The sequence below is a fragment of the Pagrus pagrus genome (genome assembly GCF_965226575.1).
Source record: "Pagrus pagrus genome assembly, chromosome: 13".
Taxonomy (NCBI): domain Eukaryota; kingdom Metazoa; phylum Chordata; class Actinopteri; order Spariformes; family Sparidae; genus Pagrus; species Pagrus pagrus.
This window is the reverse complement of record NC_140197.1, coordinates 23,339,945-23,446,479: the sequence shown is the minus strand read 5'-3', so window position 1 is coordinate 23,446,479 and position 106,535 is coordinate 23,339,945. Positions and strand designations below refer to the sequence as shown.

Below are 106,535 nucleotides of genomic sequence, written 5' to 3'. Positions count from 1 at the left end.
AGGAAGACATGACCCCAGGGATGCCTAAAGTGTTCTTGATCTCCTTTCTCTCTGTGACCCTGAGCAATAATTTACATACGTAATGCCACCGTGCTGAGAAGTTACAGTGAGGAAACTGAAATATGGCCGCACTTGATAGGCAGAAGTGTATTAGCACAGAATAAGACATGAGGCGTCAGTGGAAAGGAATGCCAGTCGTTTCAAACTGCTATAGATTTAATGTCATCATTTAGTCCAGATTTAGCAGATTGCATACGACCTTCATTACTACACGTGAAACTTTAAAGATAGTGTGATTGATCAGGCTTCTTGTCAGAAGCTGTTTGCTGTGTGTGTGTTATCTGATATCTGTTATCTGACGATGAGTACCTGATGTGGATGAATGAGTCAGAGACAGGGATCGGCCGTGTGAGTGCGTTTCACGGTCTGTAACCTGAGTTGATTATGGCTTGCATGTCGCTCTGTCACTGAGCTAATGAATCACTGGGGATGGCGCTCCACTGCTACTGCGAGGCAGCACACTGTAATGGCATTTAATGAGGGGGTTTGATGCTATAACAAAGCGCAGCTGTTGTATGAGCTCCTTCTGAGCTGTATTTTGATTTAAAACTCAGCAGGATGCTCCCTGAAGTTGTCTAACTCATCACCTTTCATCTCCAAATGACAGATGTGTTATTTATGATCCATACATATTTTAAAACTCGTGCATCATTGTTGTCCTTCCACATTAGCACTGTGTCTTGCTGCTTCGTGTACATCAAGACCAAAACCTTATTAAGATTCCTCTCCGGCGACTAAACCTCTTTGTGTGTGTCTACATGTTTATATAATCTCGATACAGAGTGTCCCCCGTGGTACACTCTCCTCTAAGACCCCAGCTGAAGTGGAAAGTGTTGGGCTGAGTGATTACAGAGGTGAGCGGGTATACAATTTGAGAATCAGGGGATTTTCTTCCCAATTACCCCTAACCCCTCCTCTGAATGGCTTCCAGCATTCTGGGAATGAGACACGGCGCACTTGGTGTCAGATGTCAGAGCACACTGATTGTAGAGTGACAACATGGATCAGAAATAGCAACAGAACGCCTATAAAAGTCGTGGACAGATCCAAGCCCAGACATAAGCAGCACAAAGAGGGAGACTGGAAGCCAGGAGATACAGCCAGCTGGAGCATCCCTGTTTCCTGAACAAACAGCCTCATCACAGACACAGACTGATCAACAAGACCCATCGGAGGCGATACATCTGAGACAGATCTTCCGAAAAGCCAAGATGATGCCAATCTGTACCGTCATGGAGAAGCGTAACGGTGTGGTGGTCGGAGCCGAGCTGGCCTGCACCGTACGGGAGGAGAACAAGGCTCAGAGGGAGAGCTACAGTGCCGACTGGCATAGTGTCAAACTCAAGACTCAACCTCAGGACAGGTAAGAGCTCACAGACCGAGACGAGAAAAGTTTCATGTCTACTTATAATATCCTGTCTGTGATTTAAAGTCTTATATTTGAGATGTACTTGCTCATTCACTCTGCAGCTCCTAATGGAGCTGTTCTCACATTAAAATGCACTTAAAGTCTAATTAAGTAGGTAAATCAAAAGTGACTGCTCCCATAGTTTCTTAATTCAACTTTTCTCCGATTCCCGCAGGCAGACAATGAACATGAACGACACCTCTCGTAGGGAGACTCTGTCCCGGCAGTGGCAGGCCCGTTCACTGACACAGACCTGCCCCTCTGGTGTCTTCAGAGTGGGCACCGTGGAAAGAGGGGTGAGGGAGCACCAGCTGCTGCCCAAGAGATTCACCCTCCCCTTGCCCATCTTCGTCCCTGCAGAACTTGGTGTCAGGCTCGGACGAGGAGCCCCACACACCGAGGAGGACCTGCGGCCCTTCCCCAAACCAGACGGAGCCTGTCCCGACAAGAAGACGGTGGACGAGATCACGAGAGACCTCCCCCCGGTCAAGCCGACCCTCATGGAGTTCGCCAAACCCCAAGCCCTGGGTCGCTCCATGTCCCTCGAGGCCCAGAGAGGGTGAAAAAACAAAACGAAGAGGGTGAAAGGACTGAGCAGAGTGTGTCGGGAAAAGAGCATGACAAGGTGTATATAGATTTATCTGTAGTGACATTCATCAAAACATATAAATTCTGTAGATCTTTAGCACTATCTGTGTTTCTTAGTGAGCACAGCACCAGGTAAATGTCACACTTTGTCATTGTTGTTGATGGGTGGCATAGAAATGGTTATCTGAAGGCATCGTGATGGAGAGGCAGGGTGTGTGTTCTCAGCTGATCTCTGCCTGTGCTGGCCAGCTGTCCTCACCATGTCTGCTGATCTCTCAGCGGACACTTCACTTTTGCCTTTATTTTCTTATAACAAACTGCAAATATCCTCGTAAGGTAAATGCAAGTGCTCTTAAGGTTATCAGATTTAATGATTGTTTGCGTGCGATGACGCAGAAAGCGACGGTGACGGAAAACGATGTGCCAAAGGAAGTGACAGGTTTTAAAATGTAAAGAGGGATGGGAAAGAAAGAGGCACAGAGCCAGAGGAGAGGAGGAGGGGTGAAGGGTCGGGGAACATGCTGTGGAGTTGGTCAACTTCCAGGCCTCCACAAGCCCTTGACGGTCTCTGATCTCTGTGAAGGGTACAGAATGCTCTGGCCTAATCACACACGGCAGCTGTACATATGTGAGAGTGTGTGTTTCCCTCTTTGTGTGTGTGTGTGTGTGTGTGTGCCAGCTGACACCAAATGAGATACTTAGGAAAACTAATAAACTGTTCTTTACCGAGTATTAACTGATCTGCCTCCTTAGATGAGTGGCGGCTCATATATACACATATCTGCTAGAGAAACAGACTCTGTTGTATATGAACATGAAATGTGTGCAATGACGTTGAAATATTTTTCCTAGATATTTATTTTTACTAATAAAAGTTGAGCTGCTTCTCACTCCTCTGTCACTGTTTTTCTTTCGGATGCAACATGAACATGTCGTGCAAATATTTAACGGCGGATGGGAAAGGCTTTGTGACACAGTTACAGTTGGTAAAATCAAACAGGTGGAAATTTATGATCAAATAAACCTGAGTGAGCAATCGAAGCTTTATGTAACCTTACTTGACCTGGCAGTTACAGCTAAGCTGAGCTGGAAGGGAGTGTTATAACTCTAATAACACTACCTCGCGGCTTTGGGCAGGTGCATCACTGTATAACACTGTGTAACAGATTGAATTAGACTTTATTGATCCCTGGGGATAGCTGGTTGTGGACAGGACAAAATATGATACAACAAATAGAAAATGGTACAAATATTACTCCAGCGAAAAGGGCTTGTTACCTAAACAATGATATAAAGTGATAATAAATCTAAACATGAATGAAAAGAAGAAAATATGTGAAAAGAAAAAACAATGAAAACGTTGAAAGCAACAGATCATTTATGGAAAATAATGCACTTTAGGGATCAACGTGGTAGAGAAAAGCTGCCAGACAGGCTGAAATAAATAGCTGGATATCTGTCACCCATCACTGGATACATACATCCTGTGACAGTGTTCTCCAACAATCCCCACTTCACCACTTTACATCTCTCGTTAATCTTTCATGCTCCACCTCCTGTGTTTGTTCTCGACACAGAGCGCACTGTTCCCTTGTTAGTGTACACAGCTTTAATGGATGCGCCGAATCACCTCCTCTTCTCATTTACTCACTAAATCTGCAATTTACTCAATCTAACTTACAAATGATTACTTCTGCCAGTAGCTGGCGTTCTCTAATCTCATCCCTCTTCTGGCTATATTTTCCTCCTTAACCCCCTGTGACCTGCTGTTCCTCTGCCTCTCTCTATCGTCACTCTCACTTGTGTCTCTCTGATAGGCAGCGTGTGGTGGTTTGATATTAATAACTGGGTAAACACTGGCATTACCCTGGAGACAGTGGAAAGACAGCCGTATTGGCACGTTCCTCCTGTTTGAGCTCTTAATCCTCGTGTTTTATGAGAGATTTGGGTGCTGCCTTCACTGCCGCTCTTTGAAATCACCCACCCACACTGCTGCTAAAACCCTGCATGCGCTCCCCACCCTGCACTGTTACAGTATAATCAAGTTTTCAAACTCCATGTGAAACCTCCAAACCCTGAAACTATTTTCAGTGGATGCCAAGGAATGTGGGAATTGAGACGACATGTGTTGTCACACAAAAATCTGGTAAATTGACTTTGAAATTCTTTCCTTTGCCTCAGCTGTCTCGGCTACACGGTGCTCTCTGTATTATACCATTCAGCAGACTCAGCTTATCTACTTCTGCAAGCAATTCAATGCAAACCTTAAGAGCTGGGTGACTCTAACCATTAGCTCAAGACCTTTACCTTCATCTGACTTTGAATCAGGGAGGAGCACACTCAAACACTTGAATGTTGAGTATTACTGGTGATAAGGCCGTTAAAAGTCATTTAAGATGCTCATTATCATTATTATGTGTAAAGAAGAATATATAAGTGTTAGTAATAGCATCATAAACACATTTATCATTATTAGATTTTAACACATTTATAGGCACTTAGAAGTCTTAAATAATTAGCTTTTAATGAGTCTATTGGGTAACTACTCAGTATTATGTTTCAAGATGCTTGAAGGTCCACAGAAAGAGTAACTAATGATTAAGTAATTAGCATTTGATGAATCTATTGGGTAACTACTCAATATTATGTTTCATTTCACTTGAAGGTCCACAGAAAGAGTAACTAACGATTAAGTAATTTAGTATTAAATGCGTCTGTTGGGTAACTACTCGGTATTATGTTTAACGATGCTTGAAGGTGAACAAAAAGAGTAACTAATGATTAAGTAATTAGTATTTAATGAGCTGTCACTAGTTCATGCCAGCGACTAGTTCATGGTTTGGCTGAGACAACTCATGAAGAAACAATTTTGTCTTTGTTGGATGGTGCAACTGAATATTTGCTGCTTGTATTGTCATCACCTGAAGGGACTGAGTAGTGAGCCTCCTCTTATCCTTCTAACTGCTCATCACAGTTTATTTAAAGACCAGGTCACACAGTGTTACATAGCAATAGATCTTATGTGGTGTCACACTTTTGTTATGTTGCCCACGGTGGTATGCAATGGCCCACATAAGCACTACAGTATGCAGTCATCGTGAATACTTGTCAATATGGGAATACATCTTGTATAAATATGTACATTCTGTATGTACAGGCTGAGGTCTATTTGCTGTACCACTTAACATCTGTTGCTGCTCCCTGCTGGATGATTTGGGTAATGTAGGTTTGAACAAAATAAATGTTTAGGGCTATGACGTATTTGTTCATTCTATATAAAAGATCAGATTTTTCAGATTGTTTCTTCTTCCCTAGCAGTGCTCATTTTAAACACATTGTGAATGAATGATCCCTCGCTCTTCTTCTCTGCGTCTGTCTCAGCTCCACTCTCTATAAAAGAAAGATAAAACATCACACCAATCTGAAGCACTGATGAACTCGTCTTTTAAGCCATTCACAATCAACAGCACCATAATCATTAGCAGCATCTCCAATCAGTACTCTTCTCATAATTACCGTGAAGCTTGCTGCTTGTCGCCTCTCCTGTCACCCTGTTTCGGGGGCACCTATGACATCACGGGAGCAGACTGTGTTAATCGGCTGCTCGCTGGGTGTTGATGTGTAGTTGGTTTTACCTGCTGCGGGTGTGACGTCGGCTCCCACAGTCCCAGTGGTGTTGGGCGGGGGAGGAGGAGGAGGGACAGCAGGCCTGATCACACAAACATTTTCAGTGGTTTACATCTCTCGGATGTTTTTCACTAACTGGAATTAAAGAGGAATTATTTTAAGAAAGGGCATAAAAATGTAGTGGTATCGGTATTTATTAAGAATGCAGCTTCTGAAGCGATTTTGAATAATTGTTTTCTGGAGATGGAAAGGTCCATTCAGGTCTCGTAAATTTCTGTGCAAGAAAAGAGTTAGTTGCTGTGATTTTGAAGGCTATATGCACAAGTCTTCTCTGTCTAGCTCCTTTTTCTTTTCCGATAGTGCTGACAGTTTCTAAAAGGTGAGAACAAGTTGTTCAAGCACAGCTTGGTAGACATGATGCACGTCCTCCCATCCTCCCCCTAAAGTTATAGGAGGTGTTACCTTTAACTTAAAGTCCTCCTCCAGTCAAAATGTGTTTTTCTTCTTCTTACTGCAGTTGAACATTTGAGCTTGTAGAAGAATTTATGTGCAGAGTTTTACACTAGAAGGTTTTACATTCATTGGTGAAAGTTTTGTCTGTGCTCACTAAAAACCTATAAAGAGGTCATCCTGCGTCCAGCAGTTAAACTTGTGAAATTAAAAATATTTGCAAATTCATATATTCTGGGGTTTTTAACAAGGGAGAAGAAATAGGGGGCACATCAAGGATCCACGTGTTGAGGGGATCTTTAAGGTTTGGCTAATATTGCTCTCAAATATTCAACTGCAATTGCTCATTACTCGTAACATTAGTTTCCTCAAGAGGATAAATTAGTAAAAGACTGTCCTCCTAAAACCATTAACCTGGAAGCTCATCTAATGTGAAAGCGCTCCAATTAACACACCAATTAACTTAAAGTAAGGTCAGAAATTAACACGCTTTGTCTTCAAAGAATGAGTGGGTTTGAGATAGAAATGATTTTCTGAATCTGCCTCAAACAGTGGAGCCCCTGCACAGACCGCGTCCTTCCCCTTGTAATTGATTGAAATCTCATAGATTTGCTGGCTGCCCAAATTAAATTCTGGTGCCTGTTATGAAAAGATCTCACTCTGGCAGCTGGTGATGATTTGATACAAAATTAATATGATTTAGTGTTGTGTGCAGCTGACTTTTTACTTCATCTGACAGTTGATGTGTGTCTTATGAAATGCAGTGGACGTAGAGGAGCTGATCACCTGTCTCTGTGAGGTGGAGAAGAGGGGGGTTTGTTGGGGTCTTGGTGGATCAGTGTGGCCGGAGGCAGGAGCCACGCAGGGTAGAACAGGTCCGGGGCAGGCTGGTAGTAGTGGTGGTATATCTCCGGGTCAGGCTCATTCTCCTGAAGTATAACCAGATCTCTATGAGCCTGCCACAGTGAAGGAGAAAAACAGTCCAGCTTTATACGTTTTCAGCGCTTACGTTTTCGTTCAGTAACGTGACACTGCAAGAAATGAAAAGAAAAAAACGTCCTTATTTACTTGTTTTATCATATTACCACACGTTAGATTGACTGAGGAAATTAACATGCCTTACAGGACCCTCAAATCCCAATAAATAAATATTCTGGTGATATGCTGCCCCCTAGTTATTTTGAGTATAAATTCGGCAAGATGCCAAAACTTACATATTGCACCTTTAACACAGTCCAACAGCGTGCTGGAGGGAAACTTTTCTCTGCATTTTATTATACCATTATAGGGTTAATTCACTCAAACTCAGTTTCATATTACATTTCATAATTTATTTTTAATTCCAGTTTAAAATGTATGATCCATTTTAATCAAATTCGACTCAATCTATTAACTGAGTGAATCCTGAGCCGTGTCTGGTGCCCACCGCATGGCCCGACGGAGGGCTGGAGTATCCGAACGAGTTGAGAGCTGACATGGTCATGTTATTCATGATGATCTGGTGCATCTGGACATTCTGGATCATCATCAGCTCTACAAGGTCTGCATATTGAGAGTATTACACCCACCCACACAACCACACAGAGAGAGAGAGAGAGAGAGAGAGAGAGAGAGAGAGACAGACAAAGCACCATCAGCACTGTGTGAGGGACCTCTGATTTTCTTACGTATCTGCCTGCTATTCTGTCCTCTTCCCTCAGGGTGGCTAGGTGATTAACCCACATTGTGTCAAACCCAGGTGGTGAATGTGAGGTGCCAAACTCAATTTTCTTTCCTCCTTGTCAGTCAACATTTGTTCGGCAATGGCTCACCTCGCTAAATTATTAAACTCCTTCCCAGCAATATAAATACGCTTTCTGACCAAGATTTAGAGCAGTCAGTTCAAGTTACTATAAATCTGTCATTTGAAAACTTTATGTGGCTGACTATTGTTTGACGTAATACAACCCTGGTTAACAGATGAAGACATAATGATGTGTAACACATAAATATAAACAGAATGCAAATCATTTCCAACTTATTTTCAATTGAATACAGAACAGAGACAGAATATTTAACCTTTAGACTAATAACACTAACTAACACTCATTCTGAATGTGTTGCCTGCAACACGCTCCCAAAAAGTTGGAACCAGGGGCCTGTTTACCACTGTGTTATATCAACTCTTCTTTTTACAACACTCAGTATGTGTTTGGGAACTGAGGACACCAATTGTCGAAGGTGGTAGTTGCTCAGTGGGGTCTCCGTTGTTGTATTTTGCACTTCACGATGCATCACACACTTTCAGTGGAAGCAGGTCTGGACTACAGGCAGGCCAGTTTAGTAGCCTTTTACTACGGAGCCACCCTGCTCTAACACCTGCAGGATGTTGCTTGGCATTTCAAGCAGGGATGTTTGTGAAAAAGACCTTGTCTGGCTGGCAGCATGTTGCTCCAAAACCTGCTTGTACCTTTTGGCATCAGTGTTGCCTTCACAGATGTGCACGTTATCCATGCCATAGGCACTAACACACCCCCACACCGTCACAGATGCTGTCTTTTGAACTTTGCGCTGGTAACAACCTGGATGGTCCTTTTCCTCTTTAGCCCCGCGGACACAATGTCCGTGGTTTCTAAAAACAATTTGAATGTGAACTCATCACACCATAGCACACGTTTCAACTTGGCGTCAGTCCATCTCAGACAACCTTGGGCTCATTGAAGTCAGCAGAGTTTCTGGATTTTGTCGATGATATAGCTTTCACTTTGAATGGTAGAATCTTATCTTGCATTTATGGATGTGTTTACTCACAATGGTTTTCTGATGTGTTCTCTAAAACCCACATATTAATATAATTTAGACGATTATGTTGGTTTTAATGTAGTGCAGCCTGAGTGTTGGTTTTCAGTCCCTCGGGTTCAGAGATTTCCCTGGATTCTTTGAAGACAGTGAACTTCTGAAATTCCTTTTATTTGCTCATAAGGAAATGAACCTCGTCCCATGTTTTGCTTGTAAATGACTCAAATTCATAATAATAACAATAATAAAAACAATAAAGTTTATTTGAACATTAAACATCTTGTCCTTGTACTGCATTAAATTGAATATACGTAGTTTGAAAAGGATTTGTAAATCATTGCATTCACACAAATTAAAACTGAAAAGCAAAATATATCTGCAAAAAAAGGTAAAGTGTATGTTCCAAAGCGGAAGTTTGACTTCAAAGGTCCAGTGCGCAGGATTTAGTGGCATCTAGTGGTGAGGTTGGTCACCCTCCCCTATTGTGGCAGCTAAACAGGTGAAAGATGACGGCCCCTTTCTAAAGCTAGTGTTTGGTTTGTCTGTTCTTGGATACCAGAGAAACACGTTGGTGCAACATATCGAACTCCATGGCAAAGGAATCACTCCCTCTGTAGATTCATTCAGAAGTAACAAAAACACAGCAATTCTCAGTTTCAGGGGAATATGACTAATAACTGCATAATTATGAATATTTCACTCCATTTTCCCCTAAATCCAACACACTGGACCGTTAAATGAGCTCAGATTAAACTCAAGTGCCACAGTACTTAGTAAGCCATTATAAGTGCAGAGAAACAACTGACAGTTTTTAACCTTTACATCTGTGAATTGATGTCACTGACTTACAAAACTGGATTTGAGTAATTGAATGATCAACACAGCTGGTAAAAAAAAACAACCCTATGCAGAGCATGAACATGAACTTAACACACTCTGACACATAAACCCATGCACATACATTTTCTGCAATTGTCCAAGCTCAAGAGGAGACCATAAATAATATATCTGAGTGCATGCTAGCGGGCTGCTAATGTGACAGACAGGCATGAACAGCTGTGAGTGTGAAATCGTGAGATTTAGTTTGTGTGTGGTGACAATCTGCCATACCCTCCTTGACATGACCACCAGGTCTAATGGAAGCAGTGGAGCCAGGAGGCATCACGGTCGCTGGGAGCTGCTGCAGGATCGTGGGGGGCTGCTGAGGAGCCTGGGGAGAAGAGATGGGACCGTAATGAGGCTCTCTGCCTGGAGGCGCAGTGGCTGAGAATAAACTGCAGGATCTACCTGTACAGAAGGTGAAGCGCCACTCCACAGGAAGGGGGAAGAAATCGAATGATTGTCTTCTCATATGCAAACAATATTAAAAACATCACTTCTTCTAACATTAGAAATGATTATATTATGACGCAAGATAAGAGATAGCTTTTGTTGTCTGGTGTTTGAGCCACACAGAGAGCGGTCGGTTGGTTGTTGCTAAGATAAAGAGCTTTAGAAGAGAAAGAGTTAAATGAATTCACACTTACAGGCAATATCTGAAAAGCACGCGGCTCATTCGGCGCAAAGTGTGGATAAATATCTTCTGTCCACGCCATATGTGGGAGCCTCAGCTGATATTATTTACACGATGCTCAGTATGTAATTCTAACCTGTTTGCTGAGATGCAGAGGCACACAGTAGCAGGTTGCCAAGGTGCCAAAACACTCTGCACACCCATATGCACACATGCTCACCCACACAACACGTACACACACACACACACACACACGCACACACACTGCCTCCGTCTGTGATCACTGCATTGACCTGCAGTTTGCAGGCTCTTTGTGTAATTAAGCTCACTTGGGAAGCCAAAGCAGAGCAGCTGGTAACTCAAAGAACCAAAACTATATTAGAATGCCTATCACAGTTTCCACCCACTCGTTTTATACTTTACTATTTTAAACAGTGTGGATGCAATTAATTTTTTATGACGCTGATGAAAACTTTTTTTCCTCTTATGTAAATGTCAAAGTAAAAATACAGTTTCATTTGAATTAAAACCTTGATAGCCGGACTAAATATTACATTTTGCTTTTACGATTGCAACTCACATTTCTCAGTTCGCTTCAGTTCACCATTTAAAAACTATTTAAACTCTGCATCAGTTTTTATTGCTTTAACATAAATGCATTCAGTGACCACATCTTCCATGATTCATTATCTGTCCTTTTGCTCAAACTCAACCATCACCAAAACTCTGTGTATTTACCAGTCCAGTCGCAAGGATAAAATGTTATGGCAAAATGAAGTAGAGAGGGTTGCCATTATCACTTTTCTGTATCTGTAGCTCTCCTATGTAGTGGATTTGTATAGTTTTTTATTGCATGACTGAATGACTTTATTTCATTATTGTGCACTTGGAATTACTTTATACAAAATGGTAAAACAATAAAGTATGTTGAAGCGTGTTGAAGAAATGTTTGATTCATTGCTTTGACACAGGCTTACTGTCATGGTATAGTGGTTAATGCTACGAAAAAGAAATAAAAGATACTTTAAAGATAACACTGATACATATTATAATGCTAACTGTTGTTAGGTAAGGGAAGCTGAACAGTTTTGAAGAAGTTACTCAGTGGAAACTGTTATTGTCTGAAATGGGTTCAGACTTCACTGACGCAACTGTATGAGTCAACAACTAATTAACAACCAATTAGTTTTGTGCTCTGTCGCTGGAGCTGATGCACCACTGCACGTAAGTTTTCCTACTGAGAGGTGCCATTTTCATTGCTGGACATTAGTGTCCATCAACACACACACACACACACACACACACACACACACACACACACACACACACACACACACAGAAAATTGTTTGTGCTTTTCATTTAGAATAAACTAAAAAACAACAACAACTAAAGAACACCACATTTCTTTATATCCTGGTATGTGAACACAGACAGAGAGAGTGCTGCTGACATTATGGCATGTGGCTCAGTTACATGATAAAATATTTACATGCTCCCTAATGGCTACACTATTACAACAGGTGATAACAGAGACTACAACCTTAATCAACAACCTAGAGATTGTACAGATACGTTTGGATAAGATCTAAATCAGGAGGCACTGTTTACTATTTAGCCTTTTTAGCTGTATAAAAATAGTTAATAAAAGGCTTACAGAACATAATTGAAGTTATGTGGAGATATACAGTACATTTATTTTTTTAGTTTACATGTTGTTAAATTTGTTTTGGTTATAAACTTTTGCTCCTCCTACAGATAAATAGGTAAAACTTTAATAGTCAAACTGACAGAGAACACCACTGTGCACATGCAGAATAGGTGTCATGAGTGTGATACAGGTGCCTTTTTTTGCCCAAGTCTGCCCACAGATTATCTTTAAGCATTAATATTTAAACTAACGGTGATGTGGCCACAGGTGTGCGTTCATGGAGCGCTCAGAATGCGACACTGCCAACAATTCATGTATAATAGGCGGTTACAGCCTGAGCTTCACTATGGCAGACGACACTAATTAGCACACACAGTTTACATTCACTGTACCACTCTGCTTTCCAACCCTCCTTCCCTCCCCACTCCCTGTCAGTGGAAGGGGCCTCTACACCCCCATTGCATCTCTAGCTCTGTAATTAAAACGCTGTAATCTGGGTGGATCGTTTCTATTTTTAAAAGCCCCCTGTCATCGTGTGGGTAAAGTGACACAAAGGGAGCCATCAAGCGGTGAAAGAGGAGGAGGAGGAGGAGGAGGAAGAAGAAGGGGGGGAGATAGGAACAACCGCAGCAGCAGGTGATGACCAACTCAGTGAGAGATGAGGAAACTAACAAACTATGATTAATTGGCAGAGTGGCCTGAAGATAATTCTCATCCTGTTATCCAGCAGCCCACACACCTCATATCAACTTCTTTGGAATAACAGATTTTTTTTATAGGAAGATAAAGAAAAGAGAGAAAAGTGCTCCAAAAATACAACCCAAGAAATTAAATCCAGACATCATGTGAAGATTTAAATAAAATCATCCGAGGACAACTTTAGCAACATAAAGTGAGACATGGGCAATACTTCAATATCGTATTTTATCATCTTTCACTGGAATCATATTGTGATGATGATATAATGGGCCACTGAAGCAATTTAAAGAGTTTTGGTCACATCTATTATATAAATGCAAAACAAAGTTTCTTGATTTGAAGCCAATTTGATTATTTTATGTGTGATTGTGCATATCAAAGCCATATTCCAGTGGTGAGATTAATTATTAAAATTATTTCCCTAAACTCCGTTTAATTAGAGGTATGTAGACTGGTAAGTATTATATAAGTGAGTATTAGCGACAAACTGAACTGTAAAGTAAAAGTACTCTTAATGTAGGCTGTCAGTGTGTTAGACTGTTATTGGATCATTATTGTTGATGTATTAAGGTGTAAGTGATGATGAGCTGGTTGATGTTAGGCTAATCTTTACTACTTAACATCCTGTTGGTTTAATCCTTATCAATGCATCATATCTATTAAGCAGTGATGAAATGTAACTGAGTACATTTACTCAAATACTGCACTACAGAATTACTAAGAAAAGTAGACTATTATATTTAAGTTGTATGAGCCAAAAGTAGGATCGCTTTCTCAGATTTTAAGGTGTACATTTGTAGAAAACTGTTACACTTTTTACTCCACTACTTAACTTTAGTTACTAGTTACTTTGCAGATTGGATGCTGCATCAGATATATGTATAATTTAGGCCTACTTTTACTTGTACTTTTGATACTTAAGTACATTTAATACAAGACACTTTTAGAGGTTTACTCAAATAATATTCACATGCGTAACTTTCCCTTTTACTAAAGTAATATTTTAACGTAATATGTGTCCTTTAAAGTGTGACTTTTGGGGACTTTTTATGACACTTACATTGTTTTATTTGTACAATCATAATCAAATGTATCAAAAAGTGCATAATTTCCCTCTGAAATGTACTGGAGTAAAAGTAGAGCATAAAAGGAGAATATTCAAGTAAGATACATGTATCTCAAAACTGCGCTTGTACTTAAAGTAGAATACATTTACTTAATTACATACAATCACTGCTATCCTAAGATCAGCATCGGGCTTGTTATTTCTTCATTATATAACGATTTAAACCACATCACCCAGCCCGAAAGTGAAGTATAGTGAGTCGACAAAAGGTCATGATACAAACTCACTGAGTGTCTACAGGTTATTATTAGAACATCTCTGGAACTATATTATGCATATATCATTACGTCAAATATGAATGAGACCCTGGAGCCTGCTGACACTTAAACAGCTCTCTATAGGGACTAGGCTGCTGAGGTATGATTAAATTATTCGCACTTCTCAGTAATATTTAATCACACACACACACACACACACACACACACACACACACACACACACACACACACACACACAGAAATGGTCATCAGTGTTGGTTAAAGGGTTGGCTCATTGCATTAGGGATTATTTATTCATACCCAAGGGATGGAGAGGGGAGGGTCATGCAGATGCCCAGCAGTTCTTTCAGCATCAAAGCTGACAGAATTAACCACATTAGCTTGATGTTCTGCTGAACGCATCAAAAACAAGTCGCATAGCATCACTGTTGCCTGAAAGTTATCTCATGTATTTCTTCAAACGTTATCCTCATAGTATGCTGGCGTTCTCGGGAGTTGTCGCCGCCGCTGGTCGACAGATGATGGTGACAGTAAGATGGCAGATTTGAAATTAAAGCTCTTATCATTAGTCCATGACTCTGACTCACTTTAACCCCCCCCACCACCACCACACACACACACACACACACACACACACACCCCTCTTTTGCCCCTCACCCCCTGCGGCATCAGCTCAAGAACATGGCCATTACCTTTCCCCGTTCCTATGGCAACACCACCCTGCAGCCCTTATGTGGTGGAGGCAGTGTGTGTATGTGTGTGTGTTTCACAATCACGTGTGTGTGCATGTGCATCACGCGCCGAGTTTGTTTAGATAATGTCAACGAAGAGTATGATCATTTTTCTATGTCCTCCTCCTCACACTGTCTGTGTGTGCGCCATTCAACAATACAAATCCAAAGTTTAGTGCACGTTCACGGGTTTGTAATAACTTTCCTGATGTGTTGTAATTCTTTCTGATTGATCCCTGCGGCCAGTGATTAGTAAATCTCTGATTAGAACAACTAGACAGTCAGACTGGCTCAGTGCTCGCTCTCATCAGCAGCAATCCAATGTCACCACAACCCCCTTCAGGGAAGCAGAAGTTTGGCGCCTCCGCAGTAACACTGTAATGGCGAATCAAATAGAAGAGATGAAAAGAGATGATATCCAGAGACGACGAGCGCACAAGCGTGACATGACATAGCCGAAATAGAGTGAAGGACAGGACAGAGAGGATGGATGTTATTCTCTCTTTGGGGGTCCACTGTCTGGCATGTAGGGAAGAGAGCCAGACAAGCAGTGTGAGATAAGGCTTTGAATACATCTCCCCTCACTCTCCTCTTTTTCTCTTCTCCCTAAGGAGGACGGCTGACTGACGGACGCTCCCCATCACCGCCACCTCCTCCCTCGGCTGTGGGCAAGCTTTGTTTAGTGCCTCCACCAACTCGAGCCAATTAGCACGTTTACATGCACACTCTGAGTTTATTAATACATAATAAACCAGCTAGACACAGTCACTAATTAGCTTGCATTCGGCCATTTAAATGTAAGTGGTTGGAGGAGGTGTGTCAGGAGGGTTTGTAGCGATGCTGCAGAACAGGGCACCAGTTTATGGTCAACACAAGTGATTTTCAATGGAAATCAATGGGATAGGACACCCGGCACCCTCTCAAGAGGACACGGTCATTAGGGAAAAGCATATTAATGGCACTCGCCTTGGTCAGAATAATTTCCCATTCTGTTGGATGTTTGCTTTTTGTTTATTGTGGGGGTTGATTAGTCCCATGATGATCATCTCCATCAAAGGCAGGCAAGGTGGTGTCATTGTGTCTCAGCTCCTTCTCTCCAGAGCTCCTCTCTTAATCAGACAAAACCTGCGCCGAGCTGCTTTCCTCTGTTTTGAGCTGACATCCCCAGTGCCGAGCTGTCTCCTCTCGCCGACTGGGTCTGTGTGTAACCAGATGCAGGATTGACCTGGACGTGATCCTCGGTTAAATACAGAAACAGAAATGAAAGATAGTTCGGCGCAACGTATGACTCTCCATCCCTCATGAGAATTAGATTTAACCTTACTGCCGAAGGCCTGCACAGACAATGAGCCTTTGCGGTATTATGCTCCATCTAAAACTTTCCTTCGGGTTGGAGGCTCATTAGATAATTTAATTTAGAATAGTTTATGATTTCCTCAATGAGAGCTTGGGCGCCGGGGCAAGAACATGTCATTCTTAATAACAGTAAGTCCCAGACTGATGTACCTGTTCTGCCTCCTTTTCCCCTCAATGCATAAACGCAGCGGCCGCCTGTGCTGCTAAAGATCACACTACCACCGACACTCTCTCTCTCTTTTTGTTTCATTTTAATGCAGACATCTGTTCCTTCTGAATATGATTAAGCTCTTTACACAAAATAGCACATGTGAGAGCCAAACCTGTGAATACTAAGTATTGATTTGCATATTGTTTGCAATGACTCACACAAAATGGACTACCTGGTCCCACCTCATAAAAGTGTTAAAACACTATTTCCTTGAGATTAAGGTAACAATTAATGTTGTGCACACAAATAAAATAAGTGTCCTCATGAGAAGAAGTTAACACGAGGAGGATAATTAATTTCTTTTAACTATAAAGCATTTGATGTTCCTTCTTTTCACTGGCAAATTCCTTTTCCTTTCATGTCCCAGAGCCACATTTCCTCTTCATTTATTCTTACCACCAAACAACAAGGTATTATCACTCCCACCTTCTCGTCCCTTCGTTTCATCCCTTATTACATGACAACATGTATGAATTCACTGTATTGCTGGTGTGTCTGAGAAAGATACATTTGTGAGAGCGCAGAGTGACAGGAAGCATCAGGAGAGGAGAGGACAGACAGAGCTGCTGGAGTGAGAACACACTGACACATTGGCAGGCGAACTTCAGGAAAGCACAGTGACACATCACATCACCGAAAAACTGAAAATGTCTTGGGGGTTATAGCTGACAGCACAGTGTTATTATGAAATCAACAACAGAATCATTGGCAAATGATGCTCACATTCACGCAGAGAATATGTGCAGCATAGAAACACATTTGTGGGTGTGAAATGATGTGGGTGTATCATTTTGCGGATGGTTCAAAATGTGTTAATTGAGTTAAGTGTTTATGTGTGTGAGGGTGTGTGTGTGTGCGTGCGTGCGTGCGTGTGTTCATGCGTGTGCTTAATCGCCAACTTTTCAACTTCATGTGTTGTGGGGAATTGAAAGAATGAGGCAATTTTGCTGTTTGTTGTTCATTTGCCTGCGCATAATAGATTTGTTTAAAATTTCATGATTTTGAATGCAAGGACTGTTGGTTCCCTGCTGACGTGGATGCGGCACTATTTGCCCCGGGTGATGTGGAGGAAAGGTGTGTGTTTGTCTGTAATTTATGGATGCGTGTGCATTTGTGTGTGGATGCCTGTATCTTTGCAATGCTTATTTTTTATACTATTGTGGGAAATTCCACTAGTTTCAACAGGTTCATGCCAGTCCATCTGATGCTGCGGGGGTGTTGTTATTCCTGGAACTTTATAATTAATGTTGTTCCAGGACTTTGATTACAACTGACCAATCACACTGTTGTGATGTAATAACTTGCAAATCATGTTGGTATTATTACTGGAGCATGATAATTAATGTTGCTCCAGGACCAATTTTTCCAATTATGAGAAAGCAACAAAGTCGTCCTTGCAAGCAAACCATTGTGGCTTCATGGGTTACAGTAAGTATAGAACTAACACCCAGGAGACTGTGAGACTGTGGTTTGTGTCCCGACACTTACACTTATCATATTCTGTTTATTTTCTGTTTATTTGTTGCTCTTTGGTTAGGTTTAGGCAACACAAATACTTGGTTAGGTTTAGGAAAACACAGTTCCACAACGTTTAACCTGTTACAAAGGATAGCTTCTTCCATGTGCATTTACTTTACAGTTGCAATGATGGTTCTGGAGCAACATTAAATGGGAATTCCTGTATTTGTAAACCTGGGCTTTATATTTACCTGGCAGCCGCAACATATCTGCAAAGTTAAGTCCACTTAAAGTACAAATCAATTCCCATGGAGATCCTTGAAAGTCTGAAATCTCGTGAGATGAGTTGTTGCCTCATCTAGATTGTCCAAATTAGTTAAAGAATCAGCCATGATTTTACAAAGAAATCCTTGATATGCAGGTCCATCTCCTCTCTCCAACTCTTTCCACCGTCGTCATCCTGCAACAACTCATTTCACAAGATTTCAGAGTGAGATTTCTCCTTGAACGAGATTTGTGTTTCTTGTTTCAAGAAGGACCTTGTGATTTAACAAAAAGGCCTCCGTGGATAGGAATCGTTTTCCCTAACGTTATCTGACACTTCTTACAGGAATCTCAAAAACAAGCATATTTACACCAGGAACAACACCAACACAGCGATATCAGATTGTGCAGTTGAAGCCAGTGAGAGGTCTCACAACAACTAAAAATATGAATATACGTTCTTTAAGGAAAAAATGTAATGCATAATGTAATGCAACTATAACAGCTTGTGTTCAAGGGAAATAAAGGCAAAATAGTATCAGGATTTGAGTGTAAATGCCAGGTGGGGGCATTAGTGATAATGTTTGAAATGATTGCAAAGTCATACCACTTTCTTTTGTGTGTGTGTGTGTGTGTGTGTGTGTGTGTGTGTGTGTGTGTGTGTGTGTGTGTGTGTGTGTGTGTGTGTGTGTCTGCATGTGTAGCCAAGGGAAGGACAGAAAAGTGTTTACATCCACTCACCTGTGTGAGATATGAGACACCGTTTCCATTCCTCAACTTCATTGCAAGTATTGTTATTGCTTCCTCCTTTGAATGCAATACATCCCATTAGAAACAGATTGAATGGGGCTGAGAAAGGCCACCTCATCCTTGTGGGACCTGCGTCGGCATAGAAAACAGATCTTTTGTGTTTCTTGCCCTCTAATCAAAAATACTGAGGGGATTAAAAATGGCTTTTCCCACAGTGTCGCCTACGCTGACAAATCTGCATTGTGTCAAACTTTTTCCGTGAAAAGAGAACTACAAGAGACCTCCGCTATGATATATTAGGTTTTTTCACTCAAAGCCAAGCTCCATGGGAGAGTTATTTTTACTGCAGTTAAGTGCTGAATGCCACTGCTGGTTTAATCACCATTATTTCTGTCATGATTTCATGGCTAGTGCATGGTTCATTATTTTTCTGTGAGGTCTCTGTTGTAAAAGGTCAGTGGTGACGCTTCCTGACAAGAAAATGTACAGTGGGTCGATGGAGGGAGAGCTTGAAACACACTAAACCTGCAGAGCTGCGCACATGTTAATTAGGGTGAAGGGTTAACATGTTAACGTGTTGTTCCTGCATTGAAACCGCAACATAAGCCCATTAATATCTTCTTAATGCACTTATTGTAATTAAATATCCCAACCTTTGCTGGTGCAATCTGACTCATCTTAACAACCTGTGGGCCCATAACAGTTAATGTCTCTTTCTCAAAATGATTGTTGCAACGAAAGGGAAGCATCATAACGGTTCATGTGTTTCACAATCTGTCGTGGACACATGGTCGGTGCTCCATGTTAACTCTTTAGCATATGTTCAGTGGCCGTGGGCGACTCAGAGTGCCTCAAAAGTGAGAAAGTAAGCACTTTGAGTGGATCATCGGCAAGATGGTGAGTAATTTGAACTGACTTTCAGCCAAGTCAAAACAAAGTGTAAGAAAGTCTAACACAGAGGAGTATTTTAAACTTCTCAGCGCATCAGTTCTCAAAGAAACAAAGGCTTATTTGCTCATTTTTGATTGTGATATTCAATCTTTTGTTCAGTTTAACTGCAACGTTCACTGCAAATGATGATAATGGTTGTGTGATGTTTTATTTGTAGTTTTGCATATCAGGCTTTTGCTTTAGCAATATCTCTATGTCTAGTTTCTGTCTCATGTTAATGCCAAGTTGCTAAAATGCCAAATCCTGATTATATATTTTGAGTGACATTCTAGTTGTACATATACCATATATATGTATATGCCATATATAACCAGTTCATAGTCCTGTAGCATTTTGCACTTCAGCTACTGCACTGAAAAACAGATTTTTCAGAAACTCTATAGTTTTAGTTTTGGAGTTTCAGAGAACACAACTTGTTTTCGTGCCCAATAAAGGTCAAATAACCATCTCTCCAGTTTTGTTTACACTGATGTAGCCACTGCTCTGCTACAGGGGATGATAGGGATGGATGTCAGCTGCTGTCTCTATGGCTGCAGTCTTACTAAAATGTCAGTGAGTGACAAATCCATCCTGTCAATGTTATGTTCAGCTGGTAGCGGCAATTAACTTATTATGTTAGTCGAATAAATATGCTAATTCAAGAGTTGTTTTTTGGTAAGTCAACTTACAACAACCATTGGAGCTGTGTTGATCTTGTTCACCCTCGTCACCATTTTTCTTTGCATTTTTCTGGTTCCGGCACAGAGAGACAGAGCTCTTATCAGCTCAGTTGCTTTTCTTACCTGGGGATCTGGCCTCAATGAGCACAACTCTGGCTGAAATAAATCCATGCCGATTGACCGCTGTCAGTGGGCCCTCCGAATCATTCAACCGCCATTATGTGGTTTTCTTTGTTTGTTTGTTTTTTTCCTTTTTTTGTTTTATTTATTCAGGAGTTCACTTTTTATTTAGGCACGCCCTGATAACATTCACACAGCTGCATATTCACACCTGGAAGCTGCTCAGTACCGCTACAGGTTGATTTATCGGCTCCACCCCAGCAGTTGGGGTCATGGGTCTTGCTCAAGGGCTGCCTTTCACTTTCCCCACCCAGATTTCAACCAGCGACCCTCTGCTCACAAACTTGCTTCTCTAACCCTAAAGATACCACTGTCCCCTTTAACTACTGATCTTTGTAAGTGTGAATAATCATTAATGCTTACACTTAACTGCTCTCTGTCATGCTCCAAAAACTATAAAAGCAACAATAATGCACTTCACATATATCGTAGAAGTTACCACGTCAACATGTTTAAAAAAAACTGCACGTTTCATATGCGTGCATGCTCTGTGTTGTGTCTGAGAAAGACTGTAGAGTTGTTCTCGGTCATTAAAGTATACGTTTTATTTATTCATGTTGTTTTCCTGAGATACTTTTGGTTGAGGTCAGAATTTTGCTGGTCTGTTGCACATCAGTGTCCAATGTGTGCATGGTGAATGGGCACATGTGTGGATGCATGGGTGTGTTTGTAAGGATTCATCTACCCCAGCTCTCCTAACAAGTACTGAAATAATAATGAGAACATTGGTTGCTTCTGAGTGGAGCACATGAGAGAGGAGGATGAGGAGGAGGAGGGGGGGCGCAGATAGAGATAGAGACGAAATAGAAGTTAAATTGAACCAAAATGCTCAGCTCGATACAAGGGAAACCTAATATCAGACACCTAGAATGACACTGTCTGTGGGTGTTCTGTCTGTCTGGAAAAGAAATAGTTAGGATGTTTTTTTTTTTTGGTTATCTTGAGAAAGGAAAGGTGTTTGGGGGCAGGAAGAAAATTGATATCTTAAAGCACAATGACAGTTGGATGTCCCTACATGGCCTCTTGTTGTAAAAGCCTCCCTCACTGTTAGCTTATTCACATGTCTGCTCCCTTTTACACACTTTCTGATGGCACAAAAGAGGGCGAACAAGAACCTCTCTGGATGCCATACTCTTGAGGTGCAGTGAACGCTGCTGGGAAGTTAAGCAGCCAGGGCGGGTCTCAGTCAGATGGTCACTTTTCAGAGAGATGAGATTAAATACTGTGAAGCCAATACAAGACTCAGCCTGGCCTCTCATCATGTATAAAGCTGTTATAAATGCCACACTACTTTTACTAAACACTTAACGATTAAGTGCGATTGTGCCATGATCTTACTGCTTTCAAGTTTTTATCTTAATTCCAATCTAGAATGTAAAATATTGTTTTTGATGTGCTTGTTTTCTTTTCTTTTAATTTATTCACATAATGCTTTCATCTTGTGCATAAGTACAGATCACATCCGATTAGAAGCCGGTTAGAAGTGAAGGGAGAGATGGATCAGAGAACATTTCACAGGTTTGATTTGATTTGATTGAAAAGTGAGATATTGTTTCTTTTTGGTATAGTGATGATTCGGTTCTAAGTTGATAGACTGGAAGAAAAACATCTCTGTAAACATAATAGCAATGTTGAAATGATATGCTGATTAAAAGATGACAAAGCTTAATATGATCATTTCAGTGTTTTAATTGCATGCTGCAATTTCAAGTTTGTTTTTTTGTTTTGTTTTTTTTGGTACAAAATAATTCATGCAGCATCAGTGATTTCAAAAGTGCAAAACGGGTCCAAAAATCACTTTACAGATCAATTAGCGAGCATGCCAAACAGGACCAAGAATCACTCCATAAAGATGTGACGGAGTTTGTTGAAAAACGTGCAAGATTTCAGTATTCAGAGTGTTTTTTACCAAACAAGACCAAGAAAAATACTTTGTATAGAGAATACCCACATATCCACCACGTCCACACGGTACACTGGCAGAAGTGGAACTATAAGAATTCACAATCATGCTTTTTGACAGTTTTAAAAACATTCACTAACAATCATTTCAAATTTACAAAAAAATAAAATAAATAACTGAACAAAAAATGAGGTAACAGCTTGTAAACATTTTCGTCACTTTGTTCAAGTTGGCAACATTAAATTCACTCAAAAGATTCAACAGATCGGCCCACGTGTAAACAATTGCCCGTGTTTTACGCACAAACTTTACGCACAAACACTGGTCGCTGGACTACTTTCCTGTAGTCATTTTCGGAAGAATATTTAAAGTTTTTGCATATCTTTCCTCACTAGGACAATCAGAGAGTGTCTGTGAGAAGTACATGCAGATGCCGATCTTGACCTGCGGCAGGAGACGCGTACTGGATCCTCGTTCCAGGTCTCGGCTCCAGTTTTCCACAGTCCCTGCTCTCCATGCTCTAGCTGAGCCCGATCATAACCGTCTCCACGTCTTTGGAGGGTCTCCGGTCCTTCACCAGGAAGTTTATCATGCTCTCCGATTTGATCATCAAGTTGCACCCGAGGAAAAATATACCGAACACGACGGTGAGCGACAAAACGCACAGCACCGCGATTTGCACCACACGCATGACGAAGAGTTTGCGCTCGTCTTGGACATGCACCAGGGAGCCTCCGCCGTCGCCGGTCACCACGTTGTCGGTGCCATTGCTGGAGTATGACGCCAGAGTCCCAGCGAGAGTCTGGCTCCCGTTAAACAGCGCGCCCTGGGTCACATCGAAGAAAGAGACGTTCATGTTTCCTAGCTGGTTTTCGGCAAATAGGCACGCGGCTCCACTTGGCAGGCACAGAGTCTCACCACAAAATCCGAACTCCAAGCAACAGTTTGCGTCATGTGCTTGTTTAGACAAAGGTAAGAGGGAGACAACAAAACAATAATACGCTTTTTAGAGTCCAGATCTACAGGAAAACATCAAGCTCGTGCGTAATGACCACATCCACATCACCAGAGCGTTGCTGCAGTTAAACGGCGTCGCATCAGGTTGCAGCCAAAAGTAAGTTTCTTCAACTCAAAGTCCGTGTTCTCTGACTACAAGCGAGTCTTCTTAGACAGTGCGCAAAGTGCAAACCGGGTTTCCCTTCGGTGTAATAAGAGACAGTCCCTTTGCACCTGTGCTCGCCTGCGAGCGCTTCTTTTGTGCCAAGTCTCTGGTGCGTTTTAAAGTGATGATGAGTTCCCCGTGGACCACACCACCACTCCTCACTAGGGGAGGTAGTCAGATGGCCTCAGATAATGCGCTGCTCCTCTCATGTACAAAAAAATAAATAAATCTCAATTTGTCAAGTGAGATGTTTTTCCTCATCTCTCATTAGATCTACATTTTAGCAGCCAGATTTCTTTTCCAAACAAACAGTACTTCCTGTCAGTCTTAATTTGAGACAATTCAAGGATGAGGGAGACTTATCGACTAATAGACATGGATATATAGTATTTGCTTCTATTGCAGTCATTTATGCACATTAGTAAGACAAGAAAGCCTCACAGATATTGATCCAGACATACATTAACTTTGGAGGCATCTCATGAATTATTAAAAAATCATTTTAAAGCTGAAAACATTCAGTTTCTGCTAGAATCAAAATGAGTAGCAGGTTGTCATTAGCCTCTTTGGGAGGTATTTATAGAGTTTAATGCCTGTTGCTGAGGAAACTCACTGTAACTTAGAGGCCTGCAGAGACCAATAAAGGCGCAGTGAGCTATAAGTTAGAAATGAAGATATGAATTAATAAGCTATGATTGAACCTCGGCAAATATTTATCAGAAATATTGGCTCCCCTGCTTTCACTGTGCCTGCTGTTTCCTTTTCTAGACGGCAGCTGAAATGAAGCCCGAGAACAGCCGACAGCTCTTTCTGTTTTTATTGGAATGTGTTATTCAAATATCACTTTGTCTCTCAAGTGGTGTGTGCCCGGGACTCCAGCTTGCTAAAGTGAACGTGAAACCAGCAACCTGATCTGTTAAGAAATATGAGCCTTGGGAGAGCATGTTTGAATGCAAATATTGATTAAGTAAAAGCAAAAATTGAAGTTTCGAATTCTTATTGATTCTTATGAGAGTATTCTTCTGTCTCTGAGAAGCTAATGTCTCATCACTCGCCTCCGTCTGAATCATAATGGGAGGTTTCATTTTCTGAAGTAGACACTGTATCGACAGGCTGCAGTTTTTTGTGTAAAATATGCTAATGCATAGAGTGCCATAATGTGGTGTTTCCCTTTGAATTACCTTTTGTTTCTCTAACCAATACATTATAAGACTTTAAAGAAAGAGCAATGAGTTTGGGATGAAATGCTCAAAAATAGTTCTCTCTCTTACAGTCAGTGATTAATTAGTCTAAATGTCATTCTACCTGTGATTTAAAATAACTCCAGTGATTTTATTATTCCTGATGATAGGGCTGCACGACATGGTGACTGGGGAAGTGTCATTTTCACTGAAAAAAAGAATACAATCATGATGATTTGCTGGGCTCTGTACCAAAGAAGCATGTTTTCTTACATCTGGAGATCAAGATTTGTAGACCAGGGCATCTCTGCAACACTATAGCACTTCATTATAATGCTGTTTTATTGCAAATTGCAGCTTCTGCAAATTGGATATTACACTTGTCCACATTGCCATTTTGACAATATTCAATTAACTGTGCAGCCCTATTAGATTACCTATAAATTATGTAATATAATCAGCCTTTCATCCATACACAAGACTCTCCCCATGCACAGGACATCTGCATGATTGTTACGGGATGGATGTATAGTTGCCCAGTAGGTTTAAAAGTTACCCAAAGATGCCAGTTCACAGATTAGATTTCCACCTACTCTGTGCTCTTGGATTTTTTTTAAACACATACATTTCTGACTATCTGTGCAGATTTTTATGTAAATCTAACTGCTGTGAGGAGAAAATATAAATCACTGAAATGAGGTACTATAACCAAATTAGAAAATGCTTATTCATATTTATATAAACACGCTCAAGTGTTCATTAAAATATACAGCACTTGTACTTATACTGATGTGATACTGAACATTTGCAGTGATGTACTTCAACAGGTTAATAAAAAAACTGCCTCAAACATTTCAAAACGACTCCCGCAGACTTGCCTGCCGAGCCTGTCAAATTAATCTGCTGTTTGTCTAAAAACAAAGGCCATGAAATTCAATTTAGGATGCTCCTGATGTCTGTAAGCAGCTTTCAGCGACCAACAGACAAGCATGTGTACAAACAATGATTAGCTGCAGCCACAAATACCTTTCATAAGCCCGGAGGTGGTTTACTTTCAGATCATTTATTAATGGCTGATAACAAAAGAACAAGGGGTATTTTTCGTGTACAATAAGATCAAATAATCTCATTAGCCGTTGGATTTGGTTGCAGGGAATTAATTGGCCACGTGTAAATCAACGCTGGGCAATTTGATTCTGTTCTATTATTCATCGCAGTGTGATTATGGAAAGTAGCTTGTACTTACACTTCATCTCTCTGTCAATATGTAAATCCTCTGCTACAGTTGAAACCTAACAATGCCTCTCTGAGGCTTTAAAGTACAAACCTTCAAAGGAATTACAAATGAGAAGAAAGTTTTTTTTGCAAAGTCAAGGAGGAGGACACCTCAATGAACATGTCCCTCTTTAGAAGTAATTATCAGATTTCTTCGAAAAATGTATTATGTCACGTTTTCAAGAAGTTTTGACCTCTGAAAGCTTAATGAAGGGAAGAACCTGTAGCTGATCTATAACTTCAAACTCTTCGGCGCGTCAGATTTGCAGTGAATGCTGCGCATTTCATTGATGTACCAAGTGATCACAGGCAGAGATATTTTTTCTAACCCGTGGTTATTGTTAGCATAACTATGAAGATATATTCATATGAGGATGCATATAGACATGAATGTGAGTGTCTGACTTGTTCCTAAGCAACAGTAGACCTGTGAGCCCAGTGACAGATGGTTGGTGAAGTTATTTTGGTTTAGAGGAGAAGTAGAGGGAGGGAGCGACGAGGTGCCTGGACGGAGGAGATGGGGGGGGAAACGTTTCCACTTAACATGAGGGAATTGGCAGCCTAGCAACACAAACTAAGTGAAGACATCCCTAGCAACAAGGAGGTGGCGTTTGACCCCACCCACCTCCTATCGCCAGATTACCCCTGCATCATTTGTGTTAGTGGTGCTGCTACAGGATGGACACACCCTCTCAAGCCCCTCCGCCCCGGAGAGAACAGACTTCCTTCTTTCCAATTAGCAGATTCCTCCTACGATGCCCCTTCATTAGCTAATCAAAGCACACACAGGAAGCTGCTGTGTCTCTGTGTGTGCTGGAAAGCGCGCAATTAAAGGCCCGGAAACACTACGGTGAGTAGAGTATGCATTAAAAAGTGTGTTTTGGCGATTTATTATGGAGGTATCACAAGACCAAAGAAAGGTGTCAGAGGCAATGTTTTGATCTGAAGCGGTTTGCCACCTTTGGGACTTTAAATCACGCAGAGGTAAATACAGTCATTAATTACACACTGATACAGATTGCAGGGGCGAAGTGCCACAGCAGAGTGGTGCCCCACATCAACCCCACACTAAGTCCCCATCAGTCATTAAAGTTATTTTAAGGAGATAATGACTCCATTGCTTTGATTTGCAGGGGGATATTAGCCTCTCTGACTGCGTGTCTGTGTCTGAGTGTTTCAAATGCAGCCTGTTTGTTTGACTGGCTGCTGAAAATCTGTTTGTTTGAGAAACAGATTACAGATTTCATGAATCTAATTGACGAAATCCCTGCTCTGTCTCTCCAGTGCAGACATCTCAGGCACTCCACCAGCAACTACCCATTAACCTCATTTCCATTTAGACACAACTGCACGCGTCAGTAATGCAGGCTGCCATGATCTGTCTGTCTTTTCTGTCCCTTTATTAGCCACTTTGTCTCCTTTCTTCCTTTAAAGGAGAAATATTAAGTACATAATTTTATTCTTGGGTTACTACTAGAATATGTTTACATTCTTTGGTGCTCAAAAAATGCATCAGTTTTCTGATACTGTCCAGTTCTGCATCACTGTATGCTCTGTTAGCTCCCGTCTCTTTAAGGGCCCCCTCCTGAATACCCCGTCTGCTCTGATTGGTCAGTTCACACATGCCTGAGCCAGCACCATTCACCACGTCCCGGTCGGCTTTGTCATGTCTTCAGCTTCCAGTTAGCTTCACCTCTACAGGGAATAAAGGACAAAATTATGCTAATATGCGACCATGGTGACATAATGTGATGTCACAAAGTCACGGAATTAAAGGCGAGACTACTGATAAGGCGTTTCAGGAGCCGTGTTTTCTGTGAGAGAGAGGAGCTCCTGTTGGTGCAGACTTTTGGCTTTTTAACTGTCAAGACCTTTTACATGCACAAAAAGCTAAATAACATGCTGAAGGACAGAAAAAAAAACAGAAAAAGCACAATTCTTTCTTTCCAGCTGTCTCTCTTTTTTTAAACAGCATTACTAGACTTTGAAGTCACGATACAAATACGCAAGTACAGAAATACCCTCATGCACTTCTCCCTCCCTGATATATCCTCAGTTTTAGGTTTATTTATCTATTTATTTTCATATTTCCACATATAAGCTGTAATCCCCTGAGAAGGAAACGTAAGCTGCAGATCTGGAGGGCCCAGAGGAGTCTGAGGTGGATCAGATTGCAAAACATCATAACACAAATACACATTGTCCCTCGTCACCGACTCCGGGGCACATTTCATAAGCCGGCCAGCCCTTCACCTGAGAAAAACCCATATCCCCCAACTTGACCCTCACACTCACCAGTTAACCCAGCGACGCAGGAGCGAGTAAGCCGTTTGTAGTTAACCAAACAATGATTTTGTCTGAGTGCGATTGCGTTTTTGATATTGGCTCTCTGCCATGGCACTCTCAGACTCAGTGAAAAGCTAAAAGGGCTCCAGATTGATCTGTAACACAGGTCAGGACCCCTCCATCCTCCTTTCCTCCTCTCACCCCCCTCCTCACTTCTTGTTCAGTCTTAATTGGCTGCCTTCTGACCCAGTCTCTGGCTTTTCAGTAAGGACAACTGGCGCTGTGCTCTTCCCAAAATACCATTCATCTCTGGGGGTGGTCACAGCCAAAGAAGGCTTTGGCGCCAATAGATCCAAATCAGTCAATAGTGGAGATGGGGTTTGATTGCCCACAGTGTATTACCTGCACCATCCACCCACACTGAGAGCTTAATGCCAGAGGAACAGTTGACTATTATAGCTTTTCTACTTATTTCTCTATTTCTGTCATTTCTTCTAGCGACAATTCTTGGACACGGGTGGCAGTAACTTAGCAACCAGCCGGAGAATAAGAGCAGGGCACGGGGATAAAGATTCAATAAATGGACAAGTGCAGAGATAAGAAGCATTGTCTGCCTCTACAAGCGCCACCACACACAGACACCACCACATGCCTACCAAAGTTCATTTCTTTAGGGCAATCTTAGCTTTTATCCCATTTTCTGCCTCATTTTCTTTTTTATTTCTTTCCTTTCTTGTTTGAGAAGCTGGCAAATTCATGCATCCTCCATCATCCAGGGGAATGGGAAGAGGCTTTCTGTGGAAGGCACTTATCGGATTCATGAATTTAGTGCGGAATAGACTGTTTCTCGGGAATGGATTTTACACAGCAATAGCTTGAGGCAAAGTCAGTTATTTTAGACCCTAAAAAATCAACAAATGAATGCTGATCACAATCACCAATATAAACTGTAATATATTTTCCCACTAGGGGTCCTTCTGCCACAACTAAACAACTTGTTGTTGACTGCTTCAAGTCTTTGAGGTAATTCATTATTGTTACTTCTATATGGATATTCAGGATTTCATGGCAGGTTTTCCAGTTTGCTTTACATTTTGCACATATGTTGTAGTTTATGTATTAACTGACAAAATAATATACATTAATGCCTACTGGGGTTGGTGGCCACCGTTTTTCCATCTCACAATTGAAAAGCAGGAGTTGTTCACAGCTGGGGAAAGGTGAGAATTTAGATGAAAGAAAACAATTAATGAATAATTATTTATTTATGAACTGTTATAAAAAGGCAAGGCAACATAGAAAAAAAATAATGTTTACCTGCATGGAAGTTACTTTAATAATTTCAAATAAAAGGCATATGTAAAATAAACCTCATGCAAAGCATCAAATCCCAAACTGCAAACACCTCTGCACAGTATATGCAAGTGTCCAAATGCTGCTTAACTCTGCCACATTACATTTAATTTCAAATTATGTCACTACAAATTCAGTTCAACATCACTAATTCTAACCATATTTGAGTTTTTAACTGGTTCACACTTACAAATGACAGAATAACATACATTTATGCCCATTAGGACCTGGGGAAATAATAATAAAGTGTCTTTGAGTCTCTTGAAAAGTGCTATACAAATAAAATGTATTATAACAATTATTATAATTATTATTATTACTATTATTATTATTATTATTAGAGTTGGAAAAGGTGATCATTTGTGAATGCAGTGATGCAAACGGTCTAAAAACAGTGCAGAAGATACAAAACAATAAAAATACAAATGTATTTATTTATATGCTATACTACAGATAGATAGCCTATTTCTTTTAGTGTGGCATGGTGGTCAGAGGTTTAAATTTTGCTGATTTAGGCCAACTTTATATCACTGAGGCCGCATCTATAAAAACAAATGAACTAAAACACATAAAATAAAGTAATTTCCTGTATAGCCATGCCAACACAGTTGCAACAGTCTGCTTAGGCTTTGATTCCCCCCTGAACTGATCAAATGTCATCAAACCACAGAGAAACGAGTGCCAGCATACCATAAACGAAGCGGTCCCCCTCTTTATTTCACGCGCACTGACTGACTGATGCGCGAGGCGAAGCTCTATGACCCAACACGCGCTGAGTCAAGTCAAGAATGAGGAAAGGCGTTCTTGTTTCAAAGTGAACAAGTCCGCGGGGAACAGACGACTCATGTCAAGTCGGCTCCGTCACTCTCCGGCCATGGGCTCTTTCACACACCGTCTGGTGATACTGGTTCTCCTTTTATCATCGGCAACAAACGTTTCCGGTAAGACGACTTTTATTCTTTGGGCTACTTTTAAAAGTTTCACCTGCTTAAAGGCGACCTGGGGGTGTTTCCGCCCGACCTGTGCGAGGTTTTTTTTTTTTTTTTTTTTGAAGGAACCGCAAACTTTTCACAGCAGCATACATGTGCTGATGATCACAGTTATTGAGCATAATGTTCTCAAACGGATAAAGGGATAATTCACTGTGAGCTGCCTTGAATGGGGGGATACAGTTGGGTGTGATTGTGCTGCTGTGCTGGAGCTTGCCTTATAAGGGAGTGAAACAGTCGGGATGTGGCTCCAGTGAAGACCAGGGGTCCTCCACAGGCTCTCTGGGTCTCCTTAGCTCAATTAATCAGTGCCTTCATTATCAGCAAATAATAGAAAATGTACATACAGTACAAAGGTGTGCTTTGTGGTTTTATTTTTCCTCAAAGTGCTTCACGAAGTGTGGTAAAAAGTATCCAAAAGCCATACTTGAGTAAAAGTAAAGATATCCTTTTAAAAGAAGTCACCAATCTGAAGTAAAAGTCTTAAAGTACCTGACTCTAAATGTACTTCTCAAACTCAAGTTTATAATGTACCGCCTGTGTACACTATGGGTCAATCGATTACCTGCCTGGCCCATTATCTGATCAAATATTCAGCGTTTCTCTGATTATCGGAATCAGATTTTTAAAAATGGGATAGATAAATTGAAAAAAATGTGTTGTTTTGGATCTGATACATCATTTTATCTGCAAAGAAACTAATAACCAAGTTATCAAATACATGTGGGGAGCAAATAGTGCAATATTTGGAAGTAAAAGGTAGCAGAAAATGGAGATAACTCAAGTACGTTACCTAAAAATTGTACTGTACTTGAGCAAATGTACTTAGTTACATTCCACCACTGAGCAATCTATCTAACTAACTAAATAAAACACTACAACAGACTTTTCTATAAAGTCTACACCATCAGAATTATTTTTACCAGCGTGAGAAACACCATATTATGTGCTGCTGTTAATTAAATCTTATGAAATACATTGTTTGTGTCTATTCACTTCAGGGGCCCTTCACCACATCACTCAATATAAGACTTGATAGGATTTCAGGCACTTATTCAAGTCATAATGTTGTTTTTAACTCAAATGTAGCACTTTTGACAGAGGTTGGATGACATTGGTCTCTGATCGGGCTTCTGTGTGTAACTGCAGTGAGCCACACCCACAGGTCTTGCCAGATAAGAAATAGAAAAAGTTTTGAAACTGATTGTATTGAAGGAAACATTTGGTGCAATTTGCCAAAAAATGACTCTTGGAAAACATAACGAGGACTAGAACATTCATGTTATGACTAAACTGCACGGAGGCTTTATCAAGCACTTGAATGTTTGCACAGTAGGCTTCCCTTTTGGAAGACTGCCTGATGACTGTGGTATCTGCATTTGTGGCAGTCGAACAGAGCTGCATGGCACTGATAAGTCTTTTAAAATGTAATTAGCGGTATTATCCACCTTTGTCAGTTCCTCAGTGAGGAAATATATTTTGTGTAACATATCTGTCACTGTGATCATCACAGGTTCCAACATCTGCACATCACGAGGAGTTACAACATGTCAACAGTGCTTGGCTGTTGACCCCACCTGTGCGTGGTGCTCTCAGGAGGTAAAAACACCAACAGATATGTACACACCATGTCAAGTAGCGCCTCCCATTCATCACAAAGCGCAACAAGTTAGAACAGAAACCTCATTTCCCAACAGCAATCTCGTTGCTGTCATCCTCTGGTGGTTCTTCTTCAACATGCTGATACACTGTATCCTCTGAAGTGAGGAAATTAAAAATAGCAGGAAATGGGTGTTGGCCATACTTGAGAGATACCTGGGCCTGCTAGAGGATGGATAAATCAACATCATCTTATCACCTAAAAGCTTTCTCTTAAACTGATTTTCTTTAATGTAATGGTAGTTTATTAACTTGCTTGAGTGCCTAACAGATCTGATGTGGTTGTTTCAGGAGTTTGGGAAGGGGGGATCCAGTGCTTCCCGCTGCGACCTGAGGCAGAATCTGCTGGATGGAGGATGCACTAGTGCGGATGTGGAGTTTCCCTCCAGCACCCTGACTATTCATGAGGACGCACCGCTCAGTGATAAGGCCTCTGGGACTGCTGATGATGTCACTCAGATAAAGCCTCAGAAACTCAGTATGACACTAAGACCAGGTACTTTAACACCGAACCAGACATCACGTTTTACAGTGTAAAACCAGATGCTCAAAATCCTACAGGACCAGATGCTCGCAATTAACCTGGTGGCTTGTTGCACAGGACCATCTGGGAACTTGCCCTTAGAAGCTATTTAGAAAAGGGCAGGCCCTTTCAAAAAGTATTTGGCAGGTGATGAGACAAACAATCTCACTATCACTGTTTATCAATTTGATTAATCAGATCAATGAACCATATGACAGAGTAGAAGAGTGCTGCAAGCAGAGGCAGTTGGCAAATCAATCTCAAGCCAGTAGAGAGAAGAGTGCTTAGACCTCCTTTGCATTAAGTAGAGGTCTAAGCTACTTTATGCAAATCAAGGGCATCCAATGCAACTCGCCGCCTCTGGAAACTCCGGAAAAACACTAAAAACGAACCGTTGTAGAGTTAAGATGAAGCCAGATACAGCAACTGTATGGTATATTTCTTGTCCAAACTGTCTTCAGAACCATTTTTGTAATATAGCAGAACGTTTCCAAACGACCCACCATGTTGGTCCAGTTTGAAATCTTGGAGCAGACAGCCCATTAGTTCTTACAATAAGGTGCAGCCAGTAAGTGCATGGTCGTCAAAGGGTGTATCTGTCCAACGCTGGGAAGCGTTGTGGGCCCTGGCATCAAATAATGCCCCTGTGGATAGATACCATAAAGGGGCCAGACACCAAGGACCATTACCATTGTTGTACATTCACTTATAGCCTTATACACCAGAGCTGGGTGAACATCTTTAACAAAGTGATTTCAATTTAATATTTAAAGGTATAGGGACACCAACTGATTAACCCTCGCTTTTTCCCTCCCAGGTGATGCAAAGAGGTTCACCGTGTCTGTGAAACAGGTGGAGGATTACCCAGTGGACCTCTACTATCTGATGGATCTTTCCTACTCAATGAAGGATGACTTGGCTCGCCTTCGCACCTTGGGCAATGAGCTCGCCAAGACCATGGGCAGCACCACAAGCAAACTACGCATGGGGTTTGGAGCCTTTGTTGACAAGACCACGTCCCCTTACATGTTAATGTTTCCTCCAGAGGCAGTGGAAAACCCTTGCTATGGGTAGGTGGGGAAGATGATTGGTTTGATTGGTGTTACATTTCAGAAGGTGAAGCTCTGCCCAGCTGTGTTTAAAACAACTTAAAATTCATTTTCTCCTAATCTGATTTGCCTATGCCAACAGAATTGGCGCGCAATGCCAGGCTCAGTTCGGGTTCAAGCATGTGCTGTCACTGACAGAGACGGTCGCTCGCTTTAATGAGGAGGTGGACAAACAGCAGGTGTCTAGAAACAGAGATGCTCCAGAGGGTGGATTTGATGCTGTCATGCAGGCTGTGGTGTGCAAGGTATGAACATGTCAGATATACATACGCATGCTCACTGGTGAGTGTTACAAGTTAAGTCTTTACTAGTCATATTTCTGTGTCCATCATCACTAGGACAAGATTGGCTGGCGTCCAGATGCCTCACACCTTTTGGTGTACACCACTGATGCCAAAACTCACATCGCTCTGGATGGACGTATAGCTGGAATTGTCCAGCCTAATGATGGTCAATGTCACCTTGATGGTGACAACATTTATAACAAAACTACCATTCTGGTACAGGCAAACGTTTCAGTACATCAGTAATTCACTTTGGTTTTCAATAGTTTTTGGAGTTGTTGAACAAAACCAGTTTCCATTAAATACAATTTACTTCTTTGTTTCCCAGGACTATCCCTCTTTGGGGCTCATGACGGAGAAAATGTCTGAAAACAACATTAATTTAATTTTTGCTGTCACCAGCTATGTGTTGGATATCTACACGGTAAACAAACTAAATGGCTTGTGCATCGACTTACTGATATAAAAACAAACCAAACAACTGGGTCATCATCCTGCTGTCGCGTCTGTCTTCTCAGGATTACAGTCGTCTCATTCCAGGCACAACTGTGGGAACACTGTCCGATGACTCTGGAAATGTTATTGAGCTCATTAAGGAGGCGTATGAGGTAAGGATATTCAAAACTTAGGACAATAAGTATAAAATGTAAATTGATGTCATCTATTCCATGTAAAAAAGTGACCTCTGGTAGTAACTTTATGTTGAACAGAAAATCCGCTCTAAAGTGGAGCTGGAGGTGCTGGGTGTCCCAGAGGAGTTGAATCTGGCCTTCAATGCCTCTTGCCTAAATGGAGAGGTCATCCGAGGACTGAAGTCCTGCTCTGGCCTCAAGATTGGAGACACAGTACGTATCAGTTTAGATACTGACATGCACATCTGGTATGTAAACCGGATTGTCATGAGACATTTCCTCCGCTTCAGGTGTCATTCAGCGTGGAGGCTCAGTTGCGTGGCTGCCCCAAAGAGAAGAGCCGCACCTTTACCATCAAACCTCGAGGCTTTAAGGATTCGCTGGAGGTCACAGTGAATTTTGCCTGTGGCTGTGACTGTGAGGCAAAGGCTGAAGCCAACAGCTCCCTCTGTAGCAACGGCAACGGGACCTACGAGTGCGGTGTGTGTCAGTGTCACCCGGGTCATCTGGGCCCGCGATGTGAGTGTTCAGTGGGCGACTACAGTCCATCAGATGATGTCAACTGCATCCCAAAGCCAGGGAGCCCAATCTGCAGCGGTAGAGGCGACTGTTTGTGTGGACAGTGCTCCTGCCATTCAAATGAGTTTGGTCAGGTGTGGGGCAAATACTGCGAATGTGACGACTTCAACTGCTTGCGCTTCAAAGGGAAACTTTGTTCAGGTGAGTAGATACGCTTCTTTCTGCCGTGATCAGTGTCAGCTCTCTCAGCTGTTTCGCCAGCTAAAAAAAAAGCTAAATGAGGAACAGTGTAATGGACCTGAAAGCGATGAGACACAAAACAGGTGCTCCTGTTTAATTTCTTTAAAATCAGAGTCAGGCTAGAGGTAGAGTGGTTTTCATTAGCAGTGGTGGTAGTGTAACAACTCCCATGATCCCACGCTACGTACTGTACATCCTTTGTTCTGTTTTGATTGAGAGACCCATAGTAGCAAGAATAACATACTGTGCTTTTACAGGGTAGATTCACCCAAGTTACAATTTAACTTATTAGCCATGCAGAAAGTTATGTGAGCATGTTGCCATGCTGGTGTGACTCTCGGTCTTGTTTAAATGAAAATCTTCATGACTGTGAGCACAAACTGAACATCATTTACCTCAAGTGGGAGAAATCTCACAAGCTGGGCACATGAAGTCAAATCTTTCTGCATGGCTAGATTTATAACTTAATATCAGTGTTAGCAGGAAGGATGAATATGCCCTTCCCTTCCCTTTCCCTGCTCTATGGCCTCTCTGACTTCACTGGAACCTACTCTGCTTGTTTCCAGCCACTCTCCGTCTGTAAACACACCTTAGTCAGTTTACATAGTGTTCTGATACTTAGCTTGACAAATCAAGAATCCATATTCTTTTCAAAAAAACGAATGCGCAATTGTTATGACAGTCCTTGCTTGTTTGTTAAGGACATGTAAATAATTGCTTAGTAATGCTTACAAATGAACAATCCTCTGCCGAGTCTGTATACTTGATGTGTGTACTGAGTTTGACTTGTGCTCTTATCGCTCACAGCAGTGCGGCACGATGCGCTTATCGCTCCCCATTACAAGTCTGCACAGTTCAGTGCACAGTTACTCAATCGCAGTGATACAATTTTAATAGGCTTTGTCATTGGGTAATTTCATTTAACGGCAGTTTGGGCCTGTGACTGTAAGGACGGGGGCTGAGCAATAGCAGAATAGAAAACTGCTCTTTTATCTTTATGTACATTAAGCAGAACATACTAACTGGTATACTAACCGATTGAAAGGAAATAAGAAAATCTGACGTATGTCAAAAGGGAACTTCAACAATTTGGGGTAGGACTTGCTGCCTGTTTTCTGTGGCTCTGACGGAGCTTTGTCAAGTCCAAGTGTGAGTGATGCCATCAAAGTATCTCCTCTTTGACTAAGAGATTAATAGTGTTTAACAGAAGTCCTGTGTTACATATAACATTTGTAGCGTTTTAAAAACATGTTTTTATCACGCAGGGAGGGTGTGATTAAAAGATGCTATCAGGTTGCATTGTTGGAAACAAAGGAAGACGCTTGTCTTGGTGCTAGAAATCAGGGTATCTCAATCTTTCTCAATCTGTCTCATGTGAGGTGCAATGCTAAATCGCAGAATTGCTCATTTAAATTGCCACTGCTGTACGCCTCGTCGTGGTTTAAGCCAACTTCCTGTCCTCTTTGCTGTTCGGCTCCCTCGTCCTCACGCCACCACACCACCGCGACTTCTGGTTTTTATTTTCCAAGGGAGCTCTCTTTGCTTCTTTCTTTTTTCCGAGCTTTTTTCTTAGCTCGGCGTGTTTGGTAGTCTAAGCCGTCACCTGGAGCGCAGGAATCAGTAGCTTACCCTGCTCCGCCATCGCAGGTAAACAGGAGAATATAACACTTACAGCAATTCTATAATCACGTTAAAGTGCCATACAGACACTGGTTTCCAGTGAACTGAACTGCAAGACATTCTCCTGGAACATATGTTATTTATTTCAGCAAGGAGGAGTGTGAAGTCTTTCTTAAGGGAGGATGTTTATCTGAGTAACAGCTATTAAGACATTCAGTGACGACACCCAGGGTTTGGGCGCAGACACTCACCTTACCCGCCCACACACACAGCTCCACACACAAATCCATAACTGGTGTAAGACAGTCTGCAGAGCTCAATTTGGGAGCGCTAAGTTGCTGTGTCTCAACAGAGTCATGATGTTATTGTCTTTCAAGAATGAGCGTCCCTCGGCCCCAGCTCAATTGGAGCTACCACGACCCAGGTCTCCTAAAAGCTCCATGTCTGTGATATTCCCTTCAGCTGTGTATTTCTTCCTCCGCTGAGGGGCTGTGGGACCGGTGCAGGGCCAGAGAGCAGGAGTCAGCAAGCACAGCCCCAGGGCCCATAAATATGAGTGAAGAGAGAACAGGAAAGTTTGCATTCCTCCGCTGGCAATTTGCCCAACCTCTTTTCTCTCCAGTATGTCTCTGCCCAAACTGCACTGGATTCTGTTCCCTCTCTTCTTGTAACTAACACAGTTATGTTCTGTTTTACTGTTCTGTCTTTTTTCCCTGTGTTTGTCCTTTTATCATGGAGGCCATGTTAACCTTGTCTGAAGCTCAGACAAGTGATTAATGGGCCGGATTACTGTGCAGTCTCACAGAGACAGCAGGATGATGTAAACCTACTAACTTGCTTTTATGTCCATGAATCAGCTTTACAACTAATAAGAACAAGACAGCTTCTCACTTTTGTCAAGTTTAAGTAACTACACTGCAGAAAATGTCCATTAGTCTTTAGATGTTTTAACAAACAGATTTACAAAGTTTTTGTCTTATCTTGTTGATGGAGTAAGAGAGATTACTCAGCGATTGCATTGCTACACCTTTAAGGTGAGACTGTTAATGATTAACCACCAGTGACAACATCTGCTCCCATAACAACTATAATCACAATCTAAAAGTGAAGCAGCAGTGAACATGATGGAGACTGGGGAATTGTTTTCTCAAGTTTACAACAGCAGATGATTTGTTTAGAGCTCCGGAGTTAGAGACCCTTGGACCCTCTGTGATATTTCATTAGCAGTCACTCCCCCAGTCTGACCCAACTGGGCTGTGACTCACTCACTTTGGTCTTAGTCATCCAGTGCCAAATCCTGTTTGCTTTCCTGCTGAGAACGCTAAAGTCTCGAAGGCTCTGTCTTTGTTTCCAAGGTGGTTTAATGTGCCGATGCAGGGTGTCTCTGTAATCCAGGGAGAAAAGCTCGCTAAAGATCCTGTCAGCAAAGGGTTGCATCATTCGAACACTGTTCCTAGAGTGGCCTGGCTTTTGTGCTTCCTACTCTTGAGCAGAGTTTGAGAAAGTCTCTCTCTCTCTCTCTGTGTGTGTGTGTGTGCGTGTGTGTGTATGTGCCTGCCTGTAAGGACATGGGGAACCATAAAAGTATGCTTTCCCATTAGGACATTTCCTGTCTTTGTCAGAGAAGGGATGAATAAGGGATATGCGGAATGTCCCTTGCTGAGTAACATTACTTAATGTGCGACCAGGATTTATTAAACTAGATTTGTTATGTAAAGACAAACAGAGCTGCACTCCAAGCTTACTACTAGTAGTAATTAAAGCAACTCTTTAATGTAGGATTCCCTTCTTGAAATACCATTCATTTAAGGCCACTGCTGTCAGATTGATCATTATTTCAAAGCAAAATAAAAAAGTAACTTCCTGGAGAAGGATAGTTGATTATTGAGTGTCATCCTCAGATCATCAAATACTGACACTGTGGGTTGGCATCCTACCCAGAGTTAGTGCTTTGGTTATGTTATGTACACAAATAACAAGTAACACATGGATACACCTACTACTAGGAATTACATGGTTGCAGAATCGACAAACACGTTCAGGGGAAGCCTACACTTGCCCAAGCATTCAACATGTTTAAAAAAATATGCAGGTTTATTTTGCAATTGTGCAATTTGGATTATGTAGATTTGTTCGCCTGGCCCTCCCATGTGACTGTGAAGATGTTATATTTGAACTGTCGTAGCATTAACCATCTCATCCTTTTTGATTCTTTCAGATCATGGGAAGTGTGACTGTGGATCCTGCAAGTGTGACGTTGGCTGGGAAGGAGAAAACTGTAACTGCACCACCGTAAAAGAGACCTGTGTGTCCGTTGCCAGCAACAGCCTGCTGTGCAGTGGGCGGGGTTACTGCCAATGTGGGGTTTGTCAGTGCACTACACCTGGTGCCTACGGAGCTACCTGTGATAAATGCCCCACCTGTCCCGATTCCTGTACCTTAAAAGAGTAAGTTCCAAACTCACTGTTTGAGCTGACAACAGAGAGGAGGGAATAGACAAAATAACAGATAAAAGACACTCTGGATGTAACTAAATCACAAAAACAGGTGAATAAAGTCCTACCCCTTGGATCCTGCAACAGTCATGTTTTAGACAGAACAAACATTGTTAAGCCTTGTGGGGCTTAAAGCAATTGTTTTGTTCTATTCCCTTGAAACCATGAATGTGCTCAGTAAATTTCTCGCAGTCTTTCATCAAAATTAGTTTATGAGCCGTCTCATATCCGAAGTCACATTTTGGCCTTAGGGTGGTGGTACAGGAAAGCTCATGGAGCTCCACAGATAGAAAGGGTTTATCCTTCTAGGCCGGGATCACACTACAAGAGTTCTGGGCAGATTTGAGCCCGATTTGCCCCTGCAAACGATCAGAGGAGAAATCTGTTCTGGGAGCTTTGTCCATACCGAAGTTTTGCCCAGTTTATCCGGTAATGTGAGGGGTGTACAGATTCAGTCTTAAACCTCCCAAACTGCTCACAGACTCAGTCTCATTAGGGCTGCCCTTGAAATATGAAACATGCTTGATATCTAGGATTTAAAATCTGGATGATTACATCAGTACTTTCTGTGGCAGGACCACAAAAACCAATGAAAGAGATATCCCAGAGAATCAGACAGTGCTGCTAAGCAACAGTAAACATTTGCTTCCAACTTTAGCTAGCATACTACTGTTGACAGATACTAAAACTGTCAGTTAAATCTTCACTTCTTGCTGATGAGACAATCCATGTCGACACTTTCTAATCCAGACTCGTAAAGCCTCACTGCAAAGTAATAACGTTACTACAGCTATTTGTTGCTCTGCAGTCTCTACTTTGTTTATATCTGCTTCCCCATCAGATCACGTGTGGTGTTGCATCCCTCCGTCTGGCACGATAAGCTTAATGATATCCTGTAGTGTGCGATGCACCAAGCCTTGCAATGTGTCCATGCTTGAAATTAAAATGAAGAATGTCTGTGAGGATTCTCGTTATGTGTGTGATGCAACCCAATTTCAAAATTGGTTAGGATTTTAAAACTCCTGAGGACCATGAACATGCAAAGTACATTTCATGTCCCCTTTAACAAATGTATTCCAGGATGAGAACAAACTTCTCCCACACACATTTTGAACACACTCAGGTGTGGTTTTTATGCACAGCAGAGAAAGGTTAAACTTCTCTCGAAGCCACAACAGTCAGAGGATATCCACACCTCACAAGTTAAGCTTGATGTAGCTGCACTCTTACTTTACTTTTAATTTATCCACCCCTTACATATCATATCTACTAAAGAGCGTCAATACTCTGCTTGCAGGCGGTGCGTTGAGTGTCAACACTTCAAGAGAGGACCGTACTTTCAAGAGGACAGCTGCAATAAAATCTGCAAAGATGAAATCAAAGTAGTGGATCAACTAGGTGAGAACATCTCTGACCTCCTAACTACATACTGTGATCTTAAAATATGACGCACTGATGAATATGTTTTGAAAGATAACAGCTAATATCTTGAATTAATGTTTTGATTACACTGTTTCTTCTTCTTATCCTGTTCATCCCACAGCTTTCCATGCTAAAAATGCAGTGAATTGCTCATACAAAGACGAGAATGACTGCGTGGAGCACTTCCAGTATTACGAAGATGAAAGTGGCAAATCCATTCTGTTTGTGGTGAAAGAGCCAGGTACTGGGAGAGTGTGTGTGTATGTATGAGACATTTAAACTGACAGGAAACTGAGAATTATTTTGATACAATTAGTAGGCCAGTCTGTGGCTGGCAGGCAACAGCAACAGGGGAACAGAGTGTGCATCGAGTAATGTGTTATTTTCTAAAGAACACATCATCAGCCAATCAACCACAGCTGCACTCTGCCAACCCACAGAAACCAAGATACTAAGACGTGGTGCACATCATCGTTGTGCAATGGATTTTTTTCTCACACTTGACTGCAGTGGTTGCTTCACTTCATGAGTGTTATCCACTGCTTAACAAGCATCATGGAAATCAACATTTAAATGAGCTCCTTTTCTCTGTCTGCCCTCCTTCCTGTCTATCTGTTCAGATTGTCCTGAGGGTGCAGACGTCTTGGTGGTGCTCCTGTCGGTAGCCGGAGCCATTCTGCTACTGGGCCTTATTGGCCTGCTCATCTGGAAGCTGCTGGTCACCATCCACGACCGCAGAGAGTTTGCCAAGTTTGAAGAGGAGAGATCCAAAGCCAAATGGGACACGGTGAGAAATAATTATAATTAAAACACTAACTGCATACACTAACAGCTTTTCATTTAGGGGTCACTGCAAATACAGTTACAACATATGGCTGCCCCCTAAAGGGGAAAGTCTAAACTGTCCTTCAAAAAGTTGGATATCAGTATGGGACTGACTTAAACAGCATTTCCTCTGTTTCCTCTGCTTCCTCTGTTTCCTCTGTTTTCATTTCACAGGCTAACAATCCTTTGTATAAAGGAGCCACCTCCACCTTCACCAATGTAGCATACCGAGGCAACTAACAGCTGAATGTCAGGAGAACAACTCAGGGGTCAACGACCGAAATGGAATGTAGTATCAGAGAAATGGACGAAAAGGAGATCCTTACACTGTCACGTGACCGGCTACTGTAGCTGAAAAGTGGATATCGCTGCCAACAACATGATGTAATAATTGTACATATTGTAAAGATAGCTAAAGCTGTTATTGGAAGCCATAGACGGTTGCCTGACTATGTGACGTCTATAGTAGCAATCAGATGGGAGTTTGTTAACATTAACAGCTACTTCATTTGGTCAGTTTACAGTAAGGGAAACTGCTGATGAAATTCTGTCATGTTCCTGGTCTTTTTAAGAGGCTGTTCTACCATTACAATATTTGTTGTTTAGGATTTTTTAATATTACTTTTTAGTTTCCACACATTTTAAAATAGGAATCGCCATGCCCTTATAGTAGTCGGTACAGAAAAGAACAATAATAATGAATGGACATTTTCTGGTCATTTTCAATGTCTTCCACCATGTTTGATGTATTATGTACACCAGTCTTGTTTTTGAAAAATATTGTCTTTTGATTTTTTTTCCAGAGTGCAGCCGCATTCTAGTTTAAAGTCCCCTTTTAACTAACTTGAAGTGGGCAATTTTACACAAATCACAGCAAAGTTTATCAGTACATGCACAGTGTGTAATATAGAAGTGTAGTAAATTATTAAAACATGCTTGAAGGGTTTTCATGTACATTACAGATTCCCTTTTTTCTAAAACAAACGTGTTTGTCGTAGTAGCCTAATGGTTCTGACACAAATGCAGCACTCTGGGGTTACAGTTAACTGTAAAAAAGAGTAAAAACCCTTAACTACAGCCTCTAGGCTGACTTGGTTTACAGTTATGTTTTTGTTCTGTTTGGGTTCTTAAATGTATTATCTTCAGTGGTAGGTTCATACATGCTTTAACATGTTTCTTCTCCCTGCACAATCACATGTTTTGTTGCTTGTTGTTCATTTGGTTTGTAAAATTGTATGAAAAAAATTGTCATCAGTCTTGCCATGGCTGAATTACAAATATTATTTCAAGTTTCTGCTGACTGATACAGTGTTACACTGAAATGCCTTATTCTATACAGTATTTGTGTATATGAGCAAATTCTATTGCACATCAAATGACATTGGCTGTAACGCCATGTGACTGGTAATAACAAAGGATCTTTCTCTTGCTCTTTTGTAACCTCTATATGGGAGAAGAGAGTACATTGTGAGGTATGCCATGGCCTGTGAGCTCATTGCATAGTTGTCTGTTTTTTGCACAGTTTTTAAAGGTGTCAGGGGTTTGTTTCACAGGGGAAAGGCATAAAGATACATTACACATGACTTCACCAATGTTTCTGTGATGCATGACATTTGGGTTCTTTTAAAGATGCAGTGTGCAGGATTTAGAGGGATCTATTGTCAGAAATCTAATATAATATTCAGATTTATGTTTTCATTAGTGTACAATCAGCTGAAACTATGAACAATTGTGTTTACGTTGCCTAATATTGAGCCCTTAAAGGATAACTACCGTTTTTTACAACCTGGACCTTTTTTCTAGCAAAATATATGGTCATTTACTCACCCAGATAACTTTGGTGTCATTTGGCGTCGTTTGGACGAAATTAGATCCAGTGTAGCGCCGATATATCCATATAATGCGAGTAACGGGGCAGCGACACACAGCCTCTATATAACACATTATCTGCCACGAAACTAGTTAATTTCACTAATATTTTGTTACGATATGCTAGTGCTATTCCCCTCTGAGTCCGGGCTTGTCCGTTATCAACATCCGGGGTCAAACTAGCAGTAGCAGCTACAGGTAAACAAGCCGGGCTGTCGCGGGTGCGCGCGCAGCTCAGAGACGACATCTTCCAGGTCAGAGGTAGTAGGTCAACCTACAGACCCCGGATGTTGACAATAGACGAGCCCGGACTCAGAGGGGAAAAGCACTAACGTATCGTAACAAAATATTGGTGAAATGAACTAGTTTCGTGGCAGATAATGTGTTATATAGAGGCTGTGTGTCGATGCCCCGTTACTCGCATTATATGGATATATCGGCGCTACACTGGATCTAATTTCGTCCGAACGACACCAAATGACACCAAAGTTATCTGGGTGAGTAAATGACCATATATTTTGCTAGAAAAAAGGTCCAGGTTGTAAAAAACGGTAGTTATCCTTTAAGATCTACAGAGGGAGCACAGACTTACAAAAGCGTAAAAAGGCAAGTTACTTGAAAATTATATTAGTGATCAATAATAATACATTTTCTAAAGTTTCTGAAATAGAAAAAAATATGTTTAACTCTTTCTGTATTCACACAGCAATGTTGGTTGACATTACATTTTGAATGAACTTTATAATAAATATCACAGATTCCCTGTGTGAATTCAGTGAGGAGCTGAATTTTTCATTTTGCCTCTCAGCTTCATTCAAACAAAGAGCAATTTATTGCACAAACACTCGGAATACCTCAATGCAAATTTTTAAAATTGTTAAACAAGCAAAATGAGTTATAGTGCAGTGCCTCCAGAAGCAGGTGAGCAGGAGAGATTTAGGTCTACTTAAACAGTGAACGTAAGCTTTGTGTTGACCACAGAAAATTAGGGGGGTGGGGGTGGGGGGGAGTTCAAGCAGAGTTCAACATGTTCAAATATTATATTTGGGGATCCGCTGACATTTGAGATTTTTAATTTATATCTTCTTTGAGTTATTCATTCTAGAGTATCAAAGAAACAATCAAGGTCTTGCACACAATTCAAATAAGTTGACACCATGTTGGTGTTTGAAAAATACTAATAAAATGAATGTCAGTTTGCGCCATCGGAGGACATTTCCTGTTGCAACATCCTACATCATATCTTCGTCAATGCAGTATATCCTGTTCACAACAGTACAACAAACTGCAACAAGTTTGATCATTTGGATGTGGAGAGTATGCTGTCTTCTGACAAACATCCATACTGGGGGGTCTTCATGAATCTAATAACTCAGTTCAGGTGTTGACTACCTCCTGACTTGAAATTCACCAAAACAGCCATGTCTGCTACAATCATTGTTCTCAATCTCAAATCCAGCATGTGCAAAAACTATAATTTGAGATGTGCATAAACATGAAGAAAAATCTTAATTCCTCCCACTGAAGTTAGATATTACTCAATGACCATGAGTCGAAAGTATTTATCAGTAAATCTCCACCTCTAGGCTTAAGATAAAATGTTGCTGTTGTAGGCTTGAAATAGACTTCCAGAGAGCCAGAAAATGGCTGCTGTACCCATTAAAGTACATCACACTTTGAATCTGAAAACTGACGAGCTGTTGTTTGTTTGTTTGTTTGTTTGTTTGGGCTGATAAAAGCATGATAGTGCAGGCTTCAGACTCAGCTCATGAGATCACTTTTGACCCGTGCAACTTCAGTCCCAGACATCTTCCTCACACATGTGGGTCAGACTGACACCAGTGGACACTGAAAAAAGTGAGACTTTGGATCAACTTAAAAAAATTACTGTAATTTGTTACACCTAAATTTATTAGTTTTTCACAAATTAAATTTATGATTTGGTTGAACACGTAAATTTTGATTTAATGTAAATTAATTTTGTATTTTAAGACAAAGCAAAACATTTGCTTTCAATCAAAGTAAAAACATTAATCATTACAAGACCATAAACTATTTTTTTTACTCTTTTACAACTTATTTTTTTAATTTGGGAAAACCTAATATTTACCATTACATCCAATTATTAAATTTACTTTGGATAAAACTAATTGAATTGCTGTAATTCTGTTACACGCAATTTTTTTAATTTTTCTCAAGTTAAATGTCTGATTCAGTCCAAAGTATTTTTTTAATTATCCATAAACAATATATTTTCTTTAGTCACAAGCCAAAGTATTACTTACTTAGATATACAATGATGTTTTTTGCCTTTTTAAAAACTGATATATCACCATAAACAAAATGTAATTCTCTATAATATAGGACTAGAATTCACTGCACTGATTAACTTAAGAGAAAACTTAAAAACAGGAAAATTCTCTTCAAAAGACCATTTATTTTTGATGACTTTGAAATAGGCATCACCTCAAACTCACAATCAGCAGCCAGGAAAGTATGCGTTTTACACATAAAAAACAAAACTTGTAAAACATCAATTAACATGCGTATCTTAACATGTATAACTGGTTGTACTCTTCTTTAAAACTTGAGATGAAAGGGAACAGCCATTAAGTTTAGACTTAACAGAGATAGAGTTTAACAGTCTATCTAATAAAATCTTTGCTATCCTTTGACAAAAAGGTATGAATATCATTCTTTTGAACCATTATAAATGCAAGGAAGTCACAAAAAAAATAAACCAAGGATACACACAGTTGCTATGGATGCAATTATGAACAACGGCAGTTCAAGAAAAAAAAAAGGAGCCATTACTAGTGCTCTTGCTGATCATTCTGAATTTAGCATCATTCACATTTCAATGTTAATATCAGTGCCACAATATTTCTACAACAGAAAGAATTCTGTTAACAGAGAATACCAGAAATTAAAGCCTGTTTTGAATCAAAGCTGTTTTTTCTCTTATTTATAAGGACCCCTAACATTATCCTGGGATGTATTTGAACACAAGCACTTAAAACAGATCAACATCCTGTATCCAAATGTCTTTCTTTGAGCAACCCCATATTTAGAGCTTGACACTGAGACTGCACACTCTGCGTGTCATTTTCTTTGGCTCTATCTCCATGAATATTTTCTGCAGTGCATCGAAAGTGTGTTTGAGCTCACCTGGATAGCTCAAGTTTAGAGCATATATGAAGCCAAATAAGAGGGCACAACCATGTGCAACTGATGGCAGTTCATTAAGCACCTCCACACCTTCTATGATGATGCCTACGTCACGTGGTGGCTGCAATGGATCCTCCTCCTCTCTGATGACAAACACAGCCATTGTGCACTGTTGGAGCTCTCTTTCGGCGTCATCCTTCTCACCAACCTGACAAAAGACAAGACATTTATTGTATAAAAGGCTACTCTGTATGTATGCACACAAGTTTGTCTCCCTTTTGTGTAGCAGGGAGTGATTTAATCATACAGCAGAAGACCAAAAGACTTTTTCTCTCATCTGTAGCAAAGTTTTAGTGGACAGTTACTCATAGTTTCTGCCTGTGATTATAGATATTTTCCTTTGGAAGGGTGTTCTTGTGATACTCTGAGTGTCAGGTGAATAAAGAAGTACCATACTTAGTAGATATGTCGGGGGGGAAAAGTAGTTTTGTTCCAGTGTTCCTGCAGTGACCTCCTTGTTCTGTGCATAATGGGTGCTGGTCAGTGCAAAAATAAGTAGCCTGTTGCAAATGTGCGCCTGGTTCTTATAAACGCTCGAGCTCCAAGATGATTTACTAGTTTCACTAGTTTTATTTTTATTCCGTTTACATTTATGACTAACCGTCATATTACTAAAGTTATCTTCTGTGTCCATTGCGGCCGTGGCCCGTCTGTCAGAGCCGCGGAGCACGGTGCTGCAGTGTTGTTTGGACACTTTCAATCCCAGAGTGCATCGGTGCATACCCACAATGCATTGCGCGATGTCAAAAATGGCGGTATTTGCGTAACGGGTTACTGGGAGCAGATGTGCACTTTGAGAGCACTTGTTTGCTGACCAGCAGATGGCGCTTTTGGACCTTATAACTCACCTTTTTGACTAATATTTGTTGATACTTCAGTTAGGATTGTCTAAAGCTTAATAGAATAATGCAAAACTTCTTACCAGAAACTCCTTGATGAGTTTTTGTACATCTTCCCCAAGGTAAGGGATGAGGCACTTCAGCAGACACTCTCTCCTTAGGCTTACATCAAGGCTCTAGGTAAGTGCAAACATAAACAATAAAAATTCATACTGTTGAACTGTGCAACTTGACTGAAGATGCAAACATGAAAATGCATCAATGGGAACTTAGACTTACAGTAATTGTCCAGTAATCAAACAAATGGATTTGCGCAAACGTCAAGATGCACATTGTGCTTCTTACAACATGTAATCCAACTCCACAATCAAATGTGATGACAATATGAGACAATAACACAATTGCTTCTATTTACAATGTTACTATTTATGTGATGTAAGGTGAGTTTTGCAGTATTACAGTAAGTATACACCTGATCAAGAACTTTAAGCACATCCCGGGTCTTCTCCCTGACAGCTCCTCCCTTGTTCCTGATGATCTCAATCAGCTTGCTGTGGTGCTTGTCCAAGGAGGCCAGGAATCGTGGTTGAAGTGGAACAGTAGTGATCCTCGTGAATTCAGCATTGATCTTTATAAAATAAAATATCACATATGTAAGTTATGACATTAGATATTGCATTAAAACTCTGTGCTGTAAGATCTTTTGTGACATTTTTGTGACTGCTTTGGCTAATTTTTCACTACAGACTCCAATTTATTAGACCTTAGGCATTCTGGTATTGTACTATACTGGATTATACTGACAGATGAGAGAATGTAATTATAAACCCTTCCTCTTCTGTGGATCCTTTGATACTGGGTCACAATTTATTTACTCTGCACACTATTTTATTTTTTGGGGGGAAAAACATGGCTTCAAATATGTCCCATTCATAAACAATCAGGGGGGGGGGGGGGGGTGTTATGTGAGACCTGAGCCTGCAATCCTCAATTCTTGGCTCAATGTGTGACAAACATAGCCTCAAATCATCCTCGATTTGTGCACGTTTGCAGTATTTTGTTTTGAGTGCAGTCATTTTTGAGAATCCTGCCTCACACAAATATGTCGATCTGCAAATCATCTGCAAATTGAAGTAATCATCTTGAACATTTACAAAAGTAAAACAAAAAATAAAGTACCCCTACATCTCTGGGTTCTTTGATATTATTTCCATTTCCATTTATGGCAATGTGGCAACAAAACCAGATGCTTTAGCTTTAGCCATTTTTCTAGTGACAAAACAAGAGTATTTTAGCCAAAGGCAAACCGACTAACAAGACAAGTCCATATTACTGCGCTATTTTTCTGTGAAATAAATTTGAATGTTTTAAAAATTTGGGTCACGACTTGATGATTAAGAAAAAAAAAATGTCTTCCTGAAGATAGACCATTTGATAACCACTGTATAGTATCCCTAGGCCATATCTGTCAACTAACACAAGCTTACTCAAAGTTATCATTGATGCTGAGGTCCTGACCAGAACCAGCTGACCAGAACCAACATTATGCCACAGTTACAACTGTTTCATAAACTCACTGGAAATCCCTCCAGGGTCTGACTGACAGCTGTCACCACTTTGGTTTTCCCATCCTTATCTAACAAAAGTCACTATCTGTACAGCAAATTAATACGGTTGTTTTGATACAAGGAATCAGTCAGCTAACTTAGCATCGACACAGATATGTTGCCTAGCTAGCTAGGACTTACCTCTCTCATTCCTCCTTGCTGCTTTATCCCTGCTGAGCGAATAACTTTCTGATATCCATCAGGAGTAATACTGTTTTAGTCAAATCGAAATCAAAATAATATATTTAGCAAGTTGTTGTCGGCTAACGTTAGTACCTCATGCAGCTGCTTTACAGCGTGCCTCTCTCTCTCTCTCTCTGACTCAGAAGTCGCTACACGTGAATAAATTACCATATTAAGTAGCCATGTGCACATTGTGTATGTGGAGTGAATAGAGTAGCAATTATATTAAGTAGCTATGTGCTCATTCCGTAGCCTATGCTATGTAGACTTAAAACTCTGAAGTTAATTTTTTTACTGGTCAAATCTTTACTGGGGCACTGCAGATCAATTCTGGGGCACTGCACTGAAATCTGTCTGGTGATGTGGCTGCTGCAGAGCAATACCTGCTTTAAAGTCAGTGTCTCCAAACACCACAAAAGTCTCCAAGGACACCAGTTAAAGTCCCTAGATTTATCGCTTGTGGCGTTTGACAAAACATTTCGACATTGAGGGTGATTTTCGTGATTTTTTTTTTTTTTTTTTTTTTTCTCCTTCCATCCTGTAGCATACTTGCTAAACGTGGCCGGGTAGACCCACTCCCTTTTCTAGTTTACCATATTCAAGTATTATCACAACTTACCCTACACCGCGGACTGGAGTTTCACGGTCTTCGCCTCTCACTCGGCTGCAGATACAGCACTACGTGTGTCTGCGAAGTGTGGACCTGACTGCAGCCCACCTGAGAAAAAAAAAAGTGGCTCCCATTTCTAGTTGTCCTCATTCAAGCCTTATCACAATAATTTACGCTTATTCTTTCATAACGCGACTTCACAATAATATTAACAACATTAACTTCGCACTTGTTAAACACAGGCAACGAGAACTACGTAGTTGTTGCTAATGTTTCTGCAACCGACCTCGTTTAGCTAGCATGTGCGTAGTGCACAAAATTCAAAGCCAGTCTTTAAGATAATGTCAGTTGTTCACTCTGCCACTGACCATAAATGTACACGGAAAGCGCGTGTTGCACTAAAACAGCACAGTTTTGAATTCTTACCTTGTTTTAACGAGTTTTCCACACAGGACAGACAGTCCACTCTTGCCGTCCGCACTTGATGCGAGGAAACAACAATGGCGGACTTCAACGTCGAAAAGAGCGGTCTGACGTGACGTCAAATGGTCACGTGACAGGAAAACGTTTGGTTTGAAGTGAAAATACCATTTGAGTAGAAGTGTTTTTTTTAATTTTGTCCACAGGTAGTGACATTTGCTTTGAAGCAAACTGAAATTATCAGGTTTAAACATGAACGCACAATTTTTCATTAGACCAATTTAAAAATACACTTTAAAGGAATGACACAGTGGTTTCACTTTTTTCAGTGGATCATAGCACAGATAATCTTGGCATATGTCTCCCTCTAGTGTAAAAACACTGCACTGATCACATACTGCAGCACACCTGTGGAGACGCAGCCTGGAAGTTTTGTATAGATAGTTTTATTGTAAAGCAGCCTTAAGGAGAGTACACAGAGCTGGATATGATTAAAGCATTATGATGTCACTTGCATTTAAGCATGTCTCTTTCACGTGCCCTGCATAACATATTGGTTGTGATGTTAGTACTGTACTGTACTTAAATTGTGTACTGTACTTAAATTTTGGGATAGTTTTATTTTCGTATTTTCATTTTCTGCTACTTTATACTTCCACTCCACTACATTTAGGAAAATATTGCACTTTTTACCCAACTACATTTATTTGATAACTTTAATAACAAATTACTTTGCAGACTGCATACTGCATCAGAGCCAAAGTATTTGTAAATTAATTAATTTTTATTATTTTTTATATGTAAATACTAGCATTTTAGCTCAATAGCTCCCAGGTCATGTGATCAATTGACTCAAAATCAGTGTGGGATCATGTAACTTCACTGGCTGCATGAGATACGCCTCTTCTTTTTAAGTTTTACATCTCTAAATATTTTTATTAATTTTTATTATTTTTTATAAATCTTTATTAAATTTTATTAATTTTTATGTGTAAATATTAGCATGTTAGCTCAATAGCTTCCAGGTCATGTGACCAATTGACTCAAAATCATGTTGGGGTCATGTAACTACACTGGCTGCATGAGATACACCTCTTGTTTTTACATTTGACATCTTTTCATACTTTTTATTAATTTTTATTAATTTTTATATCTAAATATTAGCATGTTAGCTCAATAGCTTCCAGGTCATGTGACCAATTGACTCAAAATCATGTTGGCATCATGTAACTACACTGGCTGCATGAGATACGCCTCTTGTTTTTACATTTTACATCTCTAAATATTTTTTAGTAATTTTTATTATTTTTTATTTATTTATATATGTAAATATTAGCATTTTAGCTCAATAGCTTCCAGGTCATGTGACCAATTGACTCAAAATCATGTTGGGGTCATGTAACTACACTGGCTGCATGAGATACGACTCTTGTTTTTACGTTTTACATCTCTAAATATCTTTTATTCATTTTTATTATTTTTTATTTATTTCTATATGTAAATATTAGCATGTTAGCTCAATAGCTTCCAGGTCATGTGACCAATTGACTCAAAATCATGTTGGGATAATGTCACTACACTGGCTGCATGAGATACGCCTCTTGTTTTTACGCTATACATCTCTAAATATTTTTTATTAATTTTTATATGTAAATATTAGCATGTTAGCTCAATAGCTTCCAGGTCATGTGATCTTGCGTGGAAGAGCAGGGGGTCCCAGAACAGTACCATACCGCAAAATAAAACTTCTGCAAGTAAATTAAGATTATTTTGACAAAGTGGTCCTGACTGAAATTGATGGGTGAGCTCTAGGGCCACATAGTGGACAAACTTGCCCTCTGCATCTGCCCTCCGACAGCGCCACGGCCCGATGTACGTGGGGGAGCGAGGGCCGGTTCATCACTGCTTGCAGGTTTAATTTCATCTGCAATCGGATTAAAAAACACTTGTTCAGATTTTTTTTAAATGCTGTATTTAGACACACAAAGGTTAATTATCTAATTAATTGTATATACAATTAATTAGATAATTTACCTTTACTTGTACTTTTTCATACTTAAGTACATGTATTGCCCAAAAGTACGTTTGATAGGCTACTTCAATGTATAATATCAGTTATTTAAAGGAAAAGATAACGGGGGAAATGTGCATTACAAAGTGGAAACATGTCAATTGCACGTATTTGGAGCCAATAAAAATATATCAACACGACCATCCTCCATCTTCTAAAAGTTGCGGTCCAACTTTTATAACAGAAAAAATACGACTAACCGAACTGTATTTATATTAGCGATCTCAATCCCAATATGTCCGACAGACCCTGAACGCAGCACTATTAAAGGCAGGGCCCTTCTTCCGCCGCGTCAGTTCGAACATGGCGGCGCCCCACGCTGCGGCCGGAGTGGAGGGAGGCAGCAGGGAAACAGAGCTGCCCGAGTCAGATCCAGCCACCGGGGAGGTGAAGAGACCTCAGTTCGGGACACGTTTCCTCACAGACCCGCGGCAGGTCTTCCAGCACAACGCATGGTCGGTAACTTGTCCCAAAAATCCAGGAGCGAAGACAGATGTTGGTGTGCATCCCTGTCAGAGCCTGTGTCTCCAGGCTGGGACGTTATCATTAACGTACCCGCATGACAAGTACATTAGTTGGATTGATTGTGTAATAATAAGCATGTGTAAAGGCAAGTTTTTAATAGTGATAACTGATTGGTTGATTTACAGATTGTTTGTTGTTTTGATAGGGGGTTTACCAAAGGACAGGTCTGAGGCTACCATTTCCATGCAAAGTTAGTGATAATTTAAGCTGAAAATATAATATATTATCTATTATATTGTCTGATCAGACAACGTTTCATTAAATAATGAGATAATTGAATTCCAATGAATCATACTTTGATGATATCCTGTAGTATTACTCCATCCTGTTGTCTAAATTAAAAACATACCTGCAGGTTTCTTCCTTTTTCTGTTGTTTTATCTTTTTATTGAGGCTTTAAATATACTCGGTTTTATATGCCATACAGTTAGAAATGACTTTAGAGGCACATTTGTGATTTTGAGCTACAGAAATAAGACAGACATGGCAGTCTGAGTAGGACATGCATCCAGATTTTAATATTTCAATAGTGTTTGAAAACTGAAGGTGATCATGCAGTTCATCTGGTGAACATCGTCTTCTTATTATTTGAACTCTTGCATATATTAATATATTTAAAATTGTCACCATGCTGAGTTTCATTTTGTCCCTATTTCCCAGCCCTATTATAGTACCACATGAACATTTTTAAGTGTTTCTCTTCTGTTATTGACCACACTTCATCTACCACACTGGATATTAAGGTTATGTTGTCAACAGGGACAATGTGGAGTGGACTGAGGAACAAGAAGCGTCTGCGAAGAAGAAAGTCTTAGAAAACAACCAGCCACTACCTTCAGAGAAACAAGGTTGTGTTGATGTTTATTATCAAGACTTCTGTTTATGTGTACGAGACATGAGTAGAACTGCTTGTAATCAGGACAACATTCCTGTGTGTTATATATGCATTCTTTATCACTTAATTTGAGTTTTATGTGGTCACTGTGTGAAAAGATTAAGAAATTGGCCCTGTCACTGTTGAAGAATGTTTATATTTATGGTGTGCATAAATTGCCTAATAAATTTGTGGCTGTAAACCACTTAAAACCTCTTAAATAACATAGGATGACTTACACTTTAGTACCATAATAACATGTAATCAATGTTATGCTTTGCTAATGCATAGTGCATGTCTTATTATGCCGTATTAAGCTTTTTTGTGGTGGTTTGTAATCATCACAAGGTGTGCTGGATAATGACTTAACTCTGGCTTTATTGTCATACCTTCTTTGCAGAGGAATACGAAGGCCGGGCAAACGAGTACTGGAACGATTTTTACACAATCCACGAGAATCGTTTCTTCAAAGACCGACACTGGCTCTTCACAGAGTTTCCAGAGCTGGCCCCACAGTGCAGCCTCAACCATGACTCCCATCCCGAGGTGTCTGGCGCAGACGACAGTCAGCAGGATAGTCTGGATGGAGAACAAATAAGAGGTGTTGCAGCGCTGTCTCTTACCGATGATGACACCCCTGGCTCCTCTGCTACATATCGCATTCTGGAGGTGAGAGACTCATTTAAAAGCAAGTCAGATTAACTTTAACCATACACATTAAATGATGAAGCAAAATCTTTGCTGATGTCTTTTTTTTTTCGGTTGTCTAACTGATTAGATTTCTTAAAAAAATGTTGACAGATTTCAGTGAAATCTTGTACAAAGTTAAACGTTTGATGCATTTTATAAAGAATGTCTTGAAGAATTGATAAAAATGGTTTAATCTCTGATGAAATTCTGCTCTGATGAAAAGAACCTGGCACATGTCCCACGATTGACTTCCACAAATCTATTTCCAAATAGAGATAAAGTATTTCTAGTAGAAAAGTGAGGGGTCTGACTCAATAAATCCTCTTTAGTTGTTGACTAAAGTAAAAATGTTTCCAGCCCTCATCTGATCATATCTCACTGATGAAGGCTGAATGGCTGCAACACCAAAACAGATGGCCAAAACACTGATTTGTTATGTCCTGAGCTTAATTTTTGGCGCGTGGCCTCTTACTTTCCTACTGAATTCGCATGGATCATATTGTGGTATCCCTCATTATTTTGCCAAATTAAACACTTCTAAACATTTCCTGCTGAAATAAATTGAAGGTTTGTGCAGCCTTGGTGGAGAAATACATTTTCTAGTCATTGGTTGCAGTCTCTGGATTTTGTCAGGATTCATTTTCTTGGAACAAACTTTGCCACTACTGGTGTTTCTGTTAGACACTGAGTGCAAATCGAAGTAAACAAAATAAATGCCATTTGAATTCTTGCTCATCGGACAGGTTGGCTGTGGCGTAGGCAACACCGTTTTTCCAATACTGAAGACCAACAAGTAAGTGCAGTCAAGGCATGTTTGACAAATACTGCTCTCTACTCATGAGCACTTAAAGGTGTAACAGCTGTGTTGCTTTTCGCAGTGACCCGGGACTCTTTGTTTACTGCTGTGATTTCTCCAGCACTGCAGTGGAGTTAGTCAAGGTGAGATGACGGCGGTGAAGGGAAAGCATCATGTGTCGATTAATGTATTCACCATTAAGGTTGTGGGCTAACAGATGAATTGCCTTCGTTTCATCAGACTAATCCAGAATACGACTCTGGGCGCTGCTTCGCCTTTGTTCATGACTTGAGTGATGTGGAAGCCAATTATCCCGTCCCCGATGGAAGCCTCGATGTTATAGTGCTAATCTTTGTCTTATCAGCGTTGCATCCCGATAAGTAAGAACTTCTTTCTTTCTTTCTTCTTCTCTTTGGTTTTCACTGGGTGTGGATCATTGAATGTATCGCTGGTTGTCTTAAAGTTTCACCCTGTTTCAGGATGCAGGCGTCCATCAGGAGATTAGCACGGCTGCTGAAGCCTGGGGGAGTGATGCTGCTTAGGGACTATGGGCGCTACGATATGGCACAGCTTCGCTTCAAGAAAGGTTAGTCGGGATGAGGTCCAGTGAGGCTCCAGGCCCAGTAGCTGTTCAGAATGTCCACGATTCATGACGATTTTAGTATGCTGCACAAGACTTGTCAGACTTTGGTTCAATGTGTCATATTTCTAATGGTATTCTGCTAATTTAAATTGCACAGCATTAATGAATGCATGTTTATTAAAAGTTTGCACTTTGTTGTAGAATAATACGTCATTGTGTCTTTCATTTCTTTTAGGAAGGTGTCTCTCAGAAAACTTTTACGTCCGAGGTGATGGAACAAGAGTATATTTCTTCACTCAAGGTAAAAAAAAATAAAGACATCCTATTATTTATTGGGATTTTGTTCTTTAATTCTCTATATGAAAATATTTCTGCGCTTTTTTTCCTCAGATGAGCTCCACGAGATGTTCACCGAGGCCGGGCTCGAGAAAGTGCAGAACCTTGTGGACAGACGGCTACAGGTGAACCGAGGCAAACAGCTCACCATGTACAGGGTGTGGATCCAGTGCAAGTACCGCAAGGCTCCAGTTCAGCCACCGGAGACCGAGGGCTGAGGCACAGGACAGAACCTGACCTTCCACCCCCACTGAGACCAGGAGCTCAGATCCAGGCCGTGCTGGTTTCTGAGGATGTATGGACTTGAGAACCTCCACTGTGGTCGGGATAAAGGGGACACAATTGGATGGTTAAATGCTGTAAAAGCCTTACACTGATCGATCCAAGTGACAGGGGCTGGTTACCCCTGAAGAAATGTTTCTACTCTGCCTGATGCTGTTTTTAATAAGCGGATGTTTTGAAATAAATTGCATGATTTTTAAGATAACTTCATGACATTTTTGTACATGCAAAATCAATAAAAATCTGAAATCTACATCTCTTATGTCCTCAGGTAAATAAGGATTTACTTACTTCATGAGCTCTTTCCTGCTTTCAATCACAGTCTCATGTGTGCTTCAGTGGTAACTTTAGAAAACAAACAAACAAAAAACATGCATTTGGTCATTTGTTAATATTATATAAGTACAGTATGTGGGCGTGAACATCATGGAAATGGCCACTTTGTGATAAGTGATGATTTGGGTGGTTGTGTGGGTGGGCGCTGTTAAATTGCATTGTGTACAGAGGGATTTGCCATTGGTCCAGACAAGAGATTTGGGGCAGGCGTGGACTGAAACGAAGGTGAAAAATACTTGAACAATCTCACGAGAAAATATGAGATTTTACTGATTATTGTTTACATTGCAAAAACATGAGAACCGAACCGAATCGATCCGGATTCAACTGAAACGCTTGCAACAGCACAACTTCCGAAACAGACTGGCTTCTCCCCTGCGGCGAGGAAGACGACTGGGGCCGAACTTTGTTTTGATCGAGCTGAAAGCCAGGACCCGAAATTCATCTCACCACCGGGGGAGAAAAAGATAGGGGTAACGTTAACTACCGCTAGCCTGAAGACGGCATATATTTATACCTGGTGGGGGAAAAAAGCAGAATCTCGAGGGTCGCCATTGTGTGGAAGGAGACACCCGACATAGGCACGCTATGGTCCTTGGAGAGAGGGATGTGATGGGGATCCCCGTTTAAGGAGTAGAGCAAGGCGGCTTTGGGTTACCCGGAGTTGTCGAGGCCTCCGAGGGAATCCTCCGTCGTCTACCTTCAGCCGCACCGCCCGCTCCCGTGCCTTGATCGTTAACAATCAACACGCGAGGGACGCGGCTGTTGATGTGGCCTAGCCTGGGAGGGTCTGCCGAGCACCGGGGGAAACAACGGGGACGGTTTCAGGGTTAACAACAGGCCCTCCGGAGGACCGAGAAAATATTGAATTGCAGTAAGTATCCCGTCAGGTTGTCGAATGATAGGATATCTGTGGACAGTGGTCTTGTTTCAGTGGGTGCGAGCGTCGTGGCGTGAGCACCTGACAACACCGAACCGAGGAGATGCTTCTTTTTGATGGACGAGTTCACGTTAGCCTGTTAGCTACCTAAGGCTAGCGTGTGTTTGTGTAATAATTTACTGCTTCGAGTGACAGCTTATGTCGCCACTTAATTAGACACATGTGACGGAGGAGACATCATTTACCTTTTGCCTTGTTTGGGTACGTTACTTGACAAAATCTGGTCTAATGTTGCTAGCTAACGCTAACCGTTAGCTCTGATTGCAATGCTAAGTGATGGCCAAGATCGGCTGTCTTGTTAGCTCATGTACCCAAGTGTTAGCAAGCCCACCTCGCTGATAATTCACTGATGATGTCGAGGATTGTTTTGCTGGTCGTTATGATATTAATTGAGCCAATAAACCAAATTCAGCGTAAAGTTACACAGGAATAGGGTCAGGAATGCATCTCGAAATGTACACTTTTAATTTAACGTATGCAAGCCATAGATGACAGACATGGCAGTCAGTGTTGGGTGTGTAACTTAGACGTTAACCTTTCCACAAGCTAACAAGCTGTGCACTTATTGTCTGTAACGGCCTTTTCCATTGCTGTGAGTATACTTGGCAGTCCCTCCATTAGTGACCTTTCATAACTCCAGCGCCATGTAGCTTAGGCCTATAATGCCAGGGTGTTATCACATGATGCTGTAATTTTCTAGACAATGACTCTACACATCTGGCCTACGTCTTTAATGCATATTTGATATCTCTTATTGGCTAAATTCTGGGCCAGATTGTGGATTTTAGTACTGTATTCACCTGGAGTACTCAGGTTTCATGGCTGGTGCTTGTTGAACACACATGATAGTGGAAAACATTATTGTCAGGCTTATTGATGACTCAGAACAGGAATTTTCCACATCCATATAGCTAAAAACAGCCATGACTCATCACAACCAATGCTTTTGAAACAGTGATCCGTCACTCCCACTTGAATATACCAGACCCCAAAAATGCCTTCCTTAATCTGTGCTCTTGTCTCTGCAGCCATGATGGAAGAACTGCATAGCCTGGACCCCCGACGGCAGGAGCTGTTGGAGGCTCGCTTCACTGGGGTCGGTGTTGCAAAGGTTTGTGTTACAGCAGATGTCACTGAGGTGGAGCATGAGGGCACTCTCCTGTCAAAGGGCTAATAATCACCGATTTTCTTATTTACACATTTCTGTAAATGTCTTCCCGTCTTTGTCTCACTCCGCCTCAGTATCATTCTGCCGTTTTGGCCTGGACAAGCTTGGCCCCACTCCTTTTCTTTGTCTGTCTCTGGAGAAGGTTGAGCTATGTCTGTGTTTTTTGGCTGGTGTGATATGGCATCTCTCCCTGGCTCATGATGTAGTGGCTGTATATGCAAGTAGCGATGCCTGCCAAAAAGGCCACAGACAGGACAGGGGTGGTAGGGGGAGGAGGAGTGAAGGCAGAGGAGGAATGCAGAAATAGTTCTTGACCAGGTGTGAGCGGAGGCAGCATTTAGCCTTCCAGCCTCTTGCTCGCTACACGGATGGAGCTGTCTTTGTGGAAGGTGATCTTGGAACAGTTAGGGAGCGAGAGTCAGCGCCAGGAGTGGGCCCCGTGCCAGCCATAGGCAGAGCTGAGCCCAGAGCATGGCATGGCTGCTGCCGCAGAGAAAATGGCGGCTCTCGGTAAGGCATTATGCCACAGCCACCCTGTATGACGAGGGATGCAGTGTGGGTAGGGGGCGAAGTGAGAGAGAAGTGTGTCAACAAATGGCTATGAAGAAATATGGGTTGGTGGTCTAAAAGCCCTTCAATGTCACAGAGCAGCTTAGAGGTTTTTTTCTTGACCTTGAACATCCCTGTGCCATCGCTGCTCTCTCTGTCATCACCAAGATGGTATATAAGACAACGGGATAAATTGCTATCCTTTTAAGGGCAAAGAGTGAGAACACCTTTGATAATGGAACAGAGAGGGTCTACTAAAACTGTTGAAAAAGTATGTTTCCTTTTGAAAAAGTCTGATCAAACAAACCGAGGTATCTCAGGAAGGAGGGGTAAAAACAAGCTGTCGCTCTTAGATCAAGCTGAGCATCTTTCACCGGCTTTCTCCGGAGAGAGAAGAAAAGAATGGTTAAGACCGCGGTGAACAGGAGAAAACTGGATGACATTATCTAAAGGTGACAGACAGAGAGAGGAATATTTCCTCAGCAGCATGCCTAATGTTCAGCCATTTTAGGAGGGTTCAGCAAGAGAGCTCTAGTGTGCTCTGAATGACTAAGTATCTCCCCCTGATTGGACAGTGCCTGCTGAATTCTGATGTGATTCATTTGAGTGACAGGCATCACCTAGGGAACCAGCATTAGGACTGATGCCGGTCTAGATTCAGTGGGAAGTTAATGGTGATGTGTTTCGCCAAACCTCCGCATTCTTTCCCTTTTCCCATTTCTCACCCATTTTTGTCGGCTCTCCAAAGCTGTGTGCACTCTCTATCACACGTACACATACACAACCATTGCATGTGCACACATTTTGGAAAAACTATTTCTCAAATAAATATCTCTTGCATGTTTTATGCATTTTTGTATTTAATTGCCCCATGTGCTTCATTCTTGGTACTTTTCACCTCCTCTTAACAGGGCTCGGGTCAGAATCAGAATGAGTCATCCAATCAGAGTCTATGCAGTGTGGGCTCGCTTAGTGACAAGGAGCTAGAGGTTTGTCTCTTAACATATGAGCAGGATTTTTATGACAACCATCTCTCTGTGTTACTTCATTATACATGTGATTTATTCGCACCACCTTTCCTGACAGACTCCCGAGAAAAAAGCGAATGACCAGAGAGTAAGAAAACGGAAAGCAGACCATTTTGACAGCAGTCAAGGTAGGATTGTCCCACTGGTGTGATCCTCTTGTCTTTTACACCACATATCATCCTCTCTCTGAACTCTCGGCCTCTGTCTTCTAGGTAAAGCAGGAGCAAGGGGACATAAAATTAGTGATTATTTTGAGGTGAGTGGCAGAAAATTTGTTCTTTTGTTGTACCGAGTGGGGATCCAACAGAGCTCATGTTTTATAAAAATGCTTCAGTATTTGGGTAGCTTTTTCATGCTTACTTTCTAACCCCCTTTTTTGGCCACCTTCGTCTCGATAAAGCTACTTTCCTCCTTTTCTCTCTCTTCATGTCTGTCAGTTTGCGGGAGGTAGCGGTCCTGGTACCAGCCCTGCCAGGGGAATTCCACCAGTAGTCCGCTCTTCCCCACAACACTCCCTCTCCAACCCCCCTGTCACGGTGAGCTCGTTTGCTCTATGGTCTGTCTCGTGCTCTTCTTTTTTTTAATCACTTAACACGCTGTCCTGTCATTCTGACATTCACGCTTGTTATTAACACCAAGAGGTCAAACTTCTTTACAGGTGGGAAGAATCTGATGTGGTCTGTAAACAGTGTTGGCATCAGTGTAATTGCATTAAATGTATCATCTTCGGCCCAGAGAAGAAAAACCAAGGAAAGCAAAAATGACGAGGAACGTATTGTAGAAAATGAATAGTGATGCAAATGGGCCCACATGTACACACATACTGCAGTCAAATGACTGTAGAGTTGAGATGAACCCTTCGCTCGTGCCTTTTGATGTTTGATTCTCTTTTTGAGACCTGGGGCTTTTACATATTTTCAAGTTAAATGAATCACTCAAAGCCTTGAAATGAATTTGAGAGTTGTAGAGTGCTTTTTCCGTGAGAAATTAACCCAGTCTAACATCCTTCGAATGGTCGGTCTCATGTTTTATCATGACTGAATAAATTCTTCAATATGATGAAATGTACACATCCAGATACCCCTCTGTATGCGCAAGATTTTTATTGGATGAATGTTTCTGCCTCCCAGGTGCAGCAGGGAAGTCCGTCCTCCATAAGCTCGGTCAACACTGAGCACTCGTCGTGTTCACTGAAGCCTGCTGCTCTTCACATGCTCCACAAAGCCACACAGGTACTTGCACTGGGATCAGAGCTGGATACAAACCAATAAATTAGAAGAATTGTCAGAAACTGAAAGAGTTTGTTAGCTTGGACTACTTGTTGTACTACAGTTTTCACTGATACAGATTGCATTATTAACATAAACTCTGTTTTTGTGCTCACTGTACCCTGTAGTCTGACCTTACTATAGAGAAACTAACAGCAATGGAGAACAACAAGAACTCCGACCTGGAGAAGAAGGAGGGACGAATAGACGATTTGCTGCGGGTACTAATCTCGTTACATTTCATCCCTGCTACTCTACTTGCCATTTTCAATATTTTTGATGTTCTGTGTCGTGGTTTTCACTCAGGGCATGTTAGAGATGACACTCTGTCTGTCCGTATATGTATAAACAAATTAAAATTGTGTTAATACTTTTTTACCTGACCTTTTCCTGCTCGATTGTCCACTCTACTCCAGGCAAACTGTGATCTGAGGAGACAGATCGATGAACAGCAAAGGATGCTGGAACGATACAAGGAACGCCTAAATAAGTGTGTCACCATGTCCAAGAAGCTGTTGATTGAAAAAGTATGTTCACCTAATAGCACTGTGACTTATTCTCAGCTATTAGAGTCTAAAGTCAGTTGGTCATTTTGTGGGTTTTTGACGTGAATTAGTTTTAGAAACCACATGAAATCACCAGCAGTGGTTTGATGTCTGCATTTCTCTGCCCTTCCTCCAGTCCAAACAGGAGAAGATGGCGTGCCGGGACAAAAGCATGCAGGACAGGCTTCGACTGGGTCACTTCACCACAGTGAGACATGGAGCGTCTTTTACTGAGCAGTGGACGGACGGATATGCCTTCCAAAACCTTATCAAGTGAGGACTTTGTTTGAACTTTTAATAATTTTTAAGTGAGTGCTAGTTCAAGAGGCAAGTCTTTTTCAAACTGGGTTGTTATTAATGTACGTGGAAATCCTTTAAATGATACATCTTTACATTAATGTAAGACAACAAATTGTGGCAGTGAATATTAAATCATTTGCATTATACTGTACATGAAATGACTGAAGTTCTTACGTGTGTGAATACAGAGACTTAAACTCTGTTTGTCGGTGATTTAACTTGAGCACACCCTTCATAGAAAATATAAAGGCAGCATCTCAACCAGGCAACCAGAGGGCTTGGTCATAAATACATTAGGTCTATATTTCACTGCAATATTTAATCTGTTTTCAGACAACAAGAAAGGATCAACTCCCAGCGAGAGGACATCGAAAGACAGAGGAAGCTGCTGGCCAAACGCAAGCCGCCCTCCATGGCCCAGACTCCACCACCAAGCTTGGAGCAAAACAAACGCAAAAGCAAGACCAATGGAACTGAAAGTGAAGCGTACGATGCTTTTGTTTGTTATTCATCTTCTATTTTAAACCAACTGATTTTTTTTTCCCATGCACGCATATTTGGAGTTGCACTGATGTTGGTTCTGTGTGCTTGCAGGTTATCACAGGCAGAGTACCACGAGCAAGAGGAAATCTTTAAGCTAAGACTAGGCCATCTTAAGAAGGTAATTTATAATGTGTTTTTGTTTAAGATGACAACAACATGCGTATTGTTGTCTTTTATTATTTGTTAATGGGTTTTGATATTATTTTATTGCCCCCTGCAGGAGGAGGCAGAGATCCAGGCGGAGCTGGAGAGGTTGGAGCGAGTGAGGAACCTGCACATTCGCGAGCTAAAAAGGATCCACAATGAGGATAATTCTCAGTATGATCTCTTCTTAAATGGCCCTTTTGATAGTTTGTCTACTAAGGTGACCCTCTGCTCTTTTATTTATAGAATTGAATTTGATTCTCATCCTGTGCAGGTTCAAAGATCACCCTACGTTAAATGACCGATACCTGCTACTCCATTTACTTGGAAGGGGAGGTTTCAGTGAAGTTTACAAGGTAAGAGAAATCTTTCTCAGGTGCACGATGCACGGTTTTGCAATCTTATAGAGTAGGTAGGGTGCAATAAATAGTGGGGTTTTTTTACCACTTGAGTTATTTAAGTTATTTAATTTTTGAGATTGTGATGCTAAACTGGTTAAAACGTACTGTATTATTTAAGTGAACACAGTGGCTGCACATACTTTGGAAAATATTTGAGGATTTATGTTTCATTACATTACACTAAGCTGACATCATCAACATTTCGAAGTAAATGGTTGTGCCAGAATGTGAGAGTTGTTCCAAGAATCTGCTGTCATCACTATAAAAATGATGAATGATCACAGGCTCTTAATGTGAAGCAAGAGTCTCACTGCAGCTTAAACAAAGTAATGCCAAATGCAGTTCCTAACTAACCGGAGACATTTATTTTCCAGGCCTTTGACTTAACAGAGCAAAGGTACGTTGCGGTCAAAATCCACCAGTTAAACAAGAACTGGAGGGACGAGAAGAAGGAAAATTATCACAAGTGAGTGCAAATTTTGGCTATGAATGATGTTCTGTTCATCCTTCATTAACCACAGTCACTGTACATAAAAATCACAATTAAAATGATTGGTGCAAATATTGAGAATTCTCTTTGTTTCAGACATGCGTGCAGAGAATATAGAATCCATAAAGAGCTGGACCACCCACGAATAGTTAAACTCTACGACTACTTTTCGCTCGACACTGACTCGTAAGTCATTCCATTTTTAAACAAATGTATCCCTCCCATAACATACTGACATTTATGCAGTTTTGTCCATTTTGGGCCAAATCCAAGAACTTTCAATATGCAGAGCCATAACTTCGTCTTGATTGGATGTACCATTTCTCCCTTGTTTTGGAGCAGGTTCTGCACAGTCCTGGAGTACTGTGAGGGCAACGACTTGGACTTCTACCTGAAGCAGCACAAGCTTATGTCAGAGAAAGAGGGCCGCTCCATCATCATGCAGATTGTTAACGCCCTCAAGTACCTCAATGAGATCAGACCGCCCATTATCCACTACGACCTTAAACCTGGTGGGTCTCCTCGCTACAATAGGCCATACACTCCAACCGGTTGCTTGATCTTGTTTCAGAGTTCATGGCACAGTTCTACTTAGAATTAAATCATCAGTAAAAATATCATTTAATGAAGCACTTGACACGCTTCTACAGCTATATTCGTATTAATAGAGTTTTTATCCTGGTTTACATGGTACCCAACGCTGGTTATTTGCAAGCAGCTAAAAGCAGAGGCACAGAATACAATTGTTGGGCCGATAGCTATGATTTGGTCATCACAGCTGACTGAACCAATCGGACTGAGTGGGAAATTTGGGCCAGAAGTTGTTGACAGTGAAAAGATAAAATCATACAGTCTAACGGTTTGGCTGCCCATTGATTCATCGAGATTGATTTCATCATTTTTATTGTTAATAGTTGATATAAATCTGAACAATGCAGACATTTTCTAATACGCCTATAAATCCTTTCCTCTTCCTAATCAGGTAACATCCTTTTGGTGAACGGCACTGCCTGCGGGGAGATCAAGATCACAGACTTTGGCTTGTCGAAGATCATGGATGACGACAGCTACAACTCAGTGGACGGGATGGAGCTGACGTCACAGGGAGCAGGGACTTACTGGTAAGATTTACACTGGAAGATGACACACTGCCGCAGTGGTAACATCATCTGTGATATAATAAATTCTGCTATATATTTTTACAACTGAACCTTGGTCCTCAAAGGGTAAATTTATGTCTGTGTGGAAATATTCCTCTTTGTCCCAGTGGTTTCACACAGTGCAGTGTATTGGGAAGTAAAAGTCATCATTTTGGTGTCTGGATGCATTTTTATTTTATGCGTTTTCTGCTATGTGAATGTTTTCGACCTCACTTCACGCCACCAAACCAACATTTAATGTCTGAAATGGGCTGTCTTACATCTGTACACACACACACACGTTGGTGAATTCCCTTCAGATCGCTTAAAAAATACTGAAGCTGTGAGTTTTACACTTGGCACATAGAGCAGTGTCCTAAACGGTTACTACGTCTGACAGCACACATGATTGATTGTAGTTTGTCAGATGCAGCACTCCCGGCTAAACGGTTTTTCGTGGCTCAGGGGATTTTATTGCAGCAGCGATGGAAGGGGTGATAAATACATGGCAAAGTAGAGCTTGTGTCATGAGATAATGTAAGTTGCAGACGTGACTTATTAAACAGAAAAAGTCGTATCAAACCATAATTACATAACACTATATACCTCAGCATTTTCTAAATTGATTCAGTGTTAAAAAGTATCCCTGTACATTGCCTTTTGTACAGTAAGTTAAATTGTTTGCTTGTTTTGGTTGAAAGACTTCAAGACATGGCTGCACAAGATCATTGTGTTCTGTGGTGCTTTACTCTCCGTAGTTGTAGTATTTCAGAGGTGTGTCTTGGTATATGGATATACAAAGCTTCAGCTTCTGTTTGTTGATGCTTGTATGCTGCCTGATGTATGCCGGTACAAAGTTCTTATTGGGTTGAGGACCACCTGTCGTACAGTGTTGACTAAAATTATTGTAATGTTAATTAATGAGGCAGAGAGCTGACATTGTGAAAAAAAAATCCTTCCTTATTTTAACATTGCTCTCCTTTTACACATCAGGTATCTGCCCCCTGAGTGCTTTGTTGTCGGGAAGGAACCACCAAAAATCTCCAACAAGGTGGACGTGTGGTCTGTGGGAGTCATTTTCTACCAGTGTTTGTACGGCCGCAAGGTAAGAAACACACACTGGATAAAATATAATAATAACAAGACATTTGAGCAATCATTGAGTTTTAAAGTTATATTTTTGTCACAGAAGAGCAAAAAATGCAACGTGGACACTTTCCCTGACTCACATAGTTTTAATTTAAAATGTTATTAACATAATTAAGGTTTTTAACGTTCAGATTAGATTTTTAGATGAAAGAAGATTAAGGTACTTTTTATGATGCACAGTGTACTTATGCTCAACATACTTTAATTCTTTCTATTTACTTTTATCCATTCGATTTCATGTTTTGTAGTGAGTCAGTAACACTTCTTCTCTTTGCTCTCTAGCCCTTCGGCCACAACCAGTCCCAGCAGGACATCCTGCAGGAGAACACCATACTGAAGGCAACAGATGTGCAGTTTCCCCCTAAACCAGTAGTCACACCTGAAGCTAAGGTACTGAACTCTCTCACCTCACTGCTTTTGTTGTGACTGTTTTAATGTTTGGATTTGGATTTCAACTCCCACAATACCCTCCTTGTATTCGCTCATATCAACATATGTTCACATAACTTAGTTAAGTGAAGGGGAGTATTTTTGTATGTATATATATTTGTTTAGTCCTTATCTTTTTACAAAAACATGGTAAAGGCTGATGTCTGCACTTAGGATTTTTATTTTCTCAGTCATTCCATTCTCATTCTGTGTCCCTCCAGGCCTTTATAAGGCGCTGTCTAGTCTACCGTAAGGAGGACCGCATCGATGTGCACCAGCTGGCCAGTGACCCCTTCCTCATGCCCCACATCCGCAAGTCGGTTGCCTCCTCGGGCACTTCGGGAATGGCCGTGGCCTCCACATCCAGCTCCTCCAACAGCAGCGCCTCAAACTGAGCCCACACCCCTTAACTGACTGATGGAAACATTTGAAAGAGTGAGGTGCGGGCGACACCGTACGGTCCCCCCTCCCATCAGCATCCCACCTTGCCACGAAGAACCCGAGAGAAACTGGTCAGACGACGGCAAGGGGTGGGTGAGAAGTCATGGATGGGTTGTCGAGGGAGACCCACGTCACCCTTCATCCGTCTAATGTCCACCCACCCCAGCCTACCTGTCCTCCTTTCTCAAAAGGGTGGCATTGTTCTGGGGGTCAAAGCCCTGGACGACTTACACAGCAAGGGGCGAGGTTTGGCACTGTGTTGGTGAAACGTGGGGTTCAGTGTTTGGGATTTTCTTTTTCTGCTTAAAAAAGAGAAAATAAAACGAAGTGTAGAACTGCTTCAGCTTGGCCGGATGGAAAGGACTGCAGAAGGCCTCATATCCATACGCACTCACACATACACACATGCATGAGCCATTCTGGTCCGAGGTAGTCTGAACTCCCCAAGCTCAAACAATTTGTTTGTTCTCATCTCCCTGAACTTTACTGAGAGAACCAGTCTGGCCTGTTATTGTATTGAACCCTAAATATCTATGGCACTATGTCATCCAATCCGCTGTTCTGGGATCCCCTGCCCTGCTTAAATTCCAGACCCAGATAGTTTGTGACGAGGAGGGATATAAGCTATAACCCCTTCACCCTTTCCCATCTCCTCGTCAAACTCCTGTGACCAAAGCTTATAACTTCCAGCTGGTGGCAGTGTTCCACCTCAGTTTTTATATTGAATGGTTTTAGAGTCGTGTTACTTGATATGGAGTGGAAGCTGTTGAGAAACGACCCCTTTTACATTTTTTTAAAAAACTTTTCAATTTAACCAGTTTTATGGAGAAAACTGTTGTGTTTTTCAAGTTGCCTTTAATTAGAACTGTTACTGTTTTGATTGACCCCCTACCATAAACACATATTTATTTAGGTATGTTTGAATTTATTTTTGGCCAATAAAATGCAAGGGACTGGTCTACCTAATAGTACTGTTGGGGGGAGATTGGGCCTTAGCAGAGAGTTGCATAAACCATTAAATACTATTGGTTAAAATGTGTATTTTGTTTTTTGCTTCTTATTGACTGGGCTTACATCACTGCTTTCTTGGAAGGAATAACTTATTTTTACATGTATTGTATTTTACATGAGCATTGTTCTTCACTTTTAGAGTAAAATGAGCTTCACAGATTATAAATCAAACAGTAAATACATTTTAGTTCTGTTCTCTGATTAGTGACTAAATGGAACAAACAACTTGTTCATTACTAGATAACAAGACTGTAAACTTATTAATGCCACATTGTCAATTTTGATCTAGAAAGAGCTAACTTTATGGATTAATACAAATGTTATTGTAGTGCAGCTGACAAATGACTAAGCATCATGGTGTTTGCTGTCTCATTCATGATTCCAGTGCTGGTCGTGAGTCGCCAATATTCGGTGGGTTCTCATTTGTTGTCTCTGTGGTGACATATTGAATAAATCAGACTTAGTACACCAACTGGTATACATGTGAAACTCCATGGGCCACAAATTGAATATAATTTTCCCGCTCTTTACACAGACATGTTTATTGAACGGCATACTAATGCTTGTGGTAGTCGCGTCAATTCTCTTTTTGCTACTTATCCAGGGGGCAAAGCAAGGAAGTCTAGCTCTTCCCGGAGGATCCACAGGCATATATCGGCAGATAAAATGAATAATCTCCCCAGTGTGTCCTGGGTCTACCTTGGGGCCTCTACTAGTTGGACAAGCCCAGAAAACCTCCAAGGGCACATGCCGGAGTCAGTTCAGCTGGCTCTATTTGATGCAGAGGAGGAGCAGCACCTCTACTCCAAGCTCCTGTAAGACCAGCCATCCTATGGAGGAAACCCATTTTGGTTGCTTTTATTCACAATCTCATTCTTTCTGTCACTATCCATAGTTAATGCACATAGGTGAGGTAAGCTCAGCTCCTGCTTCATCAGAACAGTGCGGTACGCCTGCATTACGGCTTACATCACACCAAACTGCCTGTCGATCGACCATTTTACCCTCACCAACACCCCAAGTTAACTGAACTCCTGCACCAGAGCATTTTCCCACTGAAAGCCTTGGCCTCAGACTTATCCTGTCCTCTTTGCATCCAACTGCAAACCTGGCCAGTGCATTCTGAAAGTCACAGTCTGATGAGGCCAACAGAGCCATCTGCTAAAAGAGACAGTCAACTCTGAGGTCCCCTAATCAAACGCTGACCTCCCCCAGATCGCCTTGAAATACAATCAATGTAAATTACAAACAGGATCAATGACAATGGACAATCCCAGCAGAGCCTAACACCCACTGAAAATCTGTTTGTCTATCTGCCTGATGAGACAAGTCAGCCATCAGTCTTTGGTCTTCCTGTATCAAGGTATGACTCATAATCTATGATGAAACATGGTGTTTGTTCTGGCCAATCCAGGAATCTCCATCATTGCCCTGTGAGTAAACTGACATTCCTCGTCCTTAGACAGTCGCTGATGCGCAAGGTCAGCATGACAGTGTTGGATCAAGTGTGCATTTTGTTGAATAAACAAGCGGAAAATAAGGTCCCCAAACACTGTTTGAAGCTAGAAAGGCGGCAGGGTCCGCCAAATATAAACAAAAACAGTATGAAGTTGTGTTGTCCTTTAAGGTCAGTTAGTTAATGCAGTTTTTCAGTCATGATAACCAATAGAGTTTGTTTATTTGAGTTTGTTTAGGCATTACAAAAATCAGTCAATGAAGATCTTTCTCTTTTTAAAATTAAAATGACTTCCCCAAAACTACATAGTGCACCTTTAAACTGTGGCGTGATTTCAACTTTAATCTAAATGGTTTCAAAGAACCCCATCATTAGCTGAGTGGAAGTTTTCATTCTCCCTAAAGGTAAGAGAAATAACTTTTTCCCTACCCACAAATCCTGCAGTCGTATCTGCAGCATCCAACCTGTTTCTATGGAGAAAGGACAAGGTGGCACCTGTGTAATAATGATATTATTGGCCACTTTATCTAACCTGTTCAAACAGTATGAGAATGACTTTGTAATATAATTATTGGTATTCAATTAAATACACCTAAAAACACTAATAACTTTATAAAAGCTTCTTTCTGTCTATTACTTACATATTACAAAAATATATATAAAAACATGACCCCATGACCCCATTACCTTTAAACAGAATTGCAGCTCGACTAAAAATAACCCAAAAAACAACCAAAAAACTCAACTGAAAGCAGAAAAAACAGAAAAACAACTAAAGAAAAGAAAGGAAAAACGTGTAAAACCTGTAGATTTGGGTGCAAAACATTATTGCTCAGTCCTCCAGAGTCAAAACTAAACATGGAGAAGTTATTATTAAACCTTTTCTTTTCCAGCTTATTTCCCTATTTTGTCTCTTGATGTCTTCCTACTTGTTTTTTAATGTGTTTTAATGTAACTGCACGCCCCTGTGAGGCACTTTGAGTCGCCTTGTGTCTGAACTGTGCGCTACAAATAACCTTTCCTTGTCAGATTTAACACTTTTTGTGAGATACATGTTAAGAGTTGTCAGGAGCTCGCTTGGTCGCTGTCGGGTTTCCTCCAGCAGGCGCCTGGAGGTCCCCGGACCTCATGTTGGAAACCATACAAACACACACGCACACGCACACACACACATTGTTGACGTTGCTCCATTCATTTGAGTCTCATCTGACTGAGAGGCAGACGGAGCTCTAGCGGCCAAACTCACCAAATCTGCATCAGCCGTCCTCAGAGCAAAGCGCTGGGGCTGTTTGCTGCTCCGGGTTCACTTTTTTTTTTTTTCCCTCTCCTCTGTTTTTTGTGTGCAGCGTGTGTGTGTGTGAGTGTGTGAGTGTGTTGTAGTTGTGAGCATGCAAGGCAATAACGACCGTCACCGAAACAAGGAATCAAGGAGAGCATGGACAAATGGGCAACTTCTGTTTTACAAATGCACTTTATATTTATTCCTCGTCTTTAGTCTGGAACTGAAGAGCGGCGGTGCGGGTGAGCAAGACACAAATCTCAACTTTGGCTTTATGTCATTCATGTAAAAAAAAAAAAAAAAAAAGTCGAGAAAGCGGGCGGACATTTCGCGGAGTGTGCATGCTTTTGTTTTGATAACCGCTTCCAGAGAGAAAACTGCATGAGAAAGCAGCTCCTGAGCGATATTTTCTGCGTATTGTGAATCTGGTGCCTCGGTTTGCCACGAACCAAAAGTCCGAGCGGTGAGTGGAACCAGATGTGGAGAGAAAAACTTGGGGGGAGGAGGAGGAGGGAGGAGGAGGGAGAGAAGGAGCTGCTGGCTCAGTGTCTCTATTGTGATTTCTGTTTATGTTTTAAGTTGATGTAAAGGTGCCAAGCAACAGCACTTTTTCGGTTCCTTTTGGTTTTTTTTGGTTCTGTTTGGGTTCCGGATAGCCTACATTGTAAAGCCGACACGCAGCGACGCTTCGTTTGGCACCCTGCGGGCAGATGTGACCTTTACATCCTGTTACAGCCTGCAATTAACACATTCAGTCCAGTCCTGAGCAGATACTAGACCTTTATGGGATGCTGTGGAGGGTAAACCCACCTTGTCTGCCAGTGAAGATTGGACATTTGTAGCGTTTATTGTTTTATAGCAGCAGAATATCTATTTGTTATATGACACATGTTGTTTTTTTCTTGGAAACAGAAATTCTGAGTTTGCTAATTCGACTTTAGGCTGACTTTTCTATAGCAAAGTGAGCGAAAGAGATGATGAAGTAGACTGCAGCAGCAACAAGATCTGCTATAGAGAGAAGATATTGTCACTAACAAGTTATTAATAATGGCTGCTCCCATAATGAATCACAACACATTCTCATTTAATACATTTCACATTGTAAAAAGGGGTTTAGAGTCACACGTGGAGCTGCAATTATTTGGCGATTCAAGGAAAAGAAGTTGCCAGCTACTATGATTTTATCGTTTCAACCATTCTTCAAGCAAAAATCTCAACTGTTCCAGGTTTCGGCCTCTTAAATTTCAGGATTACCTGCTTTTCTTTGACATTTATGATAGTAAATGAAGAGTCTTTGGGTTTTGGATTGTTCGTCAGACAGAAGAAGCACATTGAAGATGTCACTTTGAGCTTCAGATGAGCATTTTTCAAAGTTTCTGACATTTTATTGACTGAATGACTAACTAAGTAATCAATAATGACAGTAATCGTTAGTTGCAGCCCCAGTCTCTATCATCGTGCCAGGCTCAGGACATTATATTGCTTTTTTTAAAGTTAATTTCTTGTTTGATCAAGCTGTATTAAAATACTGAGATCATGTGGGTTTACACTCCCACTCTTCACACTATTACCCCGAGGAAAACGCTGCTAGACACACATCCTCAATAATCTGGAGCTCTTTTTGGATGAGGCTTAGTTTCTTAATTTTGAAATGACTTGCACCCCATCTGCCATCAAATTCCCCTGTTGCCAAAGTTGGAAATCCCTTGTCAATCACTTTTTTTTAGACCAAATGGATGAGATGCAGGGAGGATCTAAGAGGAAAATAAGGATTGTTGATTTTCTTTATGAAATGTTGACACTTTGGATTTGTTATGTAAATTGATTCACATGACAGTTTAACACTGAAAATATTAATTAGGGACAGCTCTGCCCGTTCATGTGCTAAAGAAAAAAGTGTGACGATGATGATATTAGATGATTTCTAGCAGGGGGGGCAACCCTTTTTAACTCGGAGGGCCAAAACTGAGACTCAGTGATGGGCCAAGGGCCAAAAGCAAGCACCCATTGTAGTGCACTGTATTGTTAAGATACAAACATCTGGCAGGCAAAATGAAACCTTATTGTGTTTGCTCAAATTTTTCCTGATTTATGACTGGCAGAACAGTTTATTTTGGCACGAAAGTTCCCACTAACATGGTGCAATTTCAAAATAAGTTTCCTATTCCATTATCTGTGAAGACAGCTCCAGCTCTTGTGCCAAGCGAGCAAAATTGCTCATGATCTCACACAAAATCCCCATCAAAATTAATTTAAGCATTGTCCTCCTTTACATAGTTGTATATATCTCTAATAACTATGATTTAACAGCTAAACCTACACAGAGATAAGCTGTTACTTACTATTTATGAGTGCGGAAATGCTGGAAAGCATCAACACTGCACTTATTCTCACTTTGGTTCCTGAATCTGATACTTTCACAAAGCTTCCTGTTAGCTCTGTGTCTTAGTGTGGCTGCAAAGTGCAAATACGCCTCCTCTGTTGATAGCTCCCTTCTCTCTCCGCTCCCATGCTTCTCGGATGAGGTAAAACCTATCCACGGATTTGGTTGCTTCAGAGGCCAGACCACCATAAAACACCAAAGAAACAAACACAGCAGGCTGGAATTTCCTGTCTATTTGTTGCTTGCCATTTTATCACACTGGAGGCCTGTTTTTGTAATCTCGGACATCTGTCAAAATAAGGAGAGGTTACGGGAACGGTATTGTGCTCAAACCTCAATCTAGATCTTCAGATTTGATGTATAAGATAGATGAGTGAGCAAAATAACAGTCCAGTCGGTTATAATTATACGGCAGCATCCGTGAGTCACACACAGCTCAACAAAGAGTGTGAGATCAAGAAGTTTGTTGAAGTCAATGTTTCAAGCCAAGACTTGCTATTGATTAGTTACCCACGCTTTAAAGTATTGTCCGCAAACCTGGTCCAACACATGACTGTATTGAGGAGGTGGAAGTTCTGGGAATATCTGCCTCTCTTGGCGAGTGTTGCTGGCTGCTCTTGGCTGTGGATTTCAGCCTCCTTCTCTAGCAGGAAACTGTCTTCAGCGTTGAAAAAAGGGGTGACAGGGCAAAGAGGAGGATGAGATCACAGCAGGAGAGCTGTTGTGGCTTAGCGTTCACAGGGCTCAATGGCTTAAAGTTAATCTGGAATCCTCTGATTGCCCTGGAGTTTTCTCACATCAAACATCCAGTTGTGTCCCCTCCAGACTGGAATTAAAACTTCTTTTTGAATTTGCTTCTTGCTGTCTGGAGCCTCAGCTTCAGGTTGTCTGGTGCTTCAAAAGCCTTTTTTTGCCAGCAACGTCTCGTATTGTCATTGTGAGCTTACATTCGCATGCTGAAGTGAATTCAACACACGATGTAATGTGTTTTTACTGGGCTGGTTTTGATGTGGAAGTCTTCCCACAGGCAACGTGGTCTATTTTTTAAAAAGAAAATGGCTGTAATTCCCTTTGTGAAAATGACTAAGTTGCGTCAGACTGATTTATTGTCACGGATGACTCGCCTCGTTAACAAGTCAGTGTTGTGTAAGTCCGGCCACTCAAACATCCCTAAGGTTTTAACTTGCAATGAGAAGTGTAACTAAACGCTCAGCTAAGATTATGCTGTATCGACATTTTATTGTCTGTTGTGGTAGACGTCACACTGTGATTGCAGAGTAGAGATGAATTACGACAGAGAACTGATGATAAGTCTATCACAGAAGATTTAATGCTATTCTGAGGGCTTGATTTGTGTTTTAGTGCTGAAACAATGAGATGATTGATTAAGTCATTAATCAAACTGTTTTGATAATAATTTTAAGATGAAATAAGTAACATTTTTGTATTAAATTGTGTTAAAACGACTAGACGTTTGTTATATTTTTGTTAAGTTGTGTATTTGCATTAACTCAAATGTTTCCAACAATGTTCAAACCCAGAAAATCTGTTACTTTGATCAAGGTGACGGTGTGTTTCATTTGTTCACCTGTCGCTGCCAGTGTTGTAAAAAGTACCTGAAAAGTCATGCTGATGAAGTTAGTTGATTTAAAATGCACTTCTTTGGCTCTGCAAAGGAACTAGTAACTTAAGTAATCAAATAAATGTAGTGATGATAAAGTACAATATTTTTCTCCAAAATGTAGTTTAGTGGAAGTACTAAGTCACAGAAAATGAAAATACTCAAGTACCCTCAATTTGTACCTAAGTACAGTACTTGAGTTATCACTGGCTGCTACAACTTCCAGATAAACGCCGTAAAATATGTCAGAGAGTGAGGGAGGAAGTCGGCGAATGTGACTAAACATAAGTTGTATAAAACTTTAAATAATGCCTCGTCCTTGAACATTTCTGACTGAGTCGTGTCAGATCGATTTGAATTGGCAGTGGTTGTTGTTTAACAATGAAGAAAACAACTTCCATGAGCTTGCCGTACTTCATGACGTCACCAAACTACGTCTTTTGATTTCATTGTTTTTATTGAGGAACCCCGAGTGGCAGAAGTTACATAATGTGCATTTTAGTCATTTTTTAATTAAAAAAAATGATTAAATTCAGCAGTTCTACCGTCTAAATTGTGATTGTGTTTCTGTGATCATAAAATTAAATATATCAATTTTGGACTAGACAATTTAAATAGGCCAACTTGGGCTTTAGAAAATTGTGATGGATATTTTTCAGTATATTCTGGTGTTGCAATCCAAACGATTATTAAATTCATTAAGAAAGTAATAAGCAGAAGTCAGTAATGGTTTTTCCTTTTTAGCACAAGACTTGATTGACGCTCCAGAAAGGGGTTTTCCATAGAAACAGGTCTTTGCTTGCATTTCTTTTACATTTGATCCATCTCCGGATTATGTTGCATTAACAGCAGTGAGTAGAGTAACAGCCTCATGGAAAGATCGTCTCGTTCCAGAAGCACTTGAGGTGTTTTGTGTTATTTGGAGCAGTGTGTGGATAAGTTAAAACTTATTCAACTCCCTGAGATGATTTGAGAGTTTTTGTGTCCTTGTCGGGGAGCACACTTTCTCTGATTTGAATCGTTCACGATTAAAACAATGTATTGGAAGTAAACAAGCCTGACAGCTGGGTGTTACTCTTAGATGGATGACTTTATAAAAAGAGCAGGGTGGTGATTATATCTGATTGCACTGTACAGAGTATATATAAACTCATGCTGCCACTGCACTGTCACCATGTTTGCTACCGACCGAATGAGCTAAAACAGCTTCTGAGAAACTCAACCACAAGCCTGAGTGCAAGGAAAGGGGCGTGTCGGTCATCTTCTCCAGATTACAGGGAATTTTATGGAGCTCTTGATGAGACTCTATTGTCTTTGTGTCTATAAAAGCAGCAGAGGAGGTCTGAAGTGTTTTAGCTGAGAGGTAGGAAACGAGGGATTGCCTCAGACTGAGCCGACTGAAGTATCCACGTAGGAGAGTCGTGTTTTTCAACCGAATGCCCAGTGATCTTTTCCCACCTACCCCACTTCCTGGCCTCTCACAGGAGCCCGCCGAGTAGGAATGCTGTGGGTCTCACTTTTTCTCCTCTGCGTCTCACTTCTGAGAGAAAGAAGGGGTTTTATGTGTGTTTTGGGAATATTTTTTTTTGAAGTAATTTTACCAGCGCCTTAATTTAGACTCACTCCTACACTCCTGACTTATATTTCTTTGTCTATTCTTCTCCCACCTTCACACAGACTCACAACCACACAGCATTAAATTCACAGTCCTGGTTGCCAATCTAAATCCTCCACTAAAAACATAGCAAAGAAAAAAAGAGACTGAAGGAAAAACCACATATTTTTTTTGAGAAGGTTTTGTTCCTGAAATTCCCGTCACTGTGGCTGGCTTAGAGCCACTGCTCTGAATGTGTTAGCTTCAACACTTTTTTTCACTAACTCCTTTCTTTGTTAACCTTTATGATAACTTTGCATGGTATAAGTGTATATGAGAATACTGCAAAGCTTTGTGGGTAACACCTTGTAGGCAGCTATAGCTCCTCAGAGTGTCACACTGAGGCAATGCCAATAAAGCAGTGAGAAATCAGCAGACTGAAAACAGCCACCCATTTCACTCAGTTTATGAAATTTATCAAACTCTGGCCTGCGAAAACATTCAATTATTTGAGTCAAATGTATAAGAGTCACCCTACACGTTCTCATGATGAAGATCCTAATAACTCTAACCACCACTGGAGCTCTCCTCATAATCAAACTCAGCATATAATAGTCACAAAATGTAGTGAACATGGCAAGAGGTAATTCCAGGTCAGTCTTTGGGAATTGGGTGAATGAGACCTGGTGCACATTGAAATACTTTAACTGCGATTGCTCACATTGCATGAAAACATGTGCAACCACTTTTCACAGTTTATTGCATGACTTTTCTGCAATTACGTCCCGCTGAGAGCTCTGTCATATAATGCGTACACGGGATTTTCTGGTTATAACAGGACATTTAGAGGATTAATAACACTGAAGTGTGTTATTGCACAACTCAAACTAGTTCTAACCCAGCTCTGCATCCACTAATGGAGATATTGATCCAGCCCCTGACCCGTTCTCTTGCCACATTAGCTGCTAACACGGAGTCCTGTTTTCATCAGCATTATTGACTGATGCCTTTGTTTCCCTCTCTCTGCACAGCGCCGCTGGACTCTGATGAGTTTGCTTTCTTCCATGAGGGCGCCCAGGGGTGCCTGGGGGTGCGGGATCACTCCCTCGTCCTGTCAACCTCCTGTGAGGAACCCAACCAGCGCTGGAAGTGGGTGACCCGGGCTCGCCTGTTCAACCTGGGCTCTTCACTGTGCCTGGGCCTGACCACTGGCAACGTCAGCTCCAGAGGGGACAGGTCTCCTCTGGGTGTGTACACCTGTGACCGCGAGCCTCCCAGAGTACGGTGGACCTGGAACTGTGCCCAGGTGTTGGACAACCTCAACACCTACCTTCCCTCGCCCTCATTTTGGAACTCCTCCTCCTCCTCGTCCTCGACTCCTTCAGGGTTCAAATGGACACTGCGCAGTGATTCGCAGGACGTGTGCTCTAAAACATATCGTGGTAAGCATGATTTTAATCAAACAAGTTCAGACTTCCTTTTAAAGGTCCAGGATTTAGTAGCATTAAGCAGTGTGGGACCCGCCTTATCTCACCCTCCCCTACGATGGTCGCTAAGGCTCTCTTTAGAGCCAGTGTTTAGTTCGTCCTTTGTGGGCTACTGTAGAAACAGGTGCAGCACGGCGGACTCTGTTGAAGAGGACATGTCCCCTCTGATGTAGAAGGCTCATTCTAAGGCAGTGGAAATACACTATTCTTAGTTTCAGGTAATTAAACACTAATGTAAACATAATTATTAATATCATATTCCATTCCTGTCCCTAAATCCCACTAAATCCTACACACTGGACCTTTAAAATACCTTCGTTTTTAAAAAGCTTTAATCCTGAGCAGCTCAGAATATTACTAATAATATTAGGAATACAGTATTTGTTTTATTTTGCTCGTATCATTGTATAATTCACATAATACAGGTGTACAAGGCACACTTTTATTACCTGCCCCTTACTTAAAATAACTTAACGTACTGTAGAAACGGATGACCTTCTTTTTTTATTTACATTTGTTTCCTTTCACAAACCATAAAAAAGTTCAACTATACTTAGTATCAATAACAGCCATCTTTACGTAAATGTTACTCATTAAGTTCATATTGTCCCGTTATTCTTTCTTAAGCCTATAAATGATCTTAAATTGAACTTTATTTGAGCAGCGTTTTCAGTCTTTGTATAGTATAAATACTATGTGTATTTATATTTAAGTGTGTGTATTTGCTAAATTAATTGGAATTAGAATTAAGAATAACATTTCCTTCTACAGTGTAAATATTAAAAGTTGACAGATTACCTCAGAAATACCAAGTAAAGTCAAATATTAACTTTAAGCTGCATGAGCTCAAAGGTTTAAGCAACTTAAAAATATTAGTCTACATTACTTAATCATTTTGAGGTAATCAGGTCCCTTGATTTTTTAAAGTCAAGTCACTTTGTCAGATTTTACAGTGAATGATCCTCTTCAGTTGATCTTAATATAAACATATTAAGACATGTAGATTTTCAGGTAATAGTCTATAAATAGGCTAAAGATAGACACATTACACAATATTTTTGGCTAATAAGTCTGTAGATTATTTTTTGGGATCATTATTTATGGAAATTGGAAGATCTGACAAAATGACTTTAAGGAGGAAACCAGTCTACTTCACCTGGTAATTCTGACGTAATATGTTTCCCAACTTTTTAAAAGTAAAGTCAACTTTTAAAATTTACGGTGTGGGAACAATAAAAATAGAATAAGACAACGAAAATATTCTGTATATCCAAGTAAAATGCAGTCATCTCATGAATGGACTGTAGATCCTCACTTCCCTCAGCGATACATGGCCAGTGAGCAGCTGCTTCGCTGTATGTTGTGATGCCTCAGTGCGGCAGACAGACTCACTGTTGTGAATACCACAGCTGTATCTGATCAAACGGATATAGTAAAATGTTGCTTTAAGGGAATCGTTGAGGACAAGTGGCTGCCTGCCAATCAGAAAGCCAAGGAAAACATTGCTGGTGTTTGTAAACTCCAGTAAACACACACAGAGTCGCCCCTTGCCCTCAAGTATATGTGTATTTATATATAGTTTTCAGTCTAGATTAAATCTAACCATGGCAGTTCACAGCTAAGCCTCATTTCCGCTGTCAGTGCCACTCTTACCAATATCATATGTCACGGTCGTTCATCGACAAACCATACAGCTCGGCTCAGTCAGCCATGCGAGTTTACGGCTAACGGGCTCTCCTCTCCTGCAATTAAAACCAGATCTGCAGTAAACGTAAGACCAGAAAATCTCCCTTTTCTTTCGTCTCTATCCTGTCCTCTTAAATCTCTTTTACTTTCTTGTGGCAAGGGAATCGGGTGCATTGACTTGTAACTTTCAAGTTCCTCACATCCGATCTTCACAAGTTTCTCTGTGAAGACAACTCGCTGCTGGAGAGGAATGCCTCTGACATTAGTCAGAGAAGCAGCTCCACTGCATCCAGCCAGCCAGCCAGTGGTGGAGCGGAGAGGGAAGTCAGGGAGGGAGCTTCAGAAATCTTTCCTCCCTCGTTTAACATATTAACATGTCTGCCCTACTTTCCATTGGCCTGGCTTGTTTTGGTAACACTACAGTTCCAGCCTTTCTTCCTCCCTCTGTGTTGCCCTTTTCTTCCTACCATACCACACTGTTGGAATGTAGAACGGCAACCTCCGGGTATTTTGTCAAACTGCAGAAATCCGATATGGATTATAAGTTAAACTAGCTGAGACACCTCATGTAAAGACTTTGCTTCAGGCTTTTTTCTATTTTCTATTCTCTCCTAGCTGTTGATTCAATTCTCACATCAAGTTCATGAAACTAAATTTTCCTAATAACCTGCCAGCTTTTGTTTGTTAACGCTTCGTTCTGCTGACCATTATTTGACTGTAACAAAATCCTCTGTTTTGACCGTGTGTTTGATTGTACAAGTTGCTGAGAAAACAAATGAGGTTTTTCAGTTCAGCACAGTTCACAGCCATAACGTTGGCCTGTCTCTCCTGCCACATGCAGGGATCTGAAGTCTGTCTTTGCTCCACAGAGATCTACACAATCCAGGGGAACTCTCACGGCCGCCCTTGCTATCTGCCCTTCCTGTACGATGGCCAGTGGTTTCACAGCTGCACAAGTATCGGGCGTGAGGACGGTCACCTGTGGTGCTCCACCACCTACGACTATGGCAAGGACGAGCGTTGGGGCTTCTGTCCCGTAAAGAGTGAGTTTCACTTGGCTTGTTCAGGACTGTAAATCATTCAGCTCACTCTGGTGAGACTGAACCACAATTTCCTCTCCGCCTTTACTGTTCTTCTTCCTTTCTCCCCACGGTCTAACGAACTTCTTATCTCCTTCCCTCACTGTCAGGCAGTGGCTGTGAGACATTCTGGGATACTGACCCGCTGACAGACAGCTGTTACCAGTTTAACTTCCAGGCTACGCTGTCATGGAGCGAGGCTCGGATCAGTTGCCAGCAGCAGGGGGCAGACCTGCTAAGCATCACCAAGCTGCATGAGCAGACCTACATCAACGGTAATGTACACATTTTGTGTGCAAAGGCATCCGCTCATGTCGCAGCTAATGTTTGAAATGTACATGATGTTTTTACACCAACCTCTGTGACACAGCAGTAAAGCATGAAATCACCAAGACTGGCTGTATGTATGAACCAGTACATGACATAACACATTATTATCGTGGGTAGTCACTTGGGCTGGAACTAAAAATTATTTTCATGATTAAATTGTGAAAAATGTTCATCACAATTTCTCAAAACCCAAAGTGACATCTTCATATTGCTTCTTTTGTCCAACCAGGAGTCCAAAACCTGAAGACTCTTAATTTACTATCATAATCAACCTATCCAGTTGTTTTCAAACTATTTGTGTCCAAGGCACATGCAAGGACAAGTCAAACCCTCAAGCCCCTCCTGTATTTTTATCTTTGCAAAATAGCCTCTATAACAGATGTTATCTGTACATGTCTAGTTTTGGTTCCCTGGAAGTTTTTTTAAAGTACTTTTTGAGGGTATAAAATGTGTCTCTGTATTAGGAAATATGTGTATACAAAGTACTGAAATAGAAGTTTAGAAATAATGAATGACTTGTTGTATAGTTGTATATTGCAATGATAATCTACTGCACACCATTCGGGAACAGTGGATTAATCAATTAAATAACAAATGATTGCAGCTCTGAAAGTCACAAAGCTATTAAACAGAAAATAGCAGTTTATTTCATCAGAAGCTAAAATGACAAATAAATCAACACTGAACAAATAGTCAGACCCAATAACTACTGATGTCCATATCGCATACCAAAAATTCGAAGATCGTTATGAATTGTAGGATTGTTTGTGTTCCTTTTTGACCTGTATGCATGCAGTTTCACCTTTTGCACCCCTGCTCAAAGCAGCAATCGTAATAATAAACGTAATTATCACCACATGGCTTTCTACAAGGAAGCTGTGTAATCATGTCTGTCAGGCCTTTGTTTCTTCCTGGCATAAACATTAAAAAATATAAATAAGCGCGGAGGAGTTGGCACGTTGAAATTGGCTGTGAAGCTTAATTTTTTATTCATATGCTGTTCACATTCACTCTCCTAACTGGAAGAATTGATTTTTGATATGTCGCGACCCTGTTGCCAATATGAGGCAATGCATACGCTCTTCTTACATAACAATCCAATACAGTGTTATCAGGGATGACTGGAGAGATTGTCAGGCCTAAGTGGAATAACTTTATTGAGTGTTTTCTTTTATTGTGTACACAGAGAACACAGAGGGGGGTTTTCTCTGGTCATATCTAATAACATTTGCTGTTGTAGGTTTACTGACAGGTTACAGTGCTGCTTTGTGGATCGGCCTCAATGACCTGGACATCCATGGAGGCTGGCAGTGGGCCGACTCGTCACCGCTCAAATATCTCAACTGGGAGACAGGTTAGACTGTAAATACAGCTCAACATTTTCTCTCTTTTTTAAGCCTAAAGGGTCTGTGATCTTTTTTTAAACATTCATTTGCTGCTTGCTCATTTTTAGCAACGCATTTTGGAGTTCAAATACGCACACGCAAACAGTTCAACCACTGTCTTTTAGCATTGGCTGCTAGAGTATTTGGGGGTTAGTGTCTTAAGCAAGGGCTCCTTGACTTTTTTCTTAATCTCATCCTTCAGATCAGCCAAACCACGCTGAGGAGGAGAACTGCGCTGTTATCAGAACTGAGTCGTCAGGTCGTTGGCAGAATCGTGATTGTTCTGTCGCTCTGCCATACGTCTGCAAGAAAAGGCCAAACGCCACGCTGGACCCCTTCACCACTGGTGAGCGTATAGGCATTCGGATTAGTCCATTAAAGTGAAATACAGTAGCGCCACTCCTGCCAAAGTGTCAAAGTGCAGAATTTGATGGGTTTTTATCTTTTTGCTCCCACAGACTCGTGGGCAGATGATGCGAAATATGAGTGTGATGTGGGCTGGCAGGCCTTTCAGGCTGGCTGCTACAAGCTGACTTCAGAGAAGATTGACTGGGATACATCACAGAAAACTTGTCAGAAGATGGAGGCCAATCTGGTCAGCATCCACACCCTGCCTGAGCTAGAGTTCATCTTGCGCAACTTGAAGAAAGGTGATTCCTCAATGTTTTATTGTATTGTGCTTTTTCCTCTGAGCTTCATTTCTTTTGGGAGCCAGAAATTAAATGACATTCTGTCAAGTCAGGGGTCAATATCTATACCGCAGGGTACCTAGAAGTAGTTGGCTTAAAGAAATATGATAAACACTCTATTATAGCCTGGGGAAATCAGGGATTTAGATATTTTTTCGCTATGAATGTAGGAGGAAAAATACAAGGACAAAAAGAAAGCAGAGGACTGCGTGTAACTATTGTTGAAGTGCTGCGGGTTCACAAAGAGTTCACACGCTCAAATCCATCCGAACGCTCTTAAAACTCTTTTCTTCAGTCTCTATTTTAAGCACAGGGGAGGGTGAAATGCACTGACATTTCAGCTGAGCCTTCTTCGGTGTGCCATCTGAAAAATATAATTATAAACGTTGTTAAAATATTAACTCTATTAAGTGGCATTCTTTCAGCTGTTTTCCTACAATGTATGCCCAGAGCGAGCTCAGACCTGGTGGAAAGCAGGCAGCTCGTTTCTTACCCTGAGATGAAAAACAGCGCATGAAAAAAAGGAATCAAATTTTTAGGTCATGGAATTGCTCCAATGGAAAAGTTTCATATGAAAGTCATTGTTGGAACCGTAGTCCTGTTTTTTAACCCTAGTTCTCTGTTTCTTAAAGGGTAATTCCTGTATTTTTTTAAACCTGAGCCCTACGTTTACATATTTTTGCATGTAAATGATTAAAACTTTCCAAAAGTTTCGGAATCGGTCCAGTAAATCGCTTCAGCTGGCCGCCACGACACAATGGCGCCGACAAAATCCTTAGGGGCAACTCAGACCATCAAATTAACGTCCTCTGAAAGTGCTTGTTTTTGCCAGTCATTGTGGCACTTACGGGAACAATCCCGACAGAGACAGTTTTCTTTTTTTAACCAGAAACACAAGTCTCGCTCAAACAGAAGTCTTGTTCACTTCGCAGTTGTTACAGTTGTCGCCTCATCTAGATTGTCAAAATAAGCTGAATATTTTGGCAATTTATAAATATTTTGAGGTCAAAGGACTGTGTTTCCTGCATTTTTATGTCAAATAATTTGGATTTTACATTTAATTCTCAGAAGTCAAGTGTTAACTTGTGTAAATCTTTTCATTTTTTGCCCCCGCCCTTTACTGAATCTGTGCACACCACTGCCCTATGTTAGTCAGCCTCTCGATGGGGATTGACGTGGTGTGATTGAGGGAAACATTTATGAGGCCGATTTTACAGTCCCTTTCCTTTAAAAGTTTATGTAAAAAACAGGAATTCTTCTCTCCAGCGCAGCAGACTTCACGTTGTACAGTGCCAGAAAGAGGTTATTTTAACTAAAAGGGTGAAAAAATTGTCAGAAATTGGGAGAAATTGTGACCCTGGAGGAAAGCAGGAGGGGGCGATGAATACACAAGTCTCTCAGGAGAATCTGGAGTTTTGGCAAGAATACCTGTAGATAAACTCCAAACTCGTCTCTTCAACCAACATTTCTACCATCATCAAGATTTCAGAGCAAGACTTCTTTTTGAGAGAGACTTCTGGTTACAAAAAACATCTTATTCTTTGAACGAAAGGTCTCTCTCTGAAGGAATCATTTCGGTAATGTTGTCAGACACTCAGAAACTATGTCAGCCTGTTAGTGGGCTTAACTCTTAAATTGGAGGAGCAGCCAACTGAAGCAGTCTACTGAACCAAAACCAAATATGTTGGTAAGTATGAAATCATTTGCACACACCGGAATTCCCCTTCAATTGTCTTTATAACTCAATGATTTGTCTGTGTCTCCTTTCAGACGTTGACCAGCTGTGGATCGGCCTCCATGACACTGATATGCAAATGGACTTCCAATGGACTGACCACACGCCCGTCATCTTCACCTACTGGCACCCGTTTGAACCCAACAACTTCCGCAACACTCAAGAAGATTGCGTCTCCATCTGGGGAGCTGTGAGTGACCCCCTCCGCCCTCACGCTGACCCCCGAAGTCTGGGGCCTTAATCATCCTCAAAGAAACGGACTCTCGCTGTCAGCGAGTGTCCTCCGTTTGTATATACTGAGCAGCTGTGTTCTCTCTCTCCCTGTTTGTGTCTTGCTTGCGTGTGCAGGAGGGCCGCTGGGATGACAGCCCTTGTAATCTGACTCTGCCCTCCATCTGTAAGAAACTGGGAACAAAGACTGATGGGAAGCCACAGCACCAAGACTGCAAACAAGTATTGCTCTTTTACCCTCTCTGCATTCGGTGCTACATTTTCCATTTTCCGCGTGACATTTACTGTCTATGCTTCAGATTATTGAAAGTTTTTTCCCGTTCTGGACTAGATATGAACTTTCTGTTTGTTGTCTTTGCTGTTGTCTCTCAGTTTTACTCCTTAAAGACTCTTCTGCAGCGTGTCAGTGCTCTGATTCCAGCAGGGCTGCTGGCAGCATGATTATTATTCTGAATATTTCAGCCTTTCCTTCACCTTTGACCGTTTTCCCCAGAGTTCCTTTCCATCTCTCGCCCTTCCACTGGTTGATTAGTCCGCCCCCAGTCTGTAACTGTAGTGTAAACCACTACTTTTGTTAAGTTTACCCAGACACACTAAACCCCACACACACACACACTCTCCCCTTGGCTTAACACATACTCAACTTTTACATTGACCCAAAAAAATCTAATCATACATACAATTTTTAAGTCATTGAAATTGGGACATGTTGTTTGTACGTGCACACAACAGATTCATGCCCACTACTTGTTCCCACACGGTGAATTAAATCCCATCTGGAGGGTCTGTGTACATCTGTCTTTGATTTTGTAGCCCATAATTCTCTCCATATGAGACGTTAAGCCTCTCATACCTGACTTCCCCTACCTGACCACTGCTGCGTACGTAGTTTTTCAGTAATGTGCGACACAGCGGCTCGGCATAATGAGATATAAAAGTGAGCATTTGTGCATCTCCCTGCCCTCCAGCGACGTTATATTTCTGCTAAGCGTTGATTTACGATGTAAACGATCTTGAAGTCGAGAGTCGTGCTGCTTTTCAGCTGTTATATTCAACAAAGATCTTTCTGTGGATGGACTATTTATTCTCTGTAATGGATCTTCGCTCCTCTCCCTGGGGAGCAAGGCATCATGGGTGGTAATGTGACGGGGGTCATTTGGCATGGCACAAGCCCCGCGGTGATGCCGTTTGTCTCCAGCAGATGAGCTCACTTCACGCAACATGTGAAACAACAATGACAGAAAGCCTGCTGATCGCTTCAGCAGCATTACACCACATGAGCCTCAAACTGTATACCCCAACTAGCTCTGGGCTCATTACTCAAATGGATTGCTCATTACTGTAATGGTGCCATTTTACTTACTCAGTTGTTACACGAGTGTTGCATTTCTACTTTATACTTCCAAAGATACTGACTTTATTATCGGGATGACTCGCAAGCAGCTGCTTAGGGCCCATCAGTCACCAGGGGGTCCTATAATAATTGAAATCTGAGATCTTTTGGTCCATTTTTTGTGATTATTTGACAGTTAGCTTAAATAATAGCAAATAAATTCTGGAGGTATGACAGCAAAATCTGAAAATTCATCTTACCGACACCATAAATCATTAGATGACGATGTGAAGGGGGGTCGCTCGTAGTGAGAAATAATTATCACCTGAATCTGCAGCTCCTCTCGGCAACACGGAGCTTCATAACAAGTTTCAACTGTGTACTGTTTACTGTTTTGGATCACTCTCACCGCTCCCATAACTTTGTTTTAGCCACAGTAAGCAGCTGTGTATACATGCGTGTTGTTACTGTAAGACATGGAGAGGAATGAAAGGAATGAGTGTAAAGGAGACATGAGTTTCAACAGATCAAGTCTCTCTGAAGCTATAATCTTTGGGGTTTGGGTCCAGATGCCAAATGTGGTTGAGAAAAGAGCCTGAGGTTGGGCTTTTTCACGCATAGCTGTCTACAAACTGTCCCTCACCATCAATCTCGCCCAAGATGTCACCTCTTTTCACCTCCTGCAAGTTGGCTGCACTCTGCATCTGTACACGTCCACAACTACAGACTTGTTCTTTACGTTCTCAATTTGTGATGCACTTCACTGGTGTAAGTGGAGCCATTTCTGCTTTCACTGTTAAAATTATTACATCATGTATTTTTGTAACTTCCGCAAAGGAGGATATGTTTTAGATCTGGTTTACTTGACCTCTGTTTGTGAGTTTCTTGGTCTAAAACATCTATTTTACCCCCTCCATGTCAGTTCTGTGTTATTCCATACTAATCTTTCCTTTAACTGCTCCAGTTTGTCATTTACTAGTCTAATATGCCTTCAGACACTTTTGTCTAAGTTGTAGGTGCTATTGAAAAATCACACATTGACAGTCTTAGTCATGATTCTGACTCTTTGACTGTCTTCATGTGTATTTTGATGCACATCCAGAACCAGATGTTAATGATGCAGAGTTGCACAGCGAGATGTTTGTGCTCTTTGGAATGACTCACACGGCTTTTTGTTATTTCTGGATTTTTAGGTCCCATTTTAACTCTCCTCTCCTCTTCTTTCCTCTCAGGGCTGGAAGTGGCACAGTCCAGCTTGTTACTGGGTGGGAGAAGATCTGCTCACTTTTGATGAGGCAAGGAAGTCTTGTGAGGACAACGGAGCCGCCCTTGTTACCATTACCAATAGGTACGTATGGCGGCATACTCCCTCACAGTGATTTAAAGGACATCACAGTGTGTTTCGTCAGTGCCGATTCCCCCTGTATCTTCAAAGGTTCGAGCAGGCCTTCGCCAACAGCCTGGTGTTCGGTCGCTCTGGTGATTCCTTCTGGATCGGCCTCCACGACCAGGGCAGCCCCGGCTCCTTCCACTGGCTCAGCGGGGATGAAGTGTCCTACACCAACTGGAATCGAGACCAGCCAGGTAGGTCATTTCTACGTCCACTTGTAACCTCTAAAAGGCTTACATAATTCTGGAAATTTTCAGTGAATTTTAGCTCGATATGAAACAAAGAAAAGAGGATCTGAGAAGAGTTATTGGAAATTTAGTTTAAAGATGACTGGAATGATAATCGGTCATCAAAATCGTTGCAGATTCATTTTCTTTTTTTATCAACTAATTGTTTCAGCTCTAGTCTTTTATATCTGATTTTATATTTTCATTGTGTCTTTCTTGTGGCAAGAATGGGGGAGTTGCTACAGTGCTGTCAGATCTGTAATGTCACTTCTGATTACAGAACCACGGGTTCACAACTCTTTCCTAAGTTCCCCATTCTGGATAAGCCCTGCGCATTTCCTGTTCCTTGAAATCGAGTTAATAGAGTGCACGAACGTGACAAATACATTCTGACTGATGCACTGGAGCGAATGTCCATCTTAAGAATCAGCTAGTACAGTCCAACAGCTTTCCTTTTTTCTACCCTTTATTTCGGTTGCTGTGTTGAGTTCACTTTCCTGGGGGGGTTCATCAACTTTCCATCTGATCCACAGTGTATCTGGAGATTTTCAGCTGCCTAAACACAAGCTCCATTCTCTACCAGAGCCAATTTTGAATTTAATCTACAAAGAAGCCTGGATTGTTCCCAGGTGTTCTTTCTTTAGACAAAATACAAATTCAGAGCTACGTCCAGCAATGACGACCTGACAATCTGCCTATCTAAGACGATTATCAGCAGCAGTTACTGCCAGCCAGCAGGCGTATGTTCTGATTTAAATTTAATGTATCAAAATTGGTCCAGTTCGGTTTGCTGATGAAATCTTAAACGTTGTTTGCATCATCGCAGCCCTGAAACAGGGCGTAATTCTGCTTGTAAAATTAAGGCTATGATGGATTGTGGATTCACCACGGCCATAATTTCTAAACCAGACCTGGAGGCGCAAAACACAAGCGTGGGCGAGATCTCTGGCTTTGGAGTCACTGAGCGATCCAGTGATACGAACTGTCTGACCTTTGCACTGACTAGAGCTGCAATCTGTTGCTTTACTAGACTCGGCGGGTGAAAGGATTTTTATGTGACACAGAGAGCATCACATGTGATGGTGTGCAGAAATTCATGTTAGGAAAACAAAACAATGCTCACCAATACAAAAAATAGAAGTGAATTATTAAAGGATCTGAATTTCCTGCATGAAAGGATGATCCGTAAGGGTGAATAAAGAGATAGAGCCCAGGCAGAGAGACGCGGTTTACAGGAAACGTCACCCTTGTTTTGAGTTTAATGCAGCATCAACACTCATAACCGTCTTATAATAAATGTACGTTCACATTTTCCACTCAGTTTTTTTTCTCCTCCAAATCATCCCTCTATTTCCACATGTTTCATCATCACAGCCTCTCCTCTCACCTACGTTTCACCCTGCATCTATTTCAGTCAACGTCCGCGGCGGCTGCGTTTCCATGGCGACGGGCATCGCAACAGGTCTGTGGGAGGTGAGGGAGTGTGCGTCATCGAAGGCGAAATTCATCTGCCGCCAGAACCAGGACACGTCTCTGAGCCCTGAGCCCCCGGTCCCTCAGCCCACCCCGAGCCTCAGCGGCTCCTGTCCCAGCGGCTGGAAGAGCAACAGCAACCTGCGCTACTGTTACAAGGTTCATCCCGGCGGAGCGTCACACCATCACTACTCTCCTTGAAGTGTTTTAATTTCAGTCACACTCTTGGTTTCGTTAATTAGTTTCATTCTGCCTTGGACTGAAATGGCCTCGGCTAATATTTGAATAATTAATAACATTTTTTTCTCATTTCAGTGCTGAGGTCTCTGAGTGTATTATATGTCCTCGTAGATTTTGATATGATCAAAGTAGGATGACAAATGTTTTCAAGGTGATTCAGAAACACATGCTGGACTTCTTCAGAAAAGATAATGTAGCTGTGTGCTTGTCCAGTATACCCAAAATAATAGCGTTAAAATTGTATTTCATCTCGATTAGATTCATCTAGACATCTAGAGACCTACACATCTATAGACTTTAGGATTTATTTTGTGTTCTCCTATTATCATTGTTGCCATGTCAGTGAGTTTGTGTTTAATCATATGTACTTCTGAACTAATTTATTCCCTAGAATGGCACTAAGTGGAGTGCATACCTCCATCACAGTCCACCTTTTGTAGTCACTCATAGATACCAGTTACCTAAATACACCTGATTTTTTTTCATCATGCATTATTCCCTGAAAATTGAATGAAAATGTCAAAAAATGCCCTATCCTGCAATGTTCCTGTCCCTGTCCTTGGATCCGTGCCTTTATCCAGATCCACACCAAAAGTTAATGGCTGAAACCCATCCTCTATCCATGCTTTGGGAAAACCCCTTCAATAGTTTTTGTGTAATCCTGCTGACAAACCAACCAACAACCAGCAACCAACAAACAACAAACAGACATGGGTGAAAACCCCCTTGGCATGAAATGCTAAAACAAAACAAAATGCTGTAGGTCATAACTGGGATGAATACACATATCTTAGATGTACAAAAGTCTAGAGGAAACTGGATTTTTAGAACATTTAGCATATCTGAAAATGTATTTTTACATCATTTATAGTATGTATATAACATTCACCTAACATATGTATAGATCTATTACTTTTACAGTATTTTCATTTGTGTTGCTGATATGATCACTGAGTTGTGAGTCAGTGCCAATACCAAAACAATCCCACTTAGCTATGACCATAACAAAAAACTGCATGTCTTTACAATGCATTATTGGTTAATGGTGTTTGAAACTGTACAGCCAAAACTATATTTCAAATCATTACAGTTTTTAATGAAATATAAGTAAACAGCACTGAGAATCTGACCAATGACCAGTAACAACTTTAAGTTCTTCACAGTTTTTACTGTAAAGTCATATGAAAACAAATCAGTCAGTCCTCATCAACAAGTTTGTAGATACCAGCCATAGGAAGGAGTGGTTACATTAACAGTCGAAGTAATACTACTGCCGAGTTCTTGTTTTACATCAGTATTGTGTTTTAATTAAACTGTAATTTGACCTTTATCACTTGTTTGCAGGTGTTTCACTCCTCCCAGCTGGAGCAGAAGCTGAGCTGGCTGCAGGCTCACCTGCACTGCCGGAGACACGGAGCCAACCTGCTGAGTATCAGCAGCCCTGAGGAGGAGCAGTTCGTTCTGCAGGTCCTCCACGAGGCCTTTGGGTGGGTGTGCACCTCTGACCGGGTTACATGTGATGTAATATGATGATAACGGTGATGGTGACGATGATGTCGCCCACAGGGAGTCAGAGGAACATGAGCAGCACTGGTTTTGGATCGGACTGAACCGCAGGAACCCCATGGACAACGGCAGCTGGAAATGGAGCGATGGGCTCGCTGTGAGTGAAGACAAGATGCAACCAAGCTAAACAGTTGCTAAGTAAAAAAATGTTTAAAGCACAATCTGTTCACCCTTTTCTTGTGTCTCAGTTTACGTACCAGAACTTCGGCCGATACTATTACAACATCCGACAATGTGCTGCTGCAGACTTGGGCTCTATGACCTGGCTGGCCATGCACTGTGACTCTGAGTTAGACTGGATCTGCAAGATCCCCAGAGGTACAGCAGCAGCGGACCGTCTGTATTCTCTTTCATGTTGCACATTTTTTATTCATCTTTAGGAATACCTTTTTCCACCTTCAGCTCCTATTGTGGCGGCATCACTCTCTGACTTGAACGTCTCAAGATTTCTTCCCTCTTTTTTATTCATTGCCTTTTGGGCCTCTGACATTTTGTATGTCATGAATAAACTTTTCCCTTGTGTGTGTGTGTGTGTGTGTGTGTGTGTGTGTGTGTGTGTGTGTGTGTGTGTGTGTGTGTGTGTGTGTGTGTGTGTGTGTTTTTAGGTAGCATTGAGAAGGAACCAGAAGTCTCTGAAGGTCAGTCTTATTTTCTTAGCTTTGAACTTCTCCCAGCATACTGAAATTACTTCCTCAGGGGCTTATTTCTCTTCCCTTTTCTGTTTCGTGACTGTCTTTCCTTCTCCTCTCTTCCCTCATCTGTCAGGCACTAGTTCTCCAGAGTGGATTGGCTTCCAGGAGGCTGAGTATAAATTTTTTGACCACCGGACCACTTGGGACCAAGCCCGGAGGATTTGCTCCTGGTTTGACTCCTCGCTGGCTTCCATCCACTCATTTGAGGAAGAAGCTTTTCTGTCCGACACTTTAGCCAAGGCACTGCTCACTTTATCAAAAAGTTCATCACTGTTTCTATGAGTTGATCCAAATATGCAATCTATTACTAGTCTTTTAGCAGGCAGGGTAAAAAACCTGAAGTACTTTGTACAAGTACAAACCTGTGTAATTACTTCTGCATGATGATTCATATTCTCTATGGCCTCGACATGCCCTTTCACCACTCTATCCTCTTCACCTTCAGATGTCGAAAGTGGAGGGAGACAACTGGTGGCTGGGGCTCCACACGTACGAATACGATGGCCGTTTCCGCTGGTCCGACTTCTCTGTGCTCAATTATGTGTCCTGGGCCCTTGGGAGGCCACAACCACTGAGCCGTGATCGCAGATGCGTCTACATGTCCGCCACTAAATGTAAGACAGTGAGAGCGAAAGACCTCGAGACACTAAATCAAAAATCAGTACACATACATGAGCTTGTGTTTTTTGTCCCTGAATAGCGAACTGGGCCGATCAGAAGTGCCACTCTGACCTGCCCTACATCTGTAAGAGAGTGAATGTCACAGGCACCATTCCTCCAACTCCGTCAACTCCCCACCCACCTGCTGGCTGTCCTGACGGATGGTCTTCCTATCAGCACAAGGTAGAGCTCTTAACGGTTGATGATTAATGGTAGTTTTTGAAAACTTTCTCAGGCTTTTGTTGCCCCAGTCTCAACTTGTTTAAAACACGTTGCTGCAACAAACAAGCATATATTTACATAAATCTATAAAGTTGATTGGGTTAAACATCAGATATATTGTCTTTGTGCTCTTTTCAATTGGTCATATTTCATAAAGGATTAACACATTGTTACATTCTCTTTTATTTATGTTTTACACAGCATCCAGACTTTTTTGGAGGCGGGGTTGTGCCAAATGTTTCATGCGCCTGCTCCTCTCCTCGCTCAGCCTCAACCAAACCTAATCTAAGCAATCCTTCTCTTTATTGTGTGCATTTACACCTGGTGTTTCTGCAGTGTTTCAGAGTATTCGATCAGTCACCCCGAGTCACATGGTCCGCAGCCAAGTTGAAGTGTGAAATGCAGAAAGGTGTACTGGCCATGGTGACCAACCATTTGGAGCAAGGTAAGCAGGGACTGAAGTTAATAAACTTACCTCCCTACCTGAATGTAGATTATTCACTTTTTCATTCTGAGCAGAAGTGTTTTATACATTATAAGAATCCAGTTGTTTTAAGTTCAGAGGAATCGATTGCCTGTTAAGATATTCATTTGTGTGTTTATCCCCATATTTATCACTGTTTGGATCGTGAATCTCTCATACGAGTTTCATCACACACACACACTGATGCAATCGATCCTCCCCTTCACAGCCTTCATCACCACCCTACTTAACAATGCCAGTGTTGACCTTTGGGTGGGTCTAACTTCAGACTCTAAAGGTCATTTCCAGTGGCCCAAGGCCGGCCTGCTCAGCTACACCAACTGGGGTCCTGGAGAGCCCCTCGACAACAGCGGACCGCACCACAACAGGACGCCGGTACTCACAACACTCACCTATCAGAACACATGTCTTGGTTTTGTCCCCGGTGTGTTCCTGCTCTGAGTTTTTACTGTCAACCCTCAGGGAAATTGTGTGGTGATGATTCATGGGAACCCACTGAAGAACAGCGGCATGTGGGCTTCCCGAGCCTGTGAGATGGAAAGTAATGGCTTCATCTGTCGAAGGCCACAAGGTATGATATCGAGTAATAATAATATTTGCACCACAGATAGAAGTGTGTCGACTTGAATAACCCTGTGTGTCTTTGTTGTTTCTTCAGATTCAATAAATCCTCCGGCCCCGGCTCTTATTCCTGCCTCCCTGTCGAAGCCTGTGGAGCTTGGTGGAGTGACTTACCGGGTCGTGGAGAAGCGTTTGGACTGGACCGGCGCTCTGCACGTCTGTGAATCTTTGAATGGGACCCTGGCCACAGTGAAGGATCCCTACCAGCAGGGTTACCTCACGTTGCTCATCAACAGCCTGCGCCGGCCGGCCTGGATCGGTCTCTACGGCTATGGGGTGAGCCTATAAACCTACTTTATATCTTATTATAAAACATCACTGGAGTCACACAAATACAACCATGTTTTCCACGCTGAGGGAAGCTGCTGTGAACTGCAACGTACTCCTTTATGTTCTCAGGGACGGAGCTACACCTGGCTGGGTGAAGAAGAAGCTACATATTCAAACTGGAAAGACGGGGAGCCCAATCAGATTGGTGGATGCGGTCACATGTCCACTACTGGGCACTGGATTACGACACCTTGTGACGCTAAACTGGAGGCTGCTATATGTCAAATAAGTGGTGCGTGTGTGTGTAATGTAACAGCAATAAATATCCACCAACAAGTCACCAGAATTATGCCTTACCTGTCATTTTCCAGGAATGAATAAGCATGAACTAACTTTAAATTCAAATCTTTGTTTTTCTTCTTGCCAGATGAGCCTGTGAGCCACCAGTGGGTCTACCCCGGCAAGTGCCCCCACTCTCTGGGAGCGTGGGCGTGGGTGCCCTTCAGAAACCACTGTTACGCCTTCAACTTGCAAAGTCTCAGACTGCAGCAGGATGCACGCATGTCCTGTAAAAAAGGTAGGGAACGCCTCACATCTCCACCATTCTGACTCCTGCTGTGCTGCTCACACTCTATTGCTCATGATACTGAATTGAAGTGCAACTCGTCTGACCTTCTCCGCTGCAAACATGATTGACAAAATGCATCGATATGTCTAAATTTAGAAGTGTTATCCACTGAGCCGGCTGCACCAATGCTGAATCTCCATACGTGATCGATTCCCTTTTCTCTGTTGTTTTCATCTCTGTGTCTTTCTCTCTTTTTCTCTCCTCTAGTGGGAGCAGAACTTCTCTCTATCCTGGACGAGACAGAGAATGGATTCATATCGGAGCACATCCAGGGCTATGCAGAGCAAGCACATGGCGCTTGGCTGGGCATCAGCGTGAAAGGTCGAGCAACGTTACCTCAAATAGCCTCTTCCAGCTCTACCGCAGTGGACTTGTTAACCTTCACACTTTCTAAAAAGTTATTTAAATCCAAATTTATTAATTTGAGACTACTTTTAGTCATGATTTCCTATTCTGCTTGCAGATAATTTTATCTGATTGATTAGGATGTCTCTAGTAGAATAATTATGAAACAATTAATTAGCTAGAAGAAACCTGATTAAGTTCTCTCATGTCAAATAAATACGCTAAAGCAAGGTGAATTACCTTGGGAAAGTTACTGCATCATTATCTGTCAGTGCAATTATATACTTGGAGTGAAATGCCCTGAAATATGCTTGTTAAGCTAATGGGAAGAAGCTCTGTGACTGAACAGAGGTGTCAGACGAAACGTGACATGAAAAATTAGCTCTCCTTAAGTTCTGCTTGAGTGTGTTTGAAATCCTCTGAGTGTGTGTATACGTGTCCCCGCTGCAGGTAGAGGTCTAGTGTGGAGCGAGGACACAGAGATGTCGTACACCAACTGGGAGGCCCATGATGTCGCCTTCTCCGTTCTCTCTCCAAACTCCTGCTTCTGGATCCAGAGCAACAGTGGCCTGTGGAAGCCGGGCTCCTGCAGAAACCGCACACACGGAGTCATCTGCAAGCAGCCTCGCAGTAAGCACGCACAAGAACACTTGAGCCGAGGGGAAGTCACTCTCAGAACCAGGTCGAGTTGAGTCGGTCGAGTGCGAGATCAAAGCAAATCAGATCAGAGCAAATTGAATCATTTTGAATTTAACAGTGTTCTGTAACATCAAACCCGCCAGTAAAACCAATAAATGTGGTGTGTGGGCGTCTCCTCCCATCACAATATTAGCTATTTCCAGAAGTAATAGGTCAGAAATCTGTGCAAGTTCAATGAGAGCTAGCTTCTTCTGTGCACACACATCAGGGCCCTGACGTTGGTGAGCATCTGTGGCCCTAGTTGTTGCAGTTTGCCCTGCCCTGTTGGCACTGGTCAGCCTTTGTCAGAGGCTTTTTGGCTGATTGAGCGTGTTGAATCGGCGGCAGAGGCATTGATGAGAGGAATCACTCCGATCGGCTGTTCAGCTAAGTTAATCAGGGCACGAGGAGAGAAAAGTTCAAAAGAAGCAGCTAGTTGCCCGTTGGTCGTAGTCTTTGCGGTGCGTTCAAGTGCAGGTTTTTGGCCGAGTCAGCCTTCATAGTGGTCTCAAGAAGTGAGGAGCGAGAATTAATGAACAATGAAGCAGCGACTGGAAAAAAAATAATCGAAGTTTGTAGATACGGTGAAACAACCTTAGAAATCAGCCAGTAGTGATCAAACGAGTTGAGTTAAAGTGCCACATACTGAAGAAGCACATTTGTACTAACTGTCCACTCTTCCATTTGCAGGTGCTGAAGACTCACATGTGCAATGTAAGTACATCTGCCATGTCGCTTAGCATGTGACTCTTACATCAGAAAGTGAATTATTTATACTGATCCTGACCTCCATCTTCTACCTCGACTCTAGCGGACGGTGACCATCTGCCCACTCTGATCGTTGTCATGGTGACGGGCCTGGTGCTGGTGGCGCTGATTGTCGGTGTGATCTACTTGTACCGTCGGCGAGTTGTTGGGTCCCACGGGTCCTACGAAGGCGCCCGCTACAGCCGCACCAACTCCAGCCTGGCGGAGCAGACGGAGAAGAACATCCTGGTGTCCGACATGGAGCTGAACGAGCAGCCAGAGTAGCAGAGCCGCACCACCCAGGACCGGACCCAACCTGAAACTGGACAGGCTGATTTCAATGTGGCATTTATGCTTTTTTTTGTCGCCTCTTTTGAAACCAAAAAAGATTTTTAAAGTGCTGAAAGGCTGTGTAGAGCGCAGCAGATGTTTAATTTTTTTTAAATTGAACCCCCGCCTCATCAATCCTCTTTTGCCAAGACTTAACAGTTCGAGCAATTTCTCTCCAGACAAATCAGATCCCTCCATGTGTACAGCATTCATGAAGGCCATAAATGAATCTACTGGGAGTTAAGTTTGGTCGCAGCTGGAAAATCGGTTTTATGAAATGACTCCTCGCTGTCCTCCTTGGTGCCAAAGTCAGTTTTTGCTCGGCGTATTTTTCCTTTCTTGTTCCCATTTCGATTGAAAACAAAGCGAAAAAAATCACCGCCACAGATCGACTCCTAACCGACGCCGTTTGTCTCGCAGCCACAGTCTTCTTCAGGACCAAATTCAGTTTTTTATGTTGAGTTTTTTTTTTTTCTTTTCTGCCATGACAGTATTTACCTGAACTTGACGTGTGTTTTCGTTGTTTCATTGCGTTCGTGTCCTTTCCATTGATTTGTCATTATCCGTGCAGCTGTAGAGAACTGTCACTGATGATGCGTGTGTGGTTTTCGTGAGCCTGCCTCTCGCCTCCTCTCTGATCTGACACGTCAGCACCGGCTGTCAGATGAGCCGAGGAGGGGGAAGTCCAAATGTGAATGTGTGGAAGGTGACAGGGACCATTATTGTTGGTGACCTCAAACCGTCACTCGATTTGTGCACATTACTAAAGTTCTGTGGAGAACTTAAATAGACTACGTTGTCTTTTTGTTACTGCGGGACTAAAGGTTGTCATCGAATGACCAGACTCTCAGTTTCCGTTGCTCTGTGTACATTTTGGCACTTTCTGCTTTTACCTTCAGCTAATTCAAATATTAGTCATCCACTTGCCTTTATTATTCATTGTCCTTAAATCACGGCTGCCGCTCTGTGATTCCAAACTTCTGTATGTTTTGGCTCTTCGTGCCACCATCTGGAGCTGATTCGGCAACTTTGAAGGACATAATTGTCTTTGTATGCACCATGATAAAGGGTTTGCAATTTGATATTTGTCTGATTCATCATGTTTACGGACCACAGTTCACTTTTCTGTATGTTTTATCACGAGGTTGTTTTCCGCCGTTTTTTTCTTTTTTATGATGCAGGTTTAAATGAGTGTTTTGACTTCAGTACATGTACGACTGTCAAAGACATTTGGGAACTTTCAAACTTTTATTGGATGATTGCCAACACTTGAACCTCTCATTGCCCCACAAAGGAAAACATCCCTCTTGTGAATGACACCTTTGTATATACGAGAGCCAAAGAATGTTTTAAAAGTGAATTCGCCACATGAGAAAGCCTCCTTTCCGCGTCATTCGGAGCTTTTACATTTATGCAGCGCGGTGATCGCATTTTTCAGAGTTTCCTTTGACTCCTCAAACATTTTTCTTTTGCCCTCAGCTCTTGCCTCTGAGTGCATTTCTGTCTTCTTGCTCGGAGGAATGCTTTGGAGCAGTTTCAGTCTGAGGCTTTTGGTGTTTCACTGAGCTGCTGTGAAAGAAAAAAAAAAAACAGCGGCTCCATGAGTTGGACTAAGATAGAGGGGGAAGGGAGGAGGAGAGGGAGTGAGTTGAAGTGTGTGTGTGTGTGTGTGCGTGTGCGTGTGTGTGTGTGTGTGTGTGTGTGTGTGTGTGCAGTCTCCAGCTGTGGAATGTTGAGTCGGCAAGAAGAGCTCAGTGGTACGTCTGGAACCAATCAGAGAAGGAGGGCTCAGGGACATGAAGGGTCAGAAAGAAGAGTGAAAAAAGGAAAACTAGGCGAAGGAGAAAAAAGGGGGAAAAAGGGGGAGTGTGAGGAGGAGTCGGGGATGTAGGAAGAGAGGGAAAGCAGGCAAAGAGGAGTGGGAAGGATGCAGCGGTTTGTCCCAGGCTTACCCCGGCCTCTGCTGGTGGTTTACTGTACAGGTTTGTCTTCGTAAGCAGTCGATGTGAAGAGATTGAGGTGACGATGTGAAGGTGCGACGACCCTCGGTGTGTGTGTTCCCCATGAGATCATGTTTATGATGCAGGCTGGCTCTTGTCCCTGTGAAGATTACCTGAAGCACCTGTTCAACTTTCATTGAGTTTTTGTGTCATTTTTATATGAAATGAATAAAGTCTATGTTCTCAAAGCTTCTGCTTTTGGTTGTTTTATTATTTTTTGTTGATTTTTATGGATTAGTGTCATTACGGAGCAAATCCTCATGTGAAATTGTGACCAGTTTACTCTCAGAAATGGATTGAAGAAGTATTCTCTCCATGTGTTTCTAACCTGTTCATACATATCCCTGCTGTGAGCTTTACAAGTCACTGAGCTGGTAAATTAATCATGGAATTGATTTTTACATTGCGGACTGCGATGTTGAGTTTTTCCCACAAGAGGGCACACCTTGCCTGCTGTATGGGACACGTCCTCCGGCACTGCAAAAAGTTCTGTGCATGCCAAGAATTAAAATCTTACATTTAAAAGTTACTTGGCTTGTTTTACAAGATATTTGCTAGTTTGTATCTTGAATTTCTTCTTAAATTTTTCATGAATTTCTCTTTTATGTCTCAATTAGTGAAGAAAAGCTCCATTAGAAGGAGTGAAGTTACTTCTTTCACTGAAGAGAAAACTGTTTCAAGAAACAACATTTGCCCTCCTTTTGTTCAGTGTGCTGAAAATCAAGAATGCAAATAAATGAAGAATTATTTGGATAATATTAAATGTATTTCACTAAATAGTCTGATCTTATGTAATTTGATCTTATTTCAACTTATTTCAAACCTTAAAACATTATCAGAGCTGACTTTCTTCAAGACATGACCAACTTCAGCTTTTCTTTGCAAGTAAAATTATCTTTTTTCCTTTTTTATTTTTAGCTCTCTTTTTCTGTAGTGTAATCATTTTGTCACTTTATTCACTGATGGTCTTTCATTGTGTCTTTTCTATATCATCATGTCTCTACAGAGCTACAATTAGCATTTTTGTGTTGAATGTCTTTTGCTTTGTGCAGAGGAGGTAAAAGCACACATTCTTCACTCAAGTGGCACAGATACTTAAACTCAATGGTGTCTTCACTCAAGTAAAAGTGATACAGTAAAAAAAAACTAAGAAAAAAACATGTCTCTCCCTCTGAAGGACATTTCTACTGGCCCTGTCTGTGACAAGTAGTCAACTGAACCTCGACGTATTCATATAAACATAAAGGTAGATCAGTAGGATTCGTCCAAGCTGATCATTAATGCAGCAGAAACACATTTGAGTGTTGAGTCTCATTCCAGGACGTCAAATACCGACATTTTGGGCTGGTAAATCCAGGCAGAGGGCTGCAGGGTCTCTGCAGATACGAGACACTAACACGCCTTTTCTCTCCATTCGAGTCTCCCTCTACGTCTGTTTCAGCCTTGCTACGTCCTTTAACGGTTCTGTCTTGCTACACTGCCCTGAGTGATGCACTGATAGGTTGAAATCAGTCTGGTGATGTTGGAAATGCAGTGTGCAGTGACGCAAAAATAAAAAATAATTGATAATCCTCTTCAAATGCATTTAAACTAAAGAAGCCTAAACCTGTTTTGAAAATGTAAGGTGTCAAAAGTACAGATATTTGTGTAAAAATGTAGGGAGTAAAAGTAAAAAGTGGTCAGAAAAATAAATACTCAAGAAAAATCGACTTAAGTACAGTAACAAAGTATTCGTACTTTGTTTCTTCCCACCTCTTTCTTGCAATTATGTGATGTGTGAGTCTGCTTGCTAACAAGCTGCTGGGGTAGTTAGTTAAAGAGTAAAGAGTCGCAGCTGTAAGCCATACTCCACCCTTCTATCCTCCAGCTGGAGTGCTCTGCAACAGGTAGACCAACACAAGACAAGTGGATCTTTTAAAGCCAGCACCTGCTGTACTGGGAGCTTGTGGCCTCCTCCTGCCAAAGACCTGCCCCTCTGCAGCATCACATCTGAGCCACTAAATTGCTTGTTATTCAAATCAAACAGGCTCTCTGTAATCCATCTCACTTAGGACCAATGTCACAACTCATCCAGCTGCATGCCACAGGCACTAGGTTTAAAGCGTCCAGGGGTTATGTACTGTTTATAAGTTTCGCAGCCGCGTCACCTGTCACTTCGAATGTGTCTCTGGTGTATGGAGCTTTTGTTTACTCTTTAAACACAATACATTTTTTCTGTCTGTTGACTTCAGACTCGGCTCCAGCTGTGTTTAACATCTCTGCCATTCGCCTTATTTGCATGCTGAACCTGCGACTCGTAGTCTAAATACGTTGTCACATTGTATTGATCATTGTAACTTTATGTTTTAGTACTTTATTGTCTTCGCCAGTTATCATGAGGCTTGCTAGGTGCGAAGACGGCAGAGGAACACATTTAATTGAAATGTTTCCCTGGCAACAGCTGGAGGAAGTTTAAAGTGTTATATACAGCAGTTTGATGTGTGTGTGTGTGTGTGTGTGTGTGTGTGTGTGTGTGTGTGTGTGCGAGAGAGAGAGAGAGAGAGAGAGAGAGAGAGAGAGAGAGAGAGCGAGAGAGTCTTAGGCTACTTTCAGGAGCACATCTCAGCCTCTTTAATTGGGGACGAATGGTGCAATTTGAGACAGAGGCCAATCCAATTGAGTTAAGGTTTGGATAAGGGACTAACATCAGCACTCTATGAGTGATGAATTTGTACTTGCTCAGAACTTTTGTCCACATTATACTTGTTCTTTCTTGTATTGGTGGCAACTCCCTAATGCGCTGAAGCCCAAACCAAAAGCACAAAACTAATAAAAGAAAGAGGAGAGGGGGAGGAGAAGGGGAATACTCATCTAAGACCAAGGTTAAGTTTAGGCAATATAAAGTCTGAAGGTTAGGGCTGCGAAAGAAGACAAGGACATTATGTAGAAATTGGCATTTTGTGCGATTTGGTGTGCAACACCACTGTCGCACATACAAATCCCTCAGATGTAATGTGGGTACTTAACACAAACAAAACTCATGACATCATAGCATCGTAGATTTGTTTCTCTGGCTCTTCAGAGCAACAAATCATAGTCCAAGGACTTGGAAAGCGGCATGAAAGTGGCATCGAATTGAGACAACCCAAGCTCATACGACTTAAAGCCCACTGAGAGGTCTTCAGTAAAGGGATAAATTTAAAAGGCCAGAAATAAATACACTCAAGCCATTCACGTCATTGACTGAGAATAAAGTCTGTAGAGATCTACTCGGGTTTAAAGGTCCAATTTGTAGGTTGCACTGCCAGTAGATTGGGCCGGCCAAATTTGTGCATCAGTCTTTGATGAGTTGAAATTGAAACTGTTAGAAACTGGACCTTGGTGAAGGTTAGGGTTAGTTTTCCAATAAATGAATATAAGTTTCTGTAACTTCTCAAAAACCCAGAAAGTGAAAGTATGTTTGTGTCTACTTGTGTGTCATCCTGAGAAGATCAGAACTATCCACCTGAGATGTTTTTCAACTTTCTGCATTTAGCTTTCCCCCTATATAGTTTTATTTTTCTGGGAGCAGCTGTAACGCAAGCAATTTCCCCTCGGGGATCATAAAGTATTTCTGATTCTGATTCTGATTCTGATTTACTTACTCATTTGATGACGCAGAAACGGTTCACTGACAGGTCATGTGGGTAGTGTAAAAGTGTTGGTATGAGGTGAAAAGTGTCGAATCATTAAGTGGACGTCACGGAGGTCTGTGGTCGTCTCTCTGCACATGTGCAGCAGCCATCTTGCCTGAGGCATCTGTATGCACCTGTCTGGGGTTTCATTCAGAGTTTTAGAAACAGACGGGCGGCAGTGACAGACGTCTGCTCTGGGAGTAACGCAACAATATCACCGTTTCATACCTCCACGTCTCCTCTGAGATACTTGATTAAAACCTTTCATGATTAATTAACCAACAAAATAGTAGAGAAAGAAGAATGAGACTCTTCAGATAGCTCGACTCGTGGCTAATCAATAGACTCTTAGTTTGAAGGTTTGACGTTCAGATCGTGTTGTTCTCAGACTGCTGTTTTATTCCCCCTGCTCCCACTCCAAGTTTTCTTCCTATCTGGCGGTGTTGGCACCGCAGGTCGAGGGAGGGAAACCGGCATTAACAAGTGAAATTAAAAACCCATTCACTCTCCTCAGTCATCCATTTGGAGGCTGGCCAGAGGAGAAGCAGCTGTTGGACTGGCAATGGAGGAGAGAGACAGAGAGCGAGACACAGGGAGTGAGAGACAGGGAGGAGAGGAAAACAGTGAATTCAGAAAGAGAGATAAAGAGTTTTGAAAGGAATAGGATCATGCACTCTTCTCTCTGAACACAGCAGTGGAATGGGCTCTTTTGAAAGGAAGCTGCATAATAAAAACTTGCTCTGCACTCACAATTGCCAGGGGCTCATATAATCAATTGCATTTAATGCTTCCCGTCCAATGAGACTGACTACACAGCTTATAGCTCATGCTGACACCCACATGGTACTTTCATTAAGTTCCCATTTACGAAGCAATGTGTTCTGATTAAAGTCCACGGGATGCAACAAAAATGTAGTTTAATACCAGTAATGAAAGTGGACATAGATGTAATCTTAACCACCTGCAGGTGTTAGTTTTCAGGAACTCGTCACTCTGTATCATCATCTTTGTGACAATAAATGGTGAGGGAAGACTGACCTTATGATGAGTCTTCATCAGGTCAGTCCTCTGTTCGATTAAGCCTTAACGATGGCTCCTAGAGGTAAACATAGCCATGCAGATAGTTTCGGTAGTAGGTGTAGGTCGGAAATATTGAAGAAGATCTTTCACAATGTATGTCTTCATTTCTCAATATCGAAATACAATGTATCATTTTTGTGGAGATTTAATAGAGAAGCAGTCTCAAAGTCAAACAACCAGATGGGGAGGTCTGTTTTTGGCTAATCCAAAATAAATTAACTCCCTGTGATGTCAAGTTAATTCATCACTTTTATGAAATATTCTTTTTAATCCAATATTACTATAAATCAGTCCTGCTCATTGATTTCCAACAATGCTCACAGTGGCCTAATACAACAAGAGACATTAAAGGGATCACTTCCTCAGCCTAAATCCTCAGCCCAATCGCCATGATAAAATGTTGGCAGTTAACATTGCTGCAAATCACTGATATGTTCATGTTTGTACCTGCATAGGCTATGTACCATCATGACATTTCTACAAAACGTGTCATACCATGCTAACATCACATGTCTATGACCAGGGGAGACGGTGGTGGAGTCACAGGCAAGAACGCTGCCGCGGTTCAAGACTTCCCAGCCGCGTTTGTGGCCACAAAACAAGGTATTTTCAGGCAAAACATGATGGTTTACTAACCCTAAACAAATGGTTTTGGTGCCTAAACCTTAGCAGATCATAGGCACTGCATTGTCACAAATAGAATAGAAAATTTAACTGAAAGAAATGTAACATTTAAACATATCATCCAGGGTTCGCAGAAATGTACGTTGCCAACACTTTTTCTGGCGAAACTTCATACAGAAATATAAAAATGAATGAAATTTTGCTGATGGTGCTCAAAGCATTGCAATGTGACGTTTGCGAAGTCTACTACCTGCCAAACAAAGACTTAAAATCTCTGTGACAGATTTGTCAAAACCTCATCATTTGCCTGAAAACAACCTCTAATCTCTCTGAACACTGGGACTCTTTTACAAGAGGAGTAGTTCAACTATGATGCTTTTTAAGTGGTTGCAGCGTACTCACGCTGCACCTGCTTCATTTTATATCGAAGCACCACAGAGATGATGATGTCCCTGTTATCTACGCTGGTAAGGGCTCTTGGCTGAGATTGCTTCTGGTGTGTCATCATGCAGTATGACAGCTCTCTATCCACCTGTTGTCGCAGCTAGATACTTGTCATTGGCGAGCGCCACTGAACTGTGAGCGTGGAGTCAATATAATAATCTCCTTTGCCAGTGGGTTGCCTGATAACACTTTGCAGACACACTGACGCACCCAGGGATGCACTCCACTCACAGGCAAGAAGGCCCCATCTGGAATCGGCCATTGATTTTTAGTCAAAATGATTTTTTTTCGTGGCCATGAAAACAACCCCTGTGTGCCAGCGTCTTTAAAATGGGGATCAAATTCCCTAATCTTTGTCCAAATCAAAGGCTGCTCACTTCAAAGTGACTGGATCAGCGGAGATACAGACTGCCAACAACAGAGCAGGAGGAGGGGGGGAATAAAAAAAAAGCTTTGCCTTCACTTTGCTGTCCAAACTCATTTTTAACTCCGGTCTTTCTTCTTTCTAGCGAGTTTGCAGTCGCATTGTGTTTCAGTTTGAGCGTGTGTGTGTGTGTGCCGCAATGGACAGTGAGGAAATTTGGAGGGCCGAGAGGATGGATGGTGTGCAGAGGCAGGTTGGTGGTGGTGGAGTGGGGGCGTTGGAAGACTCGAGGCTGGGTGTGGTGCAGTTATCTCCTCTGTGCAGATAGAACAAGTCTTTGCCTGCGGGATGCTGCTCTGTCTCAGGCCAAGGACAGCATCTGTGTGGTGAAAGGGATTATGGGCACACTGTTCCCAGTGTCTGCCTTCGGGGAAGCCGGGATCCGCACGCGGTTGTCTTTATTTGTTGACCATTTTTCAGGTATGTAATTAGCATCCTTAATGGGTCTAATTAGGGCCTGCACAGTTTGGGCTCATTTCAAAAGCTTTCATGTACAGATGAT

At 41.6% G+C, this 106,535-nt stretch overlaps 6 protein-coding genes and 2 long non-coding RNA genes across 11 annotated transcripts; 4 read left to right on the top strand and 4 right to left on the bottom strand.

Annotated features, from left to right (window-relative positions):
- Positions 1-1,107: 1,107 nt before the first annotated feature.
- tcap (titin-cap (telethonin)) lies at positions 1,108-2,946 on the top strand. The gene is made up of 2 exons (XM_084370963.1): positions 1,108-1,423; positions 1,644-2,946. Exons 1-2 carry the CDS (start codon positions 1,272-1,274, stop codon positions 2,029-2,031), a joined length of 540 nt encoding a protein of 179 aa, XP_084227089.1. The 5' UTR covers positions 1,108-1,271; the 3' UTR covers positions 2,032-2,946.
- Positions 2,947-5,574: 2,628 nt separating this feature from the next.
- On the bottom strand, positions 5,575-10,532 carry LOC311267934 (proline-rich protein 29-like). 2 transcript variants are annotated; one of them, XM_084371206.1, is made up of 6 exons: positions 10,438-10,532; positions 10,022-10,121; positions 7,560-7,675; positions 6,920-7,089; positions 5,692-5,765; positions 5,575-5,622 (listed from the first exon to the last, which is right to left on the bottom strand). In XM_084371206.1, exons 1-6 carry the CDS (start codon positions 10,504-10,506, stop codon positions 5,603-5,605), a joined length of 549 nt encoding a protein of 182 aa, XP_084227332.1. In that variant the 5' UTR covers positions 10,507-10,532; the 3' UTR covers positions 5,575-5,602. The 2 variants fall into 2 exon arrangements, with proteins under 2 accessions (XP_084227332.1, XP_084227331.1); XM_084371205.1 differs by having other exon boundaries at positions 5,579-5,765.
- An 11,813-nt stretch (positions 10,533-22,345) lies between these two features.
- On the bottom strand, positions 22,346-23,873 carry rprml (reprimo-like). Its single transcript, XM_084371042.1, has one exon. The coding sequence runs from the start codon at positions 23,433-23,435 to the stop codon at positions 23,100-23,102; it is 336 nt and encodes a 111-aa protein (XP_084227168.1). The 5' UTR covers positions 23,436-23,873; the 3' UTR covers positions 22,346-23,099.
- Positions 23,874-30,674: 6,801 nt separating this feature from the next.
- Positions 30,675-43,736, top strand: itgb3a (integrin beta 3a). The gene is made up of 15 exons (XM_084371463.1): positions 30,675-30,777; positions 32,339-32,424; positions 32,776-32,980; positions 33,825-34,077; positions 34,199-34,361; positions 34,455-34,616; positions 34,729-34,824; positions 34,919-35,008; positions 35,111-35,245; positions 35,323-35,752; positions 39,630-39,858; positions 41,204-41,304; positions 41,450-41,569; positions 41,949-42,115; positions 42,328-43,736. Exons 1-15 carry the CDS (start codon positions 30,681-30,683, stop codon positions 42,391-42,393), a joined length of 2,400 nt encoding a protein of 799 aa, XP_084227589.1. The 5' UTR covers positions 30,675-30,680; the 3' UTR covers positions 42,394-43,736.
- A 2,703-nt stretch (positions 43,737-46,439) lies between these two features.
- On the bottom strand, positions 46,440-51,120 carry LOC311268670. The gene is made up of 5 exons (XR_014623993.1): positions 50,916-51,120; positions 50,499-50,597; positions 48,562-48,717; positions 48,173-48,265; positions 46,440-47,398 (listed from the first exon to the last, which is right to left on the bottom strand). It is a non-coding gene; the product is annotated as an uncharacterized lncRNA (long non-coding RNA).
- A 2,124-nt stretch (positions 51,121-53,244) lies between these two features.
- On the top strand, positions 53,245-68,975 carry tlk2 (tousled-like kinase 2). Of its 3 annotated transcripts, XM_084371725.1 has the most exons (28): positions 53,245-53,435; positions 54,265-54,353; positions 54,780-55,048; positions 55,813-55,862; positions 55,948-56,008; positions 56,106-56,245; positions 56,345-56,451; positions 56,684-56,749; positions 59,371-59,453; positions 60,971-61,048; positions 61,146-61,215; positions 61,300-61,343; positions 61,525-61,623; positions 62,218-62,319; positions 62,484-62,576; positions 62,772-62,882; positions 63,037-63,173; positions 63,534-63,686; positions 63,795-63,861; positions 63,964-64,061; positions 64,162-64,243; positions 64,663-64,754; positions 64,875-64,964; positions 65,121-65,290; positions 65,761-65,899; positions 66,911-67,022; positions 67,349-67,456; positions 67,717-68,975. In XM_084371725.1, exons 1-28 carry the CDS (start codon positions 53,284-53,286, stop codon positions 67,888-67,890), a joined length of 3,036 nt encoding a protein of 1,011 aa, XP_084227851.1. In that variant the 5' UTR covers positions 53,245-53,283; the 3' UTR covers positions 67,891-68,975. The 3 variants fall into 3 exon arrangements, with proteins under 3 accessions (XP_084227851.1, XP_084227849.1, XP_084227850.1); XM_084371724.1 differs by lacking the exons at positions 53,245-53,435; positions 54,265-54,353; positions 54,780-55,048; ... (3 more) ...; positions 56,345-56,451; positions 56,684-56,749 and adding an exon at positions 57,592-58,276; XM_084371723.1 differs by lacking the exons at positions 53,245-53,435; positions 54,265-54,353; positions 54,780-55,048; ... (3 more) ...; positions 56,345-56,451; positions 56,684-56,749 and adding an exon at positions 57,591-58,276 and having other exon boundaries at positions 63,534-63,861.
- LOC311268233 lies at positions 57,017-58,008 on the bottom strand. Its single transcript, XR_014623950.1, has 3 exons — positions 57,920-58,008; positions 57,358-57,411; positions 57,017-57,100 (listed from the first exon to the last, which is right to left on the bottom strand). It is a non-coding gene; the product is annotated as an uncharacterized lncRNA (long non-coding RNA).
- Positions 68,976-71,625: 2,650 nt separating the features above from the next.
- On the top strand, positions 71,626-99,999 carry mrc2 (mannose receptor, C-type 2). Its single transcript, XM_084370968.1, has 29 exons — positions 71,626-71,924; positions 78,312-78,722; positions 81,323-81,496; positions 81,643-81,807; positions 83,103-83,216; positions 83,450-83,593; positions 83,706-83,897; positions 85,707-85,861; positions 86,020-86,124; positions 88,468-88,583; positions 88,671-88,819; positions 90,267-90,484; positions 91,910-92,052; positions 92,132-92,228; positions 92,320-92,449; positions 92,737-92,769; positions 92,897-93,063; positions 93,269-93,437; positions 93,524-93,666; positions 94,042-94,150; positions 94,398-94,564; positions 94,652-94,760; positions 94,848-95,086; positions 95,210-95,372; positions 95,508-95,657; positions 95,916-96,029; positions 96,504-96,683; positions 97,422-97,445; positions 97,543-99,999. The coding sequence occupies exons 1-29, from the start codon at positions 71,792-71,794 to the stop codon at positions 97,761-97,763; spliced, it is 4,434 nt and encodes a 1,477-aa protein (XP_084227094.1). The 5' UTR covers positions 71,626-71,791; the 3' UTR covers positions 97,764-99,999.
- The last annotated feature ends 6,536 nt before the right edge of the window (positions 100,000-106,535 follow it).

Bases quoted from the DNA above. Each gene is read 5' to 3' on its own strand.
- tcap (XM_084370963.1), top strand. From the start codon at position 1,272: ATGATGCCAATCTGTACCGTCATGGAGAAGCGTAACGGTGTGGTGGTC. The intron at 1,424-1,643 runs GTAAGAGCTCAC...CGATTCCCGCAG, and splicing joins AAGACTCAACCTCAGGACAG to GCAGACAATGAACATGAACG.
- LOC311267934 (XM_084371205.1), bottom strand. From the start codon at position 10,506: ATGGCGTGGACAGAAGATATTTATCCACACTTTGCGCCGAATGAGCCG. The intron at 7,676-10,021 runs GTATGGCAGATT...CTCAATATGCAG, and splicing joins TGGTGGTCATGTCAAGGAGG to ACCTTGTAGAGCTGATGATG. The intron at 5,766-6,919 runs GTGATCAGCTCC...TTGTGTGATCAG, and splicing joins TCTCCACCTCACAGAGACAG to GCCTGCTGTCCCTCCTCCTC.
- rprml (XM_084371042.1), bottom strand. From the start codon at position 23,435: ATGAACGTCTCTTTCTTCGATGTGACCCAGGGCGCGCTGTTTAACGGG.
- itgb3a (XM_084371463.1), top strand. From the start codon at position 30,681: ATGTCAAGTCGGCTCCGTCACTCTCCGGCCATGGGCTCTTTCACACAC. The intron at 32,981-33,824 runs GTACTTTAACAC...TTTCCCTCCCAG, and splicing joins CAGTATGACACTAAGACCAG to GTGATGCAAAGAGGTTCACC. The intron at 41,570-41,948 runs GTACTGGGAGAG...CTATCTGTTCAG, and splicing joins GTTTGTGGTGAAAGAGCCAG to ATTGTCCTGAGGGTGCAGAC.
- tlk2 (XM_084371725.1), top strand. From the start codon at position 53,284: ATGGCGGCGCCCCACGCTGCGGCCGGAGTGGAGGGAGGCAGCAGGGAA. The intron at 63,174-63,533 runs GTGAGGACTTTG...ATCTGTTTTCAG, and splicing joins GCCTTCCAAAACCTTATCAA to ACAACAAGAAAGGATCAACT. The intron at 65,900-66,910 runs GTAAGATTTACA...TTTACACATCAG, and splicing joins CAGGGAGCAGGGACTTACTG to GTATCTGCCCCCTGAGTGCT.
- mrc2 (XM_084370968.1), top strand. From the start codon at position 71,792: ATGCAAGGCAATAACGACCGTCACCGAAACAAGGAATCAAGGAGAGCA. The intron at 78,723-81,322 runs GTAAGCATGATT...TTTGCTCCACAG, and splicing joins GTGCTCTAAAACATATCGTG to AGATCTACACAATCCAGGGG. The intron at 96,684-97,421 runs GTAAGCACGCAC...TTCCATTTGCAG, and splicing joins CATCTGCAAGCAGCCTCGCA to GTGCTGAAGACTCACATGTG.